At 39.4% G+C, this 143,362-nt stretch overlaps 4 protein-coding genes and 1 long non-coding RNA gene across 6 annotated transcripts; 2 read left to right on the top strand and 3 right to left on the bottom strand.

Annotated features, from left to right (window-relative positions):
* Positions 1–86,756: 86,756 nt before the first annotated feature.
* Positions 86,757–106,790, bottom strand: LOC124115567 (glycosylated lysosomal membrane protein-like). Its single transcript, XM_046476608.2, has 7 exons — positions 106,701–106,790; positions 104,884–105,177; positions 104,018–104,248; positions 103,276–103,497; positions 100,800–101,077; positions 98,943–99,129; positions 86,757–87,460 (listed from the first exon to the last, which is right to left on the bottom strand). The coding sequence occupies exons 1-7, from the start codon at positions 106,779–106,781 to the stop codon at positions 87,443–87,445; spliced, it is 1,311 nt and encodes a 436-aa protein (XP_046332564.1). The 5' UTR covers positions 106,782–106,790; the 3' UTR covers positions 86,757–87,442.
* A 2,689-nt stretch (positions 106,791–109,479) lies between these two features.
* Positions 109,480–115,833, top strand: LOC124115568 (NADH dehydrogenase [ubiquinone] 1 alpha subcomplex subunit 13-like). Its single transcript, XM_046476609.2, has 4 exons — positions 109,480–109,625; positions 112,761–112,839; positions 113,955–114,026; positions 115,437–115,833. Exons 1-4 carry the CDS (start codon positions 109,535–109,537, stop codon positions 115,639–115,641), a joined length of 447 nt encoding a protein of 148 aa, XP_046332565.1. The 5' UTR covers positions 109,480–109,534; the 3' UTR covers positions 115,642–115,833.
* A 2,372-nt stretch (positions 115,834–118,205) lies between these two features.
* Positions 118,206–133,851, bottom strand: LOC125377925. The gene is made up of 3 exons (XR_007219877.1): positions 133,841–133,851; positions 130,178–130,181; positions 118,206–118,383 (listed from the first exon to the last, which is right to left on the bottom strand). It is a non-coding gene; the product is annotated as an uncharacterized LOC125377925 (long non-coding RNA).
* LOC124115569 lies at positions 118,378–130,076 on the bottom strand. 2 transcript variants are annotated; one of them, XM_046476610.2, is made up of 8 exons: positions 129,920–130,076; positions 128,898–129,467; positions 127,615–127,718; positions 125,872–126,103; positions 124,859–124,977; positions 122,321–122,519; positions 120,846–120,934; positions 118,378–120,307 (listed from the first exon to the last, which is right to left on the bottom strand). In XM_046476610.2, the coding sequence occupies exons 2-8, from the start codon at positions 129,460–129,462 to the stop codon at positions 120,140–120,142; spliced, it is 1,476 nt and encodes a 491-aa protein (XP_046332566.2). In that variant the 5' UTR covers positions 129,463–129,467; positions 129,920–130,076; the 3' UTR covers positions 118,378–120,139. The 2 variants fall into 2 exon arrangements, with proteins under 2 accessions (XP_046332566.2, XP_046332567.2); XM_046476611.2 differs by having other exon boundaries at positions 128,898–129,464; positions 129,920–130,075.
* On the top strand, positions 130,138–136,318 carry LOC124115570 (vesicle transport protein USE1-like). The gene is made up of 6 exons (XM_046476612.2): positions 130,138–130,265; positions 130,752–130,801; positions 132,347–132,425; positions 132,970–133,117; positions 134,133–134,308; positions 135,452–136,318. Exons 1-6 carry the CDS (start codon positions 130,167–130,169, stop codon positions 135,629–135,631), a joined length of 732 nt encoding a protein of 243 aa, XP_046332568.2. The 5' UTR covers positions 130,138–130,166; the 3' UTR covers positions 135,632–136,318.
* Positions 136,319–143,362: the final 7,044 nt, after the last annotated feature.

Below are 143,362 nucleotides of genomic sequence, written 5' to 3'. Positions count from 1 at the left end.
ATCGGTGCGAACCGGGATTCCAAACCACAATCATAGGTTTCTGGCGTGCCCAAGGGACGCAATTCTGCGCAGCGAATTGCGACGCCTTAGACGACTGGGACACCCGTGTCCCCAAAAAATACGAGTTTCCTCTCCTTGATATCAGTTTGATACTTTGATCGGTCAACTATTTTAACATATGCAGTGCGTGTGAGGACTGAATAGAAAATTCTGAGCCTTACTACAATCGATATGCGACAGTGTGTCAGTCAGTGTATCAGAATGATATTTTAGGCCTCGGACAGCGATACTGAACGCCTTTATCCAGTCTGGACTAGATACCAGGGATGGCTAAAACGTTGTATGTTAGCCTAATGAATAGTAATCATTAACAATTTGCATGTATTAAGTACAATACTTTCCATACTTAAAAGCTGCATCTTGACCATATCCACAATCAGGCAGTATATTTCTGCAGGCATCAAAGTTTCTTGGTTTCTCCGTTGATGGAAATGAAACTCCAACATGATCAGTTGCGCACATGGTGCCAACTTTAGGGATGATGATCGACCCGTTACGATCCGGGGTAGAATTGGTCTTCAGCAACCCATGCTTGCCGTAAGAGGCGACTAAAGGAATGATGCTCCTTCTTTTGTCACTGTTAAGGGGTGAGCAGCGGAGATGTAGATGGAAAGAGATAGCCTCGTAGATAATCCAAGCTCAGGACCTTTCACTGCCACCACAATGGAATATGGTGAATTACCGGTAATCGACGACGCACATCACGTCACATATACACTACAATATATAAGTTGCGACCTTTCTGAGAAATGAGTTAGGCATATCAAAGGTTTCAGCACGCTAGGTTCCAATACTTCTGATTCAGAAACGCTCAAGGTTCATCATCTCTCGTCAGAATCTATGGCCGTTTTGTTTTGATTTTAACCATGACGAGTCTTGGATTCACCGCCATCAGCCAGAGACTAAACAACAGCCATAAACGTCTCCTCCAGAGCAGATGGGAAGTCTGTTCCATCAGCTGGCAAGGGGATGGCCTCAGTTTTCTGTGATTCCAAAGGAATCCTACTGGTGGGCTAACTTCTTAAAGGTCAGACCATTAAAGGCCGACATTTTGGTTAGGCAGCTCCGTGAGAATATTAAAACTGAACATCGCGAAAAACGCAACAAATGTGTTTTATTCCAGAACTGTCTGGCAAGCATTATGCAAATGATGATGACGTTATTTCTGCTGACTATTTACTTTACATCACCAGCCTTCTACGCCATTGGGGTCAATGCACTCCAGCATCTTTGGCAGAAGGGTGTGGACCTCGGAGAGGACTAGTTTGAAAAATGATTAGAAACCAACTCCCTCAACGCAGGTCATCGTGGTTTGGCCACTACTCGTACGTCAGTTAATGTATGGCAGGGGCCCTCTTAAATCTTCTACTGAAGGTGGATGTGAATGTGCTTAACGGGCCTTTCAAGGACTAGGTATGGGCCCTTTTGGATATGACATATTTTACAGTTGTATATATCTTCAGTTATTGTAATGAACGGCATAGGGCATGGATATATTTCTGACAACGAACCTTGTTTCCTTTCCATCCCTTGCAATTCTAGATTTGCATGATCAAGTACAAGGGTATGACTAAAATGAGTGATTTCCCAGAAATAAAAAAATCCTTCTGATTGCTATCCTAACCTTTCCTTGCTTGCCGTAAAAGGCGAATATGCTTGTCGTAAAAGGCGACGAACGGGATCGGTCAGGCTCGCTGACTTGGTTGATGCATGTCATCGATCCCAATTGCGTGGATCGATGTTCATGATGTCACTCACTGGATTGCCTGGTCCAGACTTGATTATTTAGGGACCGCCGTCATATAGCTGGCATATTGCTAAGTGCTGCGTAAAACAACATACCAAACCAAAAACCTAACCTTTCTTAAAGTATTAGTTTTGTTTTTATTATGCAGATATAATGGAATACAAAGGTGTTTTGTCATACGTTCATTGGGATGCAGAGGTATATAATAAACAGCACATTAGAGGTACAAGTAAGTTAATGAGCGTGGGTTTACGCTCACAGCAGTAGGAATACCTTACATAGGCTTCACCAATTGTACCCAATTCGGGGAATCGGACCCGGCGTGACAGGCGAACGCTTACCCCCCCCCCCCCCCCCCCCCCCCCCCTCAACCCATACATGTACACATACATGTGCTTATTGTCAAGTGCACAGAACGAAACATGCTGGTGTACACAGACAGATGAGACCAATGAGAAATCATCTATTTTGAAGGAGCAATAGAATACCCGAATCTTCAGTTTAAGCCAAAAGTCTTCTATGCGTGCCCTGTGAAAATTATACTATTTGAGTTTAAAGACGAACAGAGTGTTGTGTTATTGACCTATTTCAAGTCATTAGACACTTTTAAAGCCTGAACTATAATTATTATAGTTCTTTTAAAATATTGACAAGATCTTTGAATTCTGCGCACGTTTTCACTAAGTCTTTTAAACGGTGCCAAATCAAGCCCACATTCTTATGCATTCGATTATACAGAAACTATTAACATGTAAAGTGACCGATCATTTCATATTCAGGGAGGAGGGGGCGTTGGGTTTTCCATAATACAATTCTTGAAAAATATAATTATGCTTCAGACTGTTGAACAATAAAGAAATAGTCTGCAACAAAAATATACAGTGACAACAACCCTTTTTAGGATGAATATTTTGGCTAACAGTTTTGATAAAATAATATCTCGTTTTGCCGCTGTAGCGGAAAATATATCTTCCCTCCATACAAAATCCCGAATACCATACACACGCATATCAAATGGCCGGTCTCTCAGTCCCTTTGATTGCTTGTTTCTAGAATTACACATTGTAAGGTGGCCTTCCATCAAAGCGTCTCTCAGTTATATCAGTGTTTTTCTAATGATGACGTTTGAAACAAAGGATTCCTAAAACGACGTTTTTCTTCTAATTGTTGAATGATGTTTTACCAGAATGGAAATATAGAGTATCGATTTCCCCCATCACGGCGCCTGGGGATCATTATTTCAGGATCGATATCAACTTTTTAATAGAATCCAATAGTTTTTAATGAGCTACATGGAGTATATATGTTTAATAATATAATATGTTTACAGATGAATAAAATTTATGTCTCGGGTTGGATTTTATCCTCTAACATTTTTTTTACATGTACTTTTACAGCGCAATCCCATCTGTCCGCATTCGACGGCATTTTCATTCTGATAGAGTGAATGAGTTACGTTTTACGCCGCTTTTAGCAATATTCCAACAATATCCAAAAATATTCCGACAGAGGCAATGCTAGCTTAACCAAATATCCTTGTAACAATAAAGATTAATAGGAACAGTTTTCCGCTTCTGCCAATTGGTGCCTGAAACGAATAATAACACTTATTGACGTACGGAAATAACATCGGGACAAAAGATGGGGCGCACACACACACACACACACGCACGCACGCGCGCGCACACACACACTTTCTCTCTCCCTCCCTCCCTCTCCCACTATCACTCTCTCTATCTCTCCCACACCACACGCACACTCTCTCTCACACACTCTCTCCTTCTATCTATCTCTCTCTCCCTCACTCTCTCATCTATCTATCTCCCTCTCCCTCACACACACACTCTCTCACACACACTCTCTCTCTCACTCCATCTAACTCTCTCTCTCTCCCTCTGACTCTCTCTCCCTCACACACACACATACATACACTCTCTCTCTCCCCCTCTATCTCATCCTCACCACACACACACACACACACACACACACACACACATACACAGACGCTTCTGGTCAGTGTATCAGTGTATGTTATAGCAATGTCACAACTCTGTGGGTAAAGGACTTCTGGGGCCATGAGCCCTGACAGTAACAACTGAAGGGGAAGCCCGCTGAGACAAACCACTCATTAGCAACAGGCTGCTAATTTTGTCTGCTTGTCTTACGACGTGCTGCTGTGTATTATGCACCGATAGTTTGAATCAATAATAATTATGAGATATTTATATGTCTATCGGCTGATCTTTGATCCTGATTGTCTATGTCATTTGTCTGAATGATCACATTATATTGACCTATCCCCGGCGGTATTTAAATGGCCGGATCTTCTCTCTAAACTCTGCCTAAAACATGTTCTCCTTGAGCCTGGCAAGGCGTGTGATTTGTGTCTAACAGACTGTGTTTGTTGGATCAGAAGGATTCACGCTTGGCTCTCCGACAGCTTCATCTTTCGCCTGTATGAAATGTCATTGTTTGCAAATAAATATCTTTTGAACAGCAAGAAAAGATTCACTGAAAGCATAAAATTACCTCTGTGCATCGCAAAGGCGTCACAACCTTTGATCCAATGCTTCCAGTCTAAGGTGCTTCAGAAGGCTCAGCCATGATTGGATGAACGAGATTGTGTTACGTCAGTGGGCCAATGGGATTGCGTGAGATGACTGTCCTTTTATTCTGTCAGGTTACATGTCTTGGGGAAGAGTAGAAAGGAATGTGACAACGGAGCCGGTACAAGTGAGTCGTACATCAATCATAAGTACGCCATCATCTCCAACACATCTTACAGTTGTCATTATTATGTCACAGAGAGAATATTGACGAGAAAATGGATAGAAATTATACAACATATTAAGAGGTTTCCTAAAGGAAAGGGGCAAACAATTATCGAACAGCATCGGTCAGAATGATGTCATACTACCGGATGAATATAACGTGAAGTAACAACCGTCAATCGGCTTGTCTCGGTATCGGTCACGATGCACCTCGTCTACAAGTTTGAGTGATTGTTGTTTTGTCTGGTACCCGTGAAGATCCGGGGTAGAATTGGTCTTCGGCAACCCATACTTGCCGTATAAGGCGACTGTGCTTGTCGTAAGAGGCGTCTAACGGCATCGGGTGGTCAGGATCGCTGAGTTAGTTGATGCATGTCATCGTATCCAAATTCCGCAGACCGATGCTCATGATGTCAATCACTGGATTGTTTGTCCCAGAATCGATTATTAACAGATCGCCGTCATATAGCTGGAATGTATTGCTGAGTGCGGCGTTAAACAACGAACAAACATCTTTTATCTAATTGATAAGGCCATTTAATTGGGAAGTGAAACCCGGTTAATTTCAGATCCCAGATGGAACAGTTCATGTATGATTAAGGTGATATTGCGATGTAACCAAATCTGGACCAGATCAACCTGCAGTTGAGCAACAAGTCGTCGTTGCTGGCCATAGTAAACAGAAAAGCGCACCAACCGATCTTCATTTAAGTCATTTAAAGCAAGCAAAGGGCTAATGGGACCTTTATTATTTAGCTTCAAATGAGTAACATGAATAACGAGGTGCTTGCTTGTGTCTGTATGTAGATGGAATCTTGAATGATCTGTCTGTTGTTGCATCGCTCAAAACTATAATGCAGTTTATACCATCACAGTGTAATGTACCCTACACTTTTCTGATTTACAATAGTGAACGAGTGTAATCCCACGTGGTCAGGTGGCGTGCAGGCGCCGCAACTTTTGTGAATAGTTGAATCCGCTCGTTGTGGGTTCCAATCCTCCGAGCATGATCGTTTGTCTGTCGGCACCATATTGTTACGTGTCGATTCCCAAATTAAAACAATATGTTAACCCAGAAATCTGTACGTAAAAGAATTTATTATGAAACCAACAAACAACCAACAATTGGTGTACAATCAACATATGTATTCCAAACTTCACTAGGTTTACAAACAAATACAAATTATATACAATTGAGTAGTTGTACAATTTTCAGTGGCAATATATAGTATGCTGGCAGTGGTCAGTATCAAGTTAAAAAACAGTGGTGATAGCAAAGGTAAGTGAAAAATAATATATTCACCCAGCAGCGACAGTGGTCGAGCTTTCGAGATGGGCCTCGGTTCAGAATCCGGGATGATCAGTGGTCTTAATGATGTCAGATAAAATCTGAGACGAGACAAGTAGGCTTGTGCCACGTATATAGTCCAACCAGCTCCAATAACTTTCCACATAATGCCTGACTAGTCCAGTGTCACAACAACATCACAGAATAGTCCACGTTCTTCACGCTAGCATCTAAGTATAGTAACTTCCTATCCACTGCTTACATTAAATAGTACTACATTCCTGACAACTAATTATTGTCCAAATACAATGCAATGAGCTTCTGCCGAACCTCAACAGAAACAATTATATACTGTTACAATCTTTGTTTAACAACAAAATACACTGCCGTATAACAAAATCCATACTTGTGGAATCCGCCAATTCAATGGTAACCGTATACGACCTGCGTCAGGTTGGGTTAACCGTCCACATGCCGTGCTGTAACTGAAGCAAGGATCAAAGCAGCGTGGGACAGAGGCAGTAAATACAATATACTCACACTCTCAAAAGACACAAAGAATTTTTGATTACTTCAGAAAGAAGGGTGGCTAAATGCATTGTCACAATAAGCGATTTAAGTAGTTTTGTGCTTTTGACCATTAAACTGAAGTACAGTAAAATACGTTTATAACGAACACGCTTATAACGAACTGACGGATATTACGAACTTTATTTTTGATCCCAGCCATTTGCTGTTTTGATGTTGTATATATGCTTATAACGAACTACGGTTATAACGAACTAAAATTAGTGATCCATTTGAGTTCGTTATAACCATAGTTTACTGTCATGGAAAGATTAGTATTAATTATTAAAACTTGATCACTCAAACGATAATAATATTCAATGAACTGTTAAAAATTAGATTGATTCACACTAAACTGACTCGTTCCACAGCAAGCATCAAAGCTTTCAAAATTTAGTTATCCTTCACAAATATATCAGATTAAAATTATATCGTCTAAACTTCCTCACTTGTAATATTGTTGGAGTCTTTCCTGTGAATCTGATTTACGCCATGTAACAGCGAGAGTCGTCGCCCCCAGGGCATGCAGCACAGTCATGTGATATTCACGAGGGGAATCAACATGTCACTCTAGGAAGGCCTGTGGGTAATGTCTCTAATCTAGTTTACCGTAGTCGATCTTCATTCTTGAGACAACTGAGTTCTGGAAAAACAAGACCACAATTCTTTTGAGTGACACTCTGATCGACCAGACCCCGTCTCGACCATCTTCAACATCCTGAGTTCTTGTAGTCTTTGACTACAAATGTCCATTTTGATAAATTACCCTTTCCCATGAGCGCAATGATGTATTGCTAGTTTAAAGAAGGAAATAAAGCAGATTCAGAATCGTTATGCACCTTGTGGCCACGTGTGGTAGGTTTGTTATTTTGAAATAAACTTCTGCGGTGTCATTGTGTCGATTCCTGGTCAGAAAAGGTCTCCAGTACCTCATGCCTTTTCGTAAGAGTTACATACCATGGACTCGTGTGGTTACGTTGTGTGACCTGGCTCACTGTACGTCATCGGTGATCATGCCACGGTCAACATTCACGATAAAGTAACCATCGTGGATAATATAAAAAAAATTGCAGTCTTTTCCTTTGGGACAAATAAATGTAGAAACAATATGGCATCAAACTATAAATGTAACGGTTTTATTTTTAAAAATAATACACTCTTAAATGTTAACTCGCATGTTTGAAGGGTTTGACTACCACGGTTGTAATCGCGATAGATACATACAAACCAGACGCTTGTCATACCAGGAGACATATTCCTTCAAGGGAAGATCAAACTAATAAAACGTATTTGGCAGATTTGAGAAGTTACGCTTGTAATTGATGAAACGGGCTTTAGACATCTTGTACATATTAAACAATGATACAATCAATTTTCATAGTTTACACTTCATTATTCAATGTACATTTGTAATTGTATCAATACATGACCTCACGATTAAACACAGCTACGACCCCTGTTTCTGACGGAAACAGCAACACTATTTGATATAATAAATAACACCGTTATATTTTACGGCATGCTCATATGTATCATGCAACGATGGCTCACATCAATAAGAAGAACAAGACTTATGAGACTTAAGATAATCTTGAGTTCATAGCTGAACGCTCGCGATAAGTCAAACCACAAATATTTATGCTGTACCTGTCCTTTCGTATTATTTTGGTGTTGTTGATTGGACGAAGCATGAAATTCAGGTTATTGACATCCTCACACGAAGAATCATATCATACAATAGATCCCACCACCCTCGCTCTTCCATCAATCACATATTTGTTCCAATTACAGCGGGAGGTCGTGGTTTGATTAACTTGGAGGCTCCTCATGACAGAATTGTATTGTGCATTTTTGCACAATGATCCTCTTGTGAAACATGTCAAGAATCAAAGTTAAATCAAGGCATTCCACATTTTTCTTAAACGAGACAAGAATGAGCGACATAACTCAATGTCAATGTTTATTTTGTTGATGGCTCTGTACTGCTGGACAGTACAAAAAATGAGTGTTCCATATTAAATCGGCCCAGGCTCTGCTTTCAAGGAGAGGCTATATGAACGACCGCTGAATCGAGTTATGTGAAGTGTGTTGAGAAGATCAGCAACCATGCAGAGTCCTTTGCTTGGATGAAGTCGACTGGCCTGAAAAGTGAAACAGAAGGCTTTCTGTTTGCTGCTCAGGACCAGTCACTTCCCACTCGAAACCGGCAATGTTTGATTTGGCATTAAAATGTAAATATGAAATGTAGATTATGCAATGAAATTAATGAGACTGTCAAACACATTGTCAGTGGGTGCCCAGCTTTGGCACAAACACAATATCTTAAGTGGCAAAATGTAGTGGGTCGATCTTTGTATTGCCGTCTTCGCCATGCTTGTGGTTCTGACTCAGCTGTACATCCATGGTATGACCCCGAATATGTAGAGGGTGTCATGGAAAATGATAAATACAAAATTCTTTGGAATAGGCCCGTTAACAGCTTTAGACATATCCAGGCCAACAAACATGATCTTATCCTTTTTAATAAATCCACATTGTCAGTGGGTGCCCAGCTTTGGCACAAACACAATATCTTAAGTGGCAAAATGTAGTGGGTCGATCTTTGTATTGCCGTCTTCGCAATGCTTGTGGTTCTGACTCAGCTGTACATCCATGGTATGACCCCGAATATGTAGAGGGTGTCATGGAAAATGATAAATACAAAATTCTTTGGAATAGGCCCGTTAACAGCTTTAGACATATCCAGGCCAATCTGATCTTATCCTTTTTAATAAATCAATTGAAATCATTCATATTATTGAATTTTCTGTCCCTTTTGAGTTTTATGTGATTGATAAGATTCAGGAAAAACATGGCAAATATGCGGACCTCGCTTTTGAAAAGTCACGCTTGCATCCCAGATATCAAGTTGTCCGACTTCCCATTGATCTCGGTACCTTAGGTTTGGTACCTCCCAATCTGTTGTCTGACATTGGGATTTGCTTCCAGGATTACATCCCTTCTGACAATCTGGGTAAGGCTCACAGTATCACGATGAATCGTTGCACACCCAACTGGTAATCGTATTTATGTCCCATGCAACTCATACAACTCATTGCAGAAAAAGCATATAAAGCATTAATGTTCTCGACACAAGGGACTTGTCCCAACCTATCGGTAACACCCATCTGTACTGTCCGACATCCACTCGTCGTTAATACAAGGCAACGAGTCTCGCCTTCATAACCTTCTACTACAGTCCGATGCTGACTTTGCACCCTCCTTCATATTCTCCGACCAGTGAATGTCGGAGAGTGGAACTGGTGAACAACAAAGATCTATGGTTTCACAGCTATTGTACATGTAGGTAAAAGTTCGGTTGTCCACATTTGATCACTTTATGATTAAAAATAGGAAAACAGCGAACAGAACACATTTCCATAATCATTAATACTCTCTACTAAAAGCAGAGTCAATTTAAGATTCCGACTATGTCATTGGATGTGTTACACCTGGATTCCTCTCTATGACGATTTAAACATGCTCTTCATATAGTCGGAATAGTACAGTGGACTCTGCCTTTAGCAAATATTTCTTGTGAGTATGGAAATGTGTTTGTCGCTTTTATTTCACTGTAGTCATTTCTGAGCATACGACCCGGAGGTGGAATAAAACACGCCAAGGAACGGTGAAGTAGACGACTTCGTTGCCAAGTTCATCTTGTCTCATAAGAGCCTTGCATGCTCAAAGTGCCACTGTCATTAATCTGGCTGACTGTTTTATTGTCGTAGTTGTCAAGTTTAATTACTCTAATACTTAAGTCAGCCCAATTTATGGTTATCCGATCCTACGATACGGATACTGAACTTCGAAACGAGTTTCCGGTCTTATCCAATCGGATTGACAATTTGGGAAAAGCCGAAAGAGCATCATGAGTACTGTTAGTACGACTTTAATACAAGGACAAAAACGAAAGATGACAGAAACTGATTGTTTGTGGGATATTGTCTGAAGTTACAACGTCATATATTCAGAATTGTCAAACATACAGGGATACAGATAAATCAATGTAAACAGATATGAAATAGATGTATAGAGTGATAGATTAGTGATGGATGGATAGATCGATAATGTACGTTTGGTAACCTTAAGGCAGTTAAATCCAATTTCATGGATTGTCTGATGCAGACTCTTTTGTTTAAAGGTCGCTGTTGTATGGGAGGAGTTTTGCTGGGTCAACGTTAGACAACAAACTAAAACATAATAAAAAACAAATGATCAACTGTTCAGGCTGTCAGCGACGAGATAACCTTAGCTGGGCTATGACTCTAGATAACTAGCTTAGATAAACTAAGTTCCCTAACGTAATTCGCGGTTGGTTTAAGAACAAAAAGATGTGATATTTGGAGGATATGTTAAATATATATTCATATTAATTACAAATTTAAACATGATATAGAATATTTGTTATTAATGTGACAGAACTGTGATTGTAGCATATCATTATCAACATGATATCATTATATATGATATAGTTCATAATACATCGGTCCACAACAGTTGACAGAATCATATTATTTCTCTTGTTATAATATATATATATATATATATATATATATATATATATATATATATATATATAGAACACAAGCAACCGAGCACAGATCAAACACAACTTATGATCTGGTTACTCTGCATCACCTAACGAGATGGAGTATCTTACTTTGCTTCCAGTTGAGGAGTGCGCAATGATTAAGTTTGTTTGTTTGTTTGTTTGATGTTTAACGCCACACTCAGCAATATTCCAGCTATATGGCGGCGGTCTGTAAATAATCGAGTCTGGACCAGACAATCCAGTGATTGATATCATCAGCATCGATCCACGCAATTGGGATACAATGACATGCATCAACCAAGTCAGCGAGCCTGGCCACCTGATCCCTTTAGTCGCCTCTTACGAAGTATAGCGATTAAAGATGTACCGGTATACTAGATTTCACCAAAAGCACACAAAACTGTTGTTCTATGTACAACCACGATCATCGCATGTTAGCTGTTCTCTTCCTTCTCAAGGAGAGTTGTCATTCGAGTTTTTATTCCTAGATCACATAAAAATATAACCCTGCACGCGATCGTGTGTTTCCGGGCTTGGAGGCAAAAGACGGACCGTCGCCAGCTTTCTTGAAACCGGAAGCGAATCAGACCGAGATTGCTTCATGACAGGAGATAACCAGAAAATAAACAAACTGATTGTATGCAATGGCATTGTGCTTAGCATAGAATCCTGTATGTGAGAGGTACGTTGCTTATTCCGTTTTATTGGCGGTGATGTTTAGCTATGTGTTGTCGGTCACCAACTTCTATTCCTGTCTTTACCTGTCTCCACAGTAACAAATCCCAACACACCTCCACCCCCTAACTTTCAAATTGTCGGTCCCTTAATAAGAAACGAGGCACTTGTAGGCATGGACATCTACTTGGATTTTCAAATAGATTTTCAAATTTGTTCAGTTTTTAATAAATAAATCAGTATTGATCCAGTCCTGAATAATGGTACGACGTTCGTCTTTAGGAGCTGTATTTTATGTGAGCATTTATAGAAAACATAATGGGTTTCGTAAATAATTAAAGTGTGAAAGTTATAAAAACTGCGCTGAGCTTTATGATACAGGCCGTGTTACGTTTAATTTCAATTCGAAAATATAAGCTTTGGTCTCTATTCCCCTATGGGAAATAATCTAAAATGACCGAATTAACAAATATCATGCTTCACGACACGGGACAGCAGTAATTGCGGATCTTGCAAATGTAGAGTTATTTTAATCCTCATGGGAACAACCCTTACTGACATTTTTATGAGATCCTTATACAAGAAATTTGGTTCTGTGTATGATTGAGCGAGTTTTCAAGCTAGGTCAGTAAACTTAAGGTTGTAAAATATGCAGAAGAAGGTATCAAAGTGAAGTTTAATATAATCAATGTGAAGAGTTGGATTCAACGTCGCTGTGAACAACATTTTAGCTATACCATGGCGTGTTAGCTTAATGTGGGAGGAAAGTCCAAAGTGATGCAGGTCTTTCACGGTAACCACTTTGGTGTTCACAAACCCAGGATGAAAATCAGGGCGTATCGGGGATTCAAATCCAAGAAATTTCGCCTCCTCAGGCGACTGATCCCATGAGCCTGAACACATTGATTTTCAATCATATAAGGCCTTAGTTCAATTGTTGAAAAATGGTTATCTGATACCAACTGATATTTATCTCGTCGGACAGTGTGCCATCAAGAATAACTGTCTACATTTCACAACATCTGAGATACAATCGAGCATGGTCTCACGTCGAAGCTTTCAAGAACACCACACGGCTATTGATCCAAAGATATTTGATCCAGGATATATAATTTAAGGTCTTAATGAAGTTTTCAAAACGTTTTATACCAGACAGGTGGAAGACATTTCCATATTTCACGCTCAGTGACCACAATTATATCCGATGCAATTCTCCATTTGATACACTTCTTTAATCAAACAGTTAATATTGGATGACAGCCGGCTGTGAAATACTGTGTTGATTTTGTTTTCTCCTTTTGCAACTGGTACCTGCTACCAATGACAACATGCACAGTCAATCTTACGTTATACCAAGTGTAGATCTGATTGACTTACAATTCATAGCGTAGGATATGTGTTGGATAAGACTGTGTTACACATAAGCAATTCATTTGAACGTAGGTTGATACAGTCTGTTCTTTATCAGAAGTTCAGTTACGTGACAGACAGAAGTGCATCTAAGCCTAACGATATGAGATAGTTTAAAACTTTGCTTCATTTTACCATGGTCTCTTCTACCGAGTTCAGCCGCCATGTATTTTTTCCTGTTCATATGGACCGCCTCCGTGGTCCAGTGGTGCCCGCCCGCAGAGCGGAAGGGCCGGGATTCGATCCCCGGCCGCCTGATGCCAAAAGACGTTAAAAGATGGTGCTTGTTGTAACCCTGTTTGACACTCGCTAATGCAAGGACTGGTAGGCTGGGAGTCCAGTACACTGTGTCTGAGTGTGGTATTCATGTTAAGCTGAGGCATGGTATCTCAGTGGGCCAGCACACTATAGAATCGGCATCAGTCCGGACTAGTATATGCCCCCCCCCCCCCCCCCCCACACACACACACACACACACACACACACACTCCCACCCCCTACCCCTACACATCACTAAATATGTGCAATAATCTTGAACGCGACAGTAAATCCCACTCTACCTCACCTGCTGTTCCTTTGTCTTATGTCGCCTTTCGCAGTTGGCTATGTATGGGTGTCGAAACATGTTCAGTTAGATAATTTGATTGATTTCTGCCACTGGTAGGCCAATGAAAAAGTACATTTTCCAAGAGCGTACACTACAAATCATGCATATTCTGTAATTAAGCTGTGCGCTCGAATACTACACGCTACTGATGACGACCAATAAAAGGAGATGCCAGACATTTTTGCCCTGTCAAACGAAAAATGAAATAATAATTCTGAATTCCCAAAGGGAACGTTGGTGAGAGCCTTTAACACTCATGGTCCATTGCCACTATGTCTATTTCAATCAATGATAGAATTGACATGCACACGCCGTCAATAAACCTATTTGGAATCTCTGTAATTTTAGTTTGAAACTATGTTAGTTGATTGATTAAACACTTGAAATATTTTCCCTCGACTCCCCACAACTGATCGATATACACCTTTTGTAAGTTTCACACGACAAGACTTATTTAACCACGCATGTGAAAACCTACTCGGTGTCTTTGTTTTATTGCTTATAAGATCACCAGTCATAAAAATTGTCAGCGTTTTTAATTTTTGGCAGGTGATAAAGATGTCAAAATGTGGATTATTGGGCATTTCTTAAATTGTATTTCAGAGAGATATTCTGAAACCACCTTCAGAGAACTATACAATTTATCATGAAACTCTTCACTTCAGTAATGCAAGCAATAAAATAAAATATTTACATCCTACTTCAAAAACCTTTTTTCAACCTTTCATTTCAATTTGATTTTAGTTAAAAGTTTTATAAACAAATAATAGTCAACATCGTGACAAGTAAACATAAAACGCCAATGTCAGAGAATAATCAGTCTAAATTATCTGCCGAAAAATAAATGAAAAATAAATGAGAGACCGCGAAGAATGCATGTATAGTATTAAATCAAATTCATAAGTATTTTTTTTTCAGATAACGACGGTTTTGGTGACGACGGTGATTGGTGATCAAATTACGTAACTTCTTCTATGTTCGTATGGTATGAAACCCGTGAAGATTCCGGGGTAGAATAGGTCTTCAGCAACCCATGCTTGTGCCGTAAAAAGGCGACTATGCTTGTCGTAAAATGCGACTAACGGGATCGGGTGGTCAGGCTCGCTGACTTGGTTCATGCATGTCATCGATCCCAATTGCGTGGATCAATGCTCATGATATTAATCACTGGATTGTCTGGTCCAGACTCGATTAATTACAGACCGCAGTCATATAGCTGGAATATTGCGGAGTGCGGCGTTAAACAACAAACCAATCGTATTGTATGAAAATAAATATGTTCTGCATTTATAAGAGCGTGACACTATCTTCTTGTACTCAGCAAGTCGGAAGAATTTAATGGTCTTTATGGTGGAATGCTGATTTAAACAGTATAACATGCCATGCACGAATTCAATACTTGTTAAATGTTTCATCATGTTTACCAGGATATTTTGTTAATTATCAAACGTTGACTGCTCGTCAAAATGCTTTATATTTGATTGTCATTTTCTTTATTTTATATATTTTCTTACTTATACATTACATCATTCACAATGCGAATTATTGATTCTATTTGAATTATTGATTGCATCTGAATTTCAGAAAAATATCATGTGTCAAGAATAAACCTTGACTCACCCACACCCACTATATAAAGAAATACTTCGGGCGAATGTTTATAATCAGTGTCTATAATCAGTATAGACTGCCAAGAAATAATGCTTACAAATAACAATCGGCTATGTATGCATTTGCGTCAGTGTTGATACGTATAAATGAGACTAGTTCCGCATGAAGAAGTTTTTCAACGATGAAAAATAATCTGTTTTCACAACAAAGATTTAATTTGACAGGAAGTCGATAATTTGCAACTAAAGTAGTGATACATCTTCTCCCAAATCGTTAGCTGTCAATGGCGCTCAAGAGATAAGGATTGGGACTGGGGGTTCCTGTCACTAGACGACGAAATGCTGTTGTGTTGATTATAAATGATGAGACGGTATCCACCTCTCACAACAGCATGGTGGTACGACCACAACTACATATCAATATTCTACTTTGGATAATGGTCTTAACTTTAACACCCTTCAGTCGGTAATTAGACGCAGTTTGTCACTTTAAAAGGCGCTGCAATGTTCAATGTCGTGTAGCAGGTTCATCACTTTCAATGACACCTGATCGATTGTAATACTCCAAAAGTGTTGTTACAGTATAACTTCTATATAGTAGTTGGATTGGAAATTAGTAGGTCTATTTGGACCTAATACACCACACGGATGAATAAAAGTTGTAAAAGAGTTGTGCCACTGAATTTCATGAATATAGGTGACACAACGAACTAAATGTGTCTGTTTATCAAAAAATACAATATCTGGGTAGATCTAAATAATGCTACCTTACACATATGGTCAAAGTAGAAATTACACAATGCAAAGAGACCTCTTTTGAATCGTTTCAAATATCATAAGTGTTGCTGTATTGTTATCCTTTCTTGTTATATCTGCTTTTGCTCAGTCCCGCTCTGTATAAGAAACTGCAATAAAGCAAACTTTAAAGGTAAGGGATAGACTTTGCACAATTATCTTTCGTTATATACATATTCCAGTGAAGAAAATGTTGTTGCTCTATGTGAATATGCCCAAAGCACATAAAGTAAAAAGTTAATAAATATGCAAATTAATTCTATTCTTTGCGCAGTCTAACTACCTTGGCTTTGAAACCAGAAGAAAGTTATTGATTTCTAACAGTGCGCATTTCTTTGGTGGATAAACTATTTACAATTTCGTGGTAATGTGGCGAAATAACCGTCTCTACACAGAATGACAGTTATGTTTCTTATCAAAGATGAGCGGCAATTACATTATGGTGATTTTAACCTCATTATTCAACATGATCTCCAGTGATGTAACTTAATCATACAGGAGCTGTGTATGTGACCTCGTTTGGTAGAACATCGCTTCAAGCATGAAGAGTGGATTAATGTGAACTTTTCAATTTGGTTTTGATCAGAAGATCAGTACGAATTTGCATCAACGTCGAACGACTCCGATTTAAGTTCACTCCAAACTCAATCAAAAACCGCACCAATTAAAACTTGCATCTAACACATTTCCAGTATTTTAATGACAATGACAACAAGAATATTTTTTTGGAAAAGCATCATTTGAAACCATACATGTTTTCGTTATCGTATGGTTAGCGTTTTCTTTTAAGACGGATGGAGGATGGAAAGAAAAGGTTGAGAGAGGTAGAAAAGTGAGTGAGTTGAGTTTAACAGAATTTTAACAGTTATATCACAAGTTGTCAATTTAATGTAGGAGGTAAGAAAGATCGAAGTACAGCAAGTCTTGAACGTTTACCACTTTGGTGAAATCCACGATCACAGGTACAGTGCTGACTAAACTAGAACCATAATCCACGAGTGAGTGTGTTGGGTTTAATATCGTTTTGAAAACGATATATAATACATAAATGTAATTAATTCTATGTTAATTGTGAATCAGTATTTCAGTTATATCACGGCGTGACCATGATCAAGGCGAACCGTGATTCGAGACCAAACTTCTTGGTCTTTAGGTGACCAAAATAATATTGAAATTTTCATAAACAAAAACACTACTAATTTGAAAGACTGGGACTGGGCCAAATGTGCCTCGGAAGGAGAAATGGATGCGGGTCGGAGAACGGTTGGAATGATGGGTAGATTTTGGAGGGCGAAAGAGGAGAGAAGATAGAATAAAGATGAACATTCTATTTCTCTCAATCGACCGATCAAGTGAAAAGTTCTGTTTAAAAGTTTTATTCAATAAATCTTTTGTTGATAAAATATGAGTAAGCGTGTCATAATTTCCTTAAGGTCAAAGCTCGTGTTTATGTTGAATGTTCATTTGCCGGGCAATGTCTGTTTCCCAGATAAGAACTCTCTTGGCTGACCAATTCTCTGTCACAACGCCCACCGCCAATGTCCTTGGTCACGTCCGATAGTTACTGATGCAGGTTTTCAAAGGAATCCCTTCATCTACACTTTTTTTGGTATATGGGATATGGTTGGTGACCATAATGATGTCGATGCAATTGGCTTGTGCTGTTATGTTCCCGTGTGTTTTCAAGTGAACACTTGACTAGCCTTTGCATGTGTTTATGATGGGTTGGGCAGGATACGTTCACCTTCTCACGCAAACTTGGTATCATCACTTTGTGATAGTGATTCATAAACACATATTAATGATATAGATGGAATCGTACAATTATCAATTTACAACATTAACGATTGATCAAAGAACTTGGTAAACGTGACATATGGAATAATGCCACATACATGTATAAGGCCATTATGTTAACCGAGGAGGAAATATGCCAAAAAACATCCATCAGTACAATCAACTCTAAACCCTGAAGACATGTCAATTCCTATTTGGTACTGGAAGGCAAAACGCCATGAATATCCGTACAAAGATATACGGTATATATAATTGCTTGGTCCAGAAACTGTACCACAAAATCCCTGCCTCAAAATTTACCATGATCCTTAATGCAATCAAGGAAGGACTTTCTTTATATTCACCGAAAGTATTTGAGACATGTGGAGTCTCAAACATTCAAAAGAAACAAGTTCAATTTTGCCACATTTGATTTTTTAACATGGTACACCACTATATCACATGGTAATCTTAAGGAAAAGCTTCATTCCTTGAGCCATGGAATTTGGTGGTGACCATAGATGCAGTTAGATATCTACCTTAAGAAGTTCAGGACAAGTTGTTGTGACAAATGAGAGCATCTGAACTTTACTGAGAAAACAATATGTGAAATGCTGGACTTCCTCATTGATAACATCTTTGTAAAGTGTGGAGGTAAGTCATTCAGGTAAGAAGAGGGCATCCCCATGGGCAAAAATAGTGCTCCCCTTATTGCTGATCCCTATGATTCTTTATGGAAACGGAATTTCTGTCGGATTGGCAAAATCAAAACAAGGAAATTCGTCCAAGACGATTAACTTAATAGCTTCAGGTATATCGATGATCTGAGATCATTCAATGACGGTCAGACAGCCAACTTTCCCTTTCCAAATTTGACGTATCAGGGACAAAAATGTCCGATATGGTTCCCTATTGTACCGTGTGTTTACGTGTATAATTCCATACACGCAAGAACATATCAATAAGTCCATTTTTTATATATTTATATACATCAGGCTTGTTTCCAAGCAGGCCATTTAATCATCAGTTCGTCGAGATGTAGCACCAGACTTGGTGAGCTTGGGATAGCGCCTATTGTTTTGTGCTGAAGATACTTATGTTGCGCGTAAAAGCATTTGCTCGTGTTCGGCAGCAAAAGGCTTATGACTGTTAAATGTATGGTAATCAACGAGAATTGTCAGAGTGGCTTTGAAGTCACACATTGTCAGGTAAATAAAGACAACAGGATGTTTTGGGGTTTTTTTTGTAAATGGAGCGTTACCAAAACTGAGAATTTAGAGACTGGAATCTCCCCGGGGTCGAATTTAGGACCGTTTCACTCTAGTGTAGATGTAAGCCGGCAGAACTTGTATAACGTGATTCGGAACCAATGACACATCTCTTGGTTTAGCGTATTAGCGTATAATGAAAACATGTTGCTTGAGCGGGGAAAAGAGAAGACATTTTGTAAATTAAGCGGCTGGTATAAATAATGGATGGTATCATAAAGATCTAATCCTGATAAAACATAGGGGGTAAATTTCCCATGGAAAGACAAAACAAATGATATCAAACTTTGACAAAGCATTTGGGACAGACCAGCAAAATGTCAAATGTTTTGTCACGATCTCAAAATAGTGAAGATAACTCAAAAACTGATCGGTTCGATGAGAAAGTTGAAGTATGTGTTAATAAGAATGCAATGAATCCTAGTACCTTATATACAAGTTATATCTGGACACATTTTCAATACGCATCTGAACACTTCTTTATAGGGTTAAAAGTAAGAGTTAAACATGTGTATCAATGGATTGTATTTCATAGATTTTGGTCTTAACCAAAACTGAAAACACACGCTTACATTAAAAAAAGACTTCCAACCGGTCAAGATCCGGGGTAGAATAGTTCTTCAGCAACCCATGCTTGCCATAGAGGCGAATATGCTTGTCGTAAAAGGCGATTAACGGGATGGGTGTTCAGGCTCGCTGACTTGGTTGATGCATGTCACGTATCCATGTCACGTATATTTGCGTGGATCGATGCTCATGATATCAATCACTGGGTTGTCTGGTCCACACTCTTTTATTTACAGACCGCCGTCATATATATAGCTGGAATATTGCTGAGTGCGGCGTTAAACAACAAACAAACAAAACCAACTGGCCAATCACTTACTCACTCAATGCCTCACGCTGGCATCTATTTTATTGACATATCTCCAGCATGCAGAGTGAGTTATTGTGTAAGGACATAGAAAAGTGTTGTTTTTTTAAGTTAACCCACTGAAACCATCTGTTACAAAACGTCGTGACCACAGATACAGTTAGGTATCTATATTCAGAGGTGAAGGACAATTTATAAAAAAAGATGAAAGCAAATGCCATCTTATGTTTACTGAGAAAACAGTATGTGAAATGCTGGACTTCCTCATTGTTAACATCTACGTAAAATCTGGGGGTAAGGCATTAAGGCATGACGTAGGCATCCCAATGGGCACCAATGGCGCTTCCCTCCTTGCTGATCTTTTTCTTTATGCAATTGAATCGGAATTTATGCTCGGATGGGCAAGTCAAAACAAGGTTATTTGGCCATGTAGTTTAACTTAAGTTTCAGGTATATCAATTACCATCAAATAGCCAATTCCTTCCACTGATTTACCCACCTGAACTGAAATAAATTAGATCAGTGAGACCGCTTCATCTGTTCATCAGTTAGATATATGCATAAAGATTCAAAGTGACAAAACACTCTCCACAAGACTGCATGACAAGAGAAATGATTTCAACTTTCCAAAAGTCAACATTCCCTTTATGTCGAGCAATATTACTGCAGCTCCAGCCCTTGGTGTTTACATTTCATAACTTATGAGATACAATCGAGCATGCGCATTCTACCATGGTTTCAAAGAGCGTCATACAGCTCGTGCTCAGAAGTTGTTTAATAAAAGTGTCATTATACAAGGCCTCAGTAAAGCTTTCAAAAAGTTTTATGGTAGATATGTGGACGACATTTCCAAATTTGACGCATCATTGACAAAAATGACGTCCGATGCAATACCCAATTTTGACTTGTACCATATGTTCCCGTGTTTTCGCCTTTGCATGTGTTTGTGACGGGTGCCACGTGCACAGGTGGTGCCCTGCGTTATCTTGCTGAAAGAAGGTCCGGGAGTCTTGTTGCAAGAATTGTAATACAACAGGGCGGAGAACTTGGTCCATGTGCCTCTGGCCGGTGATACTTTCTTCCAGTATCACTAGATCTGTCGTCACTTAAAAATAATACATGTAATATTATATGGAGGATATTTCTGTGTCTCATGAAATATCATGTTTCTCTCATCGAGTGACGGGGTAAATGAGATATGTCCATGAGTGGCGTAGCCACTAGTGTACATATATCCTTTTCACCCATCAGGAGATGGGAATATCCTATTTATTATATACTTTTTGCGTAGCTGTCTATTTTATCATTTCATTACAAATGTAAAACCTTGAACCGTAAATTCTCCCTACCTAACACACAAGGTTCACCACCCCATGTATTTTCGACCAAAAAAGTAGTATCGTGTTTAAACTATAAACAAAAGTAACAAAAATTATTTATTCTGTGTCATACATATAGATATGATTATATACAAAATCAACTTTAAAAAAAATGTACTTGAAAACTACCCAACCGCTGTTGGAGGTGAAAGAATGCTGGTCAAGTAACAAAAATGGCGCTTTGCGAAACGAACAGTCTCGATTGACGAGTTGTATAACGAATCATTTTCAAGAGAATAACTGAGAGCATGAAGCCATATTAACTCCATAAATGACCATCAGTCATTATTTTGCCTTGTCAATGTGGAACTAACGTGAAAAGGAAGTCAACAGTTTGTGTACGGGCCAGACACTTACAATAAAGGGAGACAATTTGAGGGAAGGTCACCATTGTATGACAATAGTTCCGTCAAAGTGTTATTTTCACATCAGTGATATATCAAGTGGTATGGTCACTGCAGTGAAATATCAATTGTTATGTTCACTGCAATGAAAATATCACTTTTCTCAGCTTCGTACAACTCAGTCTTTCACACTTAAGTATATAATAAAGTCGAAATCGTACTATCGACTCCGCTTTATGCAGGAACATCTATATTGATCCGCAAAAGAAACGTCACCATGGATAGATATATGAGAAACCTTATTTGTCCAAACACTGTAAACATACTTTGAGACATATTAAAAAGATGAAACTTGGCAAAACTGATCATCAAGGTTGAAATTAAAGCGTCAAATGTTCTTAAAGTGGAACACTACACTAGTCTCTGAGAAAATGGCATCCCAAGTCAGTACCTCGTGTGTCCGCCATGTGCATTGATGACTGCCGTGCAACGTCGATCCATGGAATGGATGAGGCGGTTGATGAAGGCCATAGACATTTGAGCCCACACTCTGAGGAACGCCTGACGCAGTTCAGCTGCAGTTGTCGGCCTTGGTCGGACGTCATTCAGCCGTCTTTGAATCTCGTCCCACAGGTGCTCAGTGGGATTTAAATCGGGACTGAGGGCAGTCACGGCATGGTTCAGATGCCATTCTGCTGTAGGAGGTCTCTTGTTGCTCTCGCGGTGTGGGCACGGGCGTTATCATGCTGAAACTCGTGGTTGCGGCGACGTGCCAAAAGAGGTATGGCATGTGGTCTCAAGACTTGATCTATGTGCCGAGCTGCTGTGACACAATTGAACCGATGTTCTGGAAGACCACAGGGCCGACGCTCTGTGCAAGACCAATTCCACCCCACACCATGATGCTCGGAATACCTCACGAGACTCTCTCAACAACACAAGCATCCGAATAACGTTCCCTACGGCGTCGCCAGACTGTCTCTGCCATTTGCTGTTGAGATACAGAAACGGCTCTCGTCTGAGAAGAGGACTCTTCTCCACTGCTGGTGGCGCCAATGCTGGTGCTGTGTTGCCACTGAAGACCGCCCCGACTATGACGTGGTGTCAGAATGGGTCCTCGGTGTGGCCTGTGACAGTGGAGGTATCTGCTCGTCAATCGTCGACGCACTAATGTGTCGCTGGTGTGTCCCCATGGTCTGTCGAGCAGTTTCCGCAGCAGTAACAAAGCGATCTTGAAGATGCTGTCGCACAATCTGAAGATCCTGACGTCAGATGGTAACCCTTGGTCTTCCACTACGTGGTCGGTCATCTGTAGTGTTGGTGGTCTGGTACAGTTGCTGGAGCTTGAACATGGTCCTTACGTGGACTTGAAATGCATTGGCTACTTGCCGGGCGGTTTGTCCAGCTTGCAATCGTCCAGTGGGTTGGTGTCAATCCGCTCGGATGCATGAAGACATAGACTACTTTATCTTCATTGCTTTAATAGATTCAAAGGGTTTTTGTGTTACCAACAGGCCCTTGAATGCAACTTTTCATATCACTTCCAACATTACTTTAAAGCTGAATGGCTTTTTTCAACGAATTGTATGGGCTGATATTGACATCAATGTCTATCTCCTCATAGGACGAGTATCGGTCACAATATTGCAGGGTTTGTTTCATACCCATTATTTCAATCAAGCCAGGTAAAAGTCTATTTTTGGTGAGACCTAATGATAATTATCAAAGACACCCATGGAGGCCTTACTTTGAACAAGGTTTCATTCATTAGATCACTGGAGTTAAATTGATTTTCTGGAATATGTTTGGAAGCCTGATAAATAGTGTGTTGATCACGGTTAGTTTCCTGGCGTAATGAGAAACTAAATTAAGTATTACTGCTGTGTCTACTCACCGAAGGGCGGATTGTACGAAGATACCGTTTCTCTGTCAGTTGTCATTACATTGTTCACTGATAATGTTTAATTTGGCTTTCCATGTGGTATTATTGAATTTTTTCCTTGTGCCTTTGCGTGTGTTCGTGACTTGTGCTTCCAGTGAGACAGGACCATATTCCCGAATATCTAGTATCATCAGTACTTGATAGTGATTCATAAACACACATATTTATGATACAGATATAGTCGGAATCGCACAAAACGTTCTGCTTATAGCAGATATTTCTCTTGATTGTGGAAAGGTTTTGTTGCCTATTTTCTATTCCACTAGTACTAGCATTACCAAAACCAATAGGACATAACTCACAATAACCTCAACCACAATCACCATCACCAACCTTTCCTCCCCTAGTTATCAGTCAACTGCAGATATACAATGATAACATCCCCTTTCAACTCATCGCAGTCACTTTTTATAGATACACCTCCGAAGGAAGCATTTCACTTCTATTGCGAATGTACAATTAGGACACGATATTAAGGGTCGTAGTAAGGTATGGGCATAAATGAGAAGTGATTTGCATACACAAGGCAATAAAAACACCGTAAAGACAGTTTAATAACATAAAGATATTTCAAGAGGATATGTCTTAGTGATGATAATGTGGAACCATTTAGACCCCAAACTGATGACATGCCACTACAACTATCTTAATGAATCTCTTCAACCAGCTGGTATTGTTTGAAAGACACTTCTATTTGGAAGCATTACAAAGGACGGCGTCTCTTCAGTTGGTAATTGCATTGTGTCCAGAACAACAATTGCCTTTTAGCAAGTTCAGATTGACGAAACTGACAGATTATCAAACACAGAAATATTGACAATTGCACAATATTAGAAAAAGACTGTTTTGATCGATTGCTGTAATAAAAGCAATATTCTATTACACAATAATCCGCTATTACCATTGAATGTCTTCCAGAAAAAACCTTTTAAGCGATGCAAAATCAACAGTGTTCTGACAAAGAATTGTTCATGATAAATGTCTGATTATGGCCAAGCTTAATTAATTAATAAATAGACAGTTAATCTAAAGGAGTTGCCGGGGAACTATTACAAGTAATGATTAATCTAATGCACCTGGGATCCCACAGATTAGGAACCATGGAATCAGTTAATTCGTCCCTTTTAAACATTTATGTTTTGTTTATATCCTGTATGGTCGTGTTATCGACAGCGGAAATAAATATTGAGAAAACAACATAATGCATCTCTAGTGTATTATCCTCTTCAGTATTACATGTATTATAATGCTGAAAGGGTTCCTTGCCTTGTCAAGATAATGGAGAATACTGGTATATTTCTATTTGAGGAGAACGAATGTAATCTCACTTACAGGACAGTTTTGTAAATCATCTGATGTGACTACATCTCATTGATACACCATCCCACACAAGGATCTGTGTTCACTGGGTGACAACATTCCATAGTAGGCTGACAACGCTCAGGTTATGTTAACGTTCTGAATATTGATCATTCTCCTGACGTTATGGTTCACGGCGCCATCCAAAGCCAACGTTTCACGAAGGATTTTGATTTTGTGATAGGAACGTGTAAAGGATCATTACATATATTTGCCATAACCATCGGGTTAATCACCTAGCGGCACGAATGAAATTCTCTATTGGATGCTTGAGGTCGGTTGAACACGACATCGTCGGTCGTTGTCACATTCAGGAGCCATTGTGATTGGTACAAAAGTTGTATATAGGGGTTATGTTCACGGTATGATTTGAATAAATGCGACTAAACCCTTTCCATATTCATAACAGTCTCAAGCTCTTTATAACATTGTAAGAGTCAACTGTACGATATCAGAGCATGTGTTTATGAATCACTATCAAACAGTGATGATACCAGGTGTTCGTGAACAGGTGAGCGTATCCTGCCCCACCGGTGGCACACGTCACAAACACATGCAAAGGCAAGACAATTGTTCACCTAAAAACACGGGAGCATATGGTACAAGTCAAAATAGGAATTGCATTGGACATCATTATGGTCATCGATACGTCAAATTTGGAAGTGTCCTCTGCGTGTTTATCATAAAACACTTTGAAAGCCTTAGTGAGGCCTTGAGTGTAATAACCTTTATCAAACAAATTCTGAGCACGAGTCGTTTGACGCTCTTTGAAATCTTGATGCGTGGGGACTGCGCAAAATACCTCTGATACTACTATTCGTCAGACAAAAGCAACACAATCCTTACCATAATGCAAAGTTAAACACATACAAAAGTAAATCCAGTGGAATTTGTCACGTTGTTCACAAGCACAAACATGGGGACATGTGTTACAAATCAAAACAGGGAATTGCATCAAGCAATTTTGTGTCACTGATGATAAGATTTGGTAATGTCCTACACAACTACACCATTACATTTTGAAAGATTTACAAAGGCCTTGAATACTGTAACCCTTTGAAATCTTCGTAGAAAGAGCATGGTATATTCAACCGAAAAGTTGTGAAAGGTTGTAGCTGCTGGAATATTACTCGGCATAAAGGGAATGCTGACTTTCTTGAAAAGCTGAATTTACCTATCTTGTCTAAAACTTTGTGGATAGTTAATAGTGATTCTGAATATGTATTCATAGATTTAAATATCAAACAGATTAGGTTGTTCCATATGTCTCTGTTATTTCTAATACAGTTGGGTAAACAGTGGAAGGTGGATTAACTATGACTATTAGACTGACAGTAACAATGAAAATGAAAATAATAATAGAATAATGGATAATAATAATAATAATAATAATAATAATAATAATAATAATCTGAAGGAGAGGCTATTTGAACTACAACTGCATCAAATTTATGTGAAGAGTGTTGAGAAGTTCAGCAACCCTGCAGAGTCCTTCGCTTTGGTGAAATCGGCTGGCCGAAAAGTGAAACAGAAGGCATTTTGTTTGCTGCTCAGGACAAGTCACTTCCCACTCGAAACCGTCAATGTATGATTTTGCATCAAAATGTAAACGTGAAATGTATTTTATGCAATAACTGCAACACACTGTCAGTGTATGCCCAGCGTTGGTACAAACACAGTATCTTAAGCGACATGATGGAGTGCCTCGGTCATTTTATTACTGGCTTCGCCATGCTTGTGATTTTGACACACAGGTCCATCCATGGTACGACCCAGAACATGTAGAGGACGTCATGGAAAATGATAAATACAAAATTCTTTGGAATAGGCCCGTATACAGCCTCAGACATATCCAGGTCAACAAACCTGATCTTGTCCTTTTTTTTAAATCCAATGAAATCATTTACATCATTGAATTTTATGTCCCTTTAGACACTAATGTGATTGACAATATTCAGGAAATACATGTCAACTATGTGGACATCTCTTTCGAAATGTCACCTGTAGAGAGGGCAAGGGCCCTGAGCTGATGATGAGCCTAACCAGCCTGACTGTGCCCGGATCACCCAAACCCTCTTTGCTGCATTTTGTATTTTAATCTGTAAATAATAATAATATAGTGGATGCCAAGCTTTGGCACAAACACAGTATCTTAAATGACATGATGGTGTAGCTCGATCATTTTATTACCTTCTTCGCCATACTTGTGGTTTTGACACAGAAGTCCACCCATGGTTCGACCCAGAATATGTAGAGGGCGTCATGGAAAATGATAAATACAAAATTCTTTGGGATAGGCCCATCAGACGTTTCCAGGCCAACAAACCTGATCTTGTCCTTTTTGATAAATCCAATGAAATCATTTATATCATTGAATTTTCTGTCCCCTTTCACACTAATGTGATTGACAAGATTGAGGAAAAACATGGCAAATACGCGGACCTCGCTTTCGAAATGTCATGCTTGCATACAAAGTACAAAGTTGTCCGACTCCCTATTGTTGGGAGAGTACCCGGGTTTGCTACCAGGAATACAGCCCTTCTGACAATCTGGGTCATTCAGAAGGCTGCAGTGTTGAGAAGTCTTCACATTCTCCGAAAAGTTCTGGGTTGGTTTGACAAGGCAGCGCTTCCTGGGAGAAGTCTCATTCGCTGTCTGGGCTGCATGTAGATAGGACAAGGGCCCTGAGCTGATGATGAGCCTAACAAGTCTGACTTTGTATTTTAATCTGTACATAATGATAATAATGTGTATTTTTATTGCGCGGGTCATCCTACACTCCGTTCATGCTGAAACCTCTCCGGTATAATTGAACAAAAACAATCAATTTACATATCCCTGAGTTCCAGCTGGGCTGCTCACAGGCACTTATGTGAAAAGCAATTACAGATACGTCAAGTTATGCTGGCGTGGCACTGTGTCAGTTTCTCCACCTATACTACTCAACATTTGTTAAGGACCACACATTTGACCAACAATGACTATAAGTCTGTCTATCAAACATAAGGATGCTAGCAATGACATTATTCAATGCTGAATAACGATAGCGCTGATAGCGACATTAACAAGACATCATTATGATATCATTTCAACTTTCAACTGTATCTTGGCCTCTAAAAGTGTTGGTTCTTAGCAAATATTGAGTATCTGCCTCATGCAAGTCATATGCTTCACAGAAAAGACTGAGTGATATTAAATATTCAAAAGTTTTAGAAAGTCTGACATGAAAAGGAAGACTATTACACAGACAAGGGCCAGTTGTTCTGAAAGATATGTGTCCATAGCCTTTTCGTTTATATTGTGGAACAGACAATTGGTGTAAATCTTCTGATCGCAGTGAACTTGTCGACAGGTATGCTGGTGCTAGGACTTGTTGATATCTGCAAGAAAGAAAAATAAAGTCGATCCTGGACTCAACTTAAAGCCAGTGTAGTGCCTTCAAACTGGTTTGACACAGTACATCGGTGTTCTTTAAACTGCAGTGCTTTGCTCCTTTTGAAGTTCTGAAGTGACGAGTCAGAATAAACTGTTTTGTATTATCAGGTCTAGAAAGTACCAATGGTTGCACCAGAGTCATTGTGGTATCAGCAGTGATGGTGTGGCGGGTCTTTTAAGACATGGCTATTATTGTATAATATCAGATCGTAGATATACCTGAACCTCAAGTTGAACTTATTGGCCAAATTCTATTGTTTTGATTTTGCCAATCCGAGAAGAAGTTCAGTTTACTATGCCTAAAATAACCGACACACAAGGAGGGGAGCACATCTGCGGCTACTGATGATGCCTTATCATTCTCTAAATGTCCTGTCACCAAATTTGATGTCCAGCATTTCACATAACGTTTCTCAGTAAACATCAGATTGCATGTGCCTTCATTAGTTTGAAAGAATGAAGTAACGCGTGTTGTCCAGGTTGCTTGGTTTTTGCTTGTTTGTAATTTAACGCCGCACTCAGCAATATCATAGCTATGTGACGGCGGTCTAGACCAGACAATCCAGTGATTGACATCATGCACATTGATCTACGCAAATGGGATACGATGACATGCACCAACCGTTAGTTGCCTCTTACGACAAGCACAGTCGTCTTTTACGGCAAGAATTGGTTGCTGAAGACCTATTCTAACCCGGATCTTCACGGGTCTGTTGTCCAGGTAAACAGATGGGTAAGGTCAGTACATATTTGTTATAAAACTTTTTCATCAGCTATGTTGATGTATCTTTTTCCCTTGAATGAAAAACTATATTCTAATTGGAGTTTCCACATACTCCATGTTCTTAGACTTTCCTGAAATGTTTTCAAGGCCTTAAAGTGTGGCTTCACGTTCAGACGTACTGGTGACAACTTCAAACATATTTCCGCGTTTTAATTGAATGTTTATCCAGAACTTAAAGTTTCGACCTATCACGTCCCAAGGAATGTATATGTGGGACACACAACACACAAATTCCCAACTGCATATCGTGGCAAGACAGAAGCTCGGAACCTTTGATATATGTCGATGTTTGTATTCTGATGCAATTTCCTGAGGGGGAATCTGGTTCCAAGTGCATAATAAAGACATTAATTCGATTGTTCAGTTGCAAATCGTATGAACAGAAAATGTTGCTGAGGCTTGTATGGATCACGAGATTATAGAGAGGATACCGTCATGGCTAGATGGAAGCCAGATGACAAATTCCCTTTGAGCTTACGCTTAAAAATAAACATTTTCCTCTAGCCAGCCATTGGGAATGAAAGCTGCGCTTCATTTGCGATTTGACAGCTGATGCAATAATAAAGACAATGTCCGGATGTCAACACAACCACTTACAGACGTCTCTGAATTTCATGCAGGTGATTAAAGACTATTAAAACCAGAATAGCATCTCATCCTATGTCTCAAAAACTGTGTTTTGAGATGTTCAGCAAATGGGCAGATGGGGTTACATGTCAAGAGTATTACCAACTGAATTGAAATTCAGTGTACTCCGCTGAAAAGCATCTTTCAGACGCCAACCAGATGGAGGATGCACACTGTTATATGTTACCAGAAGAATCGTGTGTCAACGTTGTGGGGTTTAGTACATCCCCGTGTTACAAATTTGTAATAAACACGTGAAGATCCGGGTTAGAATTTATCTTCCGCAGCCAATTCTGGACGTAAGATGCGACTAAAGGGATCGGGTGTGTGTGTGTGTGTGTGGGGGGGGGGGGGGGGGGGGGGGGGGGTCAGGCTCGATGACTCGGTTGAAGCAACAAACAAAACAAGGCAAACAAATTGTAAAAACGTTTCAGATGACCCATTTACGACTAGAGTAGGTAGGTCCTTGATTTGTTAATGGTCGGAGATTGATACATATGCAAAGTAAACAATTTAAACGGTTTAAATTAGCTGGTTGTTCATCGAACGTTGTGTTATGTGACCAATGTACGTGCATGAAAAGTAAACAATAGCGACAAATCCACAGTCATATCAATAAATAAAAGCAGCATAAAACATTATGTGAATAAACACATTAAAAATCCTTTTTGCACAACTTAGTATGTGTTTCAACAATAATGATTTCATCCGATTTAGCAGTATTGTGATCGTCTAGGGTGTAGCAGTGTTCAGTGTGCATCTATCAGTGATAACCAGCATTGAGGCAGATAGGTGTCAGGGAGCCATATGATGACATTACCTAACTTTCTAAAAGAGATATGATTAGTTCCAACCTTTACTTCAGAAAGTTTATTTCGGAATTCTGTTGTTCCGTTTTGAAAGATTCTTGTTACATGTCTTCTCTGCCAAGCAGGATAACTTTGTACATGATCTTGTTCTGTAGTGTTATTGATAGATTTATTTTCTGCCATTGAGCAATACTTCAACAACTGAATCAATAATTTAAGAACTTATGAAAGCATTTCTTCGAGAGATCATTCGTATTATATTGTGCTTCTAGCCATCTGTACGTGAAGCAATCATTCTTTGATTTAACCTCTGCCTTCATAAAACATTCATTCCAAAGATGGTCGTTCGGGGAACTAATTATTTTTATACTTTTCGCTTTGAACCTTTCGTTTAACTGTTTCTTCCTGTTCGTCATGTGTCAACTGGTGGCGTTTACGACAGGTCTCATCCTCTCCTTTAACGATGTTAAATCTCTACAATTCATTTAAGAAACATGGTATAAGGATCAATTACAGTCTCTACTAGTGACATATTTAAACTATTTGTGAAATGAACCACCGGTTTCATAGCATATTCTTTTAGTGAACTTGGTTTTTTTTATTTCTTCCTCGTTTGTGTTAATCACAAAGGAAACGTTTGTTGTATCCTTTTCCCTTTCAACTTCTTCTGTCAGTAGATTGTAGTCATTTGTACAATTATCGACCTTTGGTTTGTTATAAAGGGCTCTAAAAATGAAAGTTCAACCTTTTTACTGCATTGCGTATTATCTAATTGCGTGCATGAAACATCTAAACGTTAATTCTGACGAAGAAACCTCATCTGGACTTGAAATGAAAACAACAAAGAACCATTTGTCCTTATGAAGTGCTGTTATGTGACGCTTCATGTCCCATCATCGATAGCACCGGGCCCACCTTCTCTCGATTACTTGACTGATTATTTAGACACACATCTGGAGTGTCAGTGTTTTCAAATTATGTCAATCTTTTTAAAAAAAGTTTAATTTGACTTTAATTGCATTTTTTGGTTGCATTCAGGAACATAATCTGGAACGACCTTCAACGTGCAGTAAACTACGGTTATAACGAACTCAAATGGACCACTAATTTAAGATCGTTATAACCGTAGTTCGTTATAACCATACATACAACATCTATACAGCAAATGGCGGGGACCAAAAATTAAGTTCGTAATATCCGTCAGTTCGTTATAAGCGTTTTCGTTATAAACGTATTTTACTGTAGTGTGTAGAACAACAAGAAATGTACGAGTAGGTATATGGAAACGACAAAACCCTTTCCATAATAAAAAGACATATCTTTTAAAATCAGAGGCCATTGTCCGACTCTGACTATATCATAAGCACGTGTTTATAAAAAAAGGGGGGACGTGTCCTGCCTCACGTCGCAAAGACATGCAAAGGCAAGTCAAATATTCATCTGAGAAACAAACACGGGAGCATACGGTAAAAGTAAAAATAGGAAAATGTATCATCCTCCACATGCCAATCATAACCTTTGATAAACTCTTCTAAGTCCGTCAATGATATAACTTAAAGGGAGGTCCCTGACATCTATGAAATCTCTAAGTTGTCACCTTGACCCTTTCTCTCAGTTGCAATATAGAGAGGACGAAAATGTTTTATTTTGTGATTACTCGTCAAATTGCATTTTTGGTAATAATTGTGCTATTACACTCGTTTAAATTCGACATCGTTTTTGTCCCTCGTGACCACAAACTTGATAGTAAAGCGAAGCTTCTGTAATATCCTGTTACTGGATTATGTACTATTAATAACTTTTTTTTATCAAAACATCTTTTCAACCATCGAAGTATTACACGTGTTTTAGAAGCAGCACACCATAACAAATAAGACTTCAGCATATTTCTTCAAATATTTTTACCGCACATGCATTTGACGCATATGACTAATATCTCTACTTGAAGCCCCTTTTAAATAGGTCCCCAGCAACCGATGCTTGTCGTAAGAGGCGACTTAATAGATCGGATGATGAGGCTCGGTGCCTCGGTTGATGCATGTCTTGTTTCACAGCACGTCATCGTCACCTGACTGTATGAATCGTTGGTCATAATGATAATAAACCCGAAAATAAACAGGTCACCGTCAAAAAGCTGAAACATTGCCCAGTGCTCCGTTAAACAACAAACTCTGTGCTGAATATAATAGAGCCCGCTAACGTTCTGACATTAATGGCAAATTAGTTCAGGATAAGCCTTATTACAGTGCATATTTCCCTACTGGGGATCAATCTTGATTTAATTAGTGATGAATCGATTACTTTGTATATAGTATGAAGCAATATTAAAGAGTTTATTTGTACAAACTATTTCTGCAGATTGCAATAGTATTGCGGAGTAGAAAGTTAAATAAATGTATGAAAGTTTTTTGTCTAAACTTGTAAACGTCTAGAGTTTTTGTATGTAAATGAAAACATGTTTCATTTAGTCGATCCTTGAAGACACGGCGAAGAAACTTCAGGTCTTCAGCAACCCATGCTTGCCGTGAAAGGCGACTATGCTTGTCGTAAGAGGCGACTAACGGGACCGAGTGGTCAGCGTCGCTGACTTGGTTGATGCATTTCATCGTACCAATTACTGGATTGTCTGGTCCGGACTCAATTATTTACAGACCGCCGTCATATAGCTTGAATATTGCTGAGTGCGGCGTAACAAAACAGTCGATCATTTACTACCTGGCACTACACTGGACAGAATGAATACTTTTTCCTTATTGTGGAATATCGATAAGACATGGAAAGTATCAGCTGTGTTACACAGATGCAATAAAATACTTTAGTAACACAACTGTCATCGGCTCTTAAATCTAACTTTGTGAAATGTTATTCTTATGTGAAACAAGTATCAGTGCCAGTGAGAAAAATGCTTCAATTTTTCGAAGCTTCGAATCATCCAATTCATACAATTAGCTAAACAGGTTTTCTCATGAAGTAATTTCTTCAATTTTTGGAACATAATTCCTCCTGAGGAATCAGGAATGAGTGTCTTGTGCATTATTTATTTCATTAATATTCGGTGAAAACATTAACCAAGTATAATATTATTCTTTCGAAAACGGCCCGACATGCAAACTAAAATCTCTTTCTGTCGAAATCTGTGCGTTTGTTAACAGCCGAATTTGGGACGATGTGTCCTTATTTAATATTCTTTGTCTCTGTATTCATTTGCATGTTAACACGTTAAAATGAGGCGCTTTCCACATGAAGAGATTTTTAACGATGGAAAATAATCTATTTTCACAACAAATATGTTTCTTCTATTTTGACATCGGTCCTTTTCAGCTAGAGAAGAGATACGTCTCCTCCCAAATCGTCAATGGTGCTCAAAGGGATACTGATTTGGACAAGAGGGTTCCTGTCATTCGACAACAGAATACCGTTCTGCTGGTTATGATGGCGGTGACGACATCTGGCCCATAGAACACTATATAGCTGTACCACTACAACTAAATATCAATATCTTGCTCAGGCTAACGATCTTTACTTAATCCACTTCAATCGGTAATGAGCGGCAAATTGTCACCATTAACGGAGTGCCGGGTTTCAGTTTCGTGTATTATGTTCATCAGTTACAATGAAACTCGATCGACCATCTAAAATGCAATTAAAGCTATTCGATTTTACAAGTTCTTTTTAACAATGAAAGATTGTTAATTGGTGTGGTTAAATAGGATCGTCTTACCTATAGGTGGTCATTAAATTTAGTATCAAAGTTGTCGACTGTAAAATCAATCACTTTTTCTATTAAACGGACAAAACAGAACATAATTCATCTTTTGTTTGCAGATACAAGATGTGCTCTGTAGATACTTAAGTTATAATTAAGGATCGGCTATTATCTTTAGTGCATCGAGTCTTGAATCGAAAACCCAAAATGCAAACCATATTAATACAAAAGCGATAAAAGGATTTTCAACAATCATAAGACAATCTGCCAAAACACTGTCCTCTGTGCGAGTTTTGTACCGGTTTGTAATGGGTGCCACCCGTGGCAGGATACGCTCACCTTTTCGCGAACACCTGTTATCATCACTACTTGATTCATAAACACATGCTCATGATACAGTCACAGTCGGAATCTTACAATCGAGATTTCTTATGAATATGTAAAGAGTTTTGTCGCTTTCATTTATACATTGCATCATGAATGATTCAAAATACTAATTTTACTTTCTGGTTGAATCATCGAATGCATTTATACTTAAGTAAAATATCAAACATGTATCAATATTATTCTTTCAAAAGCTTTAGACAAAAATTATTCCCGAAGCAATTCTCTATTTTGACTTGTACCATATGTTCCCTTTTTTTCAGGTGAACAGTTGACTTGCCTTTGCGTGTGCTTGTGATGGGTGCCACTTTTCGAAAACACCTGGTATCATCTGGTTCATTATTTGATAGTGATTCATAAACACGTCCTTGTGAATTGTCGGAATCGTGCAATGGACAATGGATATTTCTTATGAGCCTTTTTCAAAACCTACAAAGGCAATCTAAATTTTTCCCTTTTCTGCGTGTCAAACTTTTGGTTGAGTGAACATATTTACTTTTCTGAATCCTGCTTGAGACTTGATATTTGTCCCTTTCATCTGCCAAAGCAGTCAATATACACGTAACTATCGTTCCTAAAATACTGGTAAATGAGATGCTCCTGTAATAAGCAGGATTTGTGGTATCTTCCATCGTATGTATAGGAACTACGATTCCTTGATTAAACATTCATGAATTTATCGACATCGAATACAATTAAGTTACAACATCATTTACTTCATGTATTGACGTCAACGCCACAATGTTCGGTCTCGATTATCCCCGGAAACAGATTCATCGGAGTGCAAAGGCAAAAATAGCGGTGAAACTTTCTCTAAATGGATCACTGAAAATCTGTGATAATACCAGTCGTTAGCGCAAAGGGTAAGCATGATTGTTCTGCCCTACCGGAAGCCCTTGCCACCCATATAATTTGCCATTATGATCGTCCGATCATAGGTTTTCAGACATCATACGTTTTCGGACGGCCATGTTTATCACGATTACTCGCGCTAATAACAGGGGGTGTGACATCACACAGGATTTGTAAATACTCAGATGATTGCTTGTTTTTAAGGGAAGGTTGTCTTCTGTAAGTGAATGAGATGTTTATAGTTGTTCATGTGATTAAGGAGAAAATCACGAATGTTTCTTAAGCGTCCGAAAACCAATAACACGGGGATAAGTGTTTATTGCCTGACGCAACACAGCAATATCCCTGCAATATAACGGCGGCCTGCAAACCTTCGAGTCTTGACAAGACAATCAGGTGATGAACAGGTAACAGGTTGGGCTTCGCGGGAAAGAAGTTGCACCCGGAATACCATGACGTTCCAAATGGCAGTTAGAACAAAGGATGAAGTCATTCAAACCTGGAAATGTGCGATGGTGGTTTTCTCGATTGACAATTTATTATAATTTCTTCCCAACACAGGGATGAATTCCTCAGTGATTCAAGTTTATGTAACTTTCTGCGATCAATATTTAAACGTTTTTCTGTTCTTTTATTCCGTTCATCCCTCTGAGATATTCTAGCCCTTCGCCGTGCAGATCTACAATATCTAAATCTAGTAGCTGATTGACAGGTTCGTTATTTCACACAAGTATCTGCTTTTAGAATAACATGTGGAAGGTTCTGCACAGCTCCATCGATGTTAATATCTAGCGACTCGAGAGTAGTTTCAATATTTCGTGAAAGGATTTCGCCATTATCAATATTCCAAACGTATCTATCATTAACATGTGTATCTGGTTTTTTTAACAAGTTGGTTATTTTGACGTGACGAGCGAACGCTTTCACTACCACGAGAGCCGTCATATAGCTGGGATATTGCTGTGTGCGGCGTTAAACAACAAACAAACAAACAAACGATAGAAGTTCGGTTGAAAAATGCAATAGTCAATAAAATTGCTGCTTGGAATACTAACATTTGCGCTTTCTCCGTTCTGATCCCCATAAACTCTCAACGATACAAATAAAATGATATGATGCTCTACATAAAGTGACGCATTGATTCTAAGATTAAGTTCACTACGAGGTAGAAAACGAACGAAATCTTTGTAGGTACTTATATGAGTGTTTCTCCATTTTCACACACACCCCCCCCCCCCCCCCCCCCCCCACACACACACCCCACACCCCACCCACCCCCGCCAAACCCAGACATTCATTATAAATAGCTGAAATATGTTACTATTTGTAACAACACCTTCCCAAATGTATTCACATGAGATTTCCTGTTCCCCTCAGGCGGAAGCTCGGGGTCGTGGAAGGGAATGGCTGATGGAAACCTTCTCCATCCCAAATCATCTTCCTTACGTGGATTGTTATTATCCTCTGAAACAAGAAGATTACCAATCAGCATACTCCTTCACAGTTTGGAATGCATCTGCTTGATCTATTTGATGTACAGGGATTTTGTTTCGGTCATAGCAGGTCGACTTATTTGGAGGTGTATACGTACATAGTTTGTAAGGTCCTAGGCATTTATGGTACTCTTCAGACCCGCATTGATGAAACTATCTTATGTTGATTCTATAAATGAACATTGTTTATAAAGATCATGTTGGTCTAACACACAAGCTCCACCTCACAAACGTCCACAGTTTTCACTCTAAAGAACACACTAATACAGCACATCCGAACCTGTTAACGAACATGATTTGTTGCTATGCCTACATTTCAAGAAAGAAAACGAGCGAAATCTTTGCAAATGCTCAGTGTATTCATTAACGAAGAACACATTAAATTTACATCGTCATTCGGGTTTTCTGATGGTCTTTTCAAGACAAATATCTCTAAAACATACTTACAAACTAAACTAACTGGACTTATTTATACTAACACTAATTTTTTTATGCAAATTGAGGGTGCTACCGGTAGGGCAGGATAAAATTATGCTCACCCTTTTCGCGAAAACCTGGTCTAATCACTGACCTTCAGTGATCCATTCATGTTATTGTCACCGCTCTTTGCCGTTTACGCCCAATGGACTCAACATGTTCAAGAGTCATGGATGTGTTACAGAACTCCTTTGCGTGTAAACTATTTAACGGTGCACAGTAACAATGTGAAATTACATTATCATTAATATGACGAATTATATGTGTTTCATAAAATGTTCTGAGATCAAAGACAACATTATGGTGATTATAACTTGATAGTCCAACATTATTGCTTGTGCCATGGCTTCGTCAGTAATGAGAGTTGCACGTCATCAGGTGCATAAAAATCAAAAGAATTCGATTGACTCCAGTTCAAGTTGAATAAAAATATTTATTAGTGACATAAAAGTGGTTTTGAAATGCATTGAAGTCTCGAGCAGAAATGCAACACCGCATCTATGGTTCATTTATCGTTGCAGGTGATAGCAGAAATACATACAACCATACACACAGGTAGATGGGGATGAAAAGAAAAGTCTTCCTGACGAATCAAGAGACAAGATATAAGGGGAGATCGATTGATAAGGGGATGGAGATTAGGCACGGGTGGCCCTGTTGTCAAAGGCGCTCCAGAAACCTGTGTTCGAATCCCTGTTCGCTCCGATTAGAGTTTATATCTGTCAGCACCATAACCGTGCACTTCGGTCTTTCCTTCCACATTAAGCTGACAAGTCTTCAAATAACTGGAATACTGTTCACAGCAGCGTTAAACAAAGTCACTCACTCACTCACTCACTCACTCTTAGTAGTGATGATAATGACAATGATAGGTGGGATGGTGATTTTTGTCATGGATTTGTTTTGTTTTTTGTTTTGTATTGTGTGGTTGTAATTGTAGTGTTGGTGACAATTTTACAACAACGCTGTTGGTGGCGATTTCAATGGTGATGGTGATTGCATGGTCGTGTTGGTCGTGTGTTCGGCTGTGGTGGAGTCTGCCTTTGGTAATCGTGGAAATAGTTTGTATCACGGTGATCATGACTATGGTGATGATGATGGCGGTAGTAACACTGATCGGATGGCTGAGGAACAATAATCCCACACAGACGCCATTAACAACGTGCTGAACAATAGCTACACGACTGTCTCAACCCCAACCGCTGGTATCATAGTGATGTGATGGTATCGATTATGATGGTGAGACGATGATGAGGCTTATCGTCATGGAAATGCCATGGCTATGGGTTTCACTGAAGGGGTGTCAGCGATGATGTACTGATGATGGCTGGGATCACGTTAAGTCTGACAGGTCACTCATGCCGGGTTAACCCCAGGCGTCAAACACAGTCAACTCTCGACATATAGCAAGAAAGAAATGTTTAATGAAATCAGCAAGCCGCATGACTATACTCACTTCAGACTATTTATGCGACGTTAACGTAAAGGTTAACAGGTAGAATTTAATACATTGTACATAGTCAAAGGGCTATGGTATTCAATGAAATGAGATAAATTCACATAAAAAGGACTCATTTCACAACGCATCAAAGCATTGATAATTTATTTGTGTTTAAAAATTTACATATTTTTAAAATCTATTTATATTTCTAAAGAATCAATATATGTTATGTTGTTTAAATAGCTTGTTTCTTTCTGTAACTCTAACCAACACCGTACAACAGCGAGAGTCACCCCGAGGACTGTGGCGCAAAACCATCTGATATTCACGGGAGGAGTTCAAACTGTCACTTTACCGAACGCTTTTACGAACGAATGCCCATAATCTACTTAGTCCATTTCCAATATCAAGACAATTGAGTGTTTTAAAAGCACGACCACAATTCTTTTGAGTGACCATTTGATCGACCGGATTCCGTCTCGACCATCTCAACGTCTTGAGAACTTGACTGCAAATGTCCACTTTGACAAATTACTCTTTTCCAGGGGCGCCATGATGTATTGCCAGTTTAAAAAATGGAAAAGCCTAAATTCACCGTCGTTACAGACCTTTCGGCCTCTTGTGGTAGGTTTGTCATTTTGAAATGAACTCCTAGTTTGTCATTATTTGGATTCCGGGTCAGAAAAGGACTCCAGTACGGCATGCTTGTCGTAAGAGTTAACTACCATGGCATCGGGTAGTTATGGTGTGTAATCTTGCTGATGACGCGAATATGCCATCGGAACGCTGCTGGAAGAACACTTGCCTGATCCCGACTTGACCATCTACAAATGTATATGCTGCTGTGAGAAGCTTGTGAAATCTGCCGTGAAAAACGTATACGCGCTGCATTCAGTCACTCGCATTCGATATCTATATCAGTCAACTTTTTAGGACGTTCAAAGTAATTAAAGGCCAGGTAATTTTGAAAAAAATCACTTTAAAGTAAGCGTTGTATTTATCCAGATATATACATTTGCATATTTGGCCTCGGGGGAAAAGCCAACGAAACGACAAGGGTACTATACGACATCATAGCATGAAGGTGCGTTTCAGGAATAAAATATGAATCATATTAACACGTGTATTTCTGAAAAGTTCTGACACTCGTATCTCAGTAACATGATATGAATAGAAACTCACAAATAATTCAACACAATTCAAAGTGCGTTAATTCAATGTGACTTGTGGTTGTGAATATCCTCCCTACCAGCACTGCCCGTCTTGTGGGTACAACGTTCATGTAGGTCAAGGGATAGGCTTATCACAAAATAACACCTGTTCAATGATTGGCAACGTGGCATTATATGAGGAATACTCACTGATCAGTGACTTTCAAAACGCCTCGTTGTGATACATGGTTCCACTGATGCAGCACCGAATGTTCCTGCTTACAGCTGTTTGTCTTGCAATGCTTAGGTAAGCAGAATAGTGCACTTCATTTGTTTCATCCAAAGACCCTAATCCATCACAAAAAAATCATGACAGAGAAACACCTCGTGCCTAGGCTTTAAAATGAATCTAGCAATATGTACAGGCGTTGTATAAAGTGAAACTGATTGGCTGAAATTCTGCAATTACGAGGGCTGGCTGAAATGTTCTAAGCCTAACTGTGAAAGACCCGTACCAAGTCGATGGTTTTCATTTATTTCTCCACATAGTCCCCTTCCAGGTTTACACACTTTTGCCAGCGATGCTGCAAGACCTGGAAGCCGGTCAAGAAGACATTTTCTTCAGCCACCCTAAAAAAGTCATTCACAGCGGAAATGATGTCATAATTACTAGGAAAATGGCGACCGGCTAGTTCCTTTATCATTTTGGAGAACAGGTGGACGTCTGACGGGGCCAAATCGGGTGAATAAGGGGGATGGTCAATGAGTTCGAAGCCACAATCATGGATCGCTGATATGGCAACCACCGATTTGTGAACAGGAGCATTGTCGTGGTGGAACAGGACTCCTTTAGTGAGCATTTCCCGTCGCTTAGCTTTGATAGCTTCACGCAACTGTCTCGGTAAGTCAGCATAATGTCTTCCATTGATAGTCTTGCCTTTTTCAAGATAGTCAATCAGCAGAATACCCCTGGAATCCCGAAAGACTGAAGCCATCACCATTCCAGCAGGAGGAACCGATTTGGCTTTTGGGGGGGCTGGTGATTCCGGATGCTTCCATGTTTAGACTGAATTTTGGTTTCTGGTTGAAAGTGATGAATCCAGGTCTCATCCATGGTTACAAATCGGGCCAAAACATCATCGGGATCTGTTTCAAAACGGCATAAATTGTCACGGGACGTCAGGAATCTGACACGTTTCTGATCCGCTGTCAAAGAGCTTTGGCACCCATCTTGGAGACACTTTTGTCATTCCCAACTCGTTGGTGATAATGTGCTTAACCCTCTCATGAGAGATGTCCACAACACTGGCAATATGTGGAGTGGTCAATCGTCGATCAGCCATCACCATGTCATGCACCTGGGTAATGTTTTCCGGAATGGTTGCTGTTGAAGGCCTTTTGGACGCGGGTCATCGTCAAGGCTCTCTCTGCAGGTACTTGATGATTGCCCTATAGCCAGTTTTGTCCAGTTTTTGTAGCACGACATGACATACCAGTCTGGTGCATATTAATAATTTGCCATGTTTGGCTCAGATGCACTGGACGCTTGGGCATTTCACTTGTTGGTCAAGATAAAGCTTAATTTATGCCTAAAACCAAATTTTAGCTGTGTCTACCAACATAACATACGTCAAAAGAGGCTATGTGCATACTGCATTTTTAGCACAACGACCCCCGGTACAAGCATGCTCAAAGCATGCATGCACGTGCAGCTCGGAACAGGGTGTGTTTGTGATATTATGTTGGTGTAGTATATGAAATATGTACTTGTAGTTTAAAAAAACGAAAATTATATTTTCTACTTTTACTTAAAATGTATGGTGTGATATTTATGACGAGGTGTATACATACAAAGAATGCACAATGACGGTCCCGTTCCCGATGAAATCATCCAGAATAACAGAAAATTATTACTCTTTCTGTGTTCGTTATTTAACGCCGCACTTAGCAATAGTCCAGCTATATGCCAGCGGCATGAAACAATCAAAAGTTATGGACGCTTTAAGCGATGATACACGCCGGCGGGGTAAGCCACCGAGCTTGACCGCCCGAGCCATTAAATCGCCTCGAACAAGCAGAGATTATTGGGGACATATTCGTACCCGTAATCCCCAACAGAGTTAACTGTATCGAGATGTGTTATACGAGGGGTGGTCAAAAAGTTCTAAGCCTGATTAACTTTCATCTATAAACCATAACAAAGTGAACACGTCAATGTAGTACATTGTTTGTGTAGTTCATTGCCGGTGTATTTGGTCTGTTGGGGCCGTTTGTTTATTAGAGACAGACAGTCGAACGTGATAGGGGTCAGAATGGACACAAAAATGGAAAAGAACGAGTACCGAGCAGTCATCAAGTTTTTGACCTAAGAGACAAGTACTCCCCAAGAAATTCATGACCGCATGTCACAAGTGTATGGGGATAAGAGCCCTAGCTAATTTACTGTTACACGTTGGGCAGCTATGTTTACCAACCTTGATGATGACCCAAGGTCACATTGCTGAACTTGGGGAAGACACAGATCTAAGCCATGGATCCACTGAAACTCTTATTCATGAACATTTACAGATGAATTAGATATCTGCTCGTTTGGTGCCAAAGTTTCTAAATTCTGATGTTAAGGAAAAAGGAACTCACATTACCAGAGGAAATTTAGAACTAATGAAGGAGGAATTCGTCAAATTCAACACGGGATTAGTAACGGGTGGTGAAACATGGGTCTACCACTATGATCCCGAGTCAAAACGTCAATCCATGGAATGGCACCATTCCACTTTTCCGGTCGCCAATGAATTCAAGTTTTCAAGAAAATATTCCGATATGCAAAGGTGTGATCCTTGTTGATTACTTCGAAAGTAAAAAGACGGTGCCTACTATGCTGATTTGCTTCATCGCCTGAGAGATTCTATCAAAGAAAAGCGGCGAGGAATGCTGACTGCTGGAGTTCTACTACTTTATGACAATGCCTCTTCTAACACCTCTCGACTTGCAACGGCTGTCGCGCGACAATGTTGGTACGAAGAGCTTCGTCACCCTCCAGAGAGAGAGAGAGAGAGAGAGAGAGAGATAGAGAGAGAGAGAGAGAGAAATCGATGTTCGGAGTAAAAGAGTTTTTCTGTAGTTATTACGAACGAAGCAAAAGGCACGGGCGTTGGCGAAAACTTCGTTGCCATGTTTGCTAATCCTATCGTGTCGTCACAAGAGCCTTTCATACTCCGGTCAGTAATCTGTCTGATAGGTTTATTGTATTTGCTGTCGTTTTTAATTAAGCCTAATACTTGAGACAGACGTTATCCGATCATACGATCCGGATATTGAAATTCAAAGCGAATTTCCGGCCTTATCCAATCAGATTTGATTTTTTTTAAAAGCTGAAAGGGCATCATGCGTAATCCTAGTATGAACAAAAACGAAAGAGAACAGAAACTGACCCTTTGTCAGATATTGCGGGTGTTATAACAACATATATTCAGAATTGTCATTTATACTACACACAGAGAGGCAGATGGATAGATACATGTAGGCGGATGAGGGGATATATGGGTAGATGATACATGAATAGATTCATGGTAGATAGATGGAAGATGGATGGATGGGTAGATAGTACATGAATAGATTCGTGGAAGATGGATGGATGGGTAGATGGTACATGAATAGATTCGTGGTAGATAGATGGAAGATGGATGGATGGGTAGATAGTACATGAATAGATTCCCGGTAGATAGATGGAAGATGGATGGATGGGTAGATGGTTCATGAATAGATTCGTGGTAGATAGATTGAAGATTGATGGATGGGAAGATGGTACATTAATAGATTCGTGGTAGATAGATGGATGATGGATGGATGGGTAGATGATACATGAATAGATTCGTGGTAGATAGATGGATGATTGGATGATGGATGGATGGGTAGATGATACATGAATAGATTCGTGGTAGATAGATGGATGATTGGATGATGGATGGATGGGTAGATGATACATGAATAGATTCGTGGTAGATAGATGGATGATTGGATGATGGATGGATGGGTAGATGAAACATGAATAGATTCGTGGTAGATGGATGGATGAATGGATGATGGATGGATGGGTAGATGAAACATGAATAGATTCGTGGTAGATAGATGGATGATGGATGGATGGGTAGATGATACATGAATAGATTCGTGGTAGATAGATTGATGAATGGATGATGGATGGATGGGTAGATGAAACATGAATAGATACGTGATACATAGATGGATGATTGGATGATGGATGGATGGGTAGATGATACATTGAATAGATTCGTGGTAGATAGATGGATGATTGGATGGTGGATGGATGGATCGATGATATCTAAATTGATTTGTGCTAGATAGATGGATGGATGGATGGGTAGGTGATATATGAATTGATTTGCGGGTGAATGAGAGCTGGATGGGTGGGTGATAGCTTGATGCGTGGATGATAGATGAATGGGTAGGTGATAGGTAGATGGGTGGGTGGATGGTAGATGAGTGGGTGGGTGCATGGGGTAAGGATCATAAATGGAAGACTGGGTGATGAATGGGTGGTTGATAGATGAACTGGTGGATGATAGCTGGAAGGCTGGGTGATGGATGTGTGGATGATAGACGAATGGGTGTATGGTAGATGGATGGTGGATAATAGATGGATTCTTGGATGATGGATGGGTGGGGTGATTACAGATGAATCAGTGGGCAGATAGATGGTGGATAGTAGATGACAAATGAATGAATGATAGATGGGAAGGTGATGATAGATAGATGGATAGATGTTAGGTAGATTACAATCAACTATCCCCTGTTCACTACTGATTAGAACGTTAGACCTGGCTCTCGAGTTCAATATGTCCCAGCCATCAGATACAGTTCATCAACAGCTTCATCATAATTTCGTAGCCGCCATATAGCTGGAATATTGCTGAGTGCGGCGTTAAACAACAAACAAACAAACATAATTTTGTTGTCGGGGTTGTCAGAGATCACCAAGGACTTTCCATAAATGGCATGGCTAAAACTCATTGTCCCTCGTGTTAATTGACACTTAGGAACGTTGTTAAGAAGTGCCCATGTTGATAAACTCAAAACGTGAAAGCCAGGGAATAAGCAGTCTCGAATATATGCCGAAGCAGATACCATAGGGCGTAAAATGCTAAAGGAAAGTGATGAAAATTATATGAACAGTATCATAGATAAACTTACGCATTACTGAATTCGCAGGAACTTGACTTACCAATTATTTTTATTATTTTATTTTAACCAGAAACTGGACTGCACGGTCGTTAATGATGACCAGTCATTTGATTAAACTGTTATTGTCTTTTTGTACATGAACCGGATGCGTCAGTCAATAATTAAGTTAGTAAGGATATCATATCTGATAAAATGTTAATGTACAATATATATTTGCGGAAACAAGTTCCCCTGCATCAATGACTTTCTTGGGAAGTAATATTAAATAAACGCAAACAAAGAGCGATATGTTGATGTCCATGAAACATTAATTCATCGTTGCAGTGTCAACAAATATCTTCCGTAAAAGTCACCTTGGGCTGGAAGCGGCATGGGGTCAAATGTCCGTCACAAGTCAGTGTCGGGTATGACCACCATTAGCTGTGACACACGCTTGGCATCGGCGCCTCATTGACGTCACAAGATGGTTGGGGAAGGCTTGAGGGATGTCATTCCAGATATGGACAAGGCCTGTCGCCGACGCCCCAACCGGTTGGCATAGGTGTCGGTGTAAACGAGACGATAGGCGACAGATCTTGCGAAGCAGCAGGCCAAGGGAGTGTGTTTCTTTGTCCATAGAAGTCTGCAACGACACGTTCAACATTAGGGCTTGCTTTGTCAGGCTGTAAAATGTGAACAACACAGGCGTCTGCGTAACGTTCCATTTGACATGGATAAACACGCCGACGGCCGTCACTGCCGTCAAGGTAAAACCTAGACTCATTTGTGAAGAGAACTAACCTTCAATCCTTTAACCTGAACCTCATATGTGGTTTTGTCAGACGTGCAGTTCGATGACGTGGCAGCAAATCTGGACGTACAGCTGGACGTCGCGGTTGGATGTTATGCTCTCGCAATCGATTCCTGACAGTCGTTGCACTAATCGGACGTAAGCCAGGTATGCTGCCGGTTGTCCGAAACTGTGCAGATGAACCAGACGGATATGATTATCATGTCGACGTGACGTTACTCCAGGACGCCCAGATCGTTGTTGGTCCCTGGTGTCTGTCAGTTGGTACCGACCCCAGAGTGGCTGTATGGTCTTATGAAGAACACCATAACGCCTCGCAACAATGTTTTGTGCATTTCCAGTTTCAAGCATTCATTGTGCGTGGCATTACATTAACGAGGTTGGTCGTCAACAAAGTTGCTTTTTCACAGTTAAAACACTTTAACGATTTACTCTGTTTTTAAAATGACTCGGTCCCACGTTAACAGTGATTGTATGCTTGCAATGACTTTGATTCACGTGCAATTTCATGTTATCATGACAAAGAGTTTGTACATGTGATTATCATGCATGATTCTGAAATGTTCATGGCAATTTTAGTTTAATATGATTGTTTATGGTGCAGATGGTTTTTGTCTGCTGGTATACATTTAATTAGATGTTTTCCGACCTTTAATTGTTTTAAATCTACTCTGATTGGTAAATTCAAAACAACGGAATTTGGTCAAAAGGTTTAACATAAGCTTCAGTTTTATCGATGTTCGGATATCGTTCAATAAAAGTCAAACAGAACATTCCCTTCCATTGATTTATCCAACCGAACAAGAAATAAAAGAGACCAGTGAAACTGCCTCATCATTTTCAAATTTAGACCTGGTGGTCAAAGCGTTCGCTCGGCACGCCGAAGACCCGGGTTCGATTCCCCACATGTGTACAATGTGTGAAGCCTATTTCTGGTGTCCCCCGCCGTAATTTGCTGGAATATCACTAAATCGGCGTAAAACCACACTCACTCACACACTCATATTAAGATATATGCACATAGATTCAAAATGACAAAAAAAACTCCCCTCTCTTCCAATTTAAGTTTAGCAATATTCCAGGAACTCCAGCCTTTGGTGCCAACATTTCACAAAGTTTGATGTGCAATCGAGCATGCTCTTTCTACCAAGATTTCGAAGAGCGTCATGCGACTCTTCGACAAAAGTTGTTCCATTAAGGTCACAACATTCAAGACCTCAATAAAGCTTTCTTCCAAAACGTTTTATTGTAGTGAGTGAGTGAGTATGGTTTTACGCCGCTTTTAGCAATATTCCAGCAATATCACGGCGGGGGACACCAGAAATGGGCTTCACACATTGTACCCAAGTCGGGAATCGAACCCGGGTCTTCGGCGTGACGAGCGAACGCTTTAACCACTAGGCAACCGGACCGCCCCCGTTTTATTGTAGACAAGTGGACGACATTTTTAAATTTGAGTCATCAGTGACAAAAAATTATGTCCAATGCAATTCCCTATTTTACAAATACCATATGTTCCTGTCAGTTGTATACGTTAACAGTTGACTTGCCTTTGCATGTGTTTGTGACGCGTGGCATCTGTCGGGCAGGATACGCTCACTTTTGCGCAAACACCTAGTATCATCACTGTTTGATAGTGATTTTTAACAACATGCTTGTGAGATAGTCGGAATCGTAAATCAATTCTGCTTTGGGATTTCTTAGGATTATGGAATGAATTTTTTCATGTGAAGTTAGTATCTCTTGGCGAAAGCAACATTTATTTTGACAGGTATTCTTCTATTTGGGGTTTACATGAATCTGCCAGGTGTGAAATTGAATTAGGGAATTCCATAATAAAGCGGTTCCAGTTTCCTTACTTTGAACTACGTTAAGGCGGATGGTAACATTCCCAGTGAAATTGTAAGTGTTAACAAATCTCCGATTAAAATGAATTATTGATACCTAGCTATGTGCCTTTAATCATTTATGTACGGTCCTAACAGTATGCGAGGTTACCGGACTAATGAGGTTTTACTGTACAAGAGATAGTCATGTGTGCTCCATGTTTACAATTCTCTGTCAACTTCTCAGATTTCGCTTTCTTCCTGCCAGAGCCAATAAAAATACGACCCTGCACGCGATCGTGTGTTTCCCAGCTCGGGGGCAAACGCGTTTCCCAAAACCGGAAGCTCATTAGACGGAGGTTGCTGGTTGACAAGCGATAATAAGGAAATATACACACTGATGACATGCAATGGTGATGGGTTTACCATGGAATCCTGTATATGAGACGCACGTCGCATAACTGTGACGTAGGTAATAGCTCCATTTAATTGGCGGTGACGTGAAGCAGTGCCTTGTCTGGCACCGATTCGTACTTCTGTCAATCAATGTTCGAACGGTACGTAGATTACAGCAATACCTAATTATTTCTCCGATTATTCGATGATCTGCTTGTCACTGATTACTGATGGGCCAATCTTTCACGGGTCTATTGGTCTTTTTTCGTTATCTTGTCAATAGAAATGGTACACTTATTTTGGATGCTTATGGTTTCTTTGTACATTAAATGTCAAGGAAAGTGGGCAGGTACTACTGTATATGTTTTCAGTGTATTCGGCTCCTAGAGTATCGGATTTAAACTTCCTCATGTTATAATATGATATGAGGTAACTTTGTTTGGCAAGATCAGAAAGTATCAAATAATTCTGATATTTTTATATCGGCTGTACGCCAAAGACTTGTGGATTTGGCTTTGTTTGGCAAGATCAGCAAGTATCAAATAACCCTGATATTTTTATATAGGCTATACGCCAAAGACTGTGGATTTAGCTTTGTTTGGCAAGATCAGCAAGTATCAAATAATTCTGATATTTTTATATCGGCCATACGCCAAAGACTGTGGATTTAGCTTTGTTTGGCAAGATCAGCAAGTATCAAATAATTCTGATATTTTTATATCGGCTGTACGCCAAAGACTTGTGGATATATATTCTCAAAAATGGTATTGAATTTTACACGCATCAAGAAAATGCTCTTTTTATACTTTTTAAACCCATATCAATACCGACAGATATATCTTTGACATAAATCTGAAAAAAGAGTTGAGTTGCGTTGGCCCATTTCAGATGTAGTTCACATTGTTTATTAGTGTCCATTGCGTATTAACAATCTGTGCTATTTGAACTCCGGGCTTCCATTTATCAATTGCTAACTCCAATTAGTGCCAATTAACTGCTGGCTTCCCTTGTTAAGTTTCCACCTTTGTTATCTTATAACTTTGGTTGTTTTTACATGTACATATATGCCCTCTGAATCCTCTCATTCTTCATCCTGATGAAGGAGTAAGTACATATTCCGAAACGTTGTGTTCCTCATAATAAGTTTACATACATACATTCATTGGTTTAGTGTCAGGGCCGACGCTTAAATATATCAAGAGAAATACGATTGTGTAAAAAATGTGACATACGTGAAATAGAGGACAACGTTCACTTGTTCCCTTGTAGTTAGTATGAATGTCCACAAAGAAAATACTTTAAACACAAATGGTATGAAAACCCAACTTGGCATAATGTACTGTGCTGCTATCCTCTCCACAATATCTGTACTGTCAAACATATTTGTATGTACATAAAAATAATATCATTCAATATTATTAAGAACTTTTATATACAAATCTACTATGGCATAAATTAAGCCTTTTCACATAAAAACTGTGCGTATGAATACATAGATGGCCTTCATGTATATCGATCCATTAAAAATGGCTGCCGATAACACACCATAACTGTATGTATCCGACAGTTATTGCGATGATTTTGACCTTAACCCTGACAGACTTCATGACGATATGACCCCACTTAACGAAAGCATATCGTTTCCATACAAATGATAGCATTTATGAAACTTTAAGGGACATGATCGGTATTTTTGTCGTTGAAACAAACGATAATAAAAGGAAAATATATATTAGAAAAGAGTATATATATATAATCCATGACAATATATTATTAATAAACCGACAAAATTATTAATATTAATGTGACCGACATTCATCTCCGTCAACCACTATTTGAGCGTCTATTCAATATATTGCAGGACAAAGAGTGTGTTAGCGTGAGTAGTGGGTAGTTGGAAACAAATAATAAGCAGGTTGGACGAAGCGACTCGTATGAGCTTATTTCGAGGGGGATTTGGTGAAAATCAGAAAGGATGAATCAGTCGATTTTATAGTTACCTTTTCAGAGGATGGTTTGTTTTTATTTAAGTTATGTTTTGGCAGGCGGGGACTTAAAAATCAGCGTTACCTCACTCGCAATTCTTTCCGTGTCGAGGTCAAAGACAAAGGGTGATAGTTTAGCACACGCAATGATATAACAAAAATACCGTGGTGTTCATCATGATTCAACCAGGCGAAACCACACACATATGCGATTGGTAATTCTTTCTGTTCTTTTGCTTGTATAAAATTGCATCTATCCAAATTACATCCAGAAATCACTGCTCTCTTCCAAAGACCACAACTCACAAACAAATCTGCCGACACTCACTGGTACACTGCACATGTACTTGGTCACAACAGCTGATCACACATGATGACATCAATTCCAGAAGGGGACAATAAAGTAAAACACACAAACGACTAAGTGAGCGCCACAACATTCTCACTTCTTTCATATACACTTGCGCCAAATGCCGTGAAGTCGACAAACTGACAGGTAACAAAAATGAAGAATCCCTCGTGTCAGAAAATGCCGGCTCGTCTTCGTCCTAAGCTTAAAAACAGCGCAATTTGTTAATAGCAGGGAGATTGTCAACAACTACTTGACAGCCATTGACTGGGGAGGGAATTGGAGGTGTCTGGGCTTTCATAGAAAAAAATATATTGCCTCCGAAAATTCGTGAAAAATATAATTATGCTTCAGACTTGTTGAAAAAAAGAAATTTCCTGCCACATAAATAACATTGTTGCAAGATGTGTTTCTTTAAAAAACGATCAGGCTCAGGGCTTTAAATAAAAAAAGACTACCGATTTGAGGCGTTCTTACCGTCATGTTTAGAAATCTGAGTTCGTGTCCCTGTACAATACTTCTTATTTAAAATGGTAAGAGCGCTGATCTCCTAATATCATCATACAACCATTCCCAAATACATTATGTACCATGAGCCTGTGACCTGTACGGAAAGAAACTATGCTATAACTGAGTATTCTATCCCTCTTTGGCCCTTTACTTATTGTCAGCTATTCTTCATATCACTAACTAGATTACCTTATTACCTCCTACTTTCCTGGCTTATCACCAGCTGTCCTCAGTGTCACTGTGTATACAAAATCAGTAATGTATTAGAGTTCCCACAAAAAAACATTCATTGTCCATATTCACGCTTTGGCAAAGTCTGCTGAACAGATACTCTAAGATATGTGTGGTCTCATGATAACGAGCGAGCTGCGCCCCAGCTTGGAATTAGTTCGTAGCATTACACTTAAGAACCGACTTTCACTTTATGTGAGTTCATTGGAGTATGAATGAGTGAGGGCCAAATTGTATGACCGACGGAGCTTGCAGTCTTTATGGCTGCCGTTGTGAGTTTTACATGAAGTCATGCAGACTAATTGAAAGTGTGTATATCCATGTTTAAAATTGTGGTTTTGTTTTATTAGGAGATAAACAGACTGTGTTTTCAATGTAGAGATAGGTTACCAGTAGATTTAACAGCGCTGAATTGAATTTGGAACCGAACCAGTGTTTTGAGTGGCTTTTCGGGAATAATGGAATCACCGACAACGGCCTCCAAACAACATATGGTGCTCTATATGCACAAGCAGTTTGAGTACACGGTAATACTTCACTCCAATTTATGTCAGGCACTGCAAGCATGTAGCACGGCAACTTCGTAAGTTAACATGAGGGGGCACCTCTAAAGAAAACTAAGCAAGTCTTAGCAAAGGTTTCGTTCTACACCGCGCGTCACTATTATGACGTCATATCGCTCATTGTGACACAAAAGATATGACGTCACAGTCGTATACAGAAAAGCACCAAATAGCAAGCTCTATGTTGTCCGCAAAATTTAAAATACATTCTCTTTGTAGATTTCTATCGTGTTTCTGCATGATAGTATCGTCACACATCCTTTGAATCTTGAAGTATCCGCAACTTTGTATTGTGTAGCCTATAATTGTACATATTATTATTTCAATATACCTGCCGATAATTACTGAAAAAGAAGTACTATTCGAAACATATTACCTCCCTGTGATGCGGACGTCAAATCGGCTGTTTCAATCAGAGGGGGATTATTGTGATTTGATAACCTCTGATTGACCAATCCAAATCGAAGACTTTCCAAATTCATGATAGAATTTAAAATGTAAGAATTGGCATTAACTTTATGTGAGTTAACGTACGATATGACTTTCACTTTGTGTGGGTTCAAAAGAGTATGAACCGTCTTAGAGTGAGTGCCCAAATGTATGAACTATCACTATGACATACCTCGAAGGATTATATTTAGTACGTGGGACTTCATGTTTACACTGATAGCCATAAAACACCCTGCGTATCGCGGAATAAAACAGATTCTCAAAAGGAGAGGTAACATGTTAGTATGTATGCTCAAATCGCTCTACAAGAACATCTTTTGTAGTTTGGTCAACTACCTCGGTAAGTCAATCAAAGTGACAGTAGACGTAATACATTTACATCAAAGTACAGGACTTCAAAATCATCGACATGATCAACGTAAGATGATCAATCTGTTGCGATTACGCGTGTCAATCGATCATTGAAAGAAGATTACATAAATATGTCAGATAGATACTGATGTAAATTCATAGATTGTTGTAGACTATCACTTTCCGTCAAGGCACAGATTCAGTCGATAATTTTTGTGTGCATTTCTTCGTGTGTGATTTGTTTACAGGAATGGGTCGTAGCTGGACATATACAACTATTTTAATCGCCCTGTAAAGGTGTGTTGAAACCGCATGTATTAAATGACCATCGTCACATTACACTTTCCAAGGCAATACAATCGGTAACTTAGACAACAAACCATGGCAGTGTATGAAAACTCTGTTAACAATCTCTGTCATTCCATCAACAATGATAGGAGACACACTTTAAATCCATAAGAATAGCTATGCATTGTGTACGCGTTGCTATCAATCTGCGTCCATATGCCTGAACAAGTAATAACGTTCAGTAAACGCCTCTTGCCCATTTACAGTTAGTCGCAGATAAAAAAAAAAGCAACACAGCCTTTCTATAATTATGACACCCGTGACGATCCTGGGTAGAATCGGTCTTCAGCAACCCATGCTTGTCGTAAGAGGCGACTAACGGGATCGGGTGGTCAGGCTCGCTGACTTGGTTGATGCATTTCACCGTTTCCCAATTGGTTCGATACTGATGATGTCGATCCGTCGATTGTCTGGTCCAGACTCGATTATTTACAGACTGCCGCCATAAAGCTGGAATATTGCTGAGTGCGGCGTAAAACAACCAACCAACCATAATCATGACAAATCTCTGCAAAATCACCGTACATAATCAATCATTTTGGTTATGATGATATGATGACCCATATCTGACTTTCCAACTCTGACCTGAAGAGATCCAGGAACACGTTTCTAAAAATATCAGAACTAGCTTTACATGTTTTAAACTTGCTACCAAATGATTGCCAATGGTTCTGCAGACTTCTAATACAAGTGTCCTTGTTCACTTCTTCAACCGATAAATAATTCAGCAGGTTACTATAATAGACATCTTGTCAGGCGATGCATTCATTCGGGACATTATGAATCTGCTTCGTCTTCTTCAGATCATTCCTGTTAATTTGTGCAACTAACACCTTACGCCTGAATTGACTGCTCCTTGTTTGAAACTCTTCTTCGATAAAACATTCAGAGCTTCTTGCGTGCTCGCTTGGATAACAAGTGGTGTTTTTTTAACTACAGATTTGTTTCTAGTTTGTCAAATAAAACCGATAAATCCCAATCCATAATCATAGTGAATCCATGGCACGAGTCTGATTAGATCATAAGCATGTGTTAATGAATCACTATCAAATAATGATGATACCAGGTGTTCGCGACCCGTGAAGATCCGGGGTCTTCAGCAACCAATGCTTGATATAAAAGGCGACTATTCTTGTCGTAAGAGGCGACTAACGGGATCGGGTGGTCAGGCTCGCTGAATTGGTTGATGCATGTCATCGTATCCCAATTGCGTGGATCGATGATGTCAATTACTGGATTGTTTGGTCCAGACTCGATTATTTACAGACAGCCATCATATAGCTGGAATATTGCTGGAATATAGCAAACAAACAAACCAGGTGAACGTATCCTGCGCAAACAGTGTCACCCGTCCGCCACATGCAAAGGCATTTCAATTATTTCCCCCCAAAAAAACACGGGAACATAAGGCTCAAATCAGGAATTGCATCGGAGATAATATTTTGTCACCGATGCGTCATGTTTACAAGTTTACCTGAACAACTTGAAACATTGAAAATTGTAAACAACTTTTGAGCAAGTCATATGATGCCCTTTTGAAACCTTCATGGAAAGAGCATGCTCGGTTGTATCTCAAACGTTGTGAAATGTAATTACCAAAGGCTGAAGCTGCTGGAATATACAGAAAGACCTTCCTTGGCTGCCTTAATGACTATGGTTAGTCCTTGTGACAGGGATTTAGGGACATGATGGTACATGTGCTGGACAATGAAGGTATCCTGTGGCGCGCCTGACCACCCGATCCCGTTTGTCGCCTCTTACGATAAGCATAGTCGCCTTTTACGGCAAGCATGGGTTGCTGAAGACCTATTCTACCCCGGATCTTCACGGGTCGTTCGCCTATAAAAGAAAGACTCAATGTCATCTGAACTATTCATCCTAAATCTCTTCTTGCTAGCTTTATTTTGTTTTATCTGGAAATGACTTCGAAGTATTTTTTTTTGTTTTACCGTTGGATAAATCTTCTTTCATTTTCTCGTAGCCTCTTCATCCAAGTTTCACCCACCTTACGTGTTCCGTGTGTTTGTACATTTATAAATGACCCTACAAATGAAAGTACATGGTGGGTGTTGGAACACATCCAAACAGATACTCCCATATATTTCTGCCACAGCTAATAGACCTACGAAAATAGAACATATTCCCAAATGTGAGGTTGCATACTTGTACGCTATTGTGACAAGCAAAGACATAGAAATCACAGTTAATTTTATTTCACTGTGTAAACGAAAAAAAACAACACAATTCTCAAAGTGAGTGAGTGAGTGAGTTGGGTTTAACGCCGCTTCTAACATTATTCCAGTTATATCACGGCGTGTCAGCTTAATGTGGGAGGAAAGCCCGAAGTGATGCAGGTCTCAGACGTTTACCACTTCGGTGAAACCCACGAGCACCGGTATGGTGCTGACGACCTAGAAACATAATCGGGGCGAACCGGGATTCGAACCCACAATCATAGGTTGCTGGCGTGACCAAGGGACGCAACTCTGCACAGCGAATCGCGGCGCCTTAGACGACTGGGCCACCCGTGCCCCCAAATTCTCAAAGAGAAATTGTATGTGACCCGTGAGCACTCATGGTTCAGTACCACCATGTCAGTCCAGCTCAATCAATGATTGAATGAAGATGCAAACGCCGCCAATAAAACTTTTTTTAATCTCTCTAATTATACTTTGAAACAATTTATGTTGGCACATTAAACAGTTGAAATGTTATCTTTTCCCCCGACTTCCTTCTGATTCATTGATCGGTTATTTTACACGCGAAGAGGATTATTTAGCCAGCCTTTTGTGAACACACTCGGTGTTTTGGGATTTATTGCTCATAAGGTTACCAATCATTCGTCAGTGGTTTCAGTGGCAACGCGATAAACATGTCAAATTGACGTTTATTGGGTGTCTCTTATGATTTATTTAGTGGCACATTTTGGGACGACGACACGAGAAATATTTGAAAAAGTAACTCTTGAGTGAAATGATGTTTACATCCTGCGAAAAAGAAAACGTCAATATGATCATTAAATCATTTCAAACTTTTAAGTATGTTTGATCAGTTAGAACCTGAAATAAACACACCTAGTGAGACTGATACTTCTTTGTTCAGAGATTAGAACTACGCGAGTGTTTATACGAGACGCCCATAAGAGACTATGCTTGAACCTGTTTATGAAATAACTTAACTAGGATCAATTTTTATTGTTGGTAAAAGTTGTTTCTTCATTTTTAAAGTTTTCAATGCTGAATTATGTTTCTCACAACGAAGATTTTATTTGACACGAAATCGATGCATTTTTAACAAGGGAATCGTTATTTGTCAGTGGACATATCCAAATTTGACGCATCAGTGACAAAAATAATGTCCGATGCATTTCCCTATTTTGGCTTTTTCCATATTTTGTACCTGTGTTTTTCAGGTGAGCAAGTGACTTGTCTTTGCATGTGTTGATGACGGGTGCCACCGGTGGGGCAGGATACGCTCAACTTTTTGCAAACACCTGGTATCATAACTATTTGATAGTGATTCATAAACACATGCTTATGATATACTCGGAATAGTACAATCGACTCTGTTTTAGCAGAGATTTCTATTGAATGGAAAGGGTTTTGTCACTTTTATTAATATTCAAGAGGTAAGGATTATGAAGTGTCCAACAATGGGCCCTGGAATACCGTTGTATTTTTTTTTTTATTATAAAGGCTGTGATTGTATCTAAATCATACAACATCCTGGTTTCACCACTACAACTAAATATTCCTAAATTTTAAAGGGCGCAACATTTGAAATTTAAAAATGCGTATGTTGTAAATTGAATAAATAAAATGTATTAAGCAAAGAAAACCTCATTTAAAAATGAATTCTCGCCAAACTGCATGATTTGTAATTATTTTAGTTTGTGTTTATAGGGATGTAAGAAACTTCACGACAATATTGCGAACCTACCACTGATTGATGAATTATGTTTTCAGCCAAACATTTTCTGAAACAAGAAATAAAATCATGGGAATTTGAAGTTAATGATTCAACACGATCTTCAGTGATATGTCCCCTTCTTCAACTTCGTGTGCATGGTGGCCTCTCTTGGAAGAACATCGCTTCAAGCATGAATGATAAATAATATTTGTTTTTACTCTTTGGATCGATCGATTAAGTGAAGGACAAACATAGATAAAAGTTTAAAGAAATGAAAGGTACATTGCATATTTCAATAAAGCTTTTCATCAATACAAACGACTAATGGCTTCACTCCACTTAACACCCTACATACACAGTCAAAGTTCGTGATTATACTTAATGTTACCCGGGTCCTGGCTGACCAGTTCTCTGTCACAAATGCCTCATGGTGCCATGTCCAGTACCTGTAACATATTTTCCGTTCCTCAAAATCGATTTTGGCATATGAGCGGAAATTGAAAGACTTACTTAGTGGAAAGTAATGTATCTTCATCGAATCATATATGGCAGATTCGTCAGCAAATTGTCTGGCTATTGACCCTGGTTTGCTGGATCACCAGCGGATCGTTGCTCACAATAGCAATCACTTGTCTGGACCTTATTTGATTATTTACAGGCCGCCATCATATAGCTGGACTGCAAGTGAGTGCGGCGTTAAACAGCACACAAACTATATACAATATATTACTGAAAACATTTTTTATGGCAACGTTTCGTTTACAACTCATTCACATTTTCTTACAGTTGTGGGGTGGCCCAGTGGTCTAAGGTGCCACAATACGCTGTGCAGAGTTGCTTCACGTGGCCAGAAACATACGATTATGGGTTCGAATCCCGGTTCGCCCAGAATACGTTTCTAGGTTTGTCAGCACCATACTAGTGCTCATGTGGTAAGTGGTAAGTGTCTACGACCGCTTGCTTTAAGTTGACACGCCGTTATATAACTGGAATACTGTCAAAAGCGGCGTTAAACCCAACCCACTCACTCACTTGCTGTTGTGTCTCATATGATAATATCTCAGTGGACATGACTATATTTACATATATATATTACACTGTGTTTGGCTTTTAGGAATAACTTGAAACTGATATTGTGTAGAGGGTAATTTATAAATCAGACACATAACAACAGCAATGAACATAATTTTCAACTTCGTATCAACCTGGAATAGTTGACCTTACTTTGTGTGACAAAATGGCACCTGCAAACACGAGACTGACGTACAATCAGCGCGATACCAACACTGCGGGCCAAGAATGAATCAGCTCCACAAACCACTTATCCTAGCATGAAACTGAAACTTTGGTCGGTGTTGACAAATAAAATCAATTACTTATTTCACTGAAAGTCCCAAAAGCGTTGGACCAGTAGACTCCTTCAATTATACACAGATCTGTGATTTTGCATCAGTCTTAAATTGCCACGATGAACGTGACAGGACCTGGCTTGCGTGACACTTATCATTCCTCCCGGACATCCCAATGTACGCATTTCTCTTCACTCGCGGTGCCTGCAGAATATGAGACATCGCCGTGTCTTTAATGTTTTTACAGTGCAGGTCGATGCTCAGTAGAGTAAGAATTATGGAACAGTTCATTTTTGTAACATTCAATCAGATTTTGCTTCTAGGGAGAAATTTTATCGCTTTGAAGTTCCGTGCCTGTCATAACGCTTCAAAATTGGTGTATAACTCATCGATCGTTCTTAAACAGTATATAAATATGCCCCTGGGCGAGCGTAGAAATGCGCTGTCATCAGGACATTTGGTGCTACGATATCAGTAGAGTCAGTCAAATTCAATCATCTGCCAAAACTTGTTTTGCTTTAAGGAGCCTCCTACGACTCTTGCTCAAACGTTGTTTGATCAAGGTTAAAGCATTCATGGACTCATTAAACCTTTCAAAGGTTTTATGGTCGACATGTGGAGGATATTTCCAAACTTAACGCATCAGTGTCCGATGCAATTCCCTATTGTGTATTGTACCATATATTCCAGCAGCTCCAGCCTTTGGTGTCTATATTTCACAACTTTTGAAATACAACCGAGCATGCTCTTTCTATGAAGATTGCAAAGAGCATTAACTGACTTGCTCAAAAATTGTTTACAACATTCAAAGTTTCATTTTTTTATGGTAGACTTGTAGACATGGCGCATCAGTGACAAAAATTATGTCCGATGGAATTCCCTATTTTGATTTGTGCCATATGTTCCCCTGTATTGGAGATGAACAATTGACTTGCCTTTGAAAGTGTTTGCAAGTGATGGTGAATCATTCTTTGACAGAACAAATATGTAACGTCCAGGTTGCGTCGATTGCAATGCCGTGATTGAAACATCTGTTTTATCTTTAGATTTATACAATCGCCACTATCATCACATGCAAAAGCATGACCATCACCCTTACAGTATTCCATAATCACCACCCACACAATTTCTACAGCACTTGTCAGCACAATGTTCGCGAGGATGAAAGGCAATCTCCACAACCCTCAGCATCATCTCAAAGATCATAACCATCACAGCACTTTCATATATAGCTTTTAACACAACCATTACTTATCAATACAATCTTTAGTCATTCGACCATCCATCAGCACAATGACTACCAAAAGACAAAACAAAAATGCATAATACCAGCACAACCACCATCGCAAGAGCAATTCTTTTTTCCTTCAGCAATAAAAGGCACATATCGTCATCACAATTTCTGAATAAGACCGTCAAATCCTCGAAAGATTTCTTTGTTATGAGTTCAGCGTTACGAATATACAAGTACATGTAGAGAAATTTTACCAGGAATCCATCACTACAAGACAGCAAGTATGACAACTTAAAACTCCTAATTATAGCATGTAATTCCTGAACATCTTCTAACTCAACGCAGACATTTAATGGACACATTGTTCAAGACATTTCAAGCATTTATCACATCAATGTCTTTCACTCAGAAGTTCAAAGGCGGAATATGAAAAGAGAAAATTAGGACGCAGTATCCAATATCACCGACAAGATCATATCTGTTAGAAATAACTCGGATATAATCTGCTGGCAACCAGAAATAAAAATCAATTCCACAGCAATATCACAGATGCAACGTGAGAGGATATGTCTTGGGGGTGATATTTGGGAACCATTAACCACGTCCGCGACATGTTTGTGTACAAAGTGACAAGCAGTTAACATGACATTTATATTTGGAAGCATTCTGAAGGACGGCATCCTTCCAATATTTTTCAATTAAGTGCAAAATTATCAAACACAAAATAAAGCCACAATGATGACATGCGAATAAGGGGAATTTCGTTTCATTCTGCAAAACGAAAACATTCAAACAAACCCAATTCCCAAAAGCTGTGACCAATGGCATTCATGGTTCATTAGGGACCGACAATTCGATATTATAGGGGAGGGGGCGGTGGCGTCTGGAATTTTATTAGGACACTAAAATATTGTTCACCTACAGCTACAGCACCAAAACACCTTGCAATAATGCCATTTGTGGCAGACAATAACTTTGTGTTCTATATTCTGAAGCATGAACAAATGTCAAGCAATTTCTGGAAAAATTCATTTCGATAGCATCCATGGACCACCACCCCAGCACCCCTCCCGAATATCCAATGGTCTGTCTCTTACCCGTGTGTCCATCCAACTCAGTCAATGCTCGCAAGAACATGCAAACGCCGCAAATAGACCTCTTTGGAATTATCTGTCATTAGTTTGAAACTATTTACGTTTAATCGTTATACATTTGAAATATTCTTTTCATCCACTTCCTCTCCATGCATTGGTTGTTAAACGCGGTTTTTTATGCATTAATATGATGATTTGGGTTTGGTGCTTACAAGATCACCAGCCATAACAATGTTAGTTATGTATGTCTGTCAGTTTGACAGAATTGACAGATTTAAACACTTCAACGTTTAACTACACTGCTCTTATGACATCTTTCAAAGAGCTCAACCTTGCCTCTTCGACAATATAGATTGGAATAAGCAGATGTCAGATAAACATAGTAAGGGTTTGAATTTGCTTTACCAAAGGGTATTTTTAACAATCGGAATATCACAATGCACTTGGGTTTAAGTAGAGATTTCTTTTGATGATAGAAACGCTGTTGTCGCTTTTTGTTCTTTGTAAATCATAGTATATTAATGCATGTGACCTTGGAACTTGCTAAGTGATGCTCGTGTTATCTTGTTGATTATTTAGTTTGATTTTGACGTTTTAGTGTTGTATATGTGTGCAGCCTTCACAGAGTTGGAGCTGACGAACATTGTGAAGAGAAGATATACTTTGTATACTCATCCATCTTATTTTGTACATCATTCACAATCGATCGATCATTCACTACATCTGTCCCTGGCATACTTCAATCATTATTTCTAAATGAATGATTTAATGTTTCGCGAACACCTGGTATCATGACTATTTGTTACTAGGAATTCATGAACAGATGTTCATCATATAGTCGGAGTCGTACAGTGAACTTTCCTTTTAGAAGACATAACTTATGATTACAATATGTACCATATGTGTTTTTTTCGGGAGAACATTTGACTTGCCTTTGCATGCGTTTGTGACGGGTGCCACGGGTGAGGCAGGATACGTTTATCCTTTCGCGAACACCTTGTATCATTACTATTTGATAGTGATTCATAGTAGTATTATGATAATGGAAAGGGTTTTCCAGTTTTCACTTACATGTAGATAATTAACACCATGAATTTTGTAGTCTATGTTTCAAGCACGATACATAATATCGGACACCAAATTTGTGTGTTCCCCCTGCATTACACCTTTTGCATCTCTGAGCAAATCTTTGTGTTACATTGATTGGAGGATGTTTCATGATGCTTTTGACAACAGCGTTCATACATATCATTCCTAGTATCATATTAAAACTAAATGGCTTTATTCAATGGGTCGTGTTGCCTTGATTCTAACATAGATATCTAATGTCTTGCTTGTACGGGTATAAATAACTTTTGCAGAGCTTGTTTGATATAAAAACATCAATCGTTTTTTTTATTTGTTTATAATTGTGTGTTAATCATGGTTCGTTTAAGTGAGTGAGTGAATATGTATGGTTTTAGGCAGCATTTAGAGCCTCCTTTTCATAACTTTTGGGTACAATCGAGCATGCTCTTTCTGCGATGACTTCGAAGAGCATCATTATACGACATTGTACCCATGTGGGGAATCGAACCCTTGTCTTCGGCGTGACGAGCCAACGCTTTAACCACTAGGCTACACCACCACCCCTGGTTAGTTTGATCATATGGTGAAGACTTTAATCAGATATAACTTTTGTGTCTTTTCATCATTTCATTCATTACGCCCAAAGGAAAAATTTAGCAATGATAAAGGGCAGTTACTCTCGCGGGCGAACGGACCTACGGATCGCCGCGAAAGACGTTAACTAACAGAGTTACATTGTGCTTTCAAAATTATAAGCATGGCTATATGGTAGTTAAGGCCCTCTTAAAAAAACAAATTTTAGATGGAGTTATATTACATGAATGACGGAGCTTGCGATGTAATATGTTAATGCGTATATGTACGAGTATCTATAACTTTTGACGAAAGGAAGAATTGAACAATGACATCGGGGGGTTTTCATTTGTCACTACATCATTCTCTGATATCGTCGTTACAAGACATATTGGAGCGAGCTTTCTACTTGTGCAAATACTGAATTGGTCCTCATGTTCTTCCATCTTTCATAAACTAAAGAAGAAATCTGCCTAAACCACGCATCAGTATCAACTTTTGACTGAACTCTAAACTCTATTTGCACTGGATTCCAAAGCTCCATAATAACAGGTAGGAGATATTCCTGGGTCCAGCAAATGTCCACCAAATCACTGTCTCAAAGATGAACCCTAATCCTTAATATAATCAAGGAAGACTTTCTGAAAATACACAGATAGAGGAATGAATACCATGTGGATTATCGATGTCTCAAAGGATTTGTTTTAAATTGTTACAATCTCTGAAAAGAACCACGTTCAATTCAGTCACAACATTGACTTTTAACTTTGTACACCACTATCCAACACTACCAATTCTGCTCTCCTCCTTGCTGATCTGTTTCTTTAAGCACATGAATTATTGCCCATATTTGCCAAATTAAAATACAGAAGTTTGACCAGGAACATTGACATAAGTTTCAGGTATAGCAAAGATCTGATGTCGTTTGATAATGGTCGAAGTGAAACCAGTGTAACCGCCTCCTCGGTTTCATATTTCGATCTATGCATATAAATGCATCAAAACTATCAAAAAGAAGGAAGGATGACCGCAACTGTCCAATAGTCAACTTTCCCTTTATGGTGAGCAATATTCTAGCAGCCTGTAGAGTCTACATTCCATACACTTTAGGTACAATCGAGCATGCTCTTTCTGCGAGGACTTATAAGAGCATCATATACGACAGTTTGATCAGGGTGACAACATTAAAGGCCTCAGGAAAGCTTTCAGGAGATTTTATGGCAAACATGTGGATCACGTTTACAGATTTGACGTATCTGCGACCCACATGTCTGATGCAACTCCCTTTTTTCACTTGTACCATATGTTCCCATGTTGTTGCTTTTCAGGTGAACAATTGACTTGCCTTTGCATGTGTGTTGTTTGTGACGGGTGAGGAAATCGTTTTAACATTGTGAAGCATTTAAAACGATCGTCGATAGCACAAAGCTAAGAACACTATATATTACCGCCAACATCACAAGCAAGATCATGACCATCACACTATTTCCACAGACACTATAACATATACCAATCATCACAACTGTCTTGATGAAAACATCACCACCACATCCCAGCCGTCTTAGCAAAGACCTTAACCATGACCTGACTACACTCACCATCACAACGTCAGTCATGGCAATCACCTCAACCGTCATGATCATCGCTTAGATCATAACTATCACATCACATCACTAACACAGCCATTAACACCAATCACAATTATTCCAGGCATCATTTATCACATATCAATTACTTCCACTGAAACTTTCAAAGGCGAAACATGAGAATAGAGCATGAGGACGAAGTATCAAATGCGACCGGCATTATCACTGTTTATTGCTATCAATTAGATGTAATCTGCAAGCACATAGATATAAAAAGCCGTAAATATTACAGAATATGAAAGGGTAATTCCACATTAATATCAGAGAATCGACATCAGAGCATATGTCTTAGGGGTGATAATGTGACACCATTTAAACCCAAAACTGATGCCATGACACCAAATATGCAAAACTATACTCAACAACAAAAGTTCCTGTGACACTAATATTTTAGCGTATTTTTCAAACAAGTGAAGTTTGGTTTTCAATATTGTAGTACATGTATGGAATCAAGTCACAAAATCGCAACTGCTACAGAAAAGCATGTATTCCATGTAAAAGTTGACTTTTATGCAAGCCCCATGCATTTCACTACTCAAGAATGTGTATAAAAATATGTGCGTTAACGGGAGTCCATATACATTGTTTAGCATCGTGCTGACAATACCCACTCAGAAAAACAACAAAATTTCGCAATTATTCAACATTACGAAATGCCACGCCTGAACATGAGCGTCTGCGAGCCATTGGTATGCTTGAAGCAGGATCGAGTCAACGTGATGTTAAAATCCACAGAAACACCATTTGGTGTTTATGGCAACGTTGGAAACAGACGAATGCAGTAAGAGACTATCCTCGGAGTGGCTCCACGCGTAACCAATAATCGAGAAGACAACTTGATTCGAACAACATACCTACGAAATCGATTCCAGCCAGCAACAGTGAATGCAAGAAGCATCCCTGGCCTTCGACGAATATCTTCACAAACCGTTGTCGCCTCAGTTTGCAGGGATTGTCGCCAGAAGACCCGCCAGACGTCCCATTTTGACAGGAAACCACCGTCAAGCACGTCTACGGTGATGCTGCAGACATCGTCTACGCTGGACGGCTATGCAGTAGGGACAAGTTCTATTCACTGACGAGTCTCAGCCACAGCGATGGACGGATTCGAGTGTACCGACGTCGAGGTGAACGTTACGTCAATCATTGTGTCATGGAAGAAGATCGGTTCGGGGGCGGCAGCGTTATAGTATGGGATGGGATTACAGCAGGACAGAGGACCCGTTTGATAGTGGTAGAGATAAATCTCAATGGACAGCGCTACTGCGACGAGATCATCGGCAATGTTGTTCTACCGTTTTTGCGTCGTCATGGCCCAGGCATTACCTTTCAACATGACAACGCCCAGCCTCATATTGCTCGACTTATTCGGGATTCTCTTCAACAAAACAACGTGAATGTCATCCCCTGGCCGGCTCGCTCCACTGATCTCTCATCAATCGAGCACATGTGGGATGAGATGGATCGGCGCCTTCGACGTCAACCACGTGATCCGCAGACACTCCAGGAACATCTAAACATGCTCCAGCAGATATGGTCAGATATCCCACAGGACTTTGTGCGACGCCTGGTCCATTCCATGAGACGAAGATGTGTTGCTTGCATTGCAACCAGAGGTGGACACACACGCGATTGATTTGTAAATTGACAATTTGGCATGTTCATGTTCACTTTGGAGTAAATCTTATTCAATGTCACAGGAACTTTTGTTGTTCAGTATATGTCAATGAATCTCTTTAACCAGGTGTTACTGTATAAAGTTACACAAACAACTAATGGTATCTAAGGATAGTTTTATCTGGAAGCATTCCAAGTTCGACTTGTCTTCAGTTGGTAATTGCATTGTACAGGGAAACAACATTTTGCGTTTTACCAAGTCCCAGATAGATGGCAGTGCCAGAATTTCAAACACAAAACAATATTGAGAATGTACCTATACTCTAATGATGAAAGCGATGAAGGGACATCACAGTTCGTTTGATTCTGCAAAATAAAAAAGAGGCATAAAAGTCTGAATTCCTGAAAGCAACGATGCTGTGTAACGTAAGCCTCGTGGTACATTATCACTGTGTCTGTCAAACGCAATCAATGATCGCAAAAGCATGCAAACGCCGCCAATAAACCTCTTTCGAATTCTCTATAATTTTAGTTTGAAACTATTTCTTTTTAATCATTAAACACATGAAATATTATCTTTTCCCTCCACATCCTCGACATGTATTGATTTCTAAACACGTTTTTAAGACAACTTTCCACAGGAGGATTAATAATCTACGCATGTGAAAACACAGTCAATTATCTTGGTCTACTGCTTGAAAGATCACCGGCCACAACATTTATCAGACGATAAAATGTCAAGGACAAGTTCATTTAAAAGGAATTATTTCACGAATAATTATTGCATTAAATTTATAACGGTTTATTCATGATCAAAAGTTGATTGCTCGTTAAAAATACTTACATATTTCTGCGTTTATTAACAGTCACGTTTGATACAATTCTTCTTGAACATAATGAGTACGAATGTCTTGGAATATATAGACATTAGAGTCAGTCCCAGTATGTACACATGGCGAAGAGTTCTCAAGATATAAGGTTTGGAACGGCGGGGTTCTTGGTAATGAGCGATGGTATACTGTTGTACTGATTATAAAAGATGTGAGTATATCTACCCCATACAACAGCATGGTTGCACTGTTACGACTAAACGTCTTCACTTGACTAATAGTGACAAAACCCTTTTCATAATTAAAATACATATCTGCTAAAGGCAGAGTCAATGGTAAGATTCCGACAATATCATAAGCATATGTTTATAAAATCACTATCAAAGTGATCGAGAGAAGTTAAGCCCTGGCCCACCGGCACTCATCACAAACACATGCATAGGCAAGTCAATGTATACCTGAAAAGACACGGGAACATATAGTAAAAGTAGGTTGGACACAACATGCTGGAGCTTCTGGAATATTGATCGATAAATCATCCCTCTTGTCATACCGTATTGTTTAAAAAACTGACTAAATGGAGTCCCTTTCTGATTTGGCCAAAGTTTCGAAGCAATATCAAGAACAATGCTCTCTAGTCGATACTGTGACCTATCCATCAGAAACATTTGCTTAAGTTGTTTGATTTCTTTCAACAACACAGAATATAGCTTAAAGTTTGTTCTTATTTTTTACAGCCCCAATGATTCCTGCAGGAGGTGCAACAAATGTTCCAGATCAATGGTATCATTTGGCCTTTCTCTTTTTTGTGACCATGGCTGCGGTAGCGTGTTTAGGATGCCTGAAACAGACGTCACATTGACGTCAGCAGTTCGTTGGTTAGAATGACTTTAAACACTTTTTATAGTGTCATTACGTCCATGTGACATTATTGTACACAACAATCGAATCCAATGATTTTCTCTGGAGATCCTATGTAAGGTCAAGTGCATGAAAAGATTACTGACAGATGGCATCTTTTCTCTAATATCTTAATTTTCATGCGTAGGATGTTGTAGTTTTCATAATTGAAATGTTGGTAGACGCCAACTGGAAATATGTCTGTTGTTGGCCCTTCTATGCTGGTTGTTCGATACTTTCCGTTAGGTCTCTCCAACATGAATCAATTCACAAAGGGTACATTCAATGCCATATATGACGTTTTTAGTTTGAGATGACATGTCTTCAAAATGTTTAGCACAATAACTTTTACATGTAGAGTTATATTTGACTTCAAGATCATTTATAAGCATAGGACAGTTTTTGCAAATCGTTTGTGCCCCATGACGAAATCCTCCATGAAGAACAACAATGTTAGCAACCTTTACAGAAAATTTGTGGTGATGATAGCAGATGAGTCTTTGATTTTAAAATAGAAGTTAACACAATGCAGTTGTCAATTGGAAAATATGTCACTTTGAAAGGAGTTTCTTCCAATGTTAAATTTCGTGTAGTGGGCTGATCAGTGTCAATGATATTCAATCAATGTAACAATCCTAAACTGTGAAAACTTCACTTGCATATTTATATTAAACAATAGGGAATTGCAAATTACCAGGACCAATGGGATCTGAAAAACCACAACACTTCATCAACAATAGTAACCAAGATATTGTGCCACTCAATCTCTTAAATCACAAAACAAAAACGTATGTATTTATTTAATTAGTTAGTTACCAGCACACTACCTATACACATGCATTCAAAATAGAATGAGAAAAAGAGAATATAAGTGTTGACGTTGTTATTTGAGAGTTGACTTTCGCTTTGTATTAGTTCATCGGAGTATGAACCTTTAAAGAGTGAGAGCCTTACTGTATGGACGTCGGAGCAATAAACTCACACAAAGTGAAAGTCATTTCTTATATATTTTATGGAACTATTTCATATCTATAGGGATATAGCGCTAGATCTATACATGTGACTTCATGTTTACACTGACAGCCATACAAGAACCAGCTGTATCGCGAAAAACATAGTTCCAAAAAAAGAAAGATGACAAGAGCGTATGCATGCTCAACGTGCTTGTAGTTTGTTTACAAGAAATGTATTCAAAACATATCATCATTTGGTGAGAAAGATCTGTTAAGAACTACAGTTAGTCAGTCACAATGACAGCGCGCCGTAATACATTTACATGAAGCACAAGACGTCAAAATGGCCGACTCGTTAAACGTAACGGGAGATATTTCCGTAGTTGTTCATAAACATGCGGCGGTTACATGTGTTAGTCATCATTGATCAGTTGGCCGATCATTGAAAAGTGATAATAAAGTTGTGCGAATAGATACTGAGGTAAATTCATAGATTGATGAAGACTGTAACTGTCAATCTAGACACGAATGGAGTAGATACTACGATAGGGCCTAGTGGTGTGCATTTCTACGTTTTGTTCACTAGGATGGGTCGTAGCGAGGGGATTCGATCATGCAGTCTTTTTTCTCTGACGTTTCTCAGTGTATGCTGAAACGCGGAGTTCAAGACAAAGGATCTAAATTATCAGAAACAACCATTTTGTATATATTCGTGTCAGTTTCGCGGCCATGTGACTGACCTCCCTTCCAATGGAAAAGCCATATATTGTGTAAACATCGAATTAAGAAAATAGTAATATATCTGCCTTTTTCCTGATTTGTATTAGACACATATTGAACCATTGGCAGTAACTGTCACTACCACGCGAAGACAGTCATTGCAATACTATCGTTTGATATGTACATATGCCCAACGCGATGACCGGCAAAGTTACGAAAATATTGTTGCACATTATGAAGCAAAAGAAATGTGCATTGTAGTGCTTTTGTTTTACAGTTAGTAGAGGATGATTTATTTGTAAGAATTTGAAAATTTGAGGGTATAATCTGTTACCTATAAAGCACAACTACCACAGATATACTGAATGGTATGACTTTTTTAATCGAAAGTGTTCTGAGATCAGAAAAAAACAAGATGTAGATTTGCATTTCATAATACACATCAGCATCCTTGGTCTAGTGGTGAAGCGTCCGCCCGAAGACCGGAAGGTCCGGGTTTCCATCTCCGGCCTCGTGATACCTAAAGACGTTACAAGATGGTACTTTGTGTTAGTCTGTCTGGCGCTCGGCATAAGGTTTTTTTTGGCTCGGAGTCAGTATACTGTGTCTGAATAGGGTATTCATGTTACACTGCGGCATGATATCTCAGTGGGCTAGCACTATAAATCGGCATCAGTCGGGACGAGGTTAAACAGCCACACACACACACACACACACACACACACACACACACGATCGCGCGCGCGCGTACATGCACGTCGCTATATAAGTGCAATAATCTTGGACGCGACGTTTAACCCCATTCCACCTCACTACCTCACAATAATTCAGTATGATCTACAGTGGCATGGCTTCTTCATACAAGAGGTGCGACCTCATATGGAGGCTTCGTCTGACAGAATATCGCCTCAAGCAAGAATAGTAACATGAATTAATTTTCTTGTTCACATCAATAAGATTTGGTTTCGATCAGATCAGTAAGACTTTTTGTCAGTGTACTAATTTGCATAAGAATTGAACGGTTCTTATTCCGTTCCCCTTCAAGTCGCAAAAAGGCCAACAAGCATGTAGCTGCCTTTGCAATTACAGTATCAACAACGTGTTTGACAGAGAATACAGTTGCCATGTTGACATTACGTTACTGTTGTTTTCTTTTAATTTCAGATTTTGAAGTCTCGAATGAACAAATAAAGTGCAACACAGTCTCAAATACTGCCTTCGTCATTAATGGTGGAAAGCAGCATTTGAACGGAGGGAGGAGAGAAGTCAGATGGAAGATGTGCTGATAAAGTGGAACACTTACATATATTATTTCCATAAAGCTTTTAATGGCTAAAAAAAACGAAAAATAGTTTCATTCATCGTTATACGCTATATACACAGAGGTATTTAATAGTCTAAATATATGTGTTTTTCATGTATAACCTTTTGTAGTCACGATATGGCTGAAATACTGCATATGTGACTTTTAATTTTAACACACTCTCATATATACAGGAATGGGGGTCAATAATGGTATATGCTCGAAGATTTCAAAAGGTTTTATGGCAGACGTGTGGAGGACATTTCCAAATGTGACGCATCAACGACAAAAATGCAGTTTCCTATTATGACTTGTACCATATGTTCCCGTGTTGTTTCAGGTTAACAACTGACTTGCCTTTGCGTGTGTTTGTGACGGGTGCCACCTTCGCGAACACCTGGTATCATCACTATTTGATAGTGATCCATAAACACATGCTCATGTTATAGTCGGAATCGTACATTCGACTCTGCTCTATACAGATATTTCTATCGGACATGGAAAGGGTTTTGTCGCTTTATTTAATTAATCATATTGACTGATTTTATGCCTGGCAATGTTTGTTTGTTTGTTTGTTCGTTTGTTTGTTCGTTTGTTTGTTTTCATTTTGTCATTGTAGTGGCTCGTGTATTCATGTACAAAATGAGGTGAAGTTAAATAACGTTAGTCGCGGATTATCTTGTAGCATACTCATGACAGTTTATCTTTGATTATATCACATCGTATTTCATGGGGATTACAGGTCTAAATTCCCATGTAGTGTGCAGCGGTTAAGATCAGGAGTCATGAAAGTCATGCTCTGTTTCTAATATTGTGCGATCCAGATTAACCTGTGTGTTCCTTAAGGAAGAGAATTTATTGATGTCAACTTCTTTCTCATAATAAAGACATTGACATCCATAAATTCTCTTCCTTTTGTGCATCACTTCTAAAATGCCTTTCCAAGACCTGTATGTAACAGTCTTTGTCGATTATCCTTCTTGGGATGTTGGACAATACCTTGCTTGTATTGTTACAGTTTTTAGGGAAGTACCTGTTCAATGTAACCATTGGTTATGCTCTGTATCAATATTGTTAGTGAATTTAATGAACTAGTGAGTGAGTATGGTTTTACGCCGCTTTTAGCAATATTCAAGCAAAATCACGGCGGAGGACACCAGAAATGGGCTTCAATTTAAGCTGAATATAATAAACAATAATTGTCAGTATGTACAGAAATAGTTATGCATGGAAATGATGTAGAATATATATATAAAGTTACAATTATCATGTATCATGTAGACATATACAGGTTGTGTTGCAGCAAGTATTTAGGTCAATAACAGTTGCTTTTAAGGATGGTATAATATGTTTCATACAATGTGATTGGTGAATTATAATCAGTAATTATATATAGTTTTAGGTATGTTGTTTTAGGACGACACTAGCAACTCAGCCAAAGCCTAAGTAACTGCCGCCCGTAGCTTCCCTTTATGCATTTGTTTATCTATATCTATCAACATACATACCATCGAAAGAAGGGAGAATTCTGTTTTGCTTCTAAGAGCCAGACCTCGCTACGTGTACATAACGTTCTTGGAAACATATTAACGTTGCCTCAAAGAAACACATTCACACCGAACACCTTACGACCTTTCTATGGGCAGCTCATTCCATCAAAGAGTTCCAGCACGTTGCCCTGCTCCATAACCAGGTTTGCTTTTATGTTCTAATGAGGGTTCCGCGCAAAGTAGAAGGTTATTTATTTTCCACACTGACGTGTTCGTAGGACCCATGTACTTGTCACGTCAACCGCTCTTAACGTTACACGACGTGAGTTCATTGACAAGAGAACAGCAAAGACCTGGATTAGAGTTGGTCTTCACCAACCCATGTTTGTTGTAAGAGGCGACTATCGGGATCGGGTGTCAGACTAGCTGACTTGGTTGATGCATGTTATCCTAAATGCGTAGATCGATGCTCATGATGTTAATCACTGGCTTTTCTGGTCCAATAATATTGTTGGGGTCGGCGTTAAAAACAAACACATTTTTTAGAAAAAAAAGAAACAGATGACGCCTCCTTCACGAAACTTGACGAAACTCGATTATGACAATCTTAATTGTGAAAAAGCTTATACAAGTTATAGTTAACAATTACGACTTACACATTAGTTGGGGACTAGTATGATGTCCTAAACTATAAGAGTTATCATAAAGGCGCAAAACAGAAGATTATGACTCGCTTCTTTGCAGATCTTATAATCTGCTCAGCTATGCAAACGCACGTGTTTTAAGGAGTCACTGGGGGGCACGGGTGGCCCAATTCCTTTATAACAGGTAGAGCAAACATGTGAAACCATCCTTATATAATAAACACCTTCACATTATATATATAAATTATTTTAGTCACTTCAACTAAAAAGGGGCACGGGTGGCGGGTGGCGTCTAAGGCGCCGCGATTCGCTGTGCAGAGTTGCGTCCCTTGGGCACGCCAGAAACCTATGATTGTGAGTTCGAATCCCGGTTCGCCCCGATTATTTTTCTAGGTTTGTCAGCACCATACCCGTGCTCGTGGGTTTCACCGAAGTGATAAACGTCTTAGACCTGCGTCTTAGACCTGCATCACTTCGGACTTTCCTCCCACATTAAGCTGACACGCCGTGATATAACTGGAATAATGTTAAAAGCGGCGTTAAACCCAACTCACTCACTCACCAAGGAGTCACTGCTGCTCATCGAGGTATGAATCGAAAACCTTAGCTGCAAACTGTATGAATCTGTCTCTTCATTTTATTATTCAATTTTATTCTTTGCTTATCTGGATCATGTCAGTGGTTTCACGCCATGACAAACGATGATTCACTGATGATGACGTGAATCAAACTATTCGAGACGGTCTATGATCATTTCATGGAAACTGTAAACACGTCAGTTGGTACGAGACAGGTTTCACGTTTGTCATACACAGAATCGAATAGCTTATCCGTCTGTTAATACGCGATGGTATGAGGCGACAACGATGCTAAGGTAACGCTATTCCTGATATTTGCTGTTAAGTTTTCCCGATTTGACGAGGAAATGCAGCGGTAGCCTGGAAACTATGTTAGTTCGCGTGTGGGCGTAAACGGCATGTTGCGATTTATGTACACAAACTTATTTTTCTTTAAGTTTATTACAGACATATGTACTTTATCAAATTTAAAGCTCCCCTTCCCTCTACTAAATTTCTTCTTTTTGCCACTTAAACATTGTGAGATTCTGTTCACAGTAAACGTGCCTGGAAGTACATACCACACGTCCCTGTAGCATCGTTACACATCATCATTCCGAGGCAAGCGTGTCCACTAGCCTATATCAAAGCCTAGCTGACAAGACTTTGATCAAAAGGCTAGTGGACGCTCTTACCTCGGGAAGATGCGTTATACCTACGTGCCATCATTATCGTGAAAGGCGAGACATGCATATGCACTTGCTGCTACACGATGTGAAAGTGTTCATAGCATAAACAATCAAAAGTTTGAAAAAATAAATAAAAAGTACAGCAAAGTCAAATTGCACTTTCGTTGTTGCCAGAATGGTTTTGGGGTTGTTTTTTCTCATTTGCTTTGGGTTTTTTGTATGTTGTATTTTTTGTTTGTATATTTATTTATTTAATTTTGTTGGTTTGTTTGTTGTTGTTTTGTTGTTGTTGTGTTGTTGTTGTTGTTTGTTTTCTGTTGTTGTTGTTTTGGGGGGGCTGTAGACAATTTAACATTCCATTGCAAAACAAAATGACTTGATCATTAATATATTGAATGATGTACAGACCAGAATTAAAATAATGGTGATTACAGCTCCAAAATTCAACTGGGGATATAATCGCCGGGGATATGGCCTCATCTCATTAGTTCCTCATGGAACATGGCTTCATACAAAAAGGAGTATTGGGATTAATTACCAGAAACATGACTGGTTACATTGAATTACTCGTTTGCCAGACAATTGTTTGTTTTCCAGAAGGGCACAGGGACAAATCACAAGGGGGGCCTTATTAATTTCCATTCATCAAAATGTGTTTTCTGTCTGAGGGCAAAAATTGCAATTTTCAGAAATAGACTTTTACCGACACGATCATTTATCATTCGCCAATAGGGGCAGTGGAGTAGCCTAATGGTTAAAGTGTTCGCTCGTCACGCCGAAAGACCGGGTTCGATTCTCAACATAGGTACAATGTGTGAAGACGATTTGTTGTGTCAATCGCCGTGATCCTGCTGGAATATTGCTGAAGGCGGGTAAAACCATACTCACCAACTAATTTATCAATAAACGGCCATACAGTTCCGGCGGAATGAGGATCAAAGTTCTTTAAATATTAGCAACAAAACCCTTTCTATAGCATCAAGAAATATCTCATAAAAGCTGAGTCGATTGTACTATTTCGACTGTATTACGAGCATGTGAAAATTAATAACTATCCTTAGCCAGATTTTATTAAAATAGGGGCTTATTATTTTTCTTGTTCCATGTTTCACCATTAACCATTTACAGTGCTTTTATAGTACATATGTCAACATCACTAAGATAAAAGTGCGCTGATACAACAGTGGACAAAAAATGTAGACATACATTATCATTCGACTTTTCGTAACAATCAGTTTAACTAAGCAAATATGCATTAGTGTTACAAATACCTTAGTGTTACTGGTTGTAAACTATCCGTTAGAGGGGGCATTGGTGGCACAGTCGTCTGATGCGACGGGATTCGCTGTGCAGAGTTGCGTCCCTTGGGCACGCCAGAAACCTATGATTGTGGGTTCGAATCCCGATTCGCCCCGATTATGTTTCTGGGTTTGTCAGCACCATACCCGTGCTCGTAGGTTTCACCGACGTGGTAAACGTCTGAGACCTGCATCACTTCAGGCTTTCCTCCCACATTAAGCTGACACGCCGCGATATAACTGGAATACTGTTAAAAGCGGCGTTAAACCCAACTCACTCACTCACTATCCGTTAGAATAGGTCTTCAGCAACCCATGTTTGCCGTAAGTGGCAACTATGCTGGGATCGGGTGGTCGGCTAGCGGACTTTGTTCATACATGTCATCGTATCCCAATTGCGTAGATCGATGCTCATGACATCAGTCACTGGATTGTCTGGTCCAGACTCGATTATTAACAGACCACCGTCATATAGCTGGAATATTGCTGAGTGTGGCGTTAAACAAACAAACAAACACAAAAACAGGTTGTAAACACACTGCTAATTATAAAAGTTTGTGGACTATGAAAATAACATTCACTCACATAGCAAGGGTAGGTGCCGTTGGCTGCAACTAGCCACGTCTAGAGGGCCCTATCTTTAAGAAGAGGTCCTCACAACTGACATTACCATAACATCCAGTGGAGTGAAGGTCAAACTGTTCTGGTCTTCCTGTAATATAAAGATTTTAGTCAATTTGTCTGCCCTACGGGAGGGCTAAAGTAAATATTCGGGAGAGTGTGTTGTGTTGCTTTCGTGTTTCACTGAAGGAGGCATCTTAGAAAAGGTTAAAGAGCGAATACTTTATAACATATTGATAGGAACACGCTGATGAAAAGGATGAAGTGAGCAATTTGCAAGTTCTTCCTGTTGGGTAAAATACTTCCGAGGAAACAATGCCCAATATTGTTTTCGTGTGAGTTGTACACGTAAATTGTGTGATGATAGAAATGGTATGTCACTCATACTTAACTTCAGATTCAATGGCTGTGAGGTCCCCACACATACGCAAACGAATGTCTGGATCCCACTGGTGTAGAAAGCTCCCCCTAGGTGGTGTCAAAAAGTCATCCTCAGCAGAAATGACGTCATCTTCATTTGCATAATGCTTGCCAGACAGTTCTTACATACTCCCAGGTTTTGGGAAGAAGAGAACATCTGACGGTACCAAATCTGGTAAATACGGAGGATGTTAAACGCCACAATCATGCATCGCAACCATGGCGACAACAGACTTTGGTGGAACAACGCACCTTAAATGAGTTTTCCACGACATCTAGCTTCGATATTCTCACGGAGTTGCCTTGGCAGATTAGCAAAATATTGGCCATTATTCCTCAATATGTTCTTAACGGTCTCATGAGAGATGCATACTGCATTGGCTGTGAGAAAGAATACCAAGTCACTTTGATGCCTGCGAAAATATGCTGGCTGCTTGAGTAATTGTTTCAAGTGTAGTCTGTTAGCATAAAAAGTATTGTACTAAATACATGCAAACTGTTTCAACCACCTATCGTAACTGTGTTAGCGAGTGTGATCGTTTCAGTATTCAATGGGGATCATATGATATTTTGTTGCTGGACGTGGCATGATAGTTTCAATTACCAGCTGAGGCGTCCATAAATGCACAACGTCAATACTAGAGAACAACCAGACTCGATCATTTCTACGAAACAGACTCCATTGGGTGCATTAATAGCAGAGGCGCCTGTAAAAAAATGTGAAACGAATCTTTGCTTCGTACCATATAAACATTAAGTTTTTTTTACAGGGATGAACAAATATCATGCAGTTTTGAATGTGCAGATCTGCTACTTTTTCCGTAAAACGTGCTAACGATCACGACAGGTTGTATATAACAAGTACATCGTAATTATGAGATAATCACAGCAGTGACCAATGGTCATCAATGACGTCTTTCATTTATCTTTATTTTTGCGCCATTGACCTCCATATTGAATAAATTGTCTTATCTTGTCTTGTCTTACCCTAATGCCTGAAAGATATGTCTGTCACTTATTGCAAGGTGATAATCAACAACAACTACCTGAACAGCTGAAATGGTCCGCTGGTTATAGGGTCGAGTCCCAGATTCGCTTTGTATGGGTGTCAGCACCATGCTTGTGCTAATGGCAACGTCGAAACACTCTGACAACTAAGCTTCGAAATGATCCATATATATAATATATACATTAGCATAATGGAGGGAATAGTTTGTAGAAATTCCCTTATTTGTCCTTTATTTTAAATAATTTTCTACCGAAAGACTATCATTGGCGTAAATCATACACCTTGAGGCAAGTGCTTCAATGAACACAATTTGCAATTTATAACTTTCCCAGTAACACATATTCTCACCTGACCGTTGTGTGGATCGTGTAAACACAGACTGACTCACTATCGACACCAGACCAGCGCTGTCGGCCAGCGCCAAACATGGATTTACACCACAAGCCACTTAACCTGAAACTAGCTTTCCGCTCAGTGTTGACAAATAGGTTCCAAAATCAATCACTTATTTTCACCAGTCTGAATTCTCAATAGCGTCGGGCCAGTTGACCCTGCAATTATTTACAGATCTGTGATTTTGCATCGGCTAAAATTAGTCTTAAATTGCCATGATGAACGAGGCAGGATCTGGCTTCCATGAAACTTACCATTCCCTCCGGACATCCCATTGCACGCATTGTAGCTTCAGTGGCGGTGCCTGCAGAATGGGAGACATCGTCATGTCATTAATGTTTTTGCAGCGCAGGTCGATGCTCAGTATAGTGAAGAATGGTGGAAAGTTCATATGTGTTAACATGCAATGGTATTTCTTGGCAGCAGTTATGTTGCTTTGAAGTTCTGTACATGTCATAAATGCTTAAGAGTAGTTTTTTTCATCGATCGTTATTCAACAGTGTGTAAATATTCCCCAAGATTGCGTTTAGAAACGCTGTCACAAGACGTTTTATTCAATTCGTGAAAAAAATTCTGTAGTGTCTGCCAAATTCAATTATCTGCCAATATTTGAAGAACATGAGTTGATCATATTTCGTCCTCGTCGTGGGAGGATTCACTGTTTGTGAAAGTTTTTTTAGATGTGTCTTGCGTCAAATTTATAACTGTTTTAGTAGTTGTTTAACTTTCGTTGACATGAAACGTATGACATATTTAAGGGATGAGAATTATTTCAAATATGTTTTCATATTTATGTTTTCTCATTTCTAAATAAAGGATATAGGCTAGCTTCCCACGCAACACCTATGATGTTTTCTTTCTCCGTTTAATACAACAGATGACACCCTAAAACAACATTGCACATTTAGGAACCTTTAGAAGGAATGAGTGACACCAAGAATGGCTTTCACACATTGTACCTATATTAAAAATCGAACCCGGAACTTCTGTGTGATGAACGAATACTTTAACCACAAGGCCATCCAACCGCCTCTTTATTAGAAGACCGCCTCCGTGGTCTGGTGGTAGAGCGTCCAATTAATTGTTTGTGACTTTTACCTGTAGAAATAATCCAGCAACATAACAGCGGGGGACACCAAGAACGTACTCCACACATTATGCCCATGTGAGGAATAGAACCCACGCCATTCCATCGTCCCACATTGCCAGTGCAACATTGGTATTTACAATAACAACGCCATGTTCTTCTGTGCACTTTTACACTGAATTCGACTGAAACGCCAAGCATTATCACAGGGCAACACACATCAACACGATCTTCTTGAAATCTTCTTCAGATTCCCATCAAGAATTCAAACACGCGGCTTCGGTTTGCAAGACTACGTCAAAGAGTCTCAACATTAAACTGCCCTGCTCCTGTAATTGGAGTTACTTTCATGTTTTAATTGGTGATTCTTTGCAAAGTAGAAGCCTCTTAGTTTTCCACAGTGGTGCTCATGAAGAGTAAGTGTCACCTCTGCATAACATATGTGCCACATGAAGGACACATTATGACACATAAAGGACACAATTAGGACACACGTGGAACACAAGGCACATGTGACAGTCAACCATATAACCACTCTTAATGTCACACGACGCGAGCTCATTCGCAATAAAAGGAAGGAAAAACGCTTCTGAGAATAGGTATGCTTGGAGTTATTCGTGAAGCCTCGTCGTCATCTATAGACAGTAAACAAAAACGTTAGAGCTTCAATTTTCATCATCTAATGCTGCCTAGTATGGCATTTAAGCACGTGTCTTATGTTAAAGTGGTTAATAACACTTGATATGTCTTGGTAAATGTCGTGTTTCATTATCATATAAGAATAATGTTTCACGTTGTGTGGGTTCATGTCTTGCATATAAAGAGAACTAATTGCATGGGCGTCGGGACATTTGAAATTAGATTTAGTTTAATCTTCACTTAAATTAATATTCATGTAACATCAATACATAAATGAACCCTTTCCTTGTATGTTCCATTCACTCACTCACTCGCTCACTCACTCACTCACATTCTACTATTTCTCATGGTCTATTTCCCATATGCTTTAAAGATCATTATTGTTCTAAGACACAGAAAGACAATTCCTTTATAACAGGTAGAGCAAACATGTGAAACCATCCATATATAATAAACACCTTCACATTATATATATAAATTACACATTTCTACTAAAAAGGGGCCCGGGTGGCGGGTGGCGTCTAAGGCGCCGCGATTCGCTGTGCAGAATTGCGTCCCTTGGGCACGCCAGAAACCTATGATTGTGGGTTCGAATCCCGGTTCGCCCCGATAATGTTTCTAGGTTTGTCAGCACCATACCCGTGCTCGTGGGTTTCACCGAAGTGGTAAACGTCTGAGACCTGCATCACTCCGGGCTTTCCTCCCACATTAAGCTGACACGCCGTGATATAAGCGGCGTTAAAACCAACTCACTCACTCACTCAACTAAAAATATTATCTGATTGGGACATTGGATTCCTGTGTTTCATTTGCCGTTGCACTCCAAGGATATTTGAACATCGGTCTCAATTATGAAGACATAAGAGAAATCGCAAAATAACTTCCTTGTATTAAATTGATTCAAGGATGCTTGATAGAGTAACAGTAACTAAATCCTTGAATGCGTCTTTTCACATGATTTCTAACATCCCTTTAAAGTGTAATGGTTCTTTTCAATGCATTATAGGGTCTTGCAGATGTATCTGTTCCTTTCTCTTTGATTGGACGAGTAAAAATAACTCTTGTCTATCAGAATCGGGCAGAGCTTGTTTGATATCAAATAGGTCAATCAAGCTGGGGGAGGAGACGTCCGGAAGCCTTTCCTTGAACGTGCAGTTTCATTGCGTTATATCATTGGAGTCAACTTGATTTGGGGGGATATGTTTTGAAGTTTGATGACTGTGTGTTGATCCTAGTTTGTTTGATGATAAATTGAGTGAAATATTACTGCTGTGTCTGCTCATCGCTTCATTACGCCTGAAGGAAGGGTTGAACAACGATACTGTTCCTTGTCATTTGTCATAACATAGTTCACTGATCAATTCAAGATGTATTTGATTTGGTTTTCTACGTGTGTAAATATTGACTTCCTCATCGTCTTCGTTCATCGTCCTTTCGACTCTAATTTGCATTATTTTTTACATTAATTTTGAAATATTCGTTGCAGAGTGTGCATTTTTCCGAGGGTGCGGGTTTTGAAATATTCCCTAAAGAAATGGGAAATGAAATGAAAGGCCTTGACAAACACTGTTCAGATGTGTACATTGTCAGTGGGACTTGGCGTTGTACATGTAACGATAATCATTAAACATATTTCATTTACATTTGGATTGTTTGTTTGTTTGTTGTTTAACGCCGCATTATCCGAGCTATATGACGGCGGTCTGAAGAATAATCGAGTCTAGACCAGATAATCCAGCGATTGACATCATGAGCATCGATCCACGCAATTGGGATACGATGACATGCATCAAACCAAGTAAGCGCGCCTGACCACCCGATCCCGTTAGTCGCCTTTTATGACAAGGCATAGTCGCCTTTTATGGCAAGAATGGGTTGCTGAAGACCTATTCTACCCCGGATCTTCACAGGTCTACCATTGGTTTGGTGACGCTGTTTGAGAAGATACGTGTTAACATTGCCCAAAACGTTATTGCCTAACACCTTCAAAGTATTACTCAACATCTTGAGGGCCGGTCGGGGAGCCTAGTGGTTAAAGCGTTCGCTCGTCACGCCGAAGACCCGGGTTCGATTCCCGACATGGGTACATTGTGTGAAGCCAATTTCTGGTGTCCCCCGCCGTAATATTGCTGGAATATTGCTAAAAGCGGCGTAAAACCATACTCACTCACTCAACATCTTGAGCCAAGCACATCATCACATTGTTACTTAAGTGCAATACCATCACCATCTTTCGAGTTAGCATCGCCACTAGCATCAGCTACATGACCACCAACCAGCATCTGAAATACGTGACGACCATCGTCTCACCATCACTATAGATACCACCACAACTACCATCATCGTCTTGACCCATGCCCACGACCCCGTAAACATACAACGACACAACACCATCACCACCACCTCTATTGCCAAATACACCTTCACCACAAACACTACTTTCCCTACAACAACCCTTGAGCAACAAATCAACACTCATCACTACTGTCACTATGAAAACCACGACTGTTAGGACACAAAACACTACCAACGAGTTTAACGCCGCATCAATATAACGCACTGTGTGTGTGTGTGTGTGTGTGTGTGTGTGTGTGTGTGTGTGTGTGTGTGTGTGTGTGTGTGTGTGTGTGTGTGTGTGTGTGTGTGTCAGCTTGTACTAGTCCGGACTGATGTCGATTTATAGTGCTAACCCACTGAGATACCATGCAGCAATTTAACATGAATACCCTACCCAGACACAGTATACTGACTACGAGTCGACCAGTCCTTGTTTTCGCCCCTTATGCCGAGCGCCAGACGGGGTAACAACAAGTACCATCTATTAACGTCTTTTGGAATGACGCGGCCGGGGATCGAACCCCGGACCTTCCGCTCTCCGGGCGGACGCTCTACCACTAGACCACGTAGGCCGTCCAACAACGCATGAACCATCACTGCCTCAATAAACACTACTGCATTCCCCTCCAGTATTCGCCAACAGTAACCCACAAACCTACATCCGTCATCACCACTGTTTCCTCACCGACGTCTGAATCATGTTCAGACGTATACCATGACCTTTCTGCAAGGTCCTTTAATGTTCCTCTTTTCATATGCAATGACATGGTTATATGTCACTTGGAATAATCAATCCCTTAAAACGGTTAATGATAATAGTTAACTTACAATTTTCTACTTACAAATATACACTCAAAGTAGGGAATATTCGAAAATAGTTGATTATTACAGAAATACAAAGAGGTATGGTAATGAATGGATAACGAAACGGAAGGATTAGGTGTAACATGACAATCCACAGATAATGTTGGCGGTGTCTGTTTTCTGTCTGGCTGTATTGTTAGGATGCAAACAACGAAGAAGACCACAGGGGTGTGTTGTCACAGATGTCTGAGATGACGTGATCAATAATGGGCCATGCCTCCACGATTGGTCAAACATTCGTTTATGCGGCGTGGCATGGCCAGAATCAATCTCCCAATGCCAGTTTCAGGGAGCCTTGTCCACTCCCTTTGCAACGCCTTGAACAATTCGGCCAACGTAGCGGATGGCCTTTGACGTCGGCATACATGTCTCCCGATCAGTCAGACGTTCTTTACCCGGAAAAGGTTAGGGCACATGGCTGGCAAATTGCATTGTGGTAATGTTTTGCTTCTGGGGTTAACCAGCTACGACACATGCACAGTGGGCACAAGCTTTCTAATCTTAATTGGGGCGGTCGGGTAGCCTAGTGATTAAAGCGTTCGCTCGTCACGCCGTAGGCCCGGGTTCGATTCCCGACATGGGTACAATGTGTGAAGCCCATTTCTGGTGTCCCCCGCCGTGATATTGCTGGAATATTGCTAAAAGCGGCGTAAAACCATACTCACTCACTCACTCACTCTAATCTTAATTGTCAAAACGTGGACCAGCATGGCGCGAATACTGCACAACTATTGGCACCAGTATGTTATCTCGGTAGTACTGTCCAGTGACCCTAACATGGACAATATGCAGTGGCAATCTGACAGTCATAGTGATCCCGTCCCTTAAGATTCGTTAGGACGTCTCCAGACACGTCCACGTCTATCCAGAAAGTCCACAGTAAATCTGGACTCACCTGGAAACATTACACAAGACCATCGGCGATTTTCCCAGTTTGGCGCCAGACATCTGGTTAGAATGTGTCGGTTTGTTAACGGTGGTACAACACGTGGTCGCCGAGCACGCAGCTTAGCTGCATGCAGACGTTTTGATTGACTGTTTTTGAATGATACTACAGCGTTCTGTGCGGGACCGATCATAAACATTGGGTGTGTGCGGAAACCTGTTTTAAAGTCTGCAAAACACAGACTGAGACACATTGAACACACTGGCTACCTCTTCAACCAGTTCGAAGCATGACATTAACCCTTAATTGTTCTTAATATTATAGACGACGTAATTCCCAATTCCCAGCATTCCCAGTGGAGAGCTTACGAGTTCCTGTGGCTAAAGATATTTTCAGACCGCCATCAAACACAAGTAGCTGAAATATTGCCGATTGCGGCGTTAAACAACTAACAAACAAACTGTGGCTAATGAAAATCAACAATACTAATGGCTCCGAGCAATTTGACGACCCTTTAATGAATTATAAAAATTAAGAATGACCACCTACCCACTTGCAAAGAGAAATTGCCTGACTCAGGTTTAGGATTTGGTACACAGACCGATCTACCTCTGGTAATCATTTTCGAAACTGATCGTTCTTCTGACGACCGACCATAACATATATACTTCATGACCGCTACTTTTTTTGGAGAGTATACAACTCTTGCACCGCAAAATACTTGCTATCCGCAGACTGTTTTATTGATCTCAGAAGACAGCATTTCATATGCCATATACTTCCAGTGAGAACTGAGGTGTCCGTATCAAGTGTCCTCAAATGAGATATGGTAATCTATAAGATATAAACTGCAGACGCCAAGCAATAAAAATACAGTAAATATAATTTAATAATAAAATCAGTTTAAAGCAATATCGGGGGATATATTTTTGAGGTGACAATGTCGAACCATTTAAAGCCCATGTCGTCATGGCACCACATATGCAAAACATATTCCTTAAATCTAATTCACCAGGTGATATTGTATAAAGTGACACAAATATCAAACGGCATTCAATAACAGTTATTTTTGGAAGCATTTGAAAGAACGGCGTCTTTGTATAGGTAAAAGAATTGTTCATAGCACATTTGCCTTTTAGAAAAGCTCGGGTTCACAGAAAATGCAATATTTTCGAACTCAAAAATAATGACAATTCCACAATATCAACAAGGGTCATCAATTTTGATCGACTGTTCTTATCGGTAGGATATGATATAACACAATATTTTAGGTTATTGTATTTGAATGTCTACACGAACCCAATGTGGCTGTAGAAAATGAAGAATGTCGTTTTAGATTTCAATCGTTACACACCCAGAATAAGGCTAGGCGTATATGTCTGTTAATTATTCATTATCATGCATTTATCATACATGCAAGTGGGCGGTCGGGTAGCCTAGTGGTTAAAGCGTTCGCTCGTCACGCCGAAGACCCGGGTTCGATTCCCGACATGGGTACAATGTGTGAAGCCCATTTTCGATGTCCCCCGCCTTGATATTGTGGGAATATTGCTAAAAGCGTCGTAAAACCAAACTCACTCACTCACTCATACATACAAGAGTACCCGAGAAGGTGCAAGCTAACTTATTAATATTTCAACACATATAATCCTGATCATGCAAATCAATGAGTTATATTTGTGTGTGTGATTGTGTGTTTGCGTACGTGCGTGTGTGTGTGTGTGCGTGCGTGCGTGCGTGTGCTACACTCAACCATAATTAGGCTACATCACGGCGGCCTAGACATTACGAGAGAAACCAGTGATTGATATTATGAGAAACGTGTGACGCCGTCACCAAACTCACCGAGCCTGACCACCTGATACATTTCTAACCCGGCATCCCCACTGGTGAGGTGATATTTCCATTCTATCTTTGGTATTTGGTATGAAATAATGCCTAATATTTGAGAAGGTGAGGTGAGGTGAAATGGGGTTTAACGTCGCGTCCAAGATTATTGCACTTATATAGCGACGTGCATGCACGTGTACTTGTGTGTGGCTGCTTGTACTAGTCCGGACTGATGCCGATTTATAGTGCTAGCACACTGAGATACCATGCCGCACTTTAACATGAATACCCAAATCAGACACAGTATACTGACTCCGAGCCGACCAGTCCTTGTTTTAGCCCCTTAATGCCGAGCGCCAGACAGGGTAACAACAAGTACCATCTTTTAACGTCTTTTGGTATGACGCGGCCGGGGATCCAACCCCGGACCTTCCGCTCTCCGGGCGGACGCTCTACCATTAGACCACGGAGGCGGTCTCTATTTGAGAAGGTCCCTGACAGTGTTGAAATAATGGAGGTTACTACTAAATCTCTAGTTATAAATGATGAATGTTATGCACAAACAGAAAAGTTTTGAGAATCTGATTTGAGCAAATCGCTTTGATAACCCTTCCAACATCGGGACCAGGATTCGAACCCTCGACCATAGGTTTCTGTCGTTCCCTTGGGACGCAAACCTGCACGGCGAATTGCGGGGCCTCAGATGACCGGGCCACCCGTCGATTCTAAAACCAATGAACACACAGAATTGTTTTCCTCGAGGGAAAATCCAGATTCGTTGCATCCAACAAGGCGTGCTTTACAGCAGTGAAGGGTGAAACTTGGTGTGTGATGGATGTAGCGTACCATTCGTGTCCACTCGTGACATTCCGTGATAGACCGCGCCAATTTGCGAAGTGAAGCGAGTGTTGACGAATGGGAATGAACAGGTGGCATGTCTCATCCAATGCAACATATTCGCACAAGCCGATGTCCTTAATGTATAGGCATTAAGAAAAGGACAAGAAAAATCGAATTAGAATTCAAGCTGATTACAATCTTGAAGTTTGCATCGGTACCAATAAAGGAAATAAAAAGATTCTTGCAATGTGAATAAAACATCCGATTAAGATCGTATTACTTAAAGGTAGTAGCGATTTGAATTACATAAAAACAGATTTTGAATTTCCAAGCATTATTCTTGAAGTGTAACTCCACATCCAGATAAACTGATTTCAATACAATCAGTTTGTTTGTTGGTCTTTCAGCGCCGGCACTCAATATTCGAGCTATATAAGAGTATGACGGCTATCTGTTAATAACAGAGTCTGGACCAGACAACCCCGTGATTGACATCGATCTAGGCAATTGGGACATGCATCAACCAAGTTAGCAGGTCTGACCATCCGATCCCGTTAGAGTGAACGAACGAACGAACGAACGAACGAATGAATATACGAATCTAATAGTCGCTAATGGTCTCCTGCTTGCGGTCACCACGCGTCCACCAGATACTGCCATGTGGCCTGTCATAAACATTCCTCAAAATGGATACAAAATAATTTCACCCCCCAAAATAAGGAAAGTTACATGTTTCTTGACTGTTTATTTACAAATTTGTAGAATACAAAGAATACTTTAAATCACAGCTGATCATTTTGATATCATCCATACAGATACTGCATCGATAAACGGCTGCCATGAAGACCTATGTGTCATGAATATATGTTATACTACAAGAATGATTGGCATTTCGATGAGTATTATATTAATTCATCCTAGATTATTCTCCAAATGAACTCGTCCTCTACTCTCCGGGGTGACCTATGCATTCTCTGTGTTAAAGCAAGTATCTACAAAATGTTTGAAGCCCTACTTTACAATGGTTCATGTTCAAAATGAAGACGGCAAATTAGCTAACAACAGTGAATAAATTGAGATTATAATCACATACGATCTCATACACATTTGAGTGAAATACATATGTAAAATTTCATTTAAAAAAGAAAACATTACGTAACTTTACTCATTTTCCCTGAGACTAACCGTATATACAATGCGTTGAAGTAAACCTAATTCCCTGAATAAATAATTATTGCACATGCACACATATATTGAGAATTTGACAATATATAACAGTTTTAAAAATATTCATATATTAAATGAAAGACCAGATTCGGACCTTTTCACTGCAGACAACAGGCGGTGGAGTTGCTGGTGAAAGTTAGCTGGAACAGGTTGTATCCCTGGGTTGATGCTCCGAGCGATGTTCTTCATCTAGGTAGGCACGCCATTCTGAAGAACATGGAAGTTGTATATAACTACAATGACATATGGAAATATATAACGTCAATGCCATAGAATAACAAGTCTCAGTGTTCCCATAGATTCCATTGGGCGTAAAAGGCACAATTACATGAAGAGTTCACTAAAAATCAGCGATGACAGTGGTGTTCGCGAATGACGTGGTTGGATAAGGACTCGTTTTTTCCACTGGGAATGTCAAGCGTTTAAGTTGAGGAAAATGTTCTTGTATTGGTATGAAAATTGTCATGTTCAAATGGCTGGCAAGTTATGTTTGTTTTGTCACATTGGCTTGTTTTGGACTTCTGAATGATCAAATGCATACAAAGAGTGAAAAGGGAGTGACCCGAGGTGATTCTTTTTGTCATATGTTTGTACAGTTCATCTACATCTCCTTCAAAAATCAGATTGGGTCAAACATTAGACGAACACTTCCTGAAAACCTCTAATTCAGCCCTTTTACACATTTCAGCCTTACATGTGCAGCTATTGTTGTTACTAGTCAAGATGCAGTTGTTAAGTGAGTGAGTGAGTATGGTTTTACGTCGCTTTTAGCAATATTCCAGCAATATCACGGCGGGGGACACCAGATATGGGCTTCACACATTGTAGCCATGTCGGGAATCGAACCCGGGTCTTCGGCGTGACGAGCGAACGCTTTAACCACTAGGCTACCCCAGTGTCCCTGCAGTTGTTGAAATGAACAAAGTGTTATTCACATTCATTGGAATACAGCGGATAACTTTCACAATGATTTCATGTACTAAATTGCATGATTACCCAACAACATGGGCCAACACGTACTCTCATCATAGCATGTCCAATGTCCAAATGTCCAAAGATTTGACACAGTCGGCGAAGTAAGAATGAGACCAGTGCAACACAAACCAGTGGTCCATAGTGCGAACATTATCCGTCGGTTTTGACCTGAGTTCTTGTCCATTGTATCGTCATTTGGTTGGTTGGTTGGTTTGTTGTTTAACGCCGCACTCAGTAATATTCCAGCTATATGACAGCGGTCTGTAAATAATCGAGCCTGGACCAGACAATCCAGTGACTGATATCATGAGCATCGATCCACACAATTGGGATCGATGATATGCTTCAACCAAGTCAGCGAGCCTGACCACCCGATCCCGTTAGTCGCCTTTTGCGACAAGCATAGTCGCCTTTTACGGCAAGCATGGGTTGCTGAAGACCTATTCTACCCCGAATCTTCACGGGTCGTATCGTCATTTGTCACGAGTCCCAGTCATATCCATACTGCAACAAAAGCGACTAAACCCTTTCCATAATCATAAAAAATATATTTGTCCGTAAGTACGATTTCATGAAACGCCGTATTGGTCATTTGATCTGAAATTTTGTCGCCATTTCATATCTAAAAGGTCATCTGCGACAGACTGAAAGAGGACGTTTGCAACCTACACTCCTGATACAAATTGTGTCTGTCGTTGACCATTCCAAATATAAATCTAAATTAATCTTGTGAGAGACGTGTGTCGTCTCGGTGGAATCCTGTTACCTCCTTAGTACCATCAACGCTTTTGTTTGGAAGGTCAGATTATTTATGATCAAAAACAGGGTGAGGTGAGGTGAAATGGGGTTTTACGTCGCGTCCAAGATTATTGCACTTATATAGCGATGTGCATGCACGTGTGTGTGTGTGGCTGCTTGTACTAGTCCGGACTGATGCCGATTTATAGTGCTAGCTCACTGAGATACCATGCCGCAGTTAAACATGAATACCCTACTCAGACACAGTATACTGACTCCGAGCCGACCAGTCCTTGTTTTAGCCCCTAAATGCCGAGCACCAGACAGGGTAACAACAAGTACAATCTTTTAACGTCTTTTGGTATGAAGCGGTCGGGGATCGAACCCCGGACCTTCCGCTCTCCGGGCGGACGCTCTACCACTAGACCACTGAGGCGGTCTCAAAAAACAGGGAGGGGTGAGGGCTCACTAACGACATCTTTTGTTTTCAGACACTTAAAGCGTAAACGGGGGTTTTCTGTGCCATTGGCGTGCAGAAATAGGACTCTTGCACTATTCTGTGACGACTGTGGGCGGGAAAGGTCACCTGTGATATGTGTGCCGACAGAATAATGCTCACATGATCGCCCTCTGGCTTGCCTGATCCAGGTCCATCTTTCATACTCCTTTGATTTCCTAATAGTTGGTATATCGTGCGTCTTTAGCGTTACTTTCAGATGCTACTTTTTAGTAAAATACAACGTTTAGTGCTGCTTGTTTGATGGACACTGACAACGGACTGTGCATGCATCAAAGTGCACTGACATTTCAGTCTCGTGAACACTCATGTCCTCCGGGAAACTGCTGGATCGTGCACGTCACCAGATTTACGGAACAATAGCTCATGTTCTTATATGTGCTTAACACGATTTCTGCCAAACGCAAAGCCCAATACATGCCACAATGCTTTTAAAACATAAATAAACAACTACAATGCCTAGCTATACAATATGCTATGTGCAGTTATGAAAAGCTGGGCATGACATTTAGACTGATCAATATGATACACAAACACAGGGAAACCATCTGATGTCGGAGCTGCAATACCCTATCAATATATGACGATCAAATAAAACAGTCGTCGTTCGTATATATATATGGTGGCCTTGACAGGCAATGGTTTCAGTCTGACATTTATGCCTTCTTGCAAGAAGTTTTGTCAATATCTGAAAGTGAATGTGGACAATACCCCAGCATCAGGTTTGTGGCAAATAAAGGAGAACGTTCACATTACCGTACTCTTGCACTGTGCTGAAGGAGGTGGGTGGAGTCAAACATGGGAGTGATGGCGGATGCTTGGGTATGGAAGAGCTTACAGAGGGTTGCTTCTTAAGGTGAGGTGAGGTGAAATTGGGTTTAACGTCGCGTCCAAGATTATTGCACTTATATAGCGACGTGCATGTCCGTGTGTGTGTTTGTGTGGCTGCTTGTATAAGTTCGGACTGATGCCGATTTATAGTGCTAGCTCACTGAGATACATAGCCGCAGTTTAACATGAATACCCCACTCAGACACAGTATACGGACTCCGAGCCGACCAGTCCTTGTTTTAGCCCCTTAATGCCGAGCGTCAGACAGGGTAACAACAAGTACCATCTTTTAACGTCTTTTGGTATGACGCGGCCGGGGATCGAACTCCGGACCTTCCGCTCTCCGGGCGGACGCTCTACCACTAGACCACGGAGGCGGTCTGCTTCTTAATAGTGTGTTCTCTCTGGGACAAATACACCAAAGTGTGGAAAAACGTTTTGGTTGATCTGAGTACGAATGGGACCAGATATCAGGATGATCTCCATCATACACATGATACAAGTTACAGTCAAATCCCTGATAAAGTGTTCAGAGTAAGACGCCATACAACTACTACTTGTAATCAGTTCCAGATCGAGTTCATATATTATCTTTCTCAACATCAACTGTTGATTGGGGTGTCAGATTGTAAGTGAGTATCAAAGATGTTAATTAAACGTGTAAGGCTATTCTGGAAAATATTATTCCACTAATTCTACTTTAATGTTCAAAGTAAAATATAGAAAATAATTGTTTTCATTGGATTTCCTTAAAGAACAGAATACCTTGTTTTAAATAGGGTTGGTTGTTTTAATTCATATTTAAAGATACATTTGTCTCTTTATGTTCAGCAATGCAATGTCAGGATACTGGATCTAGTAAACATGGTTCTGTGCAGCAGGTACTGGCTGTTGTACCCAATAAGTCTTGGAGCTCCTTCGCAAACCGATCTTAACACTATTCCTTCCCTAGATCTATGTTGAGGGTGGGGATACATACAGCACTAGGATCAAGATGTGGTACATGCCCAGTGATACAGAAGTGAGGTGGCCTCGCTGCTTTAACATTATTCCAGTCATGATGAGTGAATGAGTGAGTATTTTTTTACGCCGCTTTTAGCAATATTCCAGCAATATCCCGGCGGGGGACACCAGAAATGGGCTTCACATATAGTACCCATGTCGGGAATCGAACCCGGGTCTTCGGCGTGACGAGCGAACGCTTTAACCACTAGGCTACCTAACCGCCCCTCCAGTCATGATGACAGGAGGGTCCAATGTGAAACAGTTATTTTCCACATTGGTTTTGTCTGTTTGTTGTTTAAGGCTCACATTCAAGCTTTAACACTCAGCAATATTCCAGCTATATGACGACAGTCTGTAAATAATCTAGCCTGGACCAGACAATCCAGTGATTGACATCATGAGCATCGATCCACGTAATTGGGATACGATGACATGCATTAACCAAGTCAGTGAGCCTGACCACACGATCCGTTAGTCGCCTCTTATGGCAAGCATGGGTTGCGGAAGACCTATTCTACCCCGGATCTTCACGGGTCTGACCACTTTGGTGAAACCTGAGAGCAATGATACAAAACAAACCAAGGACCATAGCCGGGCAAGTTGAGATTCAAACTAATAATAAAGACTAAGCTTAGGGGTGGAACTCCGCACAGCAAATAATGGGTCTGTTAGAGCATTTAGCATTGATACCTAAAATAACAATCAATGTAAATAACACGTGTCTACACAACAGACATCCTCACAGCATGGTCATCACATTTCCCACTCTTATTGGAAACACCACACAACATTACTGCATGCTTCATAATGATACATGCAGTGAGGTGGTGAGGTGAAATGGGGGTTAACGTCGGGTCCAAAATTATTGCACTTATATATATGAATGCACGTTTTGGTTAGGTTTGTTGTTTTACGCCGCACTCAGCAATATTCCAGCTATATGACGGCGGTCTGTGAATAATAGAGCCTGGACCAGACAATCCAGTGATTAATATCATGAGCATCGATCCACGCAATTGGGATCGATGACGTGCTTCAACCAAGTCAGCGAGCCTGACCACCCGATGGTGTTAATTACAAGCAACAAAACTCTTTCAATGATCACCAGAAGCCTCTCCCATTGTCGTATGATGCCAACTATGTCATGATCATGTGTTTTGTATCACAATCAAAAAGTGATGAAACGAGGTGTTCATGAAAAGGTGAGTGTATCCTGTCCCATTAGTGGAGCCCATTGTAAACACATGCAAAGGCAAGTAAATTATTCACCTGGGAACATATGGTACAAGTCAAAACAGGGGATTGCATGAGACATTATTTTGGTCACAGATGTGTCATCAAGCGATACAACTTTACGAAAGCTTTAGTGAGGCCTCACATATTGTGACCCTGGCAAAACAAACGTTCATACGGCACTCTTGGAAATTTGTAATACTGTTCTGAACAGTATTTCAGTTCTGTCAGGGCCTGTAAGCTTGATGAGGGAGGCCAGGCTCATGTGATGCAGGTCTTTGATGTTTGCCACTTATGTGAAACCCACCAGCACGGGTATGGGTGGATTAACAAACCACGAAACATATTCAGGTCGAATCTGAGATTCGAACCCAGGATCACAGGTGTCTGGCATGGCTAGGGGACACAACTCGGCACAGTGAATTGTGTCGTGGTAAAAAGACTGTGCCACCAATGATGCCTGTAATTTCACAAAATTGTACACGTGCACATCTCAGTGCATATAAGTCTGCATGTTTATACTTGTACATGTACAAAATTGTATATATATAATATTATTGTATGTATATGGGTCTATGGCCTGAATACAATCATTGATGATGATGATCAGAGAAGGTGTCAAAAAAGTAAAAGATAACAATAGATGGACAGACAACTGATTGACGGACGACAACAGACAATGCAACATGTCTGTAGAATTTCAGTCAGGTGAACTAAAGAAGAACACACTGGGACACAATTTGAAATTTGGCGTCCATTTTTCAATATGATCCTTCTGTCTAACAAAGGATGACATTATATGTTTATATCCATATTTCATGTTTCATGTCAGGAACAGCCTATCATGACATGTATCCTCATTCAATGTCCTTTGACACCATGAACAAAAAACAGGAAGTAAGGAAAAATACTTTATTTGGTCGTTAACAAATCAAATTTCAAATCGGACCACAGTGGGTAAACAATTTCAAACATCACTGAGATCAATATGCAATCATGCTCATAGTAAAACTAGGAACTTGCAACATTATTTCCGATCAGCTCTAAAAAATACCCAACTCACACAGGAACAATATATACAGTACAAGATAACTGGTACAAAATAGGTACGCATAATACTATACATCTGTACACATTTACATGGTAAAAGAGTATTAATGAGTATTTCATGGCTTTTTTCAGATTGTTAAATTATCTCCATTTCCATCACAGTGAATCAGTTTGACAAAAGTAGTTTAGTTAAGGATAAGTGAACATATTTTTTTCAAACAGTAAGAAGTACTAAAAATGCTTAGCGTTTGTCTCTTGTTGCTTGATTTTGTACTCTTTACCAGCAAAAGTTTGAAACTGCATTTGAAACTTTGCAAGATCTCAGTCTACTTGGTATTTACAAAAAAAGCTATTTTATCATAGAAAACAATATAAATATGTATCTGTAGCAAACCTTTATGCAAACCAGAGGTATGTGCAAAAGGAACGAGTTACAAAACATTGAAATGAAATGTTTCTTGCATTGTACAGCAGTAAAAGACATTGCATGTTAGCTGAACAACAGACTCATGATGTGATGGAAACAATAATAAAATGCCCATTTATAATGAGTCAGATCCCATAAAAAGGTACATAATAATTAGCCCATCTTTAGATCAGTGTGCACTCAATACCTACTCCCTGCTGTAAAAGGCAACTATGCTTGTCTCAAGAGGCGACTAATGGGATCGGGTGATCAGGCTCGCTGATGTATGTCATCATATCCAAATTGCGTAGATAGAGGCTTTTAACAATATTCCAGTTATATCGCGGCGTGTCAGCTTAATGTGGGAGGAAAGCCTGAAGTGATGCAGGTCTCAGACGTTTACCACTTCGGTGAAACCCACGAGCACGGGTATGGTGCTGACAAACCTAGAAACATAATCGGGGCGAACCGGGATTCGAACCCACAATCATAGGTTTCTGGCGTGGCCAAGGGACGCAACTCTGCACAGCGAATCGCGGGGCCTTAGACGACTGGGCCACCCGTGCCCCCTAGCTGGGATTAGAACCCATGACACAACTCTGCAGGGCCTGAGACCACTGGGCCACCATATTACACACTGAATCATGTCATGATATGTTATGCATGTTCCCACAATAGGCCACTTTGACATGGCTGATCTGGTCCAAGTCTGGAAGGGGAAGAGGTATCTCTGATTTGTACATTTGTACAATGGTATGTGTTTATCATGACTGAGTGGGCATAACTTCAACACTATTACAGGTAGATATAACAGGGGTGGTTATAAACATGTTGTAAAATGATAAACCCTGAACCAGCAGTCAACAGTGTAAGCATATATGGGGTAAGATAAAACATTCACTCATGGGTCAAAGTAACTTGTTTTCTAATTTGCCCTAAAACACATATGCAAATACAAACTTTACACATACTTAGAATACCAAAAATGACACCCCCTATAAAATTCTACTACTTTCCATTGGAATGGGAATGTCAACTAAGAACATAATGAATAAAAATAAATTCCAGCCAGTAAACATTCTTGAAGCAATTTGCAAATAAGTACCCTTTTCTTACAGTATCAATCACATATAGAACACCCCTTTTACAAAATGATTGATTAAAAAACATGCACAGCTAGTTTTTACCATGGAAGCTCAGGGCTCAATTTCAGGAACTTGATTCAACTTGCACCAGATGCACCCCAGTCCAATAAAATTATCAAAGTTGAAACGTGCACAAAATCTAGAAGTTTCCACAGTTTTAAGTCAAGGTCCCCAATACATGACAAATTACTCAAAACTAAGGGAATCGTGATGTAGTTTGATAAATAAAGCTTAGAGGAACGAGGGAGATAGGTCTTTGGATATGCAACAGTGTGTAAACATCATCTATCATCCTTTAACCTTGTACAAACATCAATTACCCACATGTATAAAACCTCATTTCTGTTCATCACTTGCTTGACAACGGTGTCAGTATCTACACTGAAACGTTGCAGTCTTTGTAATAAAGAAGTTGAATATCCACAGAACTATCTCCCTTGCTCATCACGCCAACTTAAAGAAGAAGGCTTAGAGGTAGTGATTGTGTTCAAAGATTGATTTTGTATTGAGATGAAGGGTAAGCAACAAATTTGAAAGATTTTGACATGCATTTGGTGCATGTAAATATAAATATTAGTTTGCATTTTTCAATAACAGGTTGTACTGGTGCATGTTTATACAGCTAAATCGAACCCTATAACTATCTCAATCATTATGACCTCAAAGTATATCCTCATGGAGCACTGTGTCACTACACAGACATGTCATACAGTACATTACTTTGTCTGTGAAAATGAAGTCACCAATGTCGTACGATGGGATAGTATTTCAAGGGAGGTAACTGTGGTGAACAAGCAAAGGGATCTGGGGTTGTATTAGCTGAAGAGTCATAAAAGTTACATATACTAATTACATGGCAACTTACTTCACAAACACATTTATGAATATTGTCAAAACCCAGGACAACACAACATTGACGTCAGCCATGTATACAAGCACAAACATTGAAGTAGTACATCCCTGACAACCAACTCTCATATTGGTGGACATTACCTGAGCATGTAAAGAAAACATGGCTGATTCAGATCAATTTGATAACAACTTTGTTCTGCTTGCATTAGGTGTTTAATGGCACAGGGAATTCTAGTATTTATTTACATTTCAGCATGGATATATAATGCCTAGATTTCAAGAGAAAAAATGTGCTTCATGGATATTTAATGCCTAGATTTCAATAGAAAAAATTTGCTTCATGGATATTCAATGCCTAGATTTCAAGAGAAAAAATGTGTTTCATGGATATTCAATGCCTAGATTTCAATAGAAAAAATTTGCTTCATGGATATTCAATGCCTAGATTTCAAGAGAAAAAATGTGCTTCATGGATATTCAATGCCTAGATTTCAAGAGAAAAATGTGCTTCATGGATATTTAATGCCTAGATTTCAAGAGAAAAAATGTGCTTCATGGATATTTAATGCCTAGATTTCAAGAGAAAAAATGTGCTTCATGGATATTTAATGCCTCGATTTCAAGAGAAAAAATGTGCCTCAATTGACACTAACATGACTAATTCCAAATCAGTTCAACAAAAATTATTCCAGATTATGCTGAAGATGTTATTACAAGATATTAACATTCAATAGGATACAATAAAATGACAAAATAAATTGGAGAAATGAAAATCACTCTCCTTGATTAATTAAATATTTTGTGTTCTTTTTGCTATGTGGCTAAGATATTGCAGACATGATGTTAATATCAACAAACTCATATTTGTCATGAAAAGCACACAAAAGTAGTCTTTGATTTTAAGCTGTAAAAAATACAGCAAAACAATAATCATAATAATGCCAACAGCACAAGCTTAATGAAAGCAAATCATTTCACATGGTTAGGTCACATTGATCATTGTTAAGAAGTCCAACATTCATTACTGTAAACCAAATCAAAAGAGGGTCACCTCGACTTCAGTACTGTTGCAAAATCTGACCATTTTCATTGTTTTAATACTGACATGCATGTACATATGAATGCTACCAATATTTTGTTGAATCACAATCCTTCATTATTCAGTGTAAGTACAAATGTAACAATGCCACACAGTGTTGCACAAACTGCATTAAACATATGATAAGATAAACATAATGGAAGAATTATTAACCATCTGTCAGCATATCATTAAAAACATGTTAAGCTGTCCTTTTGACCATGCATGAATTAACAACCTTTCTATTTTTAGAAACTGTTGTTTCCACGCCGGGCTCATAACCCTAAATGTATGCAAGCACAAGGAACAGGGCCTGAGCATGAGGAAATGGTAACCATGGTAACTATATAATATATATTTGAAAAACACAAAATCAGTCCCTCTCATAAGTTTTGTCTTCAAAACAATTTTACAGTTGTCTAATATTAATGATATTAGATACTTAGATACAAAGAAACATATATGTTCAATATCCATTGATACTTCAGCGAATCTGGTAACTCTTGGCAACCATGTGAACATTATTTGAAATTTAAAACAGTTAATTTATCATGTTTGTGTTAGTAATCTGTAAATTAGTAAAATCTAAATATTTTTTACATTTGTATACTTATTCTGCATCACTCATTAATGCATTAGCTGCTGTTTTCTTTACAAAAAGATGAAGCTGTGAGAGGCCTAGCTGCAGAGGTTTTTCCAACCGGTACTGTAGCAAAACCCTCACACTGCTGCGTGACACGGAAGTGGTGACTCACATAAGAGCACAATACTGCTTTGTCAGGCAACAAAGCTTGTTTGCGACTCTAGTCACGGTAATTAAGGGCGTCTTGTTGTTCTCGCCATTTTGTCTTCACCACGTGGCCATGTATTAGTGTCTAGTGTTGTGATTTCTATTGCTTGTGTTTTAGGCTAAAATGAATAATAGTCTTGGTTCTCAGGCACCACCCACATCATCATAAGTTGTCCGCACATTTCATTTTTATTTCCATTTTTAAAAATAAATCCTTAAATATTCCAACTGTTTTTTAGGTTACACAACTGTTTATTTGGTTACATACTAGTTTGAAAAATAAAAAAATAAAAAAAATTCAGAAGTCATTGCCGGAGAACTAATTCTCTTATTTTTTAAGCTTTGGTAATTTATTCTACATATATAACCTATTCCTATGTGTACATTTTAAGTGTTTATTACACTTTTTTATGTATACTGTCTCTCTTATAAACTGATGAGTTTTTGAGTTACAAATTATTTCTTATCCTACTTAGACTGTCTGCTGTTTCTGATTGTTCTACCTGTTCTCGATTCCTGTTTGCTTACATGCCCGTAATACTTTCACCATTTTTTAGTCAAGTGGGCTTTTGTTAAACTCATCTATGGATATTGAAACTATATGCAACTATATGCTACTTTGCGCTATGATACAAGTACCATCTCATGACATATATCATCACCCATCAATTAATTAACATAAAAAATGACATGTTACGAATGTGAATAGTACAATTTGTAAAATACTATTTTCTTCCAGGATAGACAATCTGGGATTTATTTAGGATAAAGGTGAGTGCCAATTGCAGGCATGGTGGGAATACAGTGTTATTTTATACCGTAGAGTTTTTTTTCAAAGTTCATAATTGGGTTCATTGATGATAGAATACATATCCTTAAGTTTCCTTGTCCTGTGATCTTACAATCAGTGCAGGTATGTCATGATACTACCACTGTCTCAGTGGCTCAACGTGACCAACTCTGACTTGCAGTAAAGCATTGTGACGGATGAGAAAATTGTCTGGGAGATGTCCTGTGTTGAGTGACTAGGGTTGAACTGTGCTTGGTGCTGGTGAAATTAAGAATTAACCTGTGGGTAGCTGGAGGAGACGTCTTGTAGATGGCGATAGTTCTTCTTGCGCTGCTTTTTGATGCATACGAAGATGCCACCGAATACAATGATGATAACTGGGATGCCAAGTCCAGCTGAGATGACCCCAATGACCAGGAGGGAGACCTTGTCAGTAGGTGGGTTGCCATTGCCTACACTGGCTGTCCTGGGGACACAACAAGTCCGTCAATACAAGAGGTACATCAATACAACAGATACATCAATACAACAAGTACATCAGTACAATAGGGCTAGGACGATATTACTGGGGGGTCATGGTACAGGTACCTCACGATACGATATGTATCTCGATTTTGAGGTTAAGTTACGATACGTATCTCAATACAGCAATACCGACATTTTATGTGCAAATTTAGAAGCAAACTTTTTAATTACATATCACATTCACAATAATGTGTTCTAATCACTATCAGTATATGATGTTGTAAATAATAATACTTAGGAAAGGTTGATTCTGTTTATTCAAACAAGTGTCAGACACTAACTAAGTTTTCGTATGTGTCAAATTCAGAAAATATGATGACATTTCAATTCGAAATGAAAAATCAATCATTACACAAACAAATGGAAACCGATTTTCAATAAAATTTCGTATTGATATAAATTCACATGTAACTTGTATCGTATCGTGAGAATTATCTACCGATGCATCGATACAATTGGTGAATCGTGACACCCCTAAACAATACACCAACTGGGCGATCGTTTACTTCCCGATACAAGTATTCATCGCAGTCACACACATTCTAACATTAGTAGTTAAAATTAGTAGTAGTATTTTCTTCTATCATGTCTATTGCACCATTCTTAACACAGCCAACTGTAAATCGTCTATGAAAAGGATGATGTATGCAGCACAGATAGGAACACATGCAAGTGTTGTGAGCTTGGTATCAAATCATGATCCACCGACGTCTCTGCGTATCTTCTCACTACTACAATGCAACAGGTACAGCAGCAAATTTTCAGATCACGCCTATAGTTTTCTGTCCTTTCAACATGTTCAAACCGATGTACATCTATCATGGAGAATGTAAATACTATACTATGTGAGAAAGTACAACAATAATTCTGCAGTATTCAAATATTTTAATTATTAGTTTATATACTGCAGCTATCCAGGTACTAGTATCTGCTCAAATGTGTTTTTGTTCTTCTCCGACTAGTGGTTCCATTCTGCATTCCAGTTATCATTCTCAACTCCCTGGGGAGTATCCAACCCAAGTCGCCTACTGGTGATAGAGGGTTTTTACATTCACCTCACATATCGGGTACCCATTGGCTGCTGGGTGAACAGAGGCACATTTGAACTAAGTCACTTGGCCAGGGTGACACCACACATTTTGACACTCGTGTTTCGGGTGTATGTATGTATTCGTGTTTCCACCATCTGGTCATCTACCATAGGATGAGTGGGTTCTTTTGAGTGCACAGGTTGTATGTACTGTACACTAGGGGTAGTGACAACACTGTAAAGACCTGTTAATGTTGTTCATCCCAAAGCAGGGTGACAAGCAGGATACAATCTCAGCACCGGGTGCTTGCTAGCCTGGCGCTTCTGACCCCTTGCCTACTCACCCCCCCCACACACACACACTCAATAGCAGAAGAAACTTTGATAGTGTCCTTGTTTATCATATTGTGATTTTTTAGATAAAAACTTTATTCAAAACGCCTCTCTTTTTCTTTGGAGATTTTCCAGTATGCATGGGCATGGATTTACAGATGAAGACAATTTAAAACATTTATCTTTGGTATTTAAAATTAATAATAATAATAATAATAATTACAAACTCCCGGGAGTCTACTGCTTACCATGACGTATAGTTTGTCTTGGTGTAACTACCATCCTTAGACAGTCCAAATGACACATTGGTGGTAGCGCTGTTCATGGAAAACAGGTCATCACTGAAGTAAGCATAGGCCAGACTGGACTTGAGCAGTGAGGTGACATTCTTGATGTCCCCAAGTGCATACTTCTGTACACTGGTGGCCACAGAACGGGATCGAGGGGTGTCCTGGTAACACACCGGCTTCCACTGAACAAACGCTCCATTGGCTTGATCTTTAGGTCTGGCCTTCAAATTGGTGATCTGAAAATGAATTGTTTTATGATAGAAATGTCATTCATACTTATCCTGACTCATGGGCACAGGGGCATGCGCACTGGCCACATGTGACCAAACATGTGACCTGGGTTATCACTCGTTATTTTCTCTTCAATTTTCTAGCTCGAAACACATGGGAGAGAGCGGGGACAGCTGTGCAGGTGCTTCAGCGTATGAGTCAACAGAGTGGGCTTCATGCAGGGAATATTCAACTGCTGTTGCATGGCCATTAGAACCTGTTGCGTAACAGGTCAAAACCAGAAACCTAGAAAATAGAAGGTTGCACGAACGTTTAAGGTTGCGTGATTGTTGCAGGCTGCATGAAAGTCGACTTTCGTAGTCGACTGTGGTTGCGCGCAGGTCTGTGGCTGCTTGAGCTATTGAGCCTGCATGAAGATCAGAGGCTGTTTGAATGCGTCATGCTGCATGGAAGTGGTATGCTGTGTGCACGTATCTTCACTCACAGAGGTGTTCGTGAAGAAAGGCTACTCATGAAACTTCCACAGATGATTTCTGCTTCATGGAGTGTGAAACTTTGCAGAGGTGTGCGACTTCACGGAGGAAGACGGCTTCGAGGAGGAGGAGGAGGAGGAGGAGGAGGAGGAGGAGGAGGAGGAGGAGGAGGAGGACTGAAGATTCTTGCCAGTGTCAGAAGATGAAGCTGGGGATTTCTTCTTTGGCTTTGTCGCCAAAACACCATTCAATGAGGTGAGGTGCTACGACTACCTGGGGATGAAGTCAGGGCTGAGATAGCTGGGACTGTTTGTGATGGAGGAAGTTCTATCTCAATCTCATCTTGTATGTCGAAGCCCAAGTCTTCATCTGATGGGTGGGATGGTGTAGTCTTCTTCTTCTTGGAGGCTTGAGGCTTTCAAAAGCCAGGGAAGAAACATTTTGTGTCATATTTAGAAAATAATCTTTGAATATGATAGAGGAAGGTCTGAGGGAGGTACTCCAAGCCAAAATATATATCAGAAGGGCCAAGATGATGAAGGATGGCTTGGATTAGAAAGCACAAGACAGAAACCATCCAGCTAGCTGGGGCAAAAATGAGAGATCAACTCAGATGGTTGATCATGTGGTTCCGATGAGCATGCCCATGTGAGGGGTGCGTTTGGGTGAGATGTTTTCTGTTCACTGGGAACACTGCACAGGGGGGTTTCCACTACGTTTTCAGGAAATAAGAAGAGATAAGCAATTAGTACGAGTCAGGATAAGGTGAAATATAATATGGAAAGAATGTGTGTCTTTTCTTGTCAGATACCAGGTTTAAATCAGGCTAAAAAAAAAATCTTGGTTCTCAGGCGCCGCCTGCATCATCATAAAGCCCACTGCATGTTTTGTTTTTATTTCCATTTTTTAAAAAAACCAAAAAAAACCTTAAATATTCCAAGTCCAAATGTAGTCCAATACTGTGTTCCAATATTTTACTCATCAAGGAATACATTTTTTCCCAGGTTGATTTACACAATTGTTTATTTGGTTACATACTAGTCTGAACAACAACACAAAAAATAGACACCGCCCGCCACTATATTTTCAAAAACCATTGCCTGAGAGCCAATTCTTTTAATTTTTTTAAGCCTCATTGAGTGACATGGAAAAAACCTGATATTTTCCTTAGTACTGCAGTACCATGTCAGACTGTCAACTTTTTCAGGTCATGAGATTCTTGTCTCTGTCGTAAAAGGGAAACATCACATCAATCATTATTCTTCCATTAATTCAACTTAGTGTGGTTAAATCTGCAGGTAACCTAGCTCCACATTGAAAACACAGTATGTATATCTCCTAATTAGTATTAGGTATTAGTATATCAACTCTCATAGGCGTATGATGTGATGTAAATGTGAATAAATTCGTGACTTAACTGTGACTGAAGATAAGTTTCATTTTCTGTTAGTTGGTCCAAAATACAATAGCTAGAATAATAAAATAAACACAGTAAGTTTGGGGTGTTGCTTTAATGTAGAATGTTTAAATAGACAGCTGGGCCAGCTTTACGGATATGTATTGACTTACAAACCCAATTTAAAAGTCAATGGCATTTTCCTAGCAGGCATCAAGCTATTTCGATCACTGGATGGATGGTAGCCTACACCACTGGGCCAACCTTCCCCCAGCTTTGTAACACAATACTGTGCAAACTGAGTAAGGCAGAAGACAAGTGTAGCTTCACTTACTCTGAATACACCTGGAGTGTACTCATCATCGATAGACTTGGTCTCCTCAATAGACATGTCTTCCTTCTTGCTTTGGCTGATGATGGCGAGCTCCACTGCAAACCTGGACATGGAGAAGGAGGGCATGAAGTTGTCAAGGGTAAAGTCAAACTGAGTCACGTTCTCGTTGTACAGGAGATGTGGGAGGCTTGATTCACGGGACTGCTCGTCAAAAACTCGGAACTGCAATAGAAAAAAGTTAAAAAGATAAAAATATCATTGCGATATCCACAATATATTATGATTATGCTGGGATGTGTTCAGGTGAAAAGTTTCTAAGAAGCTGGAAACTTTGTTCAAGCTTGTTTCCACATAGGATCAAAAAGGATAAGATAAAAAATGCACCAATCTGAAATTCTTAAAAAACGCCGACAGTATGAAAAAAGAAAGATAGAAGTTTATGTGAAATATCATCTCAAATCGGTTTGTTCCTTCAATAACATATTCGGTTGTGCAGTCGTCTAGGCAGGAAAATGGTGGCACACATGTGCTTTGTGATAGAAATCGAGGACATAAATTCAAGAGATTCAGAAAGTTAAATGAGCTTTAAGTTATACTTTTATTTGACCACTGACAGATCATTCTATTTTTTCAAATACCGACATAGTTGGAGCAAAACAAAATTCCGCAAATAAACTAAAAAATAGATAACTGCCTAACTGTAAACATAGTGTTGCAGTACCATTCTTGACCTAGAACTTACAGTAAAGGATAGCGATGGAGTGTAGTTCTGAGGTGCATCATGGCCAAACATGTCATTGGTTGAATTGACCAACACAGTTGAGTTAAAAACAAAAGCATTTTTCTCTCCTTTGACTGCAGAAGCTTCCATCCATTCAAAGTTATCAAAGTCTCTCACAACCCGCTCTGTGCTGTTCCACGCTGGGTAGGCGTTTAGATCTGCCGCATCGGCTGTGTCGTTGTACTCATGAAGCTGTGGAAATACAACACTGGCTACAGAATACACAACATCCATACATGTTTATCACATGAAAGTGGAAAATGGAGCTAATCTGGAAATGAAGTCAAAAGTTCAGTACAGTTAGTTTGTTTGTTGCTTAACGCCGCACTCAGCAATATTCCAGCTATATGACGAACGTCTGTAAATAATCGAGTCTGGACCAGACAATCCAGTGATTGACATCATGAGCATCAATCCACGTAATTGGGATTGATGACATGCATCAACCAAGTCAGCGAGCCTGACCACTTGATCCCGTTAGTCGCCTCTTACGACAAGCATAGTCGCCTTTTACGGCAAGCATTGGTTGCTGAAGACATTTTCTACCCCGGATCTTCATGGGTCAGTACAGTTAGTATTAGTACAGGGCCCACTAGCACAAAGCGATCTTAGCAGTACAACTATTGTAAGCCTATGTTAAAGTATGGGAGTTAGGATCATCTTAACGCTAAGATCGCTTTGTGCCAGTGGGCCCAGGTTTCCCAAATATGACAGCAATAATCAAAACTTGGTAAAACATATGATTTGTAAATAGTTTCAAAGGTATTTCGGGATCATCTCTGAACTAGAAGTGAGTACAATACATATATATCACTCGTTGATCTTACCTTTGTAAAAACCACAGCATAACTGTAGACAACTGTATTTGGATCACTGACAGAAATAGAGTCATTAGTAAATTCATCTTCAACCATTAGTTTTTCCCAATCCACATTCAGTTTACTATTAGCATCCCCTCGTGTGTGAATCACAAGAATTGTTGGTATGTGAATTGTGCTGATAGCATAATGCAGGACATCACTTTCTTCTTGTGCCCGAACATACACAAGGTTGGCAAAACTGCCATTGACACCAGTCTTGCATTCTGGGACATCACACATATAGTTCAATTGAGTAGTGACCTGCAAAATCAAACACAACAATCTGACACAATGATCAAAATTACTAAAAATTGTCAATGCAAGAGAATAATCAGCCTAGATTTTCTGCAGAAACAGATTCCACTTGGCATAAAGGGCAAATAGCTTTCGAAATTATATGCATGGACCACTGTAAATGACACCAGGTGTTCGCAAAAAGGGTAAGCATGTCCTGCCCTACCAGTAGCACCTGCCATTCATACAATTTGCTAAAACAGTAAGTATTTATTGCCTGCCGCAGCACAGCAGTATTCCTGCCAGGCAAAGTCAGCCTGTAAACAAACCAGACAATATAGTGATCAATGAACTAGAAAATCCAGTGACACGAGAGTACCATTACTGATTTTGTTGAAACTAATAAAAATGGTATGTTAATTTTGAATTACGTCTGATGTGTACAAGTGCAGAGATTTTGCTACATATAAGTAAATAAAAATGTAAAGAAATATGTATTCATTTTGCAACAACGTGGGGTGCAGTTTTAAAGTTTTCAAATACAATTATCAAACACAATCATCAGACAGCGTGAAACCCGTGGGAATTCCGAGTTAGAACTGGTCCCCACTTACAACTGAGTGGTCAGACTCAGTGACTTGGTTAATGGCATGTCTTCATGCTCACAATAACAATCACCAGAATAATTGTCTGTTCAAGACTTGATTATTTACAGGATGATGTCATATAGCTGGAACGTTGTTCACACACACACACACACACACACACATATTTAGTGTGAGAGTTAAGTCCAAGGTGGCGAAGGGTAGAAACTTGACATAACAGCTTATGGTGGCAATGACCCCTTGGCCACCCAAGCACCCCTGGTAATAAACAGGGTAAGACAAGGCCACTTATCTGCTCACACTGTGACTACAGAACATTTGGCTCAGCCATACAGCTCCTAACCAGGGTTTCTCTAGCATTACGTACTACCAACAGTTTCACACTTACACTTCATTAATGGATTCCATACTTTGCGTCCTAAGTCTACTTCCCAATTTTATTTGTTGTTTTTTCTACGAATCCAACCTGAATTCTCAACACTACCAGTCCGAAAGGAGCAACATGGACTAGACTCCAGATGGATTCACTATGATCAAAGGGACTGTCATGTCTCTCCGTGTGTAACATAGAATGGTATTTAACGGGTCAAAACAAAATATAAGCATTTCTATTCCAAATAAACAATCATAAAAATAGGGGCGTGCTACAAATACTTCATGACTTGACCATGTTGACCACTGATCTCGTCTACACATGTGTCGTACACTTACAAGACATATGAATATTACAACTGTAAACAGATGCCGATAAAGGAAGAGCACTTGATATACGACGAGGAATAGTTTCAAAGTGTCTGCGATCAGCTGATTTGAACGACAACAGTTGACAATGACAGCTCTCGTCTCAAGGTAATTTCTCACACCAAAAGAATAGAACATCACTTATCACCAAAGTTTCACACTACAGTCAAATGTTGTAACAGTGGTAAAAGGAAAATGTCTTACCGTCCTCTTACAGCTGACGGTAGCAATAAGGAAAAGCAGACAAGTAGCTACAAACGCCATGACTTCCCTGTGCGTCGCCATATTGCTCAAGTCACATGATCACATGACCAACGCAATCACATGATAAGGGGTGCCTTGCAAACAGCCAATCGCTTGCAAGCGATTTACCGCGATTCACCCCACAACGAGTTGAACTTACCGTGTGAAGTTTGGGGTTATAGAGAAAATGGTCACATGCAAACATGGCTCCAGACAATTTGGAGAAAGTTGCCCCAAATTTTAGTGGAAATGGCTCCATGTTTTGGAGAAAATGACCCCAAATAAACCCTTGTTGATGCAAATTGTATGAGACCCTTAATTGTCTTCAATTTGACATTATTAATTGTAATATTATTTATTGTTTTTCAATTAGTAGTAGGAAGCATTGTCACTTAAAAAGTCAGAGGGGCCAGAAATAAATGACACATACTGGAGAAGTCAGGATTAGTGATTATATTGTAAATAATCCTTAATACAATCAAGGAAGGACTTTCTTTATATTCACAAAAAAGTATTTGAGAAAAGTGGGATTAATACCATGTGGATTCTCAAAAACTCAAAGGATTTGTTTGACTTTTTGCAATCTCAGAAAAGAACCTAGATCAATTCTTTCAAAACATTTGATTTTTCAACTTTGTACACCACTATTCCACATGACAAACATAAGGGAAAATTTAATTCCTTGATCCGTGGGGATTTTGTTACAAAACGTGGTGCATGGCCCAAGATATTCCAGCAGCTCCAGCCTTTGGTGTTTATATTTCACAAGTTTTGAGATACAGTCGAGCATGCTCTTTCTACCAAGATTTCAAAGAGCGTCTTACGACTCTTGCTCAGAAGTTGTTTGATCAAGGTTACAACATTCAAGGCCTCAGTAAAGTTTTCAAAACGTTTTATGGTGACCATGTGGAGATTAATTTCCAAATTTTACGCATCAGTGAAAAAATGAAGTCCGATGCAATTCCCTATTTTGACTTTACTATATGTTCCCGCGTTTTTTAGGTGAACAATTGACTTGCCTGTGTATGTGTTTGTGACGGATGCCACAGGTGGGGCAGGATACGCTCACCCTTTCGCGAACGCCTTTTATCATCACTATTTAATGGCGATACAGAAACACATGCTCATAATATATCGTACAATCGGTCCTGCTTTTGGCAGAGATTTCTTATGAATATGGAAAGGGTTTTGTCGCGTTTATTTACACATATAGATTTCTTAAAGTAGCCCTGTATATGGACACGAAATGTCGGACCCCTTCTGCCCCATAAGCCTGACGAGGTTAGGTGTCCATGTCGTCACATTTCTTCCATTCATAATTAAGGTGGAGTAGACACTGACGTATTATCTCTAACCAGGGTCGAGCGGCGTAAGCTCTTTGTTTCTGTAGACTACAGTGAGGAGACGGTTATTATTTAATTTTACAGGTTTCGATATTAGAACGGTATGAACAGAGTTGAGAAAATTCATAAAACGATTTCCGCAGAAAACTCAAATCTACGCGTACGTTCGATGTTATATTTGATTTTACCTTATTAGTTTTAACGAAATAATTCCAAACATTTATTTTTTATCGAAATGGGTTGAGTCTTTGTATACATGTAACTCAAGACTCGTGTTGACACTAGGTTATAATTAAGTCGAGGGTTGAACGACTCATCGCTTCACTGAATAAAACATTCTTGACATTCTTGCATAATTTGCCTATCCAATGGCTCTGTCCTCATTGTGGCGTCATGTATGTCTATTAGCAGGACCCTAGACTCATGAATTTATGCACACTTGACAACTTCTCGAAGGTGCCTTACTCAGTAAAAGATACCTACTGTCGATTATGCCTTGTTAGCTGGGTAACTGCCTTTTGCCGAAAAATGAATGTCTATTCACAAAAAAGCGAATACTCCAAAGTAAATATTACATTGGACGACTAACGAAATAGTTATAACATAAGAAGGTTCAGCAAACACTAACACACTGGATTCCTAACCAAGATGGGAGGTTTTAGATCTGCATCGTCTACTCACCCAGGATTCCGAACGTTCACAGATGTACACACATGTATATACATCTTGGGCGAAAACGGCACCTCATTTGGCGAAAACGGCTACTATTTGTCGGGCGAAAACGGCACCTCCATTTTTGATAACGATTTATGTTGTAGAATATATGATTTATATTTACATGCTTTAATGATGGGTCCACTGGTCACAGTTGTCAAATGAAATAGCATGTTGATTTTTTCTGACATTCTTCTCGCATGCAACACATCGAAAGGCCATTGTGAATAATTGTGATCTGACAGCACCATGTTAGGCCTCTTAAATAGGCCCATAGAACTATCCCATCGTTGAATATCTTGTGTATTTGAAAGGTCGTTTGACCCCTTTCACGTTCATATAGTCCTTTTCTTCAATTTATGCCGTTTTCGCAAGCGACATTTTACTTTTACAAAGAACCAAAGATGATTTTATTTTAAAATCATAAACCGAAGACTTCTTAGAAAATTTAAGATTCCACGGAATGTACGTAGTTGTTTGTCTACCATTTTAGCTAAAACTAAAACAACCAATGGGTTTCTTTCTTTGGCTTTGGCGATGCATAAAACCATTACTCTTTATAAAGATAACTGGTTTTGGTTTCGATTATTTAAAAAAAATCTAAATATCAGTTGTCAGTATTACTCGAAAGCAGCGCGTGCGTCCAACTTTATATTTTGATGTTCGGTGTTTCAAGAGACCAAACGAGAGTTGTCTCCCTTAGCTGCAGCGCTGCCTGGCGGCTTCCAAGTAAAAACGATGCCGAGTGGACATGCCCAAGATATGCCTCCTCCGGGGGGCTATAGCAACATAGAATGGGCAAAGAAATTTCCGAAAAGCAGATTTAGTGGTAGGCAACGATAAAGAGCTGTATGTCATGTACTTCTATTTTTGAACAGTCATTTTACTGCATCGATAAACGTGTCGTCAATAATGTCCTAATGCCCTTGGATAGTTGTTGTTGCTATTCTGATCAGACTGAGGTACAGGGACTGTGTTCCATAGTCTGGTGCCATTTCTCAGTCTTGTTCAAGGCATCGTAATTAAACTGCCTGTGTAAAACTGTGGCATAATCTCTGGGGCTGTATATGGATGTGATAGGTAAGACTAGCAGACAAACATTCAAGTTGTTTAAAAAGATAACTTTGCTGGTCTCTTAACATGCCTGTGGGCCTCGTCTCTCATGTTTATAGCTAACCAAACATGCACAACAGTAGTGTAAGCATGTATTCATATGTCCGTGGTGATTTTGTAACAAACAAGATACAAACTACGTTTATATCGCTGCTGTTGTGTATCACTTGGAAATGCATATCTATTATAGTCCTTGACATTTGAAATAGAATCATGAAATATTGCAATCATTAAATTAATTAACGAAGATAGCTGCGTGTGTGCTAATACTTATAAAGTGAAAACAAGCAATTCTGCCGATGAGGAATACTACTAGGCCTAACAGTAACGACAAAAATGGACATTTCTTGAAAAATACATACCGTAATTTGATTCAATAGTCCTTATTTGTAACTCAATATGTAGTTTGAAAACATCAATTATCCTCATTTGGTGCCAATCATTATTGTGATAAAGAATTGGTATTTTCTAGCTTGACAAATGGGCATGGGTGGCCCAGTTGTGTAAAGGGACGCAATTCTCTGTGCAGTGTTGCATCCGTATGGCATGTCAGAATCCTATAATCGCAGGTTTGAATCCAGGTTCGCCCTATTTGTTTATTGGTTTGTCAGCACCATACCCATGCTCATAGGTTTACCAAAGTTTTAAAGGGGCACTGATCTAAAGCAATTCCCCAGGACTGGTTGTTGCCTTTGTTATTGTTTTTCCCTGTGAGTACCCGGGTGATATAGCAGAAACCTAGACTAGTTCGAGACGTGTGCTGCGCAATAAAAGGGTGTATGGTCACATTGATCAACAAAATGAAATACAGTTTTGGAAATAATAAGGAAATGTAGGTATCTTTGTGGGTAGCATCGGTAATGGTGATGAAGTCTTGATAAGTCACTTGCTTGGTAATTGTGCGATTTTCGTTTACACTATTTTGACTTGTAGCACAAAGTAAATATTTCTCCTGAGTATTGCTTATTTTATTGTGTTTATATTTTAACAATCAAAATGCGCAAAAGTTTCACTTAGGAAATTTATTAAACGCCTGAATATTCAGTTATTTTACAAATTGACTGAAAAATATGTCCATCTGTATTATTATGACAACTAATTCCAAACATTTTAATATCATCATAAGTTTAGTATCATCACCAAGAGACTGAAAATGTTACGATGAAAAGTACATTTCTATATTGTTTGACTTCTAATCCACCATAATAATCTATTGTGATGTTTTAAGGCCCTTTTGATCGTCGTAATAAATTTTATTCAATCTGTTTAAGAAATGGACAGATTTCTCAGTCAAAATGACAGAAATATTTACACATTTTATAAATTGCCTGAGAGAATCACATTTTAGAAATTGACTGATATATATACATGCATATAATTACAACCTACCAAATTTAGGCAGCTTCCTTGTTCAAGGAATGTATCCGTGAATATCCACACAAAGGAACAATATCCCATTCGTCTGCAGCTGTACAAAGAAACTTATTCGATGTCACATGTCTCTGTAACAATCAAATATTTTAGAATATATATATCGTTTCGGGATATCATAACCCGTGTTCGTTTCTCAACTAATCACTTAGATTGTTTCAGGTGTTTCACATAGGTTGGCTAGGAAAGCCCACGTGACAACTATTTTCATAACGTCCACGGTTCCTAAAAAATCCAATAAGTTAGATAACAATGAGCAATCAATCAACTTATTATCGGTTAACCCTTTGAACAGAGTATGTTGTATTTACATCGGCACTTCACGCCATGATGTGAGTGTATTCCCTTTGTTTTAGTAAACCTAGACATGTAAACCCTCACTTTTGACATATCCACTGTGCAAGATAACAGTGATTAATCAATCCATGTTATGTTAATCCTTTGATGACTAGGAACGATCCGTTGATTTACAAATAAGTAAATCAATTGATCATTCATCTCATCTGGGCTGCCACGTGCATATTACATAACACACATTTCACCTCACTTCAAACCTGGATTTAGATTGAATAATTACCCCAGACACAATAAATGCCAAATGGGAACATTTGTCAGGTATTCTGAGTGGTGCTACCACTAATTATACCTGTAATAAATTCATTAACTGAGCATCAAGTGAATGACGACAAATACACAAGTGTAAGGTTATACCAGAAAACGTGGATGACAACAAGGGAGTAGTCATCGTATTTGCGACGCAATCCGAAATCCGAAAATGCTTTCACTGCATGGATACTTTTTTTTGTTATTAAACTATAACATTCAGGGGTATTGCCAAATGGCGACATCCGATGAGCTCCGCCGTTCTTGTTGTCTGTTTGTTGAGGCTGAAGAAATTAATTAACTTGCGCCCTTTGTCGAAATCTTCATAGATCACGGTAAACCAATCAGTGTTCAAAAATGGGTAAAACAAATATTGCCTCCAAGTTTATTTAGCTGTCCTTGCAGACGGTAACCCAGTCTCTGGTCACACTCAGTTGCGTTGCGTATCATCATGATCATCCGGGTACTCACAGGGAAAAAACAATAACAAAGGCAACAACCAGTCCTGGGCAATTGCTTTAGATCAGTGCCCCTTTAAGCATCTTGAGACCATGAAACCCTGCATCACTTCAGATTTTCCTTCCATATCAAGCTGTCATGCTGTGATATAAGTTAAAATACTGGCATTATGCCATTCACACTCACTCACTCACTCTGGCTTGATAAATCATTAAGTGAGGGAATGGGATGGTTTTATGGTGGACACATGTTTTAATGAACTTAAGTTACCGGTACCATAAACCAGTCTGTAGGACATGGACATTTCTGAGCCATCATTGACTGACTCTTGTATTTTCATTCAACATTATGATTTCAGGTTATGCACAGTTTGGTATCTTCATTGGATTTACATCAGCAGCCTGGATAGCATATTACTTTCAACGAAGAAGAAAGGAGTAAGTGTTTCTATGTTGTGATTGTACTTTATACAAGAGTGATTGGAGACTTCTTTTTTCCCATTAAAAATATGTCATTACATATCATCTCTATACAGGTAGGCACCTTCTTTGCTCTTACTTATCACAGATATTCATGAGAATGGCAGCATCTTCCCTGTGTGACCATCACAAATATGTTTTCTATTTAGCATTAATATATCAGAGCTCCAGATAAGCTGCGTATCTGCGTGAAATACGCATCAGAAATGCGGAAATACGCAGTAAAATATAATCCAAGCGTATCAAATACGCAACAAACATTACAGATACGCTACAAAAATAAAACTTGTGCGTATCATCAAAATATTGTGAAGTAACCCTGCGTATTCGATTAGCAAATGAGCAACTTATTTTGAAATTATAAGTTGGCATTCCGTCAACCTTGCCAAACTCCAAGATGACAGTCAGATCATGATCATTTGCCATCACACTTTCTTGTGGAAGTATCGTGGTATTTTTTAGTCCTATAAAGCTCTCGAACCCACACGACACCAGTTTGCAGGGACTAGATGAATAGTGTTTTTAAATATTTAACTTAAATACCCACATGTGTCAAAACTAGTGGGTAACAGAAATTTGAATACGCAGATAGAATTACTGATACCCAATGATTTTAAAATGCATGGGTAAAATACCCACAACACCAAAAGCTTATCTGGAGCTCTGATATATATAACTGTTTTTGAATCTCTTGATAATGTCAGTAATGTCAGTTGAAGAAATGTAAGGCTTGTCTGTTTTAAGTGGTATTTAAAAGTCCTAAGTTGCACATGAAATATGGCATCACTATGAAAATATGAACATAATAGACTGGGAGGACATTTTTATGACATTACAGTGTCATGGTTAAAAAAAGTCTATCCTTGAGTTCCGGCCTGGCAGTGACATCCAGCTCACATAATTAGTTGTTGATTCAATCATCAAATTATGGCCAACTTCCTTAAGCTATCCAATCTTTCTTATTGAAACTTAAATAACAAGTCACATTACAACTATGGGTGATATCCTCTGACAATACTAGCCACTAGCCACATACTATGATATTACTTAATGACAGGATGTTTTTCTTACAGCCAGCTTGCTCTTGAGATGAGGGAGGCACGGTTAGCCATTGTACCCCTCCTCCTGGCAGAACAGCAAAGACTGTAAGTACTTATTGTGTTGTGGTGTTCTAGTTGGCTAAATTTGTTCACCGTATCTGTTAAAGTTTTTAACTCTAAACAAAATTGTCATGATTATTCCTCAAAAATATTTTCAGTTTCAAAATAAGATCACAAACATTTAACATAAACATTTGTTTAAAACCAGCAAAAGAAACTTACTGTTTTAGTCCACAAGTCCTTATAATGATGACATATAATAGCAAATCCCTTAATAATTGCAAATTTCTACTAGTCCTTATGATACCTTAACTATTAGGCAGTTTGGCAAGGACTATAGGACTAGTGCCAATTTCTAATGCTGAAAACAATGCTGAGAGTCTCAACATTCAATTATCCTATACAGTCCAACAATAGTTATCCAGGTGGCCTTAGACCTGTGAAGATCCAGGGCAGAATAGGTCTTCAGCAACCCATGCTTGCTGTAAAAGGCGACTATGCTTGTCGTAAAAGGCGACTAACGGGATCGGGTGGTCAGGCTCGCTGACTTGGTTGATGCATGTCTTCGATCCCAATTGTGTGGATCGATGCTCATGATATCAATCACTGGATTGTCTGGTCCAGACTCGATTATTTACAGACCGTCGTCATATAGCTGGAATATTGCTGAGTGCGGCGTTAAACAACAAACCAACCAACCAACCAACCAACCAGGTGGCCTTAAACCTAAATCATATGTCTACTGAATATACTCACCACCAAAAGAAACGCAAAACATATAGAGAAGTATGTCGGTTAAGAAGAGATGACAAAACTAACAATAAGTCAAGTGTAACCACAGAGTGTCTTTATTCTTATCATGATATGCTGCCATATGCAAACTTTACACACTAATCCTGCACGAGACAAATGGTGCATCTCGAGTCATGAATCTATGTCGTCACATGTGATGCGTTCATGAGCGTTGGTTCACGTAATATACCAGTATGTTCATTTGTGCATCGGATCAATCTAATATCTCTTGAATATGAGTAATTCTTCACATATTTAACCAACATGTATGGTATTCATGTTTCTTTTGGCGGTGAGTACATGTACTAAAATGTGATCAGTGCAGGGCTCCAGATAATGTGTTTAGCTATTGAGTATTTACTCAATCTTATCATTCACTTTGGGTATTTATGTTTTTCTTTGGGCATTTCATATATTTTTGCCTCCCAAGGGTCCACTCTATTGGTTTGTTTTGAACTAATAAGTGAACTTTTTTTAAGACATAATTCTGCTAAAACTCTGTTTTGGGTGTTTCTAATTTGCACCTGTCTGCAACTTTTCTTCAGCTGAAGCTGTGGTAGCAATTGGGTCCAAGGTATTTATCAAATATGATGGAGATGTGATACACTAGGTAGTAGTGGATGTTCCTGCATTGACTAACGTCCCTCACTACTCTTCCTCCAGGTTCCTGAAGCAGCTGCGGGCTAACCGAGATGAGGAGAACGAGCTGATGAAGGATGTGCCCAACTGGAAGACGGGCACACTCTGGGGGGAGCCAGTGTACCACAACATCGCAAACCGATTCATTATGCCATCCTCAGAAGAGTTCTTCGCTCACTGCTCCTACAGGCAAAAGTATTTAGCTGTCAATGAAAAGTTAAAGCATTAACGTGTGACTGTGTAGGCTTTGGGTATTTTTGAAAGGGACAAACTGCATTGTTCTGTGCTACGGGATGAGAAAAAAGTGCTGAGTTTAAGACAGAGGTGCACATGTTCCTGTCATCTGTGAGATGTTTCGATGTTTGGAATCTTTATGCACTTGTGAGAAATAGTATCTGTTTGAATAAACCTTGTAGATTAATCAGTCTTGTGTTCTATATAAATTGAGCGTTCACACACTTTTTGAACTATATTTTTCAAAATCCAGTGATATCATGTGATCATGAATGTTGGTCACATCGTCTGAAGTCTTGCTGGCCTTGTGTATTTCACATGCAGGTTTTCAATAATGATTTAAGTATGGGCATACTTTTAAGACTTCGCAGAAGAGATGGGGGGCATGGGTGGCCTAGTCGCCTAAGGCACCGCAATTCGCTGTGCAGAGTTGCGTCCCATAGGCTCGCCAGAAACCTATGATTGTGGGTTCGAATCTCGGTTCATCCCGATTTTGTTTCTAGGTTTGTCAGCACCATACCCGTGCTCGTGGGTTTCACTGAAGTGGTAAATGGCTGAGACCTGCATCACTTGGGGCTTTCCTCCCACAGTAAGCAATGGTGAAGATCCGGGGAAGAATAGGTCTTCAGCAACCCATGCTTGCCGTAAGAGGCGACTATGCATGTTGTAAGAGGTAACTAACGGGATCGGGTGGTCAGGCTCGCTGACTTGGTTGAAGCATGTCATCGATCCCAATTGTGTGGATCGATGCGCATGATATAAATCACTGGATTGTCTGGCCCAGACTCGATTATTTACAGACCACCGTCATATAGCTGGAGTATTGCTGAGTGCGGCGTAAAACAACAAACAAACCAAACCAATCCCACATTAGCTGACACGCCGCGATATAACTGGAATACTATTAATAGCGTTAAACCTAACTCATTCACTCGCAGTAGAGATGAATAACCTCCTCTGTGTGGTATAGTCTTATTGAAGTGAAAATTTTGCAACTGAGTTGTTGAGATTGGCCCAAATAGAGTTAACCTCAAAAGGTTTTGTTGGACAGTGGAAAAATAAATAAAAAGGATAATTATGAATGAAAAAAAGATAAAAATAGTTATTTTCATAAGATTTAAATCCATATATATGTGAAATGAATATACCTTGCGTAAATGTTTTTCCTAAAAGAAACTATCTGCCCAATGAAGATCTGGGTTCGAATAGGTCTTCAGCAACCAGTTCTTGTTGTAAGAGGTGACTATGCTTCTTGTAAGAGGTGACTAACAAAATCAAGTGGTCATGCTCGTTGACTTGGTTGATGCATGTCACAGTATACCAGTTGAGTTGATCGATGCTCATGATGTCAATCACTGGTTTTTCTGATTCCGTTAGTCGCCTTTTACGACAAGCATAGTCATCCTTCACGGCAAGCATGGGTTGCTGAAGACCTATTCTACCCTGGATCTTCACAGGTCTAATAGACAATGGGCAAATGGGAGACAGGGGGTAATTAGCACTGATAGGTAATAGCAATGGAAATGGTTGCATCCCATTGTGCCTACAGTCCCAATGTGCTAACATACAATGGGGTATGATTTTCTCCCCCCTTAGAATAGTGGAACATCCCTGTTAGCTATAAGTATCATTAATTACATGAAGTAGAAGACATTATATCAGATTAATGGAACATCCCTGATAAGAATCATGTAATTACCTGTAGTGGAAGACTTACATATCCAGATACATTCTAAAACAATAGAGGGGTATTATTTTCTCTGCTTCATAGCATTAATTCACCTGATGAAGAGTAAGTACATACTCCGAAATGTGTTCCTCATAATGAAGAAGTTGACATCCATAAATTCCCTGCTTGATGTGTATCACTTTTTATAAGTGCCATTCAAAGACATGATCATGTTAGATCTGCCGAGTCTACTGAAACACATGTCATGTTGGATCATTATTAAAATTTCAAAATCAACATTTTATGAACATGACCAGAATGACATCACCAGAAACAGTTCTTGTCTGACAGTATTTTCATGAGTTCTGAGAATTAAAGACAAATGCATACATTGCAGGTAAATATCTTTATTTCCAACTGATAAATATTTTCCAAACACAACACACTGTAAAAATATTTAGTCATCAATACTTGTATGTAAAATGAATAATGTAAATATGTAATACTGGCATGTAAATAGACAGTTTTACCTGTAAATGATGTTTTGATCAGTAAAACTCACCTTGATCACATTCTTATATAATTGACTAGAAAATAATACTGGCATCATCATGATGGTAAATTTATGAAACTCTCTACTTTTGTATGCTTCGACTGACGGTATTATGATCACTTTGGTAAGGACTTCTACTGAAACAAATGTTACTGTTTGTTAACAAGAAAAATGTTATTGAATATTGGCTGGCCCAGTTGTCTAAGGCGCCGCGATTCACTGTGCAGAGTTACGTCCCTTTGGCACGCCAGAAACCTATGACTGTGGGTTCGAATCCCGGTTCTCCCCAATTATGTTTCTAGGTTTGTCAGCACCATACCCGTGCTCGTGGGTTTCACCGAAGTGGTAAACATCGGAGACCTGCATCACTTCGGGCTTTCCTCCCACATTAAGCTGACACGCTATGGTATAACTGGAATACTGTTAAAAGCGGCGTTCAACCCAACTCACTCACTAACACATTTACATGTGACCCTACACTGAATAATTCAACACTTCACTTTTCCAGTGCAGTGCTCTCCGGGACAGCAAAGTGTAAGCATACCAAATTACCAATACAGTTTGAGAGACACTACACAACTGAGAATTGGTTGATAGACTTAACCTCATAGCTTAAATATACATCAACATCAACAGAGGAACATCCATCACAACACACATTGAAATATTAACACCAAAAAAACAGTGTAATAAATAAATGTATTCTAAATATATATATATATATATATATATCTTGAGCAAATCACACAGCAGCAACATTATTAGAATACTTGAAGTTAAATACTGGTTGGTTGAGCAAACATGGATATTCCAATAACATTTCCACAGAAAAAAAATGGAATTATGCCACTCATTCTCATTGGATGAGAACACTGCAGAAAAATACTGATTGGTTAAGCAACTAACAAATGGAATTGTGACAAAGATTTTCATTGGATGTTAACACACTCATAGAAATATACTGTAAGCAAATCAACTATCAATTCTAAATGATGAAATAATGAATTCTTTGAAGATTAAATCAGCCATGTCTTCGCAGGTCGAAACATTCTTAAAAAGAACATGCTGCAGGAACTTGTGAAGTAAGCAATAATGGCTCACTTTGGTAAAACCTATAGACAAGCCTACTGAAGTGATAGGTATTAACATCTACAGCCTCATCTGTCATCTGAACAGTATTGTTGAGGAAATGGCAGGCGAGTTAAAAATTAGGAATTTGTAATTGTAAGCAACCAGTCTATGAAAGAGCTCATGTAGACAATACTGCTGGGTTGAGGAAGCACAGCCAAGTAGTTCACACGTCACTTGTACTGTTTAGTGCTTAGATGTGCTCAGTGACACCTATTGTGTAGTTTATAGTGTTACTAGGAAATCATTCCTTGTAGCCACTGTGGATTTAGTGAGACTTTCATTAAGCCTGGAAGAGTCGTGGATCACTCAGTTTTTAACCTCTGAGGGGAGAAGATTTGAGATGCTAGGATTTCAGTATATTTGTACATCTGGTCATGCCCCCCATTTTGGTTCTTTCTTCTTAATCCTTGTATCCATGTTTCTCTTTCCATGCACAACGAAAAATATCTGAAAACTGTGCATAAAAAGCCACCATGACCAAGTCCCGATGTTAATGGGCGATGTTTCTACTCCCAAGGGAGGCAAGGTTCATTTCCCATTGGTTTGTTACATCACAATCCTTGGTTCATTCCCATAATTTGGTGTCATCAAAACAGAAATTGTTACATTAATTGTTTAGATCTATAAGAATACATCTCTTAAAAATGAAAGATCTCATCAAGGTGCCGGTAAATATAAAATAAAGTACACAGAATATTCTGAATATATACTACTCAAAACAACATAAAGAACACCCGATTCTTTCATATTACTATAGTTACTCTGTCATGCCATGACAGATTAACTATAGTACTATGAAAGAATTGGTTGTTGTTGACTTCTTTTGAGTAGTATATTATGCCATGACAGATTAACTATAGCAATATGAAAGAATTGGTCGTTCTTTAACTTCTCTTGAGGAGTTAATAAACATGGTAAAGTATATAAACTTAAAAGTTTTTAGACTACATGAAAAATATGTCATGTAGCTGTACAGTTATAAAAAAGGTCTTTATCAGGTACAATGTATATACCGGTAGTATTTAAAGTATAGTTTCTATAGACTCATCAACAAACTAAGCCTTGAATTTCAACATACAAGTACGTCACTAAATGACATTTTAAAGGAGTGCCTATCTGAGCAGTCACTGAAAGCATGTCTCAGACATTGGCAGACATTTGCATTGTACCGAGAGGGACGGAGCTCTTCTGGAGTTTCCCCGAGTCGTAGCTATACTTCTCGGACGTCTTCGGTGTAAACAGGTCCCCGTGAGTGGTGTGGAAAAACATGGCCTCCTTCAGCGGGGGGAAGAAGTGAGACTTCTTCAACTGTTGTGAAATAATACAGCTGTAATGATGCATTTTTTACATATTGCAAAGTGCTTTCTAACAAGAGTTGCTGTTTTGCCTGCATGTCCGAAACACAAGAGTTTTTTCATACAAAGGATAATTTATGAAAATTATCAACTTCATGTTATGTCTGACACGATGATAAAAATAGGTCAGGTGATAGAAAACAGTTATTTTGGGGGATGGTGGAGTTAGCAGCCTTCAAAATTCATGCTAGTCCGCAAGTCTGAGACTACTAAATCGAGCTTAGATCAGGTAAAAATCCAATTGTGGTAGTCCTCATTGACAAGTAACATTTGAGGGGTATGATCCTGAACCAGTTCTCAATGCTTCAATTTTTCTACAAATTGGAAGTGAACATAACTGACAGAAAATGGAAATCGTAAACACTTTTTGTCTTCTTCAAGGACCAACAACAAACACTGAAGACTAGTGACTTGCACAAGCCATTAAAAAAATAACTTTTCTGAGGTTGTGTTTGTTTGTTCAGATTATGAATAATCCCCAGAAGACTTACGTTATCAAGATACTCTTCCTGTGGGACAGTCTTGCCTTGCTTGGGGTCCTGGTAGTCACTCACAGTTGTCGGCTCAGACTGCCAGCTGCCTGTTGAGACAACAGGTCATCGAGTTGTCATTCATATCAGTAATATTATATTACTCAACAACTGATACAGGTACTGGCATTTTTCATACTGTAAGAAAATTGTGGACAACAACTTACTGAATCTGAATGTTTGTTTAATTAACATGAAATGAAGCCAAACCTGCTTTCTGCTGTAATATCAGATACTATTGGTATGACAACACATCAAAACAGTCAGTGTCCTATCAAAAGATGAGATGTTTATTTCAGGGGCAAGGACACCACCCTTGTTTTAGCTGTTTACCTAGAGGTATCAGGATCCAATAAATGTGAGTTTGACTCACAGATTTCCCTGAATATGATTTGTCACCATTGTACCCATGGGTTTCACACTGGCAGTTCCAGAGCGGTGTTTGCACCCTCCTTTTTCAGACGCCTCCCATGTTAACTGTGTCCTTAGCCAAGTCACTTGGTGACATGGGACCTATTTAATATGTGCACTGCCCAACTTTTCAAAATCCTGGTTGTAACATGTAAGGTGTCTGACTTGCTGTGAGACCTGTGAAGATCCAGGTTAGAATATGTCTTCAGCAACCCCTACTTGCTTTACAAGGTGACTATGCTTGTCGTAGGAGGCGATTAACGGGGTCGAGTGGTCAGGCTCGCTGAATTGGTTAATGCATCTCATTGTATCCCAACTGTGTGGAATCGATGCTCATGGATTATCTGGTCCAGACTCGATTATTTTCCATGTTTACAGACTGCCGTCATATAGCTTGAATATTTTTTAGTGTGGCGTTAAAGTGAGTGAGTGAGTGAGTTAAAGCTTAACGTCACATCGGCAATATCTCAGCCATATCGTGACGAAGTGTGGCGTTAAACAACAAACAGACATGCTTTGATATACCTGAGTGAATGAGTTTGGTTTTAAGACGCTTTTGGCAATATTCCAACAATATCACGGCAGGGGACACCAGAAATGGGCTTCGCACATTGTACCCATGTAGGGAATCGAACCCGGGTCTTCAGAGTGACGAGCGAACGCATTAACCACTAGGCTACCTGACCGCCCCTGTGACATACCTGAAAAACTGTTCAACACAACTTACTCTCCTATTATTGGGGATACGGATTCATGCTGAAATAGCATTATTACATCTGTACCACTACGACCTGACCCTTGCTTGAGCCAACTGGAATGTGTGACCTTCAGACTGTGTCATCCAGCCCAAATGGTTTGCTCGTGCTATCAACCACTGGTTTACCCGAAGCAGATTTGATTCTGCACAGGCCACCATGAGATAGCTGGAATAATGATGATAAAACAATATTCACTCACTTGACTAAAGTGATTGTTCTCAGAGATCTGTCTTAGGCCGATCAGATTATTAAGTAGCATGAACTCACTGTAGTACTTGAGTGGTACAGCACTAGTCAGATGGAACTTGGTGCGATCATGGCTGTAGGGCGTTGTTTTGGGATTGAAGACATCACCTGTGGATGTTGAATAGGACGTTTGTCCCAGCACCGGGTCTCCGAACCACACGTTGCTCCGGGTTCCAAGGTTAGCCCCAGACACGATCTGGTTGTGGAGACCTCTCGGAGGCTGTAATCATAATAATAATAGTAAAACATATAATTTTTTAGCACCAATTTCCAGATTAGATCTGCTCAAAGGCGCTTTTGCATGAGTCTGGTGGTCAAAGTGAGAGTTCAATGAGCATTGTAGGTGGATTGAAACATGTTTTTTTAACAGTCCCTTAAATTAGTTGTATCTTTGACATCGTTGTATCGGGAATGTTGTTCCAAAGCTTTGCGCCGGCCATTGCAGAGCACCGGTCACCAAGTGACGTAGTTCTGGTTTGGGTCACAAACAGGAGCTGACTGTTGCCAGACCTGAGTGATCTTAGTAGTTGATATCGCTGTATCAATTCACCGATGTAAGGTGGGCCGATGTCATGAAGTGCTTTGTATACTAACACAAGTATTTTGAATTTGATGTGCTTTCTGATCAGGAGCCAGTGTAGTTCCACTAGTACAGGTGTAACATGCTCGTACTTTTTAGCACGGGTTACAACTCCGGCAGCTTCTTTTTGAAACAATCTCATTAAATCAGATGCTATTTTTCGCTACTGCTAAACAAAGATCTGAGGACATCCCATTACAGGTCACATCAGAACGACCTTTCACGAATTTTGACCGACCAATGAAATGACCGACAAGAAATCGACATTAGCCAATCAGAAGGCAGCTTTCTCGGGCTTTACGACACTAGTTTCAAACTGGTGACTACGCTTCGAAACATATTTTGACATATTCTCGATTAAAAAAATTAAAACTGATAAGAAGAACATTCTTGAATGGCTTATAGATGGCCTAGATTGTATGGATATAATCATAAAACCCGTAACTGTTGGAATACTCCGTGTTAAATATTTCGTGGTTGCACGATTAGAAAACACATTCCGACTGTCACTTTCATGATCTGGTAACCAACGCTCTGATTGGTTGGATGAAAGGTCGTTCTGACGTGAACCTTAATGGGATGTCCTCAGATCTTTGTTTAGCGACAGCGAGAACTAAGATCTGATTTTAATGAGATTGGTTTTGAATACGCTGAATCTTTGCAATCTTGTATTTAGGCAACCCATGCAGAAGAGAATTGCAAAAGTCCAGTCTAGACATGACAAAAGCCTGACTGAGTAATGCAGCCACACGTGGATTGATGTGTTTCCTGATAGGACCAATATTTCTGATATTTTAGTATGCACGTTTGCAGACGTTATTGATGTGATCATCGAATAGTGCAGTTTATAAACAAATATTGTCAGACCAATACAGGGTGTCAGAAAAGTTTTCTGTTATGAGAGAAGGATGTTGCTTAATGCCGCAGTCAGCAATATTTCAGCAACATCATGGCGACCTGTAAATAGTCACACCAAACAAACCAGAGGTTGATAGTATGAGCAAAACCTCATGCTGCTCGGGTAAGATCACACACTATTAACCAATCACAGAGCCTGACCAGCCAATACGTTTATGACAAGCGTTGATTACTAGGGACCAGTCGGATATCAGATCAAAATCTGAACGCAAAATCCAATGGACAACACATTGAAATGACCAAACATAATGGCCAGTTGGCCTGGGACAAGTCTAAACAAACAACCCAGGTACCCGAGCCCCTATTACCTGACCCTCCCAGGGGACCCTCTGTAGGTCTCAAAGCTGGGAATTTTTTACCGGAGCACTGGCAAAAAGTATTTAGATACACGGATAAAACAATCAGATCATGCATACACTAAAGTTGACCAGAGCTGTAACCTTATTCAAACATATAAAGTCAGAAGGAATGTGTGCATAGTCAGAAAGAAATGCAAACATAAGCGACTTGTAGTGTAAACTTTGGAGTTATATTGAATTTTTCTCTTTAAACATGTTAAACAATATATCACGTGACTAACCACGGGTCCAGGTAGTCCTGTGGGTAACCGGGTCCTACACAGTACCCACCCGGCGCGAGTACCCAAGTTTCCCTTCCCAGCTCTAACGGACAGTTTGGTTCACATAGTAACCCTGGGGACTCAGGAAATGAAAGTGTATTATAAACCTCATTGAGAAGGGAGGAGGCAAACTAGATCATTGTGAAATGATATTACTATGGTGGATCTACAGTCTTGTTCTTGATGGCACACTTAAATTCCAAACGGCAGATCTAAACATCTGAATGAGTCTTAATGGTTTTATTTTGATGGAAGCCAAACACTGAAAACTTGATACATTCTTTCATTTCTCGTAACAAACCAAAAATATCTATTTCAGAAAATTATATACACTCAGGATATCTCTCATATTATGAAAAGAACTTTTAAATCATATCCTTGTCATTTATATTACTTGGTTACAAGTAAACAATATTAGAATGTAGTGTTCTGTCACACTCACGTTGCCATGGTAGAACTTGTTTGTGGTCATGCTGACTCTCTCCACATCTCTGGCTGGCTGCCTGTCACCCTCGGGGAAATCACTATGGTTACGGGACTGCTTTGGTACAAACCTTACAACTGAAACCATTGTTGTGGTGAAAATCAATGTTTGACACAAACAATAAAATGTGTTTCCTGGTTGATTTAAATATCAAACAAGACTTTTTTTAAACTGGTTAATAGATCAATTATTTTGAAAAATATTCAACCTGAAAAGTCCTTTATTTTATATTCTTTTGACTGTAAAACTGTAAGGCATTATGACTGGGCAGGGCTTGTGGTAAATTACTGTGCTGAACGATCGTCTAGCGTGTCTAGTGTGTTAATGATGAAAAACGTGGTCTGTAAAGATATTATTGTTGACATATTTATATATAACAATATTTGTTGTGTTTTTTTAGGTGTAAACATAAAAGGAACAGTGTGCACACTATACATAAATCTGCCACCTGGATTTACATGGTATGCATACAATTATTTTACACATATACCTCCAGGAACATAAAAAATATTGTGGTCAGTTCTCCTGAGTGCTGTTACTTAACTTTATGGAACATGCTTTGATACAAATCTTACAAAAATAAATTTTGCCATCTTAAACTACATTGATTTGATATATTCTCATTTGATAAGCCACAACATAATTAACATATAAGGCCAGGAAAAAAAATAATTGGATCTCAGGCAATGGCTTTTGAAAATATAATGAGGACGGGCGATGGTTATTTTTTAGGTGGTTGTTCCAGCTAGTATGTAGCCAAAATTTTGTTTACAATAATGGTGGTGAAATCATGTTTTTCTTAAGTATTGTAGCATTTCACTCAAAGGTTGTGTATTCGAGAAGCGGAATATTTAGATTTTTCGTTTGTTTTTCAAAATGGAAATAAAAATGAAATATGCAGCAGGCGGTGCCTGAGAACCAAGACTATTGTTTTTTTTAGCCTAAGTTTGTAAGTGTTCACTCTGACTTACAATTCGAGTCTTTAGGCTTGAAGCTAGTACTGGCTGTACTGATGTAGTCGTTCCAGGTGCCAAAACCATCATGCTCTTTGAGATTTGTCTTGTTCAGCACCTTACTCACAGCCTCTCTGCTGTATGGCTTAAAGCTGCTTGCATCACCGCGGTAGGGGAAGGATTGTCCTGTGGTTGTTTCACGCATCACGATCTTCAATGTGTCCCCATCAGGTACACTGGTACCCGTCGGCTGTATGGAGGAAGTTTGTTCTTATCTTATCTTCATGAAATGGCATTTCAAATCACAGTTCTGAAGTTTTGTCTGTAAACAATAGCCAATAACCCCCGACCTTACTAGGATCTGCACGCCATATTCCCCAACAGAATGTTTTGTTTCAGTGACCACAACGTGGTCGTTAGGCTTGTCATGTGACCAGACTGTTCTTTTGTTTGTAAACATACACACATATTCTGAATTAAGAACAGACGCGAATATTGCAAGTCTTTCGGGGCGCTTTACATCAGGGTATGAAACTCCCAAAATTTTCAGCCAGACCACAGGACTGGCTAGCTGAAATACTTGCCAGCCCTGACCCAAAACCTGCCTGCCCACTATAATCATATGTTTCTCAGGATAATTTAATTAAAACTTTAAATCAAATTCATTGTACATGAAGTAATGCAAGAAAAGAAATAGCAAACACTTTTTAGGTCAGATTTGTATTTAATATCCTTGAATACATCATGTAAGTAATGCTTATCATCGGGAAATATTTAGAATATTTTTACATATGAAATGTAACCCGACCGTCGGGCAGGGGGATTTGAAAATCTGGCAGCCCAAGTTGAAATCAGCCCGTCTCGGACGGTCGGGCAGGCAGGTATTTCGAACACTGTTTACATATTGTTTTGTATAATTGTATAGACATACTATAGTTACTACTACAACTGCGACAATAAGGTGCATGACAATATTGTTTTACACATCAAAGTGACCATACCGTTAGCTCTCCATAGGGCTTCGAATAAGGCACTTGGAAGATAAATATGCAAATGGAAATAGATTTTTTACATTTTAGGATATTTTAGGAAAGTTATGTTATGTCTAAAGTGAAACGGATGAAAAACAGATGAATGGACTGAGTAAATTGTGACAGAGGTACTAGGCTGGCCGCAGGGAACTCTGGGTAGGAGAGTGATTGGCTTCACATAACTGAGCTATATTTATATTGTAATACAGGCTTTGATAAACACTGGCTCCTCATTGAATCAAGCTGGAAATAAGCATTTTAATACTCATATGTCAGAAAAACCCACAAGCTGTCTCTTCTATATATCTGCTTCTAAAGAAAAACATGACTGAAGCCAGTTTACTGTGCAGTGTTTGCGCTGTCGACTGCGCTGTGTGGCGCTCTATTGTTTTGGTTTGAGAATTGAATCAGGCATGTGAAGTTACACTCGGAAAATAGTTCATGCATGATTTAAAAACACAATAAACTGTTAACATACTGTCCCTTTGTACACACTTGGCTGTAGATTTAAACAAGAAAAGTGATGATGTAAAAAGCAGTCCCCCATTCAAGATCTTGTCAGATGGATAATCACACAAAGGAATTGGGTTCCAAGTGAATGATTTATTTGATAAACCGCAGTGTATTGATGCTGAAAATTGGTATAGAAGTATTGGAGACTTAAAAACAAAGAGGTTAAACAATGCTGAAGAGATATTTTGTAAAATACAAGGAAAGGGAAACAACTCACAGCTGGGAAGGGCTTCACTCTGGGTTGCCACTTTCCTGGGAACTGGTCACCCGTGGATGTGTCAAAATGTGTCATTCTTGGATCACCTTTAATTGTTGGGGGTCCTAGGATAAAAAAAACAATTTCTATGTCTTGACAATGAAATTTATAGTGTCATGAACAGAAACATTTTGAAAATATACAGCTTACCATTTAATAATACTTTGTATCATATATCTATTTCAAAATAGATAACAGACATAGCATAATCATAAATTATATGTATATGACAGATGATGTGATAAAAGAAGGTGGGAGAGCGTCTTCAGGTCTCTTACACACCTATCATAAATCACATACATTTCCTACAAAGAGAAAAAATTTATGATGCATTAAGTAGGATACCCTCTCTATCCATGACTGCTATTTTCTACACACACAAAGAACACCCCATCAGCATATTATAAGCTCTTATTTAACATACTCTAATTTATTACATTCATTTTTCATACACATAAAGAAATATTTAAATATTTTTTCAATAATTAAAAGAAATGTCACATAATATATCAACTGTAAGCACATAATACTTATTATTTTATAAAAATGTGTCATGGCACTTTAGATCATCTGCATATATGTAGTTAACAGTGTAAATGTCATCAATGACAACAGCTCAACAAAAAGTTGGTGTCGGCACTGATATTAAAAACAGTTGTGCATAAATACTGATAACAAAACTAATACTTAAACATAATGATATGAACAAATTATGATGCCATCATTAGGAGAAACATACAGGCCAAAGTTCTGCTCCTTCAGTTGGCAATTTCAGAGGAGAAGAATTTTACAGAGCAAAATATGAATGTAAAGCATTGCAAAAAACACGTGGAGCATATGTTCTGAATCCCACAACAAAAAACAAAATTCCAAAACTCATTACATTTTGAACAAACATCACAGAGCAATGGCCAAAAATAGCTTTTTCAATATGGCCGCTGTGGTATTGTGATGTCATGGTGGGAACAGGCATGTGAAGTTTCTGGCCCTTTGAAGAAAAAGATCTTTGAAAAGTTTCTGTTATAAATCAAAGATGGCTCCCTGGTGGCCATATTGAAATTCCAAGTTTGATACCCTGAACAAACATAAACCCCCTCATAGAAACACAAAATGTCTGCTGAATCCATCAAGCCACAATAGTCAAAAATGTATAACGTTTATGGGAAATGCTGATGGACAGATGATATGGACTTTCAGGCCAGGTGAGCTAACAACTGCTTGTTGTATGTACATGTCAATATTACCGTGATGCATTGATGGAGCTTTCTCCACCTTGTGTTGCCGAGTGTCATGTCCCAGGAAGCGGCCCCTGTAGTCTGACACTGAGGCTTCTGCTTTCTCCATGTCCCCCTGGGGAATATGTGCAGCTGTGGTGTTAAGCACTGGCTTAGCTCTCTCATAGTTCTCGTCCATCTGAGGAGTGAAATAGTGATCATGGGTTGTGCTGAAGCATTTAAATTTATTTGTGTCCCGATCCATTTTAAAATTTGTTTGACTGAGCTTTGAATGGAGATTCAACAGGACAGGTTTCTTCAAGTAGCGGTATTCAAAACACTTGGAAGTTTCTGATTCATTCTGACTGAAGTAGCGATCATCCTGGTGCATGACATCTCCAAGTTTTGGTGGTTGGGCTTGCTCTAATCTCCCATAATGTGGATGTGATGGGTAATCATTCTTGAAGACACTGCACATTGATGACTTGATTGCTCCTGGGTCTTGAGAGAAAGTGAAGTTACTTGGGCCAAGATGACTCTGTGTTGGTGGAAATGTCCCAGGCTCTGCATGAACGTTCACTACTGGAGGCGCCATGACTGCTGGAATAAAATGCAACAGAAACTTATTTTTTTATTAACTATATGAACATCAATGATGATTACAATTTACTGCGTAGCTGAACATTTATATAACATATTTCATTTTGAGAAAGAAGATGAAAACAAGTTTCTGTAGATAAGTATTCATTAAGAACAATACATATTATTTAGAAATATTTCTCAAATAATGACTAATAAAAACAATTAATGTTAACTTGTTTTTCTTACTGAAAATCATAAAATTAGATCTACATAAAAAAAATTGTTAGTGTCATTTAAAAAATACAGATAGATCTATATAAAAAATATGTCACTTGAAAAAAATAACAGACCGAAAAAAATGTCATGTTCGATACGGTCATCTGCTTTTATAAAACTTATAAGCTTGCATTATAATTGCATATTCTTTTTTCATGCCTGCACACTTCTCTTTCGAATTCCCACGTGTTTACCTGTTTACAAAGTAGATAGTGGTCCCAGTGGTGACACTGCAGTCTATTGATCTACTTGCGATCCAATTGAGATCGGTTGTCAGCCAATGAACGCTTGAGCTAAACCTGCCATTCTCCGGTGGTAAGGGCCTTCAGTGTTGACTTTCACCCCTTTTGTTTATGGTTACTAGAGGAACCATTAACCCGGAAGCGAATCAACCGGAAATGGAACTCTTCACACCGAAGGTAAAGTTGTAAAATTGCCAACATGGCGGCTACCAGGCTGGAAATAAACTTCAACAGGTTGTTAAACCGATGTGAATCCGTGGCAAGCGATAAATCGCAAAAAGATTGGCGCCTCGAAAAGGTATGAAAATACTTTTGATATTTTAAAAAATAATATTTGCATTAAAACTCAAGAAGTCTTGGATTATCAAAGCAAACCCTCTCTTTCTTCATCAGCTGTTACCTGAAAAATGTACTTTCCACTTCCAGTAATACCGTTATCTGTTTTAATATTGTTTATTCTATTTCAGTGGTTGGTAGTTTCTATGAAACTACAGTAACAGATAAACGATATCTCAAAACATTTTGGGTTTTAGAATTTATGTCAGTTAATTATTTGTGCATCTATTTCATTTGAATGTCAATCATAGTTCATGTCTAGTGCTAGTGTATACATGGTATACGTGTACCTTAGTGTGTTGTGTGTACTTGTAACGTGTTGTTTTGTCTCAACATTGTTTTGACGTGATGTACATCAAATTCCTGGAAAGGTATTGAAGTATATTATTATTATTATTATTATTATTATTATTATTATTATTATTATTATTATATTCATACTTTTCAGTACATAGGAGCACTACAGAATCAGTTGTCAGAGTTGAAAAAAGCACAAAGGTAGGTTTCACTTATGTTGCAGCACACATGGCCAAGTGGACGTGGCATTGAGTTTGTAAATGTTCTCCCTTTAACCGCTAAGCTTGACAACCTCCATGACTATGAGACAAACTACTGTTGATGTGTTTGGTTGGTTGATGTAATTATTTGTATCAATGTTTATGTTTTAACACAAATGTCAGCAGTATACCAGCTTTTTCACAGCAGCCTAAAATTATCAAGTTTTGACCAGACAAACCTGTGACTGATATGAGCAGTGTCCCATGCTGTCAGGGTACAATGACATACAAGTAAATGGAAGTCACCTGACACATTCAGTTGAGTCATATGACAAGCATAGGTTACTGGGGAGTATTCTAAACCTGAATCCCCATTTGGCATTTTGATTGATGATTATCACATGATTATAGCTTTATATTTTCCTCATCAAGAATATGTATGTAAAACACTGACCTGCTGACTATGATGATGCTGATGTTGATCATGATGGTCATGATTGTTATTACTAATTACATTTGTTTTCATGATAATCATGGTACTGTAACAAACAACAATTTCAGTCCTGATCACTGCTGATTGAACTTGGATATCTGCCAACTATGCTGACTTGTCTTTGATTAAATGAATCATTCAGACATATCTTTCATAGCTTTAGCTTGAAAGTTAAAGATGATAAACCATGATAAACTGTGCCTCCTATCAGTTACATTGCCATGATTACATCAGGTAGGGTGTGTGCTGAGGCAAACGATGAATCTGTCTGTGTTGTGCTGTTGTTGTTGCCCTGACCATACTGAGTTTTTATCATGTTTATCTGTGACATCAGGCATTGGGAGGATGGGTAGCACAGATGAGTGAAGAATGTGAATGATAATGGTCCAGACTCCTTTTTAAAAATATAATTGAATTGCATCTGTCCTCAACAAGGCCTACCATGTTGGCACTGTAAGTGTGACCATGTGGACAGCCCTGTCTGCCCATGTAGTGCTCTGTGACAAGAGTGAGTGAGTGAGTTGGGTTTAACGCCGCTTTTAACAGTATTCCAGTTATATCGCGGCGTGTCAGCTTAATGTGGGAGGAAAGCCCAAAGTGATGCAGGTCTCCGATGTTTACCACTTCGGTGAAACCCACGAGCACGGGTATGGTGCTGACAAACCTAGAAACATAATCGGGGCGAACCGGGATTCGAACCCACAATCATAGGTTTCTGGCGTGCCCAAGGGACGCAACTCTGCACAGCGAATCGCGGCGCCTTAGACGACTGGGCCACCCGTGCCCCCCTGTGACAAGAGAATATTGGCTGTTCCATCCACCATGGTCTCTCTCTAGACAACCTTAACAGGAGAATATGGTTGGGAACGTACAGGACTGGTTGTACTAGTGTATGCCATATACACGATTAAGTTTCACTATTGCTAAATTTGAGTCACTTACCAGATTCAACAACATTTTACAAAAGAACAAATTTATACACAATCATTGTAGAAATGGTATTTCTCTAATTTTTAAATGTAAAATTTGATTGTATTTTGTTGTTGATTTCAGTAAACCTTGTGATGAAATTCTTGGTGGTTACACGAAAAAGGTAGAATTATTGAAAGGTCTCATAGAGGCAGAGAAGATGGTGAGTTATTAAATAGGTTCTTCTAAAGTTTAAAAAATGTATGTCTACAATATCATGATATATCATTTTCATACTGGTTGCGCCAAGATGAAGGATCATCATGATCATAGGTTAACAGTAGAAAACAATAAGAATGTTTTGCTTTGGTAATAACATCAATGTTTGAGATTGTTAGAGATAAAAGATATTTGGGGACCCTAGGCATGCTATATACGAATACTATGGCAGGCAACATCAAGGACCCCACCATCCCTCGTTAAAGTCAAATACTTGTTGAATATTATAAACTGCCAGAAACTATAGTAACTAAGAAAATTAAGTCAACCAGGTTATATAATGTTAGTTTTAGGCTAAAATAACCCTGCATCATCCCAAAGTCCAGTTTTTCTCGTTTTACATTCAAACAAACAAGAGTGAACATTTCTTAATCTTTATTGCTAGTATTCATGATTGATTAAATTTTATCCCTGGGATTCATTCTGTTCATGATTTGAAGGTCATGTTATGTTTGTGTTGTCATCCATGAACTATTCCCCGGTTACAGCCAACTGCTTCTGAGAAGGCCCATGCTACAGATCTTCTGTCCGTCCCACGGACAACATCATCAACATCAGGAAAGCAGCTGCACATGCAGGCCAAAGTGATGTACCAGCAGGAGATGAGGGATGAACTCCTCGGGTCAGGACGAACAGGTTAACATACCCTTCAATGAGTTTTAACATCTAAAACATCTAGCTCACTCAAGCAAGAGAAGTTTATCGAGCAGAAACAGAAGTACACATGGTCCACCATGATCACAATTATTGTTACCTGAGACAAACACAAAGTGGGTGAATACCATGTTTGGTTATATGATTCATTATCAGTCTTTGATCATAGATGTAACCTGTGGGGATTCCAGGTTTGAATGTGAATGATAGTGGTTACAAATTAGGTGAGGACCCGTGAAGATCCGGGGTAGAATAGGTCTTCAGCAACCCATGCTTGCCGTAAAAGGCGACTATGCTTGTCGTAAGAGGTGACTAACGGGATGGGGTGGTCAGGCTCTCTGACTTGGTTGATGCATGTCATTGTATCCCATTGTATTGCATGGATCAATGCTCATGTTATCAATCACTGGATTGTCTGGCCCAGACTCGATTATTTACGGACTGCCGTCATATAGCTTGAATATTGCTGAGTGCGGCGTTAAACAGGAAACAAACAAACAATTTAGGTTAGAATTTTTCCCCAGCAACCTATGCTGGTTGTAAGAGGTGACTAGTTCGGTCAGGTGGTCAGGCGGTCAGGCTTGGTGATTTGGTTGATGGTGTTAAAACATACCCATATGCTCATACTATCAATCACTGCACTCGTTTATTGCCATGCAAACATGTACTGTAATATTGCTGTTTGTGGCATTAAACAACAGTCACATACATAGATTTACTCTACAAAATTATTTCCCTTGGTGAATCAAATGTGCACAGAGAAAAAAACAAACCTGATTTGATATATCATTGTGTTGCAGTTTGTGTGTTCACTTTAACATGTTTAAGGCTAGAAATACAAGTAGGAAAATGCTGTATTTTTCACATGTTGTCTTGTATTTATATTTGACCACAATGGCACAAATTCTTCCTGGAAAATAGCCATTCCAATTTGTTGCCATGGTATCTCATTTCCAAGCATTAACAAATGTTTGGTCACTCTGTTTCGTGTTAATAGATGATGACGAGCTTGGTTTACGTCAGCGACAAAAGACCAAGGACAAGGACATTGACACCGTCCTGCAGCATCATCATCAGATGCAGGAGAAACTGGCGGAGGAGATGCTGGTCATTGCGCAGGGCTTGAAGCATAATGTCACTGTTTCCAGCAAGATTGTTCTGGATGACATCAAGGTGAAACTACAGGAAATGGGATTGGGGATATTTTGATTGTGTGATTTCAGTTAGGCCAACATCTGCAGGCCCTAATCACGTTTATGGAACATGTAGCAAAGTATATCTTTGAAAGACTTCATATTTCTAAAAAACCCTCCTGTCAGTATTTGATACCTTGATTCATTCTACCTTCATCATGATGGTTTAATTGTTTTATTGATTATTTCAATATTCTTCAAACACATAAGGGTAATTATCATTACTGTTACAAATACTCTTAGTCAGGACTGATTCTTGTTTTAACGCAATATTAAGTACAGAATCTGTCCCATTAATGTGAAAATTCAACTTCTTGATCTGGGCAGCTTTGAGAAGCAACAACTGCAAACATAAGACTTGCTAAGTTATGGGTCAAAGCAATTAATAATAGTAATTAGTAATACTCAGCCAATTAAGAGGTCAGCTGTTATCACAAAACAGTATTGGGTACACATACACATGTATCACCTGTTCGTTCAAGGCTATCCAGTGATTAAGGGACCGAAAATTGCTGTCTTGTGATCAGTGATTATTACAGACGGAACTCTGCGATATATATCAATATATCTGTATCAAGGGACACCACTCTGCATTTGTTGATCTTGCTTCAATACACTTCCAAAGGGGTCACACGTGATCCAGTGATCCAAGGCAGCCATCAAAATTAGTCCTTTAGAGTATGATGCTAGTCCTGCTTTAACAAGACAAACATGTTTACTATGTTTTCAGTTAAATTCAGTTCCAATTTGTAGCAAAATTGAAGCATTGGAAACTGGTTCAAAATTATAGCCATCAAATGCTACTTGTCAGTCAGAACTAGCATCACTGGATTTGTAAATGTCCTCAGCACGATTTAGTAGTCTTGGTTGGTCTTCAAAGGCTTGTGAAGAGTTCTGTCCCTTGCTGGTAAGATCCAGTGATGAATGGTCCAAACTGCACACCAATGCTCACAGAGTTAACCAAACCTACGGATGAGCTTTTAACTCTCTATAAGCGTACATGCTGTGACGTAACACTGTTCATAGCAGCAGTGTAATACTGAACTCACTCACTCTTTCATATGTTGTGTTTGGGTCTGATGGCCTGCTAAATCAATCAGTCATTATTATGTTTCTGTTCCAGAAAGTGACAGACAGTACAAGACTGGCGGACACCAACCTGAGTAAGCTGAAGACGGAGAGCGAGCGACTTCAGGCTCACACCAAGACGTGTTCGTGGTGGATCTGGGTGATGCTGGTGGTCGTCATCATCACTTTCTGCTGGATGGTGCTGCTCATGAGGATGTTCCCAAAAAAGTCATGATACGATCCGGAGTCATGATAGCTTGTATTGGTCAGCCATAGGGCCAGGCTTCGTGTACATGCCTTTGTAACCATGAGAGTGTTAAGAGCTGCACCTTACATCAGTGTCTGTCCACAGTGCCTCAAGCTTTTTATATGAGCTGTCTGATCGGGACTGGGTGATTGTGTATTTCAGGGCGCCCTGACAACATGGATTGTTGCTTTTGCATCAGTCACTGATGCCTCATTGTTGGTTTTTCAGTCACTGGTATGCCTGTCACAGTCTGGATTATTTCAAGATGCATTGATGTAGCTGTAATACTTACTGTGGCATTAAGCGATATTTTGTCACCAAGAGCATTGGTGATCCTCTGTCCTAACTGTTAACAGTGAAGGGTTATGGGGGTGGAAGTTAGACGATGGTCAAATCATTTGTCCATCACTGCAAGGCCCAGGCCACATGTTCCACATGGCCACAGTGTGAAACTTTTTTTTGTTATCAACAACTAAACATTACTGGAATCATGCTGACATCTAGGTTAAACCATATCGGTCTCTCCAGAATGATGTATCCACTGTTCTCCCCCATCTCACCTGATTAACTGATGACTGTTTTGCTTGGCTTGATGTGATGATGGAATTGTAAGACTGCTAACTATAAAAAGAAAAAGGAGGAAATATACTGCTCCCATACCTTGCACTAACATGACTAAGCACATTTGTTGGTTTTATTTGATGTAGGAATTAGGGCTGGGATGAGTAACTCGGGTCGGGTGGGTACTGGAGAGGACTACCCGGACCCATGGTTAATCACGTGATATATTGTATAATGGCGAAACTTATCTGGAACACTATGGTTACACAACAAATCACTAATGTTCCCATTTCTTTCTAACTATGCATGCATTCCTTCTGACTTTCATATGCTTGAATAAGGATAAAACTTCAGTCAACTTCAGTGTATGCATGACCAGATCGTTTTATATGTGTATCTAAAAACATTTTGCTGGGTTAAGGTCAAACTATTCCCAATCAGACAATTTGTACTTATCTCTTGAGACCTACAGTGTGTACCCGGGTAGGGTGGGATAATAGAGGGATGGGTACCCGGGTAGAGTGGGATAATAGGGGGATGGGTACCCGGGTAGGGTGGGATTATAGGGAGATGGGTACCCGGGTAGAGTGGGATAATAGGGGGATGGGTACCCGGGTAGAGTGGGATAATAGAGGGATGGGTACCCGGGTAGAGTGGGATAATAGGGGGATGGGTACCCGGGTAGGGTGGGATTATAGGGGGATGGGTACCCGGGTAGGGTGGGATAATAGGGGGATGGGTACCCGGGTAGGGTGGGATTATAGGGGGATGGGTACCCGGGTAGGGTGGGATTATAGGGGGATGGGTACCCGGGTAGAGTGGGATAATAGGGGGATGGGTACCTGGGTAATGAATTTGGACTCTTCCAAGCCCTAGTAGGAATCCTGCATATTTGATGCAGTGTGACCCATTATGTCGCTAATAATCAATTTGTGTAATATCTGACCAGAGTAATTTAATTCAGGAATGTCACCTTCTCGTAGGTTCCTGATTTACTGGCGTATATGTGCATCATTATGTATAAGGAGTTTATTTTGGGGGAAAATGTCTGTATGGTGTACGTAAACACCAACTTTCCCCACATATCGAACCAGACACTGTTTTCTATTCCATTACTGCTGTCAACTAAGTTGCTGCATCAAGCATCATCTATCTTGTTCTACATCTCTCACCTGTCAACTTGCTTCCCTAGCAACTGTTTACCTACCTAGCAACTATTTACTTTATATATCCTGTGTATGTCATCTTCCTTCTAAGACTACATGGCCAGAGAGTGGAAGGTCCAGGGTTCAATCCCCGGCCGCATCATACCAAAAGACGTTAAAAGATGGTACTTGTTGTTACCCTGTCTGGCGCTCGGCATTAAGGAGCTAAAACAAGGACTAGTCCGTTGGAGTCATTGTCTGAGCGGGGGGGTGTTCATGTTAAACTGCGGCATGGTATCTCAGTGGGCTAGCACTTTAAATCGCCATCAGGCCGGACTACTACAAGCAACTACACACACACACATGCATGCACGTAGCTATAAAAGTGCAATAATCTTGGACACGACGTTAAACCCCATTTCACCTCACCTCTAAGACTTAGCACAATCACACAACTTCTGGTTTATCAAAATGAAGCCTCCATGAGTTGCCTCCCTTACTCTACACATGCATCATGTGGATGAAAGAGGAAGTATTTCAGTTATAATTAATTTAATTCAGGATATACTTTTGTGTCATCAAAACCCTGTGTGCAAATAAAGCAATAGTCTATAAAGCAGACATGCTAACTGCTATTCCTGGGAGGCAGTTGCAATTTGTACTTGTGTGTTTGGAATTCATTTGAATATATTGCCTTTAATATTGACTAATCCTTAAATAACTACATGTAGTTGCTGTGTTGTTATAGATTGGAGTTTCTTCTTGGCAGCCTTTTCTTGACTTTGCAAGGTGGTTGGTTTTATCTGTAGACATGAAGCATATTTATGTGCAAGTAGTCATCAGAATTTCAGTAAATTTTATTTGTTTGTTTGTTGTTTAACGCCGCACTCAGCAATATTCCAGCTATGTGATAGTAGTCTGAAAATAATAGAATCTGGACCAGACAATACAGTGATTGACATCATGAGCATAAATTTGTGCAACTGGCATGCATCATCCAAGTCAGCGAGCCTGACCACCTGACCCACTTAGCCACCTCTTACAAGCATGGGTTGCTGAAAACCAATTGTAACCCAGATGTTCACAGGATTCAGTATACGTGTATATGATATATGATATATGATATATGCTACCCAGGGAAATAGCCCGTCACTTACTTCAAGTTCCGGGGTTTGATCCCCGGCCACGTCATACCAAAAGACGTTAAAAGATGGTACTTGTTGTTACCCTGTCTGGCGCTCGGCATTAAGGGGCTAAAACAAGGACTGGTCGGCTCGGAGTCCGTATACTGTGTCTGAGTGGGGTATTCATGTTAAACTGCGGCATGGTATCTTAGTGAGCTAGCACTATAAATCGGCATCAGTCCAGACTAGTACAAGCAGCCACACAAACACACACACGTACATGCACGTCGCTATATAAGTGCAATAATCTTCGACGCAACGTTAAACCCCATTTCACCTCACCTCACCATGATAGAGCTGCCATGTTGCTGACTGTGGAGTAAAACAACATTCACTCACTCACTCTATGCAGCGCATGAGTGTGATTGATCTGCATTGGCGGTACTGAGTGTTTCATGCATAAACCACACATCCATGTCAAGTCTCAATACCTAACTGTTGGACTATCATGGATGTCATTGTTTTCATGAATGATTTTCTTGCTCAAACTCAATCCATATTTTGTTTCATCAATGAATCTATGTGAAAAGATATAAATGCATGTTTATCATGTTTATGGAAACATAAATTAAAAACAACTGCATCATTTATGTAAATGACATTCAGGTGACTTCTGCATGAATTTGGTACATTATGCATAATGTTACCATGGTTACAGCTCGGTGGTGCTACTGTTCTCTAGTCTTCCAAACAATCATTACAGCAAATTACGGCAAACTGTGTGTATTGTTAGATTCTCATGTACTACTTGAATATTGGGTGCTGAAACTTTGTAAACTCATGTTTGTCTGTTTGTTTGTTTGGTTTGTTTGTTTGTTATGGGTGCTTTTTAGCGAGTATTAGGGTCATTTAAAAACTTACATGTAACTTGAAAATTCAACATATGTGACCAACCATGACCTTAAGGGACCTTATGTTTTTTACGGGTAGCCTAGTGGTTTAAGCGTTCGCTCGTCACGCTGAAGACCCGGGTTCGATTCCCCACATGGGTACAATGTGTGAAGCCATTTCTGGTGTCCCCCGCCGTGATATTGCTAGAATATTGCTAAAAGCGGCGTAAAACCATACTCACTCACTCACTCATTATATTTTAAGACTACAGTATCCTTGGAACACAAATACATTTCACAAGCTTCAATTCATATTTATTACAGAGATACATGACATCAAACATTTGGACTCATTTCCTGACTTTTAACATGACAATTTTCACTGAAGTAAGTTGACGTCAAACGTCTTTATGATGTCTTAGCACAATTGTATACTCGCACCCATAAGGTCCCTTGTCTGGTGGTTCACACATCTTGAAAATTCAATCTTTATCTTAAATATTTCAACATCATATCTTGAATTTGGATTTTCAAGATGCAAACAGTTTTCTATATATGAATATATATGAATCTTGTCAAATAATAGGTGATGTCATCCAATCACCTGAAAAGTTGAGTTGAGTGTATGACTCAGATATCTGTCATGTAAACATGATAAACATGTTATTGACAAGAAAAGCCAAATAACCTCCATATGTTTGCTTGTCTGCTGATCTTAGTCCTGCACCTACCCAGAGTTTCTTGCAGCCAGCCTAGTACCTCTACCACAGGCCCGAGACATGGAGTAATTTATCACGTCTTACACAGTCCATTCAACAAAATGCATATGTCTTTCTTCTGTTCCTTTTTTAAAAGTCTTCACATTTAGATAAACACAAGGAGTCATTGAGGCAGCATTATCGCTAGCTGGCAATACAGTCACTTTGATGTGTAAAATACTTGTAGCAAACATTTATAGCTGTGAAAAATCTGCAAATCACACAAAAAGGCTTACACTAGTCAGTGCGGCTATACATTCAGAATAAGCACCTTTGTTTACAAACAAGAGAAAAAGGTCCAGTCACATGATGCATGTATGCAAATTAGCCAGGGACAGAGGTGTATGCTAAATCATCACTGTGTTAGAGTGTGGATCTTGGTCTGAAAACCACAGTAACTGACTGAAAGTAGTTCCGGCATTCAGTGTTACTGCACTCACTCAGTTTGTTTGTTTGTTGTTGTTTAATGCCGCACTCAGCAATATTCCAGCTATATGATAGCGGTCTGTAAATAATCGAGTCTGGACAAGCATAGTCTTTGCCTTTAAGGACAAGCGTGGGTTGCTGAAGACGGGTCTTCACGGGTCACTCACTCAGTAACATGTGGAGATAACTACAGTATTTTATCACTAAAACATGTGTATCTTGTTGATGGTCCCAATGGGTTTCCATAGATTGTGCCATGGGACATTGTGTGGTGTAATGATTATATTATGATAATCAGTCTGATTATGAAACCTTCTGGATCCTTTCCTGACATTATCGGTAGCAATGTTTATCAATGTATTTGTCAAGTATATATATTTATTTGGAACATCCAATAACCATGGTACAACATTCTGTGATAAGTACAATGGATACAAAGCATACTCAGCACAACAGTGTTGGTACAATACAAGGTCTTCATGTCATCTTGTGGATATATACTACTCCACTATTCAGAGAGATATGTTTTTGTTTCTACGATACACACAAATGATTCCCACAATATGTTGAGTTATTTATATAGAATGGCATATCTGACTCTCCCTATCAAACGTTGAGTAGTATATGTATGAGCAGAGACTATATACTGTGATATTGTGTCTGGTATGAGGCATTTTGAGTAAAGGCAGTGAGTAAGGAAATTTAAGGATGTGTATGGGGGCACGGTGGCCCAGTCGTCTAAGGCGCCGCGATTCGCTGTGCAGAGTTGCGTCCCTTAGGCACGTCAGAAACCTATGATTGTGGGTTTGAATCCCGGTTTGCCCCGATTATGTTTCTAGGTTTGTCAGCACCATACCCGTGGCCGTGGGTTTCACCGGAGTGGTAAACGTCTGAGACCTGCATCACATCGGGCTTTCCTCCCACATTAAGCTGACACGTCTTGATATACTAGTAACTGGAATAATGTTGAAAGCGGTGTTAACACAACACACTCACTCACTCACTAATGATGTGTACAGATGAACTTGAATTGATGTAAATAAACATCCCTATGCTTATCATTTCTTGATGTCTTTTTATATGGAAACTTTGGAAATGAACATTTCAGAGTTGTGGAAATGTGTCAATTACTACCATCATTGGATTTTTACTAGTCCTGTAGTTGGTAGCCGCATATTATCAGTTTTTGATTACTTGTCATTGTCTCTTTAAATCAAATCCCAGGCAGCTTGTGGTCAGGGTGCCGTTGTACAAAACAACCTAAGCGCTACGACTGTCCTAAGTGTATGTTAAGGTATGGGAGTTATCATCACCTTAGCGCTAAGATCGCTTTGTACAAAAGCACCCTAGGCTTGAGTCTGCGCTCAGTAAAACCTACCATTGTCCAGGGATATTAGTATGTCATGCTTCTTGACATCGATACTGAGAACCAGTGTTTCATGCCCATGGGATGTGGAGAAGATTTCCAAGCTGTGAACTGTTTTTCAACCAACCAGACTGCAGCAATCACTCTTGTTAACAATACCCCCACAGTGTTTCCAGGAGCCTGTTTCATTAAACTTTCATAAGGCTAAGTTATCATAAATAACTTTTAACTTAACTCTCTCATTAGATTTTATAACTTTTCCCAAAGGTCTCGTAGAGTTACTGTATCATAAAGTTAAAAGACTTTCATGAAAATTCAGAAATGGAGCCTGGACAGGATAGGCCCAGCTACCGACACCAGTCATGAGAATCCACTGTAATGAGGATGGTTCCTGACTTGCGTTGAGTGAACTGGCTGATGTTCCTTTCATTTCCCAGTGGCATGGACTTTTTTCTCAGGCTGTCATCTTATGGATTGCCTGGCCCAGATTGGCTAATTTACAGGCTGCCATGAAATTGCTGGAATAGTGTTCACTGACTATCCCTCCTTCCATCCCCCCATCCCTCACTCACTCACTCTCCCACTCACTCAGGACAGAGCACATAAGTCTGAATGATGTCGGGAGGCTACTGACTACATGTTCAGCACAATGAATTTGTCGGAAAGGAAAGGGCTTACAGTCAGAATTCAAGCTAGCAAGGCCAAGTTACATTCTGAAGAAAACAAAAGGGATAGATAAGAAGTGGCTTTTTTAATCTTATGTTTGCCCTCCCCTACTCCCCCTTGTACAAAGGCAATCATAGACTTTCAGGTTAAGCAGTAGTCGTGTTAAATCCAGACAATAGATTAAAATTGCAATGGAAAATAAACTCACTGTTGATTTATAGAGGGGAGACCACTCTTGTAACTCTGTTACACACTTTGATAAAATTGACTGAGTTGTATCATACATATCAATGGTTCACGTCAAAGTTTACAGTGCTGTGTTTCATGTCAGATGCATGTTAATTTAATTATTTGAAATTGAACTCAGTTGAAGATTGTCTCAGATTTGTGTATATTTCACATATACCCTCTGTGGGAGCTGCTCTGCTGCAAGTTCCTCAGTATCATACCTTGTATAGTAGCGCACTCAATAGTATTGAACGGCTTGATAGTGCTGGTGTCGATAAGCCAGTGCTGTGAGGTTTTCTTTCCACTAGCATATCTCACAGGGTGTAAGATGTGAATACCGGTATGTCTCACAGGTTGTAACATGTGAATACCGGTATGTCTCTAAGGGTGTAAGATGTGAATACCGGTATGTCTCTAAGGGTTTAAGATGTGAATACCGGTATGTCTCTAAGGGTGTAAGATGTGAATACCGGTATATCTATAAGGGTGTAAGATGTGAATACCGGTATGTCTCTAAGGGTGTACGATATGAATACCGGTATGTCTCACGGGGTG

This window comes from Haliotis rufescens, unplaced genomic scaffold (genome assembly GCF_023055435.1).
Source record: "Haliotis rufescens isolate VD_foot unplaced genomic scaffold, xgHalRufe1.0.p SCAF_106, whole genome shotgun sequence".
NCBI lineage: Eukaryota > Metazoa > Mollusca > Gastropoda > Lepetellida > Haliotidae > Haliotis > Haliotis rufescens.
The sequence above is the reverse complement of the archived record's forward strand: the minus strand, read 5'-3'. Positions and strand labels throughout refer to the sequence as shown.

Bases quoted from the DNA above. Each gene is read 5' to 3' on its own strand.
- LOC124115567 (XM_046476608.2), bottom strand. From the start codon at position 106,781: ATGGCGACGCACAGGGAAGTCATGGCGTTTGTAGCTACTTGTCTGCTT. The intron at 104,249-104,883 runs GTAAGATCAACG...GTATTTCCACAG, and splicing joins ATGCTGTGGTTTTTACAAAG to CTTCATGAGTACAACGACAC. The intron at 99,130-100,799 runs GTAAGCAGTAGA...TTGTGTCCCCAG, and splicing joins AAGACAAACTATACGTCATG to GACAGCCAGTGTAGGCAATG.
- LOC124115568 (XM_046476609.2), top strand. From the start codon at position 109,535: ATGCCGAGTGGACATGCCCAAGATATGCCTCCTCCGGGGGGCTATAGC. The intron at 112,840-113,954 runs GTAAGTGTTTCT...TTTTTCTTACAG, and splicing joins TTTCAACGAAGAAGAAAGGA to CCAGCTTGCTCTTGAGATGA. The intron at 114,027-115,436 runs GTAAGTACTTAT...CTCTTCCTCCAG, and splicing joins CTGGCAGAACAGCAAAGACT to GTTCCTGAAGCAGCTGCGGG.
- LOC124115569 (XM_046476610.2), bottom strand. From the start codon at position 129,462: ATGGCGCCTCCAGTAGTGAACGTTCATGCAGAGCCTGGGACATTTCCA. The intron at 124,978-125,871 runs GTAAGTCAGAGT...CAATGGTTTCAG, and splicing joins CAAGCCTAAAGACTCGAATT to TTGTAAGGTTTGTACCAAAG. The intron at 120,308-120,845 runs GTAAGTCTTCTG...ATTTCACAACAG, and splicing joins AGGAAGAGTATCTTGATAAC to TTGAAGAAGTCTCACTTCTT.
- LOC124115570 (XM_046476612.2), top strand. From the start codon at position 130,167: ATGGCGGCTACCAGGCTGGAAATAAACTTCAACAGGTTGTTAAACCGA. The intron at 130,266-130,751 runs GTATGAAAATAC...CATACTTTTCAG, and splicing joins AAGATTGGCGCCTCGAAAAG to TACATAGGAGCACTACAGAA. The intron at 134,309-135,451 runs GTGAAACTACAG...TTTCTGTTCCAG, and splicing joins TTGTTCTGGATGACATCAAG to AAAGTGACAGACAGTACAAG.